The following is a 118,691-nucleotide window of genomic DNA, read 5'->3' as shown; positions in this document are numbered from 1 at the left end:
ATTTGTGTGGTCCAAAAAGTAAATATTAATATATCTATTTATTTATTTACTTACATCTTCATGGGTCAACATTGACGGGCTGATCAATGTGATCGGACGATTGGGCCCACCTGAGATTCTTCAAAGTTCAGAGTCTTGTAAGTGGACTCCTCCGGCTCCCAAGCTGGTTGGAATTTTCAATTCTCGAGCATGCCCTGCCTCTGTCTCAATCATTGCTCTTATTTTATTCTTTTTATTCTCAATATAAGATTCATTTAATTAATTTGATTAATTAAAAAAGCTAGCTAAATTAGTTAATTAAAAAATATGACATATTTTTTCTCAAATATTATAATCATCTTTCTTGATACCCCTTCTTCCTCTTCTACCTGATTATGGTTGAGGGAGTATTCATAGGGGTAACTTAGAGAAAATTAATAAATATGAAAAATAGATATTATATTTAGAATCAAAACCAACTGAATAATTGAGTCCTAGGACCGGAGGAGTATTTTGAAAGAATTGTTATGAAGTCTTGTAACAAAAAAATTTATTATTATGATGCAACAAAAAGAAATATTATGAGGTCCCAAAGCTGCTAAAAGGTCTTAATAATACTACCTCCGGTCCTAATTATAAGACCCAGTTGACTTATTTGAAAAGATTAAGGAAGTAAGTTAAGTTAGTTATTTGTAATAAATAAGTGTTGTCATTCCTAAAATATTATTGCTAATTAAGTGTATTGGCTAGAACTATCATTATTAGAAGGATTATCTTGGAAAAAAAATACATAAATATGAAAGAAAAATATATTGGGGTCTTATAATTAGGACCAAACAAAAAGTCAAACAGAGTCTTATATTAAGGACCGGAGGTAGTATCATAGTAGCATAAAATGATAATTTTTAGGATAATAAATAATAACAGCTCAATTGTCATTAAGACTTACTAATAATTATTTACTTTTCTAATACCTTATTATAATTATCCCTTTTATTTTGATATATTCTTGTAGTGATTTCATTTTTAAATATTTTTAATAGCATGATTTTCTTACATTTGGCAAAGTCCCATTATTTATGAGCTGATATTATAAACAGAATTAAACCTGTAATATATAATTCAGAGCCAAATGATAGTGATACAGCTTTGTTTCTTTAATCTTTTTTTTTTTTTCAATTAAGTCTGAAAACTTATTTCCTCATCGATTTTGCTCATACATCATAATCATATACAACCTCCCCCTTCCAATTATAGGCTTGACTCGATATTTTATTTAGCTTATATATTTATAGTCAAGTCAACGGACGATATCACAAAGGCAATAATTAAATAATTTTTAGAGTTTTATGAAAATATATAAAAATGCTGGCAAGAAAAAAGATAAAATATATAAAATTAAATATTAATTTCATTAGCCGATAAAACAGAACGTCTTGTATCCTGGACCAAACATTAATTGTGGTCTTTGTTTTGTTTGGCTTTTTCTCGGAATCAAAATATCATTATCTTACTTTTTTTTTATCAAAAACTTTAAATAAGCCACTAAGTCCCCAAGACTTTGAAAAAACGAAAGATGAAAATGAATATAAATTACGCGCAAGAGAAAAATCAAAGGATCCTATGAAAGTTATGTGTGTTGTTGAATTGTCATCACATTTTGAACTACAAAAGCCAGAATAATCCGGAATCGTTAACTTGTTAGCCAAAATTTTTTTTTTCCGTTAATTCAAAGGTTGGATATATAAATTAAAAAGTTTTGGGTGCTAAATATTACCTCCGGTCCTTAATATAAGATCTTGTTTGACTTTTATTTTGATCTTAAATATAAGACTCCAATCTATTTTGTTTCTCATATTTATGTATTTTTTCTCAAGAAAGTCTTTCTAATAATGGCAGTTTTAACCAACACACTTGATTAGCAAGAATATTTTAAGAAAAATAACACATATTCATTACCAAAAAAAATAACTTAACTTATTTTCTTAACCTTCTCAAATTAGTCAATTAGTTTTTATAATTAGGACCAAATGTAAACTAATTATTCGTATTGTGTTATTGGAATTTGAAAAATAAACCATATAAATTATAAGATAAATGGTGTAACTGATTAAAACTTTCACATTCCACACATACAATGCTTTTCATATTGGATTGGATCCCAATCTTAATCATATCTCTACGGTAAAATTAAATTAAATTTTAACCATCATCTGTTTCTTAATTATAAATAGTCTCGAAGGTAATAGTACTATAATCCAAACACCCTATAAAACCATAAACTAGGAACGATCTTGAACCCTATATATAGATATCCTAAGCCTTAACTCCCAAATTAAATCATGCGCACGAAACTAAACCTTAAGACAAAAGTTGCAATTGAGAGTAACTTTTATGGTAATTAGACGTGGTTTAATTAATTTTTAAAATAAATGTATTTAATTCAACTAATTATGATTAAAAATTAGCTTCAATCAAACTGGGAGATTACCGTAATTTGAAGGCAAAGGGAATCTCCATGTGACATTCAAATCCTATACGTAATAGTGACATCCATGGAGATATCATCCAGGTCCAAAGCAACGAAATGAATTGGTAAAATAAATAAATAAAAATTCAGACGATTAAGTTGAACAACCCCGTCACTATTTTCTTGGCCATTTACCAGATATGCTTTGTTGAGTGTGACTGTGAGAGACGTTTATCTTGAACTTATCACAAGTAACCGGGACTACGATATTCATGCGTGTTTCGTTAAAATTAGATACATGCAAATATTTTTTGTTGAGATAATAAGCGGCTCTACTCTCGTAAAAAAAAGAACACGACTTCAAATTTTAAAAAAATGTATTTGTTGAAAGGGTTCTAACTTTAATACTTATGAACTAGTGAAGATTAGTCTTGAGTCCAGAATAATTTAAAGATATTCTGAATTATACAAAAAAAAAACTTACAAACACATATAGCAATATTTTTTATGTTAAAAAAATAATATTGCATACGGTCTTAAATATAAAAATCAGATAACTAATTTATAAATATTAAAAAATGAATTAAATTAATTATTATTGAATAATCTCCTTGATTAGAGTAATTATCATCCTCGATCAGATGTTAATAATTAAAAAAAAAAATCAAACTACTCTTCTAATTCTATTTATAAGGTTAAAAAAAATTTGTTATTAATATAAGTCATCTTATTTAATCTACTCTTTAAATGTATAATTTTGTTCATAATACATTATTTTGAATACCGTTATTTTTTAATAATGTGCATATATATTAAAAAAATTAATAAATTTTAAAGTTAAGAATGGTCCCGAACATTCAATATCAAATTCAAAGCATCTCCCCAAGTCTCAGTCCAAAAAAAATAAAAAAGCATCCCCCCAAGTCTAAAGCATGAGTCCCCCACCGAGAAAACTGAGGCTCTAAAATAGCGTGAAGGACTAAAAGTCCAACTAAACACTCTGACCCTCGCAGTCACTGATTTCCACAACTGATGTACAAAATTTTGAAGTTAAACAATCTATTATTGCCTCAAGTAACGAACATTATAAAAATTATTTAAATTACTAATTTGTAATAAATTGATTTTATCCTTTTTAAAATATTTTTACTAATGATGTTTATTTGAATTACTCCTTAATACTAATTGTTAACATATGTAATCGCTATTGGGATTATTTGAAAGTAAAATGGATAAATATTAAAAAATTATATAGATTAAGATCTTATATTTAGAATCAAATTAAAATTCTAACTGACTTTTATATTAAAAATTGGAATAATATTATAATGGGAAAAGAATATATATTATAATGGGCCAAATATTTATATTCTCACATGCAAACAATAAGAAGTGTCACAACTTAGTAAACTAAATTTTAAAATTTTGACCAAAAAAACTAAATTTTAAAATGGGTTGTAACTTTTTATAATTGCTAAATGTAGTCTATTTTAAGGAATGATAACTCAACACAACTTTAAAGTGTTTCTTGAGAGGAAAAAAATGTTATACTCCTCCGACCCTTAATATAGAACCTAATTGTTGAGTTAGTTTTGATCCTAAATATAAAACCCATTTATCATATTTATCAATTTTTTTTAAATTACCCCCATGGATACTCCTTCAACCATAATGAGGTAAAAAAGGAAGAGGAGGTATTAAGAAAGATGATTATAGTGTTTTAGGAAAAACGTGTCACATTTCTTATAATTAACTAATTTACCTAACTTTTTTAATCTAATTAAATTAGTTAAATGGGTCTTATATTAAGGACAAAAAAGTAATGCAGATTACATATCATGAGGTTGTGTTTGATATCTCTTTTATTTTGGTTTTTTTTTTTTCGATTTCTCCATTGTTGTTTTGGATTAGCTAGGTAGCACAAAAAGAAAAACTAAAAGGGTAATAAACGCTAGCCACGGCAAAAAGTTTGAGAAGTATATTCACCGAAGAATTCATATTTTAGTACATGTATATAAAATAGTGTGTTTATTAGTTGAACGTCATTTAGTACCTCCTGTCCTCCATATATAGAAGTTAATTTAATATTTAATTTGATTTTAAATATAAAATTCTAATTCATTTTGTCTCTCATATTTTTCTATTTTTTTAAAATAATTTTTTATAATAATTGCACATATTAAAAGTTTTATCAAATAGTAATTCAAGTTAACACTTAACACACACAATTAAGTTACTATTTGTCTGCATATATCCAATAAACACTTGCAAAATATAATTTACATTTACATGAGTTTCTCTAGTTGCGAGAAGAGTGTGAGATTTAACTCTTCGAGAAATAAAAATAAGAACTTTTATAACAAACTAAGTTGGACGAAATTCGTCGTTTCCCGAAAGTTTAACTTTCTTTTCTGCTTACCCTCAACCAAGCAACTGCTTAAAACAAATTTAATTAAAAAAAAAACCTTTTTGAATATATAAATAAAAAAATTAAAATACTTTAAATAACAAGTAATAAAATGATATAATAAATGCATTTGTATGTATACTAGCAAAGGGCTTGATTGAATGCTCAATTAAATATAAATAATTAGAATTGTCTAACATCTGTGATGATATAGTATATCTTAATTCTTACCTTAATCCAACCCTAACTAACTTAACTACCAAATCACGCTTAAATAAACCACATCCATAAAAGATAGAGCTGCATCTGCAAGTTCAGATAAAAAAAAAAAAAGAATTAAACTTGAGCTGCACATCTCATTCTCCTAGTTGTAATCGAATATTAATTGGGCAACTTGTTCTCTTCGCAAATCCCAGGAACTAGGGAAAAAAATTAATTAAGTTATTGGCATGAACAAGTAGGTCTGTTTTTGTAGACACAAATACAATCACTAATCGCTAAGCTTTTTATTAGCAGCGACACAAACACTTAATTCAATATGCAACATTTTTTTAATGAACAATAAACAAATTAATGGGAGCAAGAAAGCGAGTCGAGTTCGAATATTGACCTCACTGCAAAAACTATACACACACTTCTCTAATTTTAGATATAACACTCATTGTAGTATCAATTACACTATAAAATGGATCGTATATTTAGGATCGAAAAAATATATTATATTTTATAAGTATACAACAATTCATTTGACTAAATAATTAATTGTCAGGTAAAATTAAGATGATGATCATTTTTAGTTCAAGGGTTTTGATTGCATAAAAAAATTATATTGTGCGATAAACTATTTGTTTTTTTTTGAAAAAAAAAAGTAAAGGATAGCGTATTGAGTTATCTCCTTTGATAAATATTGCTGGAAAGCAAGGATGAAAGGGACAAGTTTGAAAAGTACACACACAGTTCCTTAAAAAAAAAGTTTTCTTTGGGTGACAAGTTGAGGATAATTAAAATTCATTTGATAAAGCTGGTTTTGTTCGATAATATCTTTGGTGATCTTATCTTAATTAATTAATTAATTTTAACTTTAACCAACTTAACTACCCATAAACTATCCATACAGAACGAAGATGGAAGCATAATTAGGAAAATGAAATCTAATTAAAGACTTTGAAATATCTCATTCTCTTACGTCCATCATAGATTGGATGCAACTTGTTTGCCTCAGGTCGCTTCAAAGAAATTATTGAACTTTGTTTTAGCTGGCATGCAAGTTGGTCTATTTGCATGTCGATCCAATCATTAATCATTAATTATTTCATTCTTATTAATTGGTGAACCAGATGCCTCTTCATTGCAACATTGTTTTCCAATCAATAACAACCAAAAGTGACCAAGAAAGCCAGTGTGGTCCGCATACGCCATAGTTTTTAATTTATTCATTCACATTGGAACATAATTTGTCTTATTAATTACACACACATGATGTTGATCATCATAATTTGACATTATGATACGAAATGTTCTGTCGCTTTGTGAATATATATATATATATAATTAAAATCAAGAGAAAATGGGAAAAAAATCATCTACTAAAAATTTTATTGGTAAGAAAGACCTAATAATTTTTTTATACACAGAAGATACTAGTATTATGCAAAATTTGTAGTACCAGCATTCGGAGTAAAATTTTTGACGGGGATATTTTTTTTCCAATTGTCCTTTAATATTAAAAAAACTAATTTATTTGGTTATTGATTATGGCCCATTTTCTTAATTTTCTATTGTGTATGGAAATTAAGATGATAATATATAATTTTAATTCAAATACTTGATTGGTTGAACAAAAATTACATTGTGTAATGACGAATTATTGTAAAGTGTCAAATGTCAATTATTCCTCAAATTCATATGTACTATTTTCGAAAACATTAAAAAGAGAAACGATAGGAAATAATTAGGTTGGGGGAAAAAGTAGTAGAGATCCACTAGTACGTAGTTGTGCATTAACAGGAGCCAGATTCAGATCATATTAATCAAGTTGCTTATGCTAACGATGTTTTGAGGAAATCATGTACACACACACTATTACTAATAATGTCTTTGTGTGGGGACATAAATGAAAGTACCTTTTTTTTTTGTCTGTTTATTTGAGGAAGATATATATTATCCCCACAAGACAATATGAGGTCTTCAACTCATTGGTCAATATGGGGAGGTCTCAAAATACAGGACACTTTTTTCTGTGGGGTGTGAGGTGGATAATGACTTTACTTGGTGGGGAGCAAATATTCTCCCTATTTTCCTTCAACTTCTCCCTCCATCTAAACATAGCAAAGTTTACATTTAATAATTTCATTAAATGCTGTCTTTATTTTTTCCCCTACTCTTTCTCAGATAACTCTATGGTCGTAGTTGGTATGAGGTATTAAAAATAAAAGATAGAAATTAGAATTACAATTAAAAAAAAAATACTAACAAAAGTATTTAACATGAGTAGTTACTTGTTATATGGAATTAAACAAACCCATAGAAGTAAATTTGGAGAGTAATATTTTTTTCCCATGATATTTTTTAATCCCACATACATTGGTTTGTCCAATCTCATGTGATAAACAATCTCTTGTGTTAAACATTCTTTTAATAGATTTTGTTAATCCCAATCCTAATACTCGTTTCTTATTTTTAATGCTTCATATCAAACAGGACTTATAGTATTTGAAGTATTTCTTACTAGCACACCTCCAATCCAAATATTGTTGAAAAAATGTTGATACATTATATGACTGCATGTATCTCAAATATTTACTCCTCCGGTCCTTAATATAGGACCCAATTGTTAAGTTAGTTTTGGTCTAAATATAAGACCCATTTCTCATATTTATCAATTTTCTCTAAATTACCCCTATGGATACTCCTTCAACCATAATCAAGTAGAAGAGGGAGAGGGGACATTAAGAAAGATGATTATGGTATTTTAGGAAAAACGTGTCACATTTCTTATAATTAACTAACTTACCTAATTTTCTTGATCTAATCAAATTAGTTAAATGGGTCATATATTAAAGACCGAAAGAGTACCATTTATAGAAAATTAAAATGGAATGTGTATTTAGGACATCATACCAGCCCTACCAATAACTTTATTGTTTAATTAAGTGATTAATTAATTGTTGAGCGTATTTTATATCTCAATAAGATCAATCCTGAAAATTTTGATATTGGGTATGGGGGCTTGCATGTTAATTTGAAAATAGTTGTGGGACTAGCACATGAAAAGGAGGGGGCATGCAATTTATTACTAGTCAATCTCACGTGGTTTTTACTTTTTTGCTTTGATAGCCTAATAGAAACAAATCAAAGCAGGCATCTCAGTCCAAAAAACAAAAAAGCAGGCATCATTATCATCATATCATCTTTAATAATTGCGTTATGACCCCATCCTCCTCCAATTACTCCCCTTCTTTCATAACTTTCCTCCCACTTCTTGACCTACAAAAAGGAGTGTCTGATTATAATTCTCTCCGCATGCACAATATCTTACTCAGAAAAATGAAGAAAAAAGAAAACCATAAAAAAGTATTATTCATCCTTCGGTTTAGAATGATGAGAGAAAACAGAAAAATATATGAGCACGTATATATTAAGAAAATTAACATCTATTTAGAATCCACATATTATTTAATTCTATAGCTATATATATATATATATATATATCAATGAATATTATCAGGACAACACATAATTGTGAACAGGATGTGAGGCTAATTCAAAAGATCGAAAGGCTTAACTATCTTAAATATTAACACGTGGGACAGCCATGCAACATAATTGCTTAGCAAGAACAAAGTTGTGTGGATTATTAATTAATAACATTACTTGAAATAGAGTCTCCTATGAGTAATTTTTAAACCCCATGAACTCGGCCGCCGGGAACCAAACCACATGGAGGAGTTTGATTTTTAAGGTTTTAACTGCGTGGGAAGTCCTAGTCGTGCGGAGCTAATGACTAATTAATTAGCATCTAATCTAAATATTAATACTCCTCTGGTCCTTAATATACTGATCCGATTCTTAATATAAGATCTATTTAACTAATTTGATTAGATTAAGGAAGTTAGGTAAGTTAGTTAATTGTAAGAAATGTGACACGTTTTTCCTAAAATACCAAAATCATCTTTCTTAATACTCCATCTTCCTCTTCTACTTGATTATGGCTGAGAGAGTATCCATGGGAGTAATTTAGAGAAAATTGATAAATATAAAAAATGAGTCTTATATTTAGGACCAAAACTAACTCAACAATTGGGTCATATATTAAGGACCGGAGGAGTATGATATAATTACTGAGATAATATTGATCCTAAATATAAGATCTATTTATCACATTTATCAGTTTTTTCTAAGTTATCCTTATCGATACTCTCTCAACTATGATCAAGTATGAGAGGGAGGAAGAATATTAAAAAAAAATATTATGGTATTTTAGAAAAAAATATGTCATATTTCTTATAATTAATTAGTTTTCCTAACTTTCATAATCTAATTAAATTATTTAAACAGGTATTATATTAAAAATAGGAAAAATACAAAATTAAAGAGTCAACTGTGTTTTTGGGAGAGTGAGTTGTTTCGCTTCTCTCAATTCCAGGCTGGTCTCACTTTGTTTGTGCCATCCTAGAAATAGAATACTATACTGGTTTCCCTTCTCCCCCAACTAATTAATCTTTCTTCATATATTTATATTTATATTAAATTCTCACCTCAATAATATTTAGTACTCTATTTTTTATTCACTCATCAGGCTTCATGCAGGCCTCGAGTGATGCAACTTTTTCAATTGAAACTCTATTCTAGCACTACTGCATCCGCTTCAAATAATATAATGTAAGGTCTGTTTTAGAATTTTCATGTTTTAATATTACTATAAGACACTTTATAAATTTTTAAGAATAATTACTGTATTTTTTTGGGTCTATAATGCCTCTATAAAAGTATATTAAAATTAATTACCATATTCAATTCTTAATGTATCATTTAAGTCCTTATTATAAATTACTTGTAACATTCTCATATATTAAGGTCTAAGGAATATATTAAATTGATTTTTTTTAATTTATTCTTATTAAAGTTCTTTCTCTTTTTATAGTTACAAGTCATTTGTGCACCTCTCTCATCTTTCTTCCCATTCAACAAAAATTAAATACGAATAAAATTAGAAAATGATCATAAAATACCTTACAAGTAATTTATAATAAGGTCCAGAGTAGCATGAACTAATTATTTTTCTTCGTAGGTGCGTTATGTAAAAATATATTATATTCACAATGAAGGCATTAGTAATTTTATCATTGGATGTAAAAATTTTCAATTTTATAGTCTGTTTGGAATAGTTTATAAATAACTTTTTATTAGTGATTTACAGAATACGAGATAAGTATATAAAAGAGTTTTATTTTAATGTACCTAAAACGTGCTTATAAGTGTTTATTATTGCTAATCCAACTAGTTCCTTAAGCAAGTTGACCGGGCTGTTAGGCCGGACAATAAGTACTTTTATTGGGCTCTCAATGGGCCGAGAGTTTAGACCAATCCAAAATACAATTAGGCCTTTTTGGTCCATAGGACCTCTTTTCCTGTATGAAGGCCGTTGGGCCTGTGAGGTTTGTCCGAGCAATTTTTTTCATGGGAGAATGGTTTGGTCATCGTTAGGTTTGGGGGAAAAAAACAGAAAAAGAAATTGAAAATAGGGAAAATCCCAAAAAAAGACCTTGGAATATGAGAAATTTCAGATTGGGTCCTTAAATTTCCAAAATGACAGAATGAGTCATTGACCCAATCTGTCATTTGTGAAATTAAGGCGAATTGACAATTTTGCCCTCATTTGCATTTATTCACTATAATGATTTAAGGAATCACCATAAGGGTTTAGGTGTTGCCTAGATTCATGTAGCGAATAACTACTCACTTTTTCATAGTCAGGTGTCTTGCTATTAACTACAACTAATGTTGTAATCACTTGAACAATGTAAGTATTACCTAGATTTGTGTAGAGAATAACTACTTATTTTGTATAGTCAGGTATCTTATTATTGTCAGGTACCTTATTATTAACTACAACTAATCTTGTAATCACTAGAACAGTATAAGCGTCACTTAGATTTGTTTTGAGAATAATTACTCACTTTGTTTAGCTAGGGGCAAAATTGTCAATTCGTCTTAATTTTACAAATGACAGATTGGGTCAATGACCAATTCTGTCATTTTCGAAATTTAAGGATCCAATCTGAAATTTTGTATATTCTAAGGGCTTTTCTGGGATTTTCCCTTGAAAATATCTATTTACACTATTTTGCCTCTTTCCAGAAAATTAAAAATCATCTTGCGAATCACGGCACAGAGAAACGGCAGAAGCGACCCCCCCGTGATTCAATCTCTGCGCGCAATTCTCTCCCATGGCTTTTCCGGTGCCAGGCGAGGTAAGCGATTACACTTATCTTTTTTATATATCTTTCGGTTTTGAAAAGCCATTATTTGATATCGGAGGAATTTTTTCTACAATTCCAGATATATCTATTCTTTCTTGATGATAGAGTGAACTCCTCTTCGTGGTTGGTGGTGATAATTCATTAGATTGTAATCGGGACTGTCTGAGAATTAATCTTCCTGTTGTTCTCAAACTAGTTTTGCGGTGGAAGGGTGTATTATCTTTCATAGATCTTTCCCCTGAAAACTTTCAGAGGGCACAGTAATAGACATCATTGGTTGATTGTATTTGCCACTTCATTAAAGAAGGAAAAGAAGTGCTGCTGCAAGTTCCTTAGGTCGTAGCGGGAAGTATGATCAGCATGTTTGAAACAGCTAAGAGAGCATCCTATGCATTTTGATTACTAGAGGATAAGGAGAAAGATAAAATGATTCAAAGGTTCGCAATAACATTTAATGCCCATTCAAACCTCAAATTATAAACTCTTGGAGCACCATATGAAAACTTGACCGTCTCATGTAATATATTGATTTGTTTTCTGGAAGGCATGGCATGATGTAAAGGTCGGTCATAGTCATAACTGATTTGACCAAATTGTGTTGCGAGTGCAACTGCTTTCTTACGTAGGGTTATATGTGCTAAAATGTTCTTACTCTGACATCTAACGTTGGTTTTTTTCTTACATAGGTTGGGTTGCAACTGCTCCTCTCCCCTCTTGGTTCTAAAATTGTTCTTCGCACTGCATGGTATGCATATATTTGGAGATTTTTACCTCAAAATGTGTCATGTTTCCTCTCCTTTTGAAATTTTTTGTCTTTGTGGTGTTTAGTATTGAATTTTGCAAAGAAAGTATCGTTTAGGTTGTCCAGGTTTTTAATCAAAATGTGATGGCTGATAAGGATTTTATTCTCCTTTTTCAGAAATTAGATCCATAACTATATTCACTAATTTTGTTTTTACATGGTTTTATAGCTGTTCTGTGGGGCTTGCGCTTCCTGTTTACTCTACATTTAAAGCTATTGAGAACAAAGATCAAAATGAGCAACAAAGGTGGCTGACTTACTGGGCAGGTTATAATTTTCGTTCAGCATCATTTTCATTATTAAGGTCCTTGTTGATTTGTCCATTTATTTGGTGCATCAATTGGATGTACTTGTTTCTCCCTACATTTCACGATCTCCTGCATTTCTCACGCCTCTTACAAGAAAGATGGCATCTGATCACTAATTGTGTTCCTGACTAGTTTCATTGTTCTCCCAAGTCCTTGGTTGCCAATTTCAGTGATGTAGTTAATACCTTTGTGATATAGAATAAACGTCTTGAAACAAGTTTATTCACTTTTCCTTTAACGTCTCTCAACTTCTGCTGAATCACTTGCGGAACTATTTTGAAGTTATCATAGAATATTTACACACTATTCAAATCTTTTACTTCCTTGTTGTTTGATTTTGATTTCCTGGTACATTTGAGCAATCATATGTAAAGGACTACAGGGTAAATAGAAAATGGTTTTGTTGTGCAAATTTATTATCGTCATGCAGAAGCAGACCTTTAGCTTCCTGAAGTTGAATTTTCCTACATGCTTTTCGTGTTGACTTTTGATGATTGTGATAGCTTTATACTGCCTTTTTTTAATATGGACTTATCTCTATTGTGATTTGCAGCTTATGGATCTTTTAGCATAGCAGAAATATTTGCAGAAAAAGTACTTTCCTGGTAATAGTCAAGTTCTGCCTGCACTAAGTGCATATTTCATCCTGTGAAATTAAATTTTTTTACTATACTTCGGTCCAATTTTGATTATTTTATTATAATACCTCCATTAACCTAAGTATTCTTTTTTGTTACCAAAATATCCTTTTCAAATGTATTTGATATCTTGGGAGAGTTGATCTGGTTCACTGGCAAATCAAGTTTGAACATGTACATTGAAGAGTCTTGCAGAGGTGGAAATTTTTTATTTGCAACAATTAATTATAAACTAATTAGTTGGGTAAAAGAGAAGAAAGGAAATACTTCAAACCATCTTTTCATGCAGGAAGTATCAGTTTTAAGGCTTTATTAAATTCAATGAAAATAGAATAAAATTCCTTTTTCATTCTTACCTACGCATACTTTGAAATAATTTGGGGAGGAACAATGATGACAGCATACTTTTTCATATTTTGAAATAATTTCTTGCAAATGCTTCAATATGTATTTAGGCTAATGGAGGATATTTTAGTGAAAAATCAACAAAATTAGACTTACGTATATGTTATGAAAATAGGGATCTTCCTGTAACTTCAATAAAACTAAGGGCAGGAAAGCGTAATTTGCGCTATTTGCTTGATTTGTTTCATTTGACATTATACAAGAGATATTTCGATCTGATTAGGCTGCTGTGCTGTGTTTCATCAGGATCCCACTTTATTACCATATGAAATTTGCATTTCTTGTTTGGCTTCAGCTTCCCACTCTCAATGTAAGCTCTCTAGATAATCTTTACTACACTGCTTTTGATGATTGTTTGCCACAATGTTTAATTGATGTGACATTAGAGATTAATAATAATTGAATAAGCAAATCTTACTATTGCTGTTCAACAGGGAGCGAGACAACTGTATGAGAGTCACATGCGTCCATTTTTGCTGAAGCATCAAGCTAGAATGGATCAGGTTATGGAATTTTTATATGGTGAAATGGTGAGAGTTCATTTCATTTCATTATTGGTGGAAATACAGTGCTTTATCTTAGTCTTCTTCTCCAATTGCCATTGAAAATTAGGGTGCTATACTGCTTTTGATGATTGTTTATCCTAGTCTTGTGTTCACCACACCTCGCAATACTTAATACTGAGCTAATTAAGTGGTTTTGGCTCGCCAAATTGGCATCTCTAGTCTAATAGGCTTTACTTGAAGATATGCTCCCTTTTTCCTTGCTGCTTATAGCATATCAGTATATAGACCTGTACCGATCAGTTCTTGTTGACATTGCAGAGTAAATTTATTAGTGCACACCAAGCTGAATTTCTGCTCGCAAGGTCACTTGTAACAAAAGCTGTAGTTACAGGTATGCATGCAAGCCCCTCTGAATTTGCCATCTTTCTTCTCTCCATTGCGTAAGTGCTTATCCGGAGTTCTCTATCTTGAAGCTTTTGTAAAACGAATTGCCCAGTTTGGCGCATTAGGGCTACGGTTTTTTTTAGTTGAAATACTTTGGTTGTAATTGTAGCGTTCATCAGCCAATTAATCCGTACGCTTAATTGCTCATTTCATTGTTTTTTGTACCAGCTAGTGAAATGATTAGGCCTCCCGTTCGGCCAGTTGGAAGGCAAGAAAATCGAAGCCTGAAGAGGGAGATTGAGAATTCAGAATCAGAAGACGATTAAGGCATTTCTCTATAGACAGCTTACGTGAGAAAATCAAAGTGTAAGATTGCTTGTGGGGTTGAGTTTTCAGTCTCTTTTTTCTGATTTTTCTTTTTGTGATTCTCGAGCTTCTGCTCCGCTGCAGTATATAAGAAGACGGACATGATGAAATATTTAGTGATGTACATAGTAATCGGAACAAGTGTTCGATGTTAGGTGTTATCATTATTTGTTTTGTTGCGTCAATGCCCTTCCACAGAGCCAGCCACTTAACTGAGAAAGGGCGTGCCTAGTTTTTTGTTTTGACCAAAAAGGCCACGCCGCCACGCCTAGTTCTAAGTATTCAAAGTTCAAAATGCCTTACTGATCTAGAGATTAAATATTATGGACCAAATTTACTCTTTGTTCGGTTAGTTTGTCGGCCAACGGAATAGCTACAAGTGTATGGCTTCTTATTAAATTATAATAATTTTTACGCAGGCACGAAATATTGAAATGAAAAGAAGTGTCTTAATCAAAAAATGGGCAGAAGTTTCTCACGTTCAAAATATTTAAATTAAAAAATTGGACAGAGCCTGATTAAAACTTCGAATAAAAAAAGAAGGAAATAAAGAATGGGGATTTGAAATAAAGAATCAAAGCATAGAGTTACCAATTAGCCTCATCAAACTTTGCCAATTTTGGAAAAAAATTACAGAATCATCTCCCATTTTAATTTAATGATGCTTGAATTACTGTAATTAATTAGCTCTATGCCATAACAAATAAGATCAATTACTAAATACTTATACAACAAAAGCAAGAAAGGAATATTTGGTTTTTAACTACTTTTTGACCGCTGATCTAGTAATCTTTGCTTTAATCTGTTGAAAATGAATTCTAACTTTTAACTTTATTCCCGTCCATTTTTTGGCCTAATAACTTTATTCCTGTCTAATTGAGCGATTCTGCCTTCTTATTGTTCAAAAAACACAATCTTTCTTATGTGCCATACTAGATCAAACACTCTTATATTTTATGTTCAATATTTAAGATTAAATGGTTAAGATGAAATATAAACATTAAATTTTATTAAGTCAATGTTTTTCAAAATAAATAGACAACTTAATTACTTAAAAATAAAATGGAAATTTTGGTTTTGAATTTAATAGTTAAACCTTTCATGAAGCTTAACTTAGAGAAAATTAGGAGAAAGGCAACTAGAGAGAAAAACAGGAGGAGAAATAAGTTTTTCCCTACTTGGATAAGACAGAAAACGAGGGAGGAAGAAAAAGTTGAGAGGGGATTAAGTGAGACTCATGTCTCATTTAGAGAGATTTGGGAAGGAAAACAAAATTTTTGTGATTGCCCCTCCTTTGGTGCTTTTTTGAGTTCTTCCTCTCCATATTTTATTTTGTATTGTATTTAAAAAAATTTTAAAGTTATTCACTTTTATTTTTATCTTAAAACAATATTTTTATTGAATAATTTGGTTTTAAAATATAATAATATGAAAATATATATAAACCAAATAACTTGATTTTAAATTATTTGATGATGCTAATGTTAGTAAAATTTTTCATTACAATATTTGATTTGATTTAATTTTAAATATGATATATTTTGATAAGAATATTTTAGTAATTTAGATATTTACTTATTTTCTTTCCTTTTTATTTTTTTCTCTCTATCCAAACAAGAAGATGGATGATAACATTTTCTTTCTAATTTTTTTTCTCTATTTTTTCTCTTCATATTTTCCTTCCTCCTAATTTTTCTTTTCAGCATAAGATAATAAATCAAACAAAAAAGGTAACCAGAAAATAGAGATGAACAATAACAACTCTAGCCTAATCTTAGCAGTACACCTAATAAAAGAATAAAATTAAAATGAAAGTAAAATTATACGTAAGTATCACGAAGTTATGTACAAATAACTTTCCCAAACTCTCAAGCGGGGGAACAAAAACTTCTCAAACTCTAAAAGATTATAAAGAATCCCATAAATTTTTATATTTATACAAAGAGAAAACCATATTGAAGGTACCTATACTTTCTCTCAATTTTTAATTTGGTACCTATATGTTTTTTCCCCTTTAATTAAACATTTAATTTTATCTTTTTAGCAGCATTAGCTCTTATAACTTTGTTCTATTGATATTTTTAGTCTCTACATAAGGATTAATGATGTTAATAGAGCAAAATTAAAGATTTAGTTAAGAACAAAAAACACATAGGTACCAAATTGAAAATTGAAAAAAAGTATAAGTATCTCCAATATGGTTTTTCCTTATACAAATGACTCTTTTATTAGTAATTTTTCTTATTATTTATCTGCACATATATTAAAATTTAAAGGAGGCGACTAACTATTGACTTTTTACTGCCGGTATAGGCATAGAAAGTAATGACTCACTTCCCTGCAAAGCTGCTCTCTTGAACATGAATCACCTCTTCCCATTGATTTTATCCTTGTCAAAATGAATGAAGTTAAAGCCATACCCGTTTACAATTTAAAATGTTTTGAGAAATTCAAATGTTATAAGTCAGGAACGCTATATGAATCTATAAATATAGAAAATAAGAGATTTTATGCCTTTATAGTTTTATACTAAACCAACAAGCCAGCCATTAGCCCTCTGTAAACTGGAGTATGGAAGTGGAACTCAGTCTAGTCAGCTCTCATCCAGCAAGCTCTCTAACACTAGCTAGGGCTAACCTCTCTTTAGCCTATCTGTCCTCATGCTAGCCAATCTCTGGCAATTGGTCTATGGCAAAGGGTCATATTCAAGATGTGAACAAATCGAATGTGCACATTCATGCAAGATCCGGTGCTCTCTTTGAAATATCCGCTCTTAGAAGAATAAGTTCTTTCGGAAGAGAAGAAGTAGCAGAATCCGTCAGCTTGCCACAGAACTCATCCAGAAGGAGTATGCAGCCAGACTGACTACGGAGATAGAAAGAATAGGATGGGAAGATGAATCAATATTAAATGTATGTAATTTAAATTTTACAGTTTGAGGAGATTGTATATAAATATATATATAATTTAAGGGGCATATAATTTATGGTTGAGACTTACCTATACATAGCTAAAAGTTTAGGTGTGTTTGTTAATTGTTTCTCTTAAGTTTTAAAATATTAGAACAATTATTTGTACCTAGTTCAAAATTTAGAAATTTTTTATGTAGTTTACCTTAAAATAAAAAACAAAACCATAATATAGCCATAATATAAGTTTATGAGTACTTAAATAAAAGTTGGTTCATTAAATATTTAAATACGTAAAAGGTTGTAATATTTTCTCAAATTACTTTTATTAAAAGTTAAATACTACATTAATTATTCATGATATTTGATAATGGCAAAATATAAAAGAAAAAAAATTAAATACTCTGGATACTATCTAAGCAAACTTATATTTCTTTTTGGGACTTATTAGAGGAATTTTTTTCGTGGACCTTTAGGATTGGAGGAATAATTAAAAGTATTACTACCTCCGATCCTTAATATAAGACCCTGTTTGATTTTTATTTTGATCATAAATATAAGACCCCAATCCAATTTGTCTATCATATTTATACATTTTTTCTAAAATAGTCTTTCTAACAATGATAGTTCTAATCAATACACTTGATTAGTAAGGATATTTTAGAAAAAATAACACATATTTAGGATAAATAACTAACTTAACTTACTTCCTTAATCTCCTCAAATTAGTCAACTAACTTTTATAATTAAGACAGGAGGTAATAAAAAAAACCAGTAACTCCCTCCCACGCATCTTATTTATGTTTGCCGGTCAAAAAAGAAAAAACAACAAGCATCATATTTATGTTTATGATTCCCATTTCCCGTATATGGTAAAGTACCTGATTTTCTTTCCTGCCGGCCAAAAAAAAAATTCCTTTTGTTTCCTCATTCGGGATCAATGACCATTTGCCTACCTGCTACTTCCTCTTTCAAAATTTGTTTAGTTGTTTGTATTTTCTGCATTGCCACCATTCATTCACTCAGGAAGTTCTTCATAATTCAGTGAACCTTAAGTCTTCCATTATTGTCTCCATCAAAGCTTTGATCAGAGCTCGATTGTTAGACGACGGTCGCTGTGGGAATCAGCTTATAATGCCTTCGACACATCCTTGATTCTTCCGTTCTTCAATCCTGAATCCGAACCTCAGATTGAAATAGACTTAAAGTGGAAGAGACGCCGTCATGATTGGCCCGAGAGAAGGGCCATTGATGAGGAACGATACTCAGTCTCTGCGCAAATCAAGAGTCTTAATCGCTGTAGCGATCGGAGTCGTTATTGGTTGTGTCTTCGCTTTCTTATTCCCCAATAGGCTCTTCGTTTTGAACAATGCCCCTAATCGCAGTCATGGTACCGCAGCATATGAGACCCAGGTTCGGCATTTATAATGAATGCAGCCTCTGTTTTTCTCTTTCTTTTTCGAACTTTATGGTTATCTGATTCTTCCATATCTTCTCTTCAATGATTTTCTTTGTATTAACATTGTCACCATCATCTGATGTCCCTTGGATGACAAATGGAGATGTTAAGCATTGACTGTAAATTACTCTGTTCTGACTAATTGTTGCTGTATCAATATTGTGAATTGTCAATCTTGCTGATTCTGATCCTCATTAATTCTATTTCGGATTCCTCTGTCAGGCCTACAAAGTTTTACTCTCAATATTAGTAATCACTTGAAAATGAAAAGAAAAAAACTGGATTGGTTGTTATTTCTGAAGAATAACTTTGGAGTCTGGACGTCGTGTTAAATATAGTTGATGGCTGGAGCTAATATTTTAAAGCAGCCCACACATGTTCAAGAGTTAATCGTGGTTCGCTTATATATATACTTTCTTTCTGTGTCTTGGTGTTTTATAGTTCTCTATGTGGTTTTGGTGTGAAATGGAGTTCTGCGTTATATATGTTTTGTATGGCACAAAGAGTGCTCCATAGCATTACGAGCTTCAAATTTACAATGGTTAATTTGGCAGACAAATTCAGCTGCTTGTGAATCATCAGACCGGATCAGCATGTTGAAATCAGAGTTAGTTGCGGCATCAGAGAAAAATTCTGAGCTGAAGAAACAAGTAAGGGAATTGACCGAAAGGCTTCGGCTTGCAGAGCAAGGGAAAGATCAGGCTCATAAGCAGTTTCTTACATTGGGTAAACAGCGTAAAGCTGGGCCTTTTGGTACTGTCAAGGGATTAAGAACCAACCCTCCGGTAGTTCCTGATGAATCCGTGAACCCAAGATTGGCAAAGATATTGGAGAAAGTTGCAGTTCATAGAGAACTTATAGTGGCAGTTGCAAACTCCAATGTGATGGAAATGCTGGAGGTCTGGTTTGCCAACATTAAGAGAGTTGGTATACCCAATTATCTTGTGGTTGCTCTGGATGAAGAAACTGCCAAGTTTTGTGAATCAAGTCAAGTTCCAGTGTACAAGAGAGACCCGGATGAAAATATTGATTCTATTGGAAGAACTGGAAGCAATCATGCTGTTTCCGGGCTTAAATTTCGTATCCTAAGAGAATTTCTACAGTTGGGGTATAGTGTTCTTCTGTCAGATGTTGACATTGTATATTTACAGAACCCTTTTGATCATCTGTTCCGAGATTCAGATGTAGAGTCCATGAGCGATGGTCATGATAACATGACAGCTTACGGATTTAATCATGTGTTCGATGAACCTGCAATGGGTTGGGCGAGATATGCTCATACTATGAGGATATGGGTTTACAATTCTGGTTTCTTCTATATCAGACCAACAATCCCTTCAATTGAGCTTTTGGATCGTGTGGCAATTCGACTTTCCATGGCGCCAAATTCTTGGGACCAAGCTGTTTTCAATGAGGAACTGTTTAAACCGTCATATCCTGGCTATATTGGGCTTCATGCGGCCAGAAGAACTATGAATATATATCTCTTTATGAACAGCAAGGTTCTGTTCAAGACTGTGAGGAATGATGCTAAACTCAGCAAAATTAAACCAGTGATTATTCATGTAAATTATCACCCAGACAAGCTTCCCCGAATGAGAGCAATAGTTGAATACTATGTCAATGGAAAGCAAGATGCTCTAAGGCCTTTTCCTGAAGGTTCTGAATGGTGATATTACTTTTCCGCAGGTTAGGCACTCTCTTCTGGCCTCTTGACTGATTCGTTCTGCAGTTTCCATTTTTCCAAACGAGTTTACAGAGGATCGTTTAAATCACATATGTAGGTTAAAACAAATCTTTTTTATGAGCACAATGGGTTATATAATTTGGCTCTTCTTTTTGTTGGGTGCTGGCAAGAAAGGTAATTCTTTGGCGTAGCTTCAAAGTCCTAGCATCGCGTTAAACTGAACCTTTTTTTTTTCTTTTCTTTTCTTTTTTTTTACGAGAGCCTGAATCCTAAACCTCATTTCATGCCAATGGTCTAAAGGAGATATTGTTTTTAAAGAATATTCGTTTCAATCTTCTCCGCACACCACGTCCGTTTTGGTTATTTAAGGTTCTCTCAAACATAATGGTTCGGTCCTCTCACTCACATCCCCGCGCGCGCGCGCGCGCTATGTATATCAGTTACCACGTGCAAGACTAATTACGAGGGGCCGGCTGAGAGAGAGAGAGAGTAATAACGAATGTTTTTTTGAGTGATTTTTGACTCTTTTTTTCTCTCTAAAATATAGGTATCCTCTTATTAAAAGTAATCCTATTTGAAACACTGTCAAGTACTAAATATGGACACCTCTCCTAATAGAGATCCGAATCTTGGTTTACCACCTTATAAGAATGATTTTGAACTTATTTATTTATGTCTAATTCTGTATTGAGATGTATTTTTTTAAAAAGAAAAAAATCTTTTTTCATCCCGCCCCTTACACACAAGATATTGGCATTTGCCGAGAATATTTCGACCAATCAAATTTTTTTAAAAAAATTACGCAATACAGAGGAGAAACTTTTAAAGAATTGAGACTTATTATAGGTAGGTCTTTAATTCAAATGTATAACCCATAGCCATATAATGTTTTTAGTCAGATAAAGTACACATCAATTAAGTCATATGGATATGGATTTAGAAATGCTCCGCGTATTAAAGTGTCAATTGATATAATTGAAGATGGCGAATAATGCCATCCCTATATTGATATTGGTGATTTTCATATTGTTTATGATTATTATTTAATAATTTCCATTTACTAAATTTTAAAAATTATTACCCGTTACATTTCATCTCATTTTATGTACCGTACCAAACAAATATTCCGGAATGAAGAGATCTCGAGCTTGTCGTGGTCTAACCTTGATCATTCTTGTTGACCCCATTTACCCAGGATTATCTCTGATTCCTCGAAGTTCCGATAGTGGGATTTCGTTCACAATAACGTTATTTTGAGACACTGTATAACTCAAAACGACTTAAATATAGTTCAAATTGGCTTCTAATGTCAAATGAAGAATTCTAGAAAGTTCTTAGACTTGCTTCGTGAACTGTTATGTTAGCTTCTACCATCAACCGAGTTAAGTAGACTTAGTGGCTACGAAATCAGCAAACGGTTGTGGCTAAACATATCTCAACGAGTTACTCCGCCAGGCCTCATGGCTATAAGATCGGCAATTGATTCTGTCCCATACATCTTGGTGATCTCTTCCTGTTAATACGCCAGACCAATGACTAATATCAGAGATTAGCTGGCAAAAGTCAAAACAGAATAACAAAAACTTGTAAATTTTCAATGTTTCAGTCTTTTGATCCTTAAGAATAGTTTCTGAATTTGGTCCTTGTGAATAATTTTCCAAATAAAAAGTGAACCTCATTGTTAAGAAAGCGGACCAAATTGGCGAGGGGGCGTCCAGATTACAGATCTGTTAAACATCCATATAGCAAATCGTGAACTCTTAAAAGAAAATTTCGAGCACCTGGTGTAATGGGATTTTTGGCTACGGAAGGAAGTTGTAAATGTAACTCGGAACTCTAAATAGTTAAAAAGGGATGAAATCTATCCTCATTTCCGTCTTTTCCACACGGAAACAAAGTGAATCCCACTGACAGAGCAAATAGAATCAAGTTACGGTTGCATATTGGTGTTTCATGCACGTTGAATGCTCAATTCGCGCAAATAAGACAAGAACACTCTGATTTTCTGGCAACAAGCAACCCCAGGGTGCTTGAAAGAATAGCTTTTCTTTACGGAAAGAATGATAGAAAGGGAGGCATGGCCTTATGTACTTCAATCATATTGAGAATCACTAGTTAATGAGCGAATGACTAACAGATGTGGTTTAGATGGCACACCTCTATGTAGTCGTTTTCATTATTGAGCTCTAGACAGTCTTCAGAAAGGCTCACAAGCTTGTCCTTCAGCAAGGAATTCTTCTTCACAAGATCATCCATGATTTTACGTAGCTCATCACATTCTTGCTGTCAAGAAATAGAAATAATAAATTATCTAATGGAACATCGGCAATAAGAGGATGGAGAGTGTTTCAATGAAAATATAATCTATTTCCAGAAGGAAACAGAGAGAAGCACAGCTAAAGCAACCACTTCTAAAGTAGTCATCCAGAATGAGCTTTTGTTTGCCTATCTAGTGAACTACTTGTGAATCCATCATGTTCTCAATAAAATAGAAACGTTTCAGCGGTTCTAGATGCATGAAGTTGACTAGGTTGAACTTACAAGTTCATTCTTCAGAAAAATAACTTCACTGCTGCGGCTAGAGCTCTAAATCATTGTCAATAAAGAAAATGAAAAATAGCTTGGCATTTTGATCAATTACCCAATACAGAGTATGGCATAATTTTTTATTGAAAAAGTTGACTTTCAAGAGTATATGTGATGTATGTGTCTATACAAATAAAGCCACTTCCATCAATATTTAACACATATGCATACCTGCCTACGCATCCTTGATCTCCTGGCTGATTCCCTATTTAATTGCCTTTTTCTTTCTTTTCTTATTTCATCTTCTTCCTGCCACAACATATACAGCTCAGCAGGAAATAAAAAAGCATTTCTGAGACTTAAAAAAAAAAAGAGCAATCTGACCAAGAGATCCCATTAATGCCAAGTATTCACCATCAAGGCAGTAAGACCATAAAAGTTTATGGTAACAGTTAAAAGTCAATAATAAATGACGTAAACCAGAGAAGTTTGTAGTACCAGTTTTGCAAGTCCATGAATTGGCCCAGATGTATTGAGGTTAGTTTCTGAATTCAGATTTGGTTCACTTGAATTCACCGCAAATTGCTGTGACGCAGATTCTTTGTTCACGTGAATTGCATTACCATTTTCTATTCTAGCCCCATTCTGTGTAAGGTCCCCTGTTCAAATTTCATGATCATCAGACTATGTATTCTGATATTTCAATGACAAAAAAATAAAAATGCATCAATTTCAAACATACTATTTGCAAGCATCATGTTACATTGCTGCTCTCTACTTGAAGGGAAACCCTGCAGAAGAGGGATAGCATTAAACCTTCTGGTTAAGATATTCTAAAAATCTTGAACTATACAGCAGAATGGCCAATTTTTCATACTACATTTGAAAGTCTATCATAATTCAAAACTGGTGATGGGTAATATATTACTTGTTCAGAGGTATGTTGAATTTAAATACGTAATAAGTTTCACATACATTGTCAGTGTCATGACCTTCATCTGACGATCCCATGCTTCCATTTGTAGCACTATAAACAGATAATTTGCAATTAAGTTTGGAAAAATGTGATGAGGACGCTTGGTGAATAAAGCAAACAGTACCTCCATGTCCCTCTATCTTGCTCATTTTTGGAAATTGATGATTCATTTCCATTTTCTCTTAATTCCTTAAGGACAGAACTTCTAGGTTGTAAGTTCCCTTCACATGCTTTTGTCAAATCCACGTTCTCTCCACTGAAAGTCCTTTGTACTTTATCTGAAAATGTTGAAGCAGAGCCCTGAGCAGAATGAAAAACTAACTTTGTCATATGCATTACTCAACGAATATAAGCAGATAAACTTTCCAGGAAAATGGAATTCAAGTAATGGTTAATGCCAAATTTCGTCTGTTAGCATAAAGAAAAGGGGGGAAACAATAATTCTAGAGCAACTGGCCATGTGAATTTCATTAAAATAGAAAAAATATAGAAAGCATAATAACATGGAATATTTAGCAAGTTACCCCGGAAACAATTGGATGATCCTTGAGCCCGCTGGGATCATGCAGAGGGTCATATTTAAGGGGACTGCAGAAAGTCTGCACCAGATGATTAAAAACAATGAAAAAGCAATCTCATGATTTGCTCCTTCATAATAATCAAAGCAAGCAATTTGCAGAAAGAATCATGAATAAGCAAATTACTACCTGGTTTGGCCAAATGTGGGGATAATAGTAAGAACCGGCTGCAGCTGCATGTGAATTTATAATAGGTGTTGGTGCAGGCATAGGATAATGATATCCCTATTTCAAAGTCGTTCAGAGTGTTAATAGTTTCCACATGAGAAGCACAGACATACAGGAACCAAATATCGATATAAACCCATGCAAATAAATAAATACATAAATTTTTGAGACCTGTATAGAAGTATACCAAAGCGGCTGCAAAGGTTTGTTTTCAGTTTCCTGTCATAAAATATGAATTGAAATGAAGAAAAAAAGGTAGAGAACATAAGAATTAGAAATCATCATATTGCAGGCAGAGAAATTTAAATGAGACAATTCAAAGCAATTTACGGACATCCTGAACCACCATAGTTTTGCTGGGTTTAGTACTTTTGTTGGATTCTTCTGTCCCCATCAGAGCTCAAAATTCACATGAACTCTGTACCGCCAATAAGACTGATTTCTTTTTGAATCTAACGCCTAGAGAATGAGAGATAGTTAGAAGAAAGTAAACTATGCAAGAGAGAATGAAAAGAAAAAGAACAAACTAAAATGAGGAAAAAATTAAAATCCACATTTAGCAAAGAAGAAAGGCAGTCACATTGAATTGCCTCTACCATTCCTTTCCGAGTGTGTTTTCCTACATGGGCAAAATTAAGGAGTCCGGCTTAAAGCTTGCATTGGGATTAATCGTTTCCGAGAAGTGGTTAGCATAGTCATATATCTGTTAGCCTTTCCTGAATGGATTTTGAAGGCTGATGGTCATGTATGATGTCCCAAAACTTGTTTAGGGGCGAATGTAATGTAATGTCCTTCCAGTTAATCTAGTGCGGCCAAATATAAACAAAGGAAGTGATAGAATATGAGAAAAGACACTTTGCCAACACTACTCAGAACAAGTTAACGAGAAGGAAGGTCACATTCTCAAATATTTCTAAAAGAATGGTTATCTAACGCCCACTGATAAGTATTTTGCAGCTCTGAAATGTGTGTAAAATGATAAATCAATTACATGAATTAACTGACAGAAAACACAAAAATCCAGATTCATATGTTTAGAAAAGTAAAGTTCAGCCTACCTAGTATTTCGGTCCCAAAAAAAAAAACGAAAGAGCCTGCTTAGTATGGATAAGCCTTTCTGAATTGTGCAGCAGAAACGTAAGAGGCAAAATTGGAAATATCAATAACTTGGAGTAACTGGCGATAAAACGAATTAGAAGAGAAGCTAGGAAGTAGTAAATCTAGGGATCTCACCTAGTTCACAACTTGAGAGAGAAAGAAAGAAGAAGGGCATACAAAGAGGGAGGGAGAAAAGTGAATAGATTAGAAACCTGGGTGGCGCGAAAGAGAAGTTAGGCACAACTTTGACAAATGGCCATTCCTCGTCTTCACATGCCATCTGATATAAGCCTACTCATTACTATGCCTAATGAATAACGACCCACGGGTTTGAAAACGAGATATATAATTTGGCCCAAAAGAAAAGAAAAGGGAAAAAGACAAAACATTCAAAAAATGACAAATTAATTTAAGAATGACCAGAACGTCTGCTAAATTTACAAAATGCCATTTTGGTCACATGAGACCAAATTGATATTATCATGTCAAATAAAAAGATTAAATTGCCCTTCGTTTTATTTATTGTTTTTAAAATACCAAAACTTCCACTGGCCAGCCGGTCGCTGAAGCTCCGGCGGCGGCAATCACCGGAGCGTCGGCAATCGGTTGATAATTGGTTACCGGAGCTCTGGCGGTTAGAAATAATTTTTTTGAAAATTTTTACAACTTCAGTATAACAATTAATCACTTTTGTAACGCTATTAACAACTTCAATATAATAGTTAACAATAGGTTTTCTAGGAAATTCAACAAGCTCTGGCGGCTAGAAACAATTTTTTTGAAAATTTTTACAACTTCAGTATGACAGTTAACAACTTTTGTAATACTATTAACAATTTCAGTATATCAGTTAACAATAGGTTTTTTGAGAAATTCAACAATTGGTCGCCAGAGCTCCAATGGCCGAAAACAATTTTTTTAAAAATTTTATAACTTCAGTATAACGGTTAATAACTTTTGTAATGTTATTAACAACTTCAATATAACAATTAACAACAAGTTTTTCAAAAAATTCAAAAAGTAGTATTTTTACAACTTCAGTAACGTCATTAACAAGTTCTGTAACTCTATTAACAACTTTGGTATGACTTTTGACAACAGGTTTTCTTAAAAGTTCAAAAAAATGGCATTTTTATAACTTTAACAACTATTTTTTTTTAAAAAAAATTTATAACTTTAGTGTAACGGTTAACAACTTTTGTAATTCTATTAACAACTTCAATATAGCAGTTAGTAACAGGTTTTTCGGGAAATTCAAAAAGTAACATTTTTACAACTTTAGTAATGCTATTAACGAACTCAAAAACCTGTTGTTAACTGATATACTGAAGTTGTTAATAGCGTTACAAAAATTGTTAACTGTTATACTGAAGTTGTAAAAATTTTCAAAAAAATTGTTTCCGGCCGCCGGAGTTTGTTGAATTTTTCAAAAAACTTGTTGTTATCTATTATACTGAAGTTGTTAATAACATTACAAAAGTTGTTAACCGTTGTATTGAAGCTGCAAAAATTTTCAAAAAAATTGTTTCTAGCTGTCGAAGCTCCGACGACCAATTGTTGAATTTCTTGAAAAATGTATTGTTAACTGATATATTGAAGTTGTTAATAGCGTTACAAAAGTTGTTAACTATTATACTGAAATTGTAAAAAAATTATTTCTGGCCGCCAGAGCTCCAGCGACCAATTGTTAAATTTCCTGAAAAACCTATTGTTAACTGATATACTAAAGTTGTTAATGGTATTATAAAAGTTGTTAATTGTTATATTGAAGTTGTAAAAATTTTCAAAAAAATTGTTTTTGACCGCCAGAGCTTGGGTGACCAATTATCAGCCAGTAGGGGCTTTGGTATTTTAAAAACAATAAATAAAATGAAGGGTAATTTGATCTTTTCATTTGACATGATAATGTCAATTTGGTCTTATGTGACCAAAGTAATATTTTGCAAATTCAGTGGACGTTCTGGTCATTTCCAAGTTAATTTGTAATTTTTTGGTCTTTTTCTCCAAAAAAACGATATATATTAAAAATTAATAAAAAAAAATATATATATTTTTATTATATTATTTGTATTCAAAAAAATGTTTTACAAATTTCTTGTTACAAACGATTTATTTTATACTCCATGGACTTAACAGGCGGAAAAAAATCATCAACTTACAATTCCAAATGTCACAAGTTGTTGGACCAAAAAAAAAAGTGACAAATTGAGAAAAATTAGTCGCATTGAGAACCAAAGAGGTAAGCTTATCGAGGGGGGAAAAAAACAGAGAGGGAACCAAATAAGTAAAGAGAACCAAAGAAGTAAACAGTGCTGTATATTGTACTCTTCCGGTCTTTAGTATAGGACTTAATTATTAAGTTAATTTTAGTCTTAAACATAAGACATATTTCTTATATTTATCAATTTTTCTTAAATTCCTCCCATAGATACTCCATCAATCATAATCAAGTAAAAGAGGAAGAGAAGATATTAAGAAAAATGATTATAGTGTTTTAGAAAAAAAATGTCATATTTCTTATAATTAACTAACTTACCTAACTTCCTTAATCTAATAAAAATTAGTTAAATAGCTCTTATATTAAGAATCGGAGGAGTAATTTATTTTAACTGAAAAACGCTTTTATTGGAGTGGAAGGGGAGAAATTATAGGGAAATTTTGGGGTTTAATTAATTATAATTTATAATTCACAATTTCATGAGGAAGCAATGGCTTGTTTATGCCATGACATCGGGGGCCAACTTCAGAAGTGCTGGGGCCTCGGCGTCGGAAGAGAGGGGTCAATGGACAATGTGTGACTCCAAAGCACACACATTGTTCCATTCTGGGATCACCGCCACCGCCGTCTCTCCTCCATGACAACCATTCACCCCACTCTCTTCCGGCCGCCCTTTGATTGCAAAGGTTCGTCTCTCGCCTTTCAATCCCATTTTTATTTGCCATTCCCAGGAATTTTCCTCTTTTGGCCATCAATGTTCTTATAGAATTCCTTCTTTCCATGTTAGACATGTGGCTGTAGATTCTAGGCTGTCAATGGGATTGTTTGTATTTCTGTGACTTTGGTTGTCACATTAATGTAGGATGTTAGAATATCTCCTGTTCTTTGAAATGAATAATAAAGCATTCCTCCAAATCCACCTCAAGAGGAAGACAAAGTCATTGACATTTATGCTGCTGATTTAGATTTAAGAGAGAGCGTGCCTAATTTGTAATCTTAAGATATGAACGATGATTTTCATGTACGAGGGGACAGCAGACACATAAATTGAAAGGGAACAAGAGACTTGAGCAACGACTTTGTTACAGCATTGATTTTTTTTTTTTTGTAAGCTAAGACACCCAATTAAAATACTACCTCCAATACTAATTATAAGACATTGTTAGTAGAGTACAAACAAGATTTTATAATTAATACCGGAGGTAGTAACATGAAACCAGGAAATGAAAGTAACATTTGAAGCGAAGTTAACAAATTAAATTGAAACAATAAGATTACTTAATGCTAGGAAAAAAATTAAATAACAATAAAGGACTAATTCAAAAGTAGAGAAAGTTAACATGTAATGCTAATAGGGGCTTCATTCTAAATGCAACTAGTTAGTTGATCCGACCACCACAAATTGGACGGGGCTCAAATCATTGTTATGTACCCTTACGCGTTTATTGAGTTCCCTGCTACAAAATACATTTTCCAAGTGCTTTCCTCCCCCCTTCTCTCCATCTACATCTACAAGTAGCAATCTTATGCCCCTGGATTATGTGCAAGGAACAGGTTTGAGCTCTTCCTAGAATATGTAACAAGTTCCTGTTTAAAATGATCTATATTTGCGATGATGAATCCATCAAATATTGCGCGAGTCATATTTGGGGGCCTTTGTCCTGCAGTCTGCACCTTGAAGGAAATAGCTCAAATGTTATACACAGAGCAGTGGAACAAATCATGATGCAAGCCAGATATGTCTTCTTGCTCTTGTCTGATATAAACAAAGGAAATGAAGGAATCAGTAAAGCAGGGAATGATTCCTAAGGAAGGGTTATCGCAGGGGAATTGGGCTACTGCTGTATTATCTACAAAGCTTGATCTGAAATTCCTTGGACGATCGATTTAAGGCTTTGTTGCCTTAGAAAATCTAAGTTAAGACACAACGGAAAACATGATAATAATTCATAATTTTTCCCTGTTTACATTATGTTATATTTCAAGTGTGCACACATCATTATCGGTTCACAACCTAGATTGATGCAATGAATATTTTCACAGAGAAATTTCGTGCCTCTTTTTTTTTTTATGTTCTTTTCTGTTGAATGGTACTTAATGCAGATGATTTATGCTCAGTGTTCATGTTGATATATACAGATTGGAAATAGGTATTGAGTGCTTCCCGGGTTCATTTTTAGCATGAAAACCGGAGCAGAGAACGATGGCTGGCCATCTGTTATGCACCTTCATGTCCTTAAAAAGTCAGAACCCCGCTTTTGCATATTCCAAAAGGTGAAATCGGTTGACGACGATCCAGAGAATGTTCCTGTCTATCTCAATGTGTATGATTTGACACCCGCAAATGGTTACTTGTACTGGGCAGGCCTTGGTGTTTTTCACACTGGGGTTGAAGGTCAGTAAACATTCAAAGCCTCCTTAAATAACTTCCAAAATTATTATTTTTTGGCAAAAGTATGCACCAAGATGTTGATTCAAACTACACTAGGTAGAATTTACATCATAATTCTACTCCTAAAGGAAGGGCTTTACTTTCCAGCCCTCTATCTATCCAGCTTTTGACTTTCATGGCTCATATGTCAAGCTCATTATAGTAGCCTGTCTGTGCTTGTATTTATCATTGACACATAAGCAACTTCTCTTTTTCCCTAAATCACATCTTCAGACTTTGTTTGGAAATAAAATTTCTCATATCACCCTTGGGCACTCAAATTAGGTTTTGTTGCACCTATTCTTCCCCTTATGACTTAAATGTCAAAAAAAAAAATTATCTGGATGCCATCAATATTTTCTGAAATTGTCATAATGCCTCAGTCTATGGAGTGGAGTATTCCTTTGGAGCCCATGATTGTCCTACTAGCGGTGTCTTTGAGGTTGAACCTCGGCAGTGCCCAGGATTCAAGTTTAGGAAGTCAATATTCATGGGAACGACGAATATGAATCCATTCAAGATTAGAGAATTCATGGAGCATCAGTCAGCTAACTACCACGGTAATACTTATCACTTAATGATCAAGAACTGCAACCATTTCTGTGCGGATATATGCCAAAGGCTCACAGGAAATTCAATACCTAAATGGGTCAATCGCCTTGCGAGATTAGGTACAAGACATGCATTCACACACTATCCATTTTAATGTTAAAACTTTCAATTGCATTGTTTTCTATCAGTAAACACATCACAGGCATCTCAGAAATTATTCTTGAATTCAATACCTGATTCATTGTTCTATGTCATCCTTGTAGGTTCTGTATGTAACTGCTTACTCCCTGATGCCCTCAAAACTTCGACCTCTCAAGAGGATCCCAACTTTGAAGGGCGTGAAAATAAGAAGAAAACCGCTTTTAGTTGTCTGTCATCAATATCGAGGCCCCAGAAGCTCCAGAGGAAAGAATCCAAGTCTCCATTAATTCAACACTCTCGAAATAGAAGTTTCCTACGAGCATGGAAGTCAAGAAAGAGTTCACGCAAGGAAGGATGAAATTCTATTTAGTTCTCTTTCTAGGAAATTGGAACCACTGTTAAATGAAGTAAACGTTCTTTCCTCTAGGGGTGCAGAATTTTCTGTCAAAATCTCTTTTCATTGTTTGAGCTCAATGGCTCCTCCTGGCTAATTCTGGCCTTGTCTGGTGAAGAACTTGCGGGATGTATTTCTGTGCAAGTTCTGCGCAGGCTCAATGACAAAAACAACTCTTCGTGGAAATGTGAAGTAAGTGGATGATCACGGCAAGCTTAGATATGTCTACAATAAGTTAAGCTACACATATGACGCCCATTTTGTTCAAAGACAGTGCAAAGCGAGGAGCACTTCGATCACAGCGTAAAACAAAGAATAAAATAACAGCACCAAGCTGTCAAAACTCAGAAGACTAATAAAGAAGTACAAACAACAAAGAAGTTAAACATATTAGCAAAAACCACGGAACAAATTTCACTTGCTATGTTTTTGAGATGCAGCATTATGTACTTGGATTCCCAAATAAGATGATTGTGGTTAAGCTATTACATACTGTCGATTCCTGGACTTTAACAAATATACTGAGGTGACGAATTTGAGCTATATTTCCATTTTTAACTCCACAAGCTTTGACCTGTTCACTAGACATTTTAAAACAAATTTTTCTCCTTAACCTAAGACTTGGCTGCAATTTATCTATTCATGTAAAATTACAAGACAAAGTAAATATCTCTAGCAACTACTAGTATAATTTTAACATGCCAAGAACCGGAATATTTTCCCACCTTCTAAGCAAACCGAAGAGAATCGGTCCAATTCATAAGAACAGAAAACATATGAACTTACCAATTATTACAAAAATTTATATTCGTCATGGTCAAACAATAGTTTCCTGTATTTCCTATCGTGTACAAATGTACTTTGATATAATATTAAAAAAAATCAAAATCCTATTAAGCACTTAGAGCTAAATAATAGCACATTAGATTAATGAGGAGAAATTTATAAAATAATTCGTAATATCGAGAAAAACATCAACCTAACAATACAAGCGCACATCAACAATGTCTAAATAGTATCTTTTTTCTTTTTGTCCTTTTGCCACTGGTAACAATATCGTCGAAACTTATCATAAATAATTACCAGCAATTATTAGACATTAAAATACAATTGACTGTTAAACACACCAGTCTCCGCCAAACATAATGTCGAAAACATAAAGAAAACAGAGAAATGAAGCTACTAGCACACGTTTTAGATCTTTCATTCGGGATTTCTGATTAGAAAACAGTTGTCACTGGCCGATCAACTTTAATTATGTTCACAAGACATTTGAAAACTTCAAAACTACGAATAATTTTTCATCATTTTGTCGTCTGTTGATGACATCCATGATGATGTCGCTCCTAAGCTAATTGCTTCAAAAATGAATTCTCTAATTGTATTTGCTTCAAAGCGCGGCGATGACATGACATTGTGAGGGATGCAGTTTTCGTTGACCACGAGACTTTAACTTAGAGAAAATTAGGCTTCCGATTTGTACCATTGATAATTTCTACTTAACCAACAAGGATTAACATGATCGAGTGGCTTAAACGCAGCGTCATTGAATCTGATTTGTGCTAGTAATTCTTATGAATAGATATTTACCAATTGCAATGCGGACTGGTTCAAAGATGAGGCAACATATTCCTTCTTAAAATTTGGGTTTGCTAAGGTGAAATTTGGTCCCCCGGAAGCAACTACGTTTGATGTGGCGAGGGGTAGGTATAGATAAGTACTGCTACACAATCCTACGTCTGCGAATTAGAGGTCTTAACAAGACAATAATTGCATGGAAATTAGGAGTTTAAAAATCATAAAAGCTATATCATATTTGGAATAAGTTATTTCATATTTCAATTAAGTATGTTTGAATATGTCAATGAAAACGACAATAAGCGAGGTATTGCAATATCCTACAAATTTATAATACTATTTTCGAAGAAAATATATTCGTTGGAATCTGTCAAAGAAAAGGAAGTTTTCCATTTTCTATAGTTTCTGCTGAAAGCATCATGTAAGTCCGCATCCCATATTCTTTGATTCTTCGCCCATATCCATTGTCTCCTTTGGCTGCCTAGTTTTCTTAAGACCAATATTCATGCCACGTTTCGCTCTCGTCATGAGCGCAAATTTTAAATTATCTTCATAATTCATCCTAACAGCTCATAAATATGAAGTCAAACACAAGCTTGTTTACGTAATTTATCTTTCCTTTTTTATATGTAAGCTACGTTCTGTGTCCTATTGTCGCAGAGCATAAATCTAAGAGTTTCAGATAACAACATCTGCTTCAGTGTAAAAAAAATCACAACAATGGGGAAAGGAGGCGGGTGTGTACCTAGCAAGAAGAAGGCGCCCATTTATGGTTCGAAGAAGAATGATCCAGTTTCAGAGAGCATGGAAACCCAATCGCGAGTAACGGAAACGACAACAATCGCAGTCCGAGAAGCGCCGATCGAAGCAGAAACGAAGAAGCTGAGGGTTTTCATAGTGTATTACTCAATGTACGGTCACGTGGAGTCACTGGCGCGGGAAATAAAGAAAGGTGTGGATTCGGTAGAAGGAGTGGAGGGCGTGTTGTACCGAGTGGCAGAGACGCTACCCAAGGAAGTGCTAGAGATGATGAAGGCGCCGCCGAAGGACGATAGCGTTCCGGTGACAACGGCGGAGAAATTGGTGGAGGCGGATGGGGTGATATTCGGGTTTCCGACGAGGTTCGGGAGCATGGCGGCGCAGATGAAGGCGTTTTTCGATTCGACGGGGCAGCTATGGAGGGAACAGAAGCTGGCGGGAAAACCTGCTGGCTTCTTTGTGAGTACCGGCACACAGGGCGGTGGCCAAGAAACGACCGCGTAAGTGTCCCATTCGCGTCGTTTAAGCAGTGAACATGATTTATTATTTTAAATAAACGCTTGTCATTTAATTTTTCTCTCAATTAAAGATAACAATCACTCTCATAAATTCAAATCATTTGTATAAACTTAAAATCTTGCTGCTAATATGAGAATTTTGTTAATGGATAATTTATATAGGTATTTTTGTAACCGATATTTTAACCGTGATGCATCAACTGTTTTGTTTAAAGAAAGAACTTTTATTGTTGCTGTTGTAGGTGGACGGCAATTACACAGTTAGCGCATCATGGGATGATATATGTTCCAGTGGGATATACATTAGGAGCTGGAATGTTTGAAATGGAATCAGTTAGAGGAGGGTCTCCCTATGGTGCTGGGGTTTTTGCTGGGGATGGAACCAGGCAAGCTACTGATAAAGAGCTTGCCCTTGCTGAGCATCAGGGCAAGCATATGGCTACAACCGTCAAGAAATTGTCTCTCACTTCCTAAATTTGTTTGTACTCTCCAATAAAAGAAAAATCATATCCCAATCAATGTTTTGTTTTTAATGGTCGTGTTGAGGTGTGGTTTGAATCTATTGGTCTATGCCGGGCTGAAGAGGAAAAATTATTGGCCTATGCCAGGCTGAAGAGGAAAAATTCATGATCACCTTGTAAACTTGCGTCCGTGTGAATTATGGATTCTTTAAGGTTATCCTTTTATCAACAGTTCAGCATGTTAAAGTTGGGTCAACTCCCTCGACCCAACTCCCTCGACCCAAAAAGTAGTCTCAATTTCTTGGCATTTAGATGTGACTCTAAGGAGCATCATTTGTAGTGAAACTAAATAGGCATTTAATCTGAATGATCGTGAGAGGCATTAAAGCGTAGCTAAGGAGCAGTATCATTTAACGTTTTAACTGGAAGAAAAGAAACATGGTTAAACCTGAAACTGGAAGTGTGATAATAATTAGGGAACCCCAAGAAAGACTGTTCCACCATGCTTGATCCTGTAAATATTGCAAGAACTCCTAATATTTGTTTTGATTCCAATGGGTTCTCAAAGTTCATTCTATCAAAATTTTAACTAACCAGAAAGAAAATTGAGAACTTGAATTTTGGTTTCTTTGTCTTTAGTTACGGGGTCATCACTATTCATCCAGATCGCTCATTTAACCGGACGATAGGCAAGCTAAACGACCAAACATGTCATTGTCCTGTCATAGACGCTCAAGGTCAGTACTTATGGTTGTTTCATCATCAATAAAGCCGGTAAGTCTGAGTGCGAATGTTGTTCGGCTGCAGCATAGTTCAATTTGTCTGGTAAAATCGAGTTTCATGTCTTAGGCCCCGGCCTGGTTATAGAGAAAGGGGTGCAAATGGCTGCACATATTGGAGTAAAGCATGTCGTTTTTCAATCTAACTGTCTATCCCTAATTGAAGCTCAAGCTTGATCTTTGATACTTAACAATTAGTATCATTTAAGCAAAGTCTTTTTGATTCAAATCTGTTTCTTGATTTCTCGATTTATCTTTCAAAACTTCAGAAACGCACAATTTGGCACTAGACCCAATCCTGTAGATGACAAGTAAGATCAAGCACAAATAGATGTTGCGACTTGTTCGAGGCCATTATCAAAACAGTAGAAAATCAATTTGATAGGCACGGAGAATCGCTAGCTACTTTTGCCAACCTTCAAGGCAAGATGCACCATTTAATTTTGCAATCGATGCTCTTGCTCTGCTAATTGGCTTTGTGTTAATAAAGCATATGACAAAAACCTCTAAATGGATAACATATTGCTACTTCAAGCACAATGTATTGAACTAAATACCTCAAAACTAATCCAAATTCCTCCCCAAGAATGGTGTTAAGGAAAGATCCTATGCATATAACCTTCTGGAAAAAAGTATGAATACAAAGTAAAAGAACTGAACTGTTCTTGTCCTACTTGATTCGGATCCGTCCAAGTTTAATGCGACCCTCACAAAATCGTTTAGCACGTATAAAATAAAAAAAAATTAGAAGAACCCAGAAAGCAAAGCACTGTTGAGAAAAGAGGGAAAGATGACTCTATTTCAACCTAAAACCACGAAGCCATCAACTAGAGCTTGAAAGGAGATTGTTCCAGCAAAAACCTCCATTTTTCTTTTATGTTAAAAGATATAAAATTGTAGGAAATAGTGAGTAATAAGTGAGAAATGTATGGTAAGAGTTACTAGTAAACGCCTCGAGATAATCAGATACAGGCATTTATCAGCGAAACTACCAGTATCAGTTTGGGCCTCCGATGAATCAGAATAAGCACCAGAAGAAACCAACCTTCAAGCTTATCTGGGATTAAGAAGGCCAATCGAAGACATTCGTGGAACGATGTAAAAGGCAGAGGAACATCTCATTGCCAATAGAACCCAGAATTATTACATTTCGCTACGAGCCCTTCAAATGTAATCAGCCGCTTGGCTGCGCTTTCTCCTGTGGGCGTCTGCCCCTGTGCATATATAGTGCACAGAGCAACATGAACCTTATCGTTTAAAACCCTAATACTCGCTTTTGTATTAGGTCCTTGGATTTAATAATATTTCTCCTCTTTCCCCACAATTTGGGATTAGGTCCTTAGATTTAATAGTGTATCTCCTACTACCTTCTCATTTTAATATAAAAACTAGTTAATTAATTTAAATAGATTAAGAAATTAGTTAAATTGGTTATTTATATTTCTTAAATCCTAAATATAAAACTCATTTTGTAGTTACACTAAATAGATATTGTAGTTAAATTGGTCTTATATTTAGAACCGGATAAATAATAAATAGATATTATCTTTTTTAAAATATTCTTATTAATCAAGTGTGTTAGCTAGAACTACTATTATTATAAGGATTACTTTAAAAAAAGGTAAATATAAATGACAAAATAGATTAAAGTCTCATATTTAAGATTAACATAAAAATCCAATAAATTCTTATATTAAATATTGGATGTATTATTTCCCACCATGCTTATCATTGTGACCATGATCCCTAAATTCAAGAAGGTGGGAACTTAAGGCTTGTTTGGTGTGAGACACTCGGACATGGGATTGACATGACTTTTCTAAATATAAGATTTATTTTATAATATAAATTACGTTATAAAATAAGTTTATATTTAAAATTGAAGAATATTTAGTGTGACACACTAAATAATATTCCTCTGATTCTAAATATAAGACTCTTTTTACAGTGTAAATTACACTATAAAAAAGATTTTATATTTAGGATTGGGGGAGAATTTAAGATTATGCACTGCCAACGAAATGGAATTATGCCTGGCCACTTAGATAGAAATAAAATACCACCACTCACTTTTTTTTTTTTGGCCTGACACCACTCACGGAATTACTATTGAGAGATCAAGTTTTGGTTTGCCTATTATAGCCAACCAGTGCATATTTTAGGATTGCATATTTTCTTAACCAACTTGTGCCCCCCAGTGTTTCTCGAATTCCTATTCTAGCCAACCCCAAACCCAACCAAATCCATCTATTGATTTGTTCCGATCTCTAAACGCCACATCATCCCTAATTAATTACTATATGATGGGTATATGGATTAATATTTATAATTAAAGAAAGGATAAAAGTGTTATGAATATAATAATGTCTTTATGAATACCCATATATCTCCAGTTATCTCCTATATTTATGTAATCTCCCATTATCTCTATATTCCACAATTATATTCTATTATTATGTAATCTGCAGATTCTATCAAAATTGTAAAGATGTGCCTATAAATAGAAGTCATGTATAATGTACTGAGTACTTTTGAATAAAATGAGAAATACTCTCTTTTATTAATCCTCTATTATTTTATATTATTTTTTTATATTTCTTTTTTATTTATAACAAAAAGTCCGTTAAGATTTTATTTGCGAGTTACACTCAACATCTTAATTTTTTTAATGCTGCAATTTTACGCATGGTCTGTTAACTTGGATGCAATTTCTCCATTGTTTCAATTTCCTAATGTGACTATAATTCAATTACCTTGAAAGTTGCCAATAATTTGATAAAAGAACCAAAATTATTAATTTTACCTATTAAGATGAATAAAAGGAAAATGATTATTTAAAATAAATAAAAAAGGGAGGGATTACACCAAATTTAAAAGACTGCGAGTAAAATTGCACAACTAAAAAAATTATGATAGTGAGTGATGCTAGTCACTATCTATGTTCTTTAATATGAAAGATAGTTGACTAATATAAATAAATTAAAAAAATTTGTTAAATTAATTATTCGTGATAAATCGGTGTTGTCTTCTCTAAAATACTTTAATTAATCATGTGCATTAACTATAACTATTATTTGATAGAACATTTAATATGTGCAACTATTACAATGACTATTTTAGAAAAAAATAGATAAATATGAAAACTAAAATAAATTAAAATCTTATATTTAAACCCAAATTAAAAATCAAACTAATTCTTATATTAAGAACTGAATACAGTAATTCCCTTTAAAGTTAAATAATGAAAGTTATGATCTGGTACTTTGTAACAATGGGAGTCCCCGTTTAGTTCAGTGATTGTAATTTAACTTAGTAGCTCCCACGTACAGAAGAACCGCATCACTGGGATGCCAGACGATAGGTTAAGCTCCTAAGATTGATGAAAGCTTGTTTTTTTTTTTTTGTCAGAAGGATGAAAGCTTGTTTATCTAACTAATGTATTATCTAATTGTAATTCTGCTGGCATTGATTATTGAATACTTTTGGATGAGTTTGAACCGGGACGCAATTTTCACGTATAGTCTATTGATATTAGTATATTGATAATACAGATTATAATTAACTTTTCCTTTACATTTGGATTCGTAACTGCAGTCTAGCTTTCATAGAAAAATGCATAACCCTTCCTTCACAACGAAGTATGGAAATTCAGCGAGACAAAGGGAGAGAGAGTACACGATCCTGTAAAAAATGCTTTCAAATTTTAATGTATTCAGCTTGAGATCTAATTGCAAGAATTTTGAAAATTTTAATGGCTTATTGTTATTCCATGGCCAAAAAAAAAAATACTTAGAAGTATTTTCTTTTATCCCTGCTTTTTTTTAACCTTAACTTTCACACTTATGTGATGGAAACAAGTTTAGAAGGAGAGTCCAATCCAAAAAAATAACACATTAGGAGAGAGAATTTCTTGAATTTATAAGTCCTACAGTACTTATAAGTGGGGTTGCACGATGAACCAACAGGATTGGACCAAAATCTAACTCAAAGTCTATTTTGATTTTTAGTTGGATTGGATTGGATTTGGTAGTCTATTGTTTGGTCTAGCTTAGTAGTAACCTGAGACCGAGTTAGATTGAACTTGATCTACCAAACTAGTAGACTGGTCCGGACAGTAGAGAACTCCAATTTTCTTTTTCTTTTTTTAATTTCTTTATAGAAAGCATGATTTCAACATGATAGACAATAAAAAAAACCTATAATCATATAAAACTTATCCTAAAATATTAAAAGATCAGGGATACTTCCAGCAAGAAATATATCGAAGAGTTTGTGCTAGGCTAGCCGAAAATCAAAGTTTATCAAAAGCTTGGTCTAAAATTCCCGAAAAATTGGCCTTTTAAATACATAAGAATCTCTAACAACATTAAAAACAATTAGAGATAACATTTAAATTACAAATTATTGAAAATAAAAAAAATACCTAGATTGGATTAGACCAATCCAGATAGTCTGATCACTTGGTCTAGAACCCAATCTAACATGACCTAGTGTAGTCCAATTTCATTATATAGTTTATTTAGACTAAAATGGACTGAATCAAACTATCTCGAGTTAGATTGGATTAGATCGAAACATTGGTTTTTTACACACTCCCAAAGTATTTTCAAGAGTTTCAACTTATAACTTTGCATTTAAAGAAGATTTTGGGGAAATTTAGTACTATTGGACTATAATACTCAAACAGCCCCATAATTAGCAAAGCATGATGGAGCGAAGCATTTTTCCCCCCCCAAACAGCCAGACTGGAGCCCTCCCCCCCCCCCTCCTTCAGCGCTAGACTATAGCTCAGGCCGAGGGAAAAGACGCAGAGTTCCATATCCTTTCCATAGTAACGTAAAAGAAGCCAGAGTAGATCAGATTTTGAATGAAATCTCCATTCATGTATCACAATTAAACTGAACAAAACAACATAACATGCACCAGAGTGTACATGGACAGAGTCACAACAAGGCCTGGACTTGCCATTTATCACGTTCGTGACAATAATAAACTCTTATCTCGTAACAACTTTATTATCTTCATTAATTAAGATGATTACTGAAGAAGTACACTTGCTGATTTTGAAAAATCAAAACCAAACAGATCCACAATCCAAATCATGAGCAGAGAAAAAACAATAACTGAGTTGGTCACTTGGTCATCATCAGCAATGCCAAGCATGGTCCACAATCTTGCACAGAGCAGGGAGAGCCATGGCTTGTTTAGGATCAATGTTATAGAATCTGAGGAGAGTCCTTTGGTTTTTGAGACGGCAGAGGCATTTAAGGTCCGCGCCGGAGAGGGCAGAGCAGCAGTCGGAAGTCGGCGGCACCTGAGGCTCATCGCCGCTCACCGACGGCCGGCAGTCCATCAGCCCTTGTGCACTCACCCCACACAAGACGCCGTCATCAGCACTCACCATTGTGGGATCTGACCCCATTATAATGGCCAGAGCCAAAACCAGCCCCACAACCACAAGCTTCTTGCTCAATCCTGCCATCCCTAGGCTCTGTAGTTTCCAAGCTCTATTTAACTGCCTCCCTTGCATGTGACAATAGTGGAGAACTGTTTGGTTTATATAGAATCAATGTAGAGGTGCTTTGTCTCTTTCCACAGGGAAATAAGAAATGAAATAAAAAAAATTCTAAAAAAAATACTTCTACAAATTCAAATTTCAAATAAATGACTACAAAAATGTATTGTTATTTTTTTTTAAATATTGTTAATTGTTATTAAGGTATAGTAAACAAGACTAATTTAAAATTTTAAATTTAAATGTAGTTTTTTTGGATTCTTCCAACAACAAAAAAGTCGGGTTGAATGGATTCAAACTTATTATAAAAAAATGTGAACCTTGACTTTTAGTTTTTTTAATTAAATAAATTTGTCCCTGACACCTAAATATTAGATATTGATGTGGTTTATATTTAGTTGTTTGGATCAGCTTAAAATAAATATTTTTACACTTTTCAAGATGAAGTTCCTTTTTATATTTATTTTGTAGAGTGCAAAACCATCTACAACTAATCCAAATGGATAATTTAAATGTGTCTCGATGTTATATAAAGCAGACAATTTTATGTGCATTTAAATGGGTTATCGTTGGGGCAGAAAAAGGCATCCAAATGGGTTATCACTGAAAAAAAAAAAATCCATATCGAGAGAAGCTTCGTTTATATATTTATCCATCTCAATGGGCCATGGCATCACGGGCGAGCTCAGGAGCTTTTGAAAGCACGTGAATTGAAGGCAAGATTATGGGGTTTCGGTTTGTCTTATGTGTTTACCGAAATCAAACATCAGATTTTATATAGTCATGTGAAATAATTAAGGCATGTGAACTGTTAATCAGTGGATTCCCACGAGGATGCTTCAGAAGAACACGCCCGCAATGGAAAGATGACAAAATTTTAGCCTGTAAGACTTCACATTACAGCCAATGACATGTTTGATTCCATGCCTATTCTGCAAGAGTACGACAGCATACAATCAACAACAACAACAAGCCTTATCCCATTAGGTGGGGTCGGCTATATGAATCACATGACGCCATCGTGTTCTGTCAACAACCCAGTCCTTAGATATGTTATTGACTATGAGGTCTCGTTCAATGACCTCATTAAGCGTTCTTCTTGGTCTTTCTCTGTTCCTTTTTATGGGACTCCATCTTGTCTGATCTACCCTCCTCACCGGGGCCTCCAATGGCCTTCTCTGCACATGTCCAAACCATCTTAAGCAATTTTCAACCATTTTCTCTTGGATAGGTGCCACACCAACTCTTGCTCTGATATTTTCATTTTGAATCCTATCTTTTTTTGTCTGACCATGCATCTATCTCAACATCCTCATTTTTGCTACCCTAACTTTGTGCTCTTGTTTTCCCTTTATTGCCCAACATTCACTACCATACAACATAGACGGTCTTATAGCAGTCCGATAAAATTTTCCTTTAAGTTTCTCAGGTACCTTCTTATCGCAAATAACTCTGGTAGCTTTCCTCCACTTTAACCAGCCAGTTTGTATTCTATGAGAAACGTCTCCATCAATTTCTCCATCCTCCTGTATAATGCATCCTAGGTATTTAAACTTTGATACTTGAGGAATGATTTGCTCCCCCATCTTCACCTCCAAATCCCCATTGCCTTGCCTCCCCCCAAAACCACAATGCATATATTCTGTTTTGTTCTTGCTCAAGCAGAAACCTTTTGACTCCAAAGTCCTTCTCCATAACTCCAATCTAGTGTTAATCTCTTCTTTTGATTCCGCTATGAGAACTATATCATCCTCGAAAAGCATGAACTTAGGGATTTTTTCTTGAATAGGTTCAGTTAGAACATCCAGAACAATGTTGAACAAGTACGGACTCAAAGAGAATCCCTGATGTAGGCCAGTCTGAATAGGGAAGTCCTTTGTCTCACCTCCAGGCGTCCTTATACTGGTAGTTACCCTCTCATACATATCTTGTATGGCTTTGATATAAGCAACCCGTATGACAGCATACAATCCAGCATTTTATTTTGTTTCTTATGCTATATATAAAAGTTAGATATCTAATTTTGAAAGATTGAGTAAGTTAGTTGGTTATAATAAATGTATATTGATTTTTCTAAACTATTATATTTAATCATGTGCAACAAAACTATGAATTGGTGGAACTCTTACAATCAATAGTAATATTTTAGAGAAATCATTATAAATTTGAGAGATAAAGTTGATTTAGATATTTTATCTTAGACTAAATTTAACCTTCGACTAACTTTTATATTAAGGACCAGAGGCTGTATATATATACAAATGTATTGAGTTATATACTACCTTCAATTTTTAATATAAAACCCAATTAATTAATTTGAGAAAATTAAAAATTTTAAAAAAATTATTTAATTATAGCACATATTACATGATATCTCTAAAATAGTTATATCTATCACTAGATTATATGCCAAGCTATAAGTCAGGCAAATTGTTTTCAAGAAAAACGATAAATATAATATTACAAAATAAATTTTTTAATTTATCCAAATTAGTTAACTATGTCTTATATTATATATCATTTTATAAATAAGGCAAATTTTTTAAAAAAACAAATAAATATAATACTTTAAAATAATTTATTTAATTTCCTTAATCTTTTCAAATTAGTCAACTGAGCTAGGAAGCGAAAGTAGTACATTGTAGTATTTTCATAAGGGTTTATATATGAGTTAAGCACAAGAAACAAGATTATTCAAATTAACCTAGCTTTGATATCATTATGGTCCTTAATATAAGACTTAATTGATTGATTTGAGTAAATTAAGAAAATTAGCTAAGTTAGTTATTTGTAACAAATAAGTATTTTTTTTCTAAAATACCCTTGCTAATCATGTGTATTAGATAGATTTACCACTTGATGAGACTTTTAACATGTGTAATTACTAGGATTACTTTGAAAAAATAGATAAATATAAGAAACAAAATAAATTAGTCTTATATTTAGAATCAAATTAAATGTCAAATTAACTATTATATTAGAAACTGGAGGTAGTAAAATCTAATTAGGTTTTAGATGAGGCGGTCTATATGTATTTTTTGTTCAGAAATTAAGAAACCATTTAACAACAAATAAAATCCAGTTTATTTTTGTGTTCATATATGTTTAAATACAAAAGAATTTAGGGCATTGAATTATTAAAAGAGTAAAAGAGTAATATATTAATTATTTTTTAGATAATTGATTATGAAAAGGAAAAAAATAAATAAAATAAAATAAATAAACAGGAAAAAACAAACAAAATATAAAAAATAAACAGAAAAGAATAATAAAATTTAAAATTTAAAAAACATTTATTGTTGAGAGTGGGATTTGAACCCACGCCCTTTCGGACCAGAACCTTAATCTGGCGCCTTAGACCAACTCGGCCATCTCAACCTGGTGTTATGCTGCTGAATTAAATATAACAAGATCCATTACTTTGTTAACTTCCCCGGCAAGTTTTACTGATTTCATCATTTCATTTGAGCCGTTTTGGCGCCAATCTCAGTGAAGGAATCGAAATCGCCACTTTCGGAACTGAGACCCCAGCGGCAACGCGGAAAATGGAAGAGGATGACGAAGTCGTTTCGTGCTCTTCCGGTTCCGACGACGACGACGAGGACCTTTCCAGTGAATGTGAAGAGAGCCTCGATAAGGATGATCAGTCAGAGGTCGACGTTTATTCTCTATCTGATGACGAGAGGAAATCGAAGAATATCGATGCTCTTGTGAGGTATTTAAGATATCTTAGTCATTGAATCACATTTCGGCGTTTGGCTTATGCATTTTAACTGTTAGAGACAAGTAATGTCGCCTTTTACACGATCTTTCTGGTCGTATTGTCTCTGGGAACATCATTTGGAGGAGATTTAATCAGTATCATCCAACGATTTATTTCATCATTTTCATATTTTTCCCACATGTTTTATTTACCAGGGGTAATCTTGTCGTGAAGACACAGTCGTTGCTTCCACGAGTTCTTTCTGTAACACAAGGAGCAGCTGTTTGTAGAAAACCCTTTAAACCTCCCAGCTCCAGTGGTTACAATAATGGAAATGAAGAGCTTACACGTCGCCTTTGTGCCCGGAAAAGGTTTGTCCCGTGGGGCTCTACCAGACCGGTGTTGGTGACAATTACCAACCGGTTAAATTTGCCAATAAGCGTTGAAAAAGATGTTGCCGCAGAGGAAGTGTCTTTGCCGCCTGGGATTGAACCTCTAGTGTTGTGGCAGCCCGAAGGGTATGAGGATGAAGGCCGTAATTTGACTCCAATAGCAGTGGACCCGTTGCTTGTTCGTTTCCTTAGACCACACCAGAGGTGCTTCTTCCCATGTTAATTTTGCATTTTGGTTTTATTTGTTGCACTGTTGGATACCTTATTATCAGCGTACTGTATTGATGCTCGGACCTAGTACCAGCTCACGTCTTGATTATATCCCCTTTCTTGAGAGTCAGTGCAGTTTGAATTTTGGAAGTTTAGCGCATCTTGAAACATGTTCCTCAAGGCATCTACATCATATCTACTGGTTCCGTTTTTATTTCCCTGTTCTCGGAGGTTAACTTGTGAAATGCTCTGATGCAGAGAAGGAGTTCAGTTTATGTTTGAATGTGTTTCAGGGCTACTTAGCACAGCAAATATTCACGGGTGCATCCTGGCAGATGATATGGGGCAAGTTTTTCTCTCCTTTCTTTTGACATTATAGCAATAGATTGTTCCCTCTCCTCCGCATCTTTCTTTAAAAGGCTGTCTTTTAATACTGCATGCAGTTTGGGGAAGACTTTGCAGTCAATCACACTTCTGTATACACTTCTCTGTCAAGGGTTTGATGGAAAGCCAATGGTTAGAAAAGCCATCATTGTGACCCCTACCAGCCTTGTAAGTAATTGGGAAGCTGAAATTAGGAAGTGGATCGGAGAGAGAGTTCGTCTTGTTGCTCTGTGTGAAAGTACAAGAGATGATGTCATTTCTGGGATTGACAATTTTACAAGTCCCCACAGCTCTCTACAGGTAAAATTTGCAACAGGTCTTCCTATTGCTTCTAAAGCTTGAAAACTCGAACTTTCTATGCACTAAATGAGTATTTCCCTCCATCAGGTGCTCATAGCATCATATGAGACTTTCCGAATGCATTCATCAAAGTTTGGCCATAGTGACTCTTGTGACCTACTCATATGTGATGAGGCTCACAGGCTGAAGAATGATCAGACAATTACAAACCGGGTACTGTAGAAGTCGTCCCGTCCCAGCGTTCTTTATGATCTTAATTGTGAGCAAGTTAGATTGCTATTACTTGACTGCCCTGCTTCTGAGTGTTAAAGTTACCTTCCATATAGGCACTGGCTGCTCTCTCGTGCAAACGTAGAGTGTTGCTTTCAGGAACTCCTTTGCAGGTAAGATTTGTGCTTGATCATCTATAAGCGTTACGGGTTATAACTGTCACTTTTTACTTTGTTTTATTTTTAATAACTTCGTTTGCAACCTGCAGAATGACTTAGAGGAATTCTTTGCGATGGTTAACTTCACTAATCCTGGAATATTAGGTGACATTACACATTTTCGCCGGTACTTTGAGGTAAGAAGTTGACTGCTTTATATTTTAACTTGCTTATACAACATAACAAGGCTTCGATGAGAATATGCTTATCTTAAAGAAAAGGAGTTGTTTAGTTGCAAAACTTCTATCTATATAAAAGAAGGGAACGTTTTTATAGCTAAAGATATAATGAGTACAACAAACCAACGGCTCTTGCACCTCTTGAGGAAATTCTGGTGCAGGAATAGTCTTCCTTTTTCTGTTGGTGACAACAGGAGTAGTTCTTTTTTCTTTCCTTGTGTTTCTGATTTTGACTATAGTCTTTTTGGATCATGAAGGGACCAATTATTTGTGGAAGAGAACCTACTGCTTCTGCAGATGAGAAGAAGCTAGGTGCTGATCGCTCTGCAGAGTTAAGTGGGAAAGTTAACCAGGTAAATTGTAATGCTTCTTGTTGGATACGAATGCCAATTATATGTTCATTTTCTAATTTTAGAGAGTTCTACTATTATTTATCATTAGGCTTTGAAGGTGTAGTTCTTAAACGCCTGACGAAAGGTAGCCAAAATACGGTGATAATCTTGAATTGATAAGTGAATGATAGCCAAGTGCAACTAGCATCCTTTGTCTGCTGATGAGAAAATTCACTTTTATTTTCTTGAAAATTAACTAGCCAATATGTTTTGCAGTTTATATTGCGAAGGACGAATGCATTATTATCAAATCACTTACCGCCAAAGGTATTTTACCTTTATCTATGTGCCCAACTTTCTGTATATGGATGAACTATTGCACCACATATTCTTTTGCTTAATATTTAGTTGTAAGCTCATTATCATTTCTCTTCTCAAACTCCAAATTAGTATTGGCTAGTGGACATTCATATGTCATGAAATATCTAACATTTGGCAATTTTTATCAATCTAGAGTTTCGCCTTGATCAATGAAGTATATATTTGAAGCTGTAAACATATTCTTTATTATATATGTAATGAAGGGGACACTGAACCCGGAATAGATGAAAATCCCGTGCCTTGGTCATTGGTGATTACTGATTAGTTGTTGAGTTATTGCACTACATATTCTTTTATCTTATATGCAAGGGCTGTTGTTTTCTCGCTACAGATAGTTGAAGTTGTTTGCTGCAGGTTAACTCCACTCCAGTCAGACCTATATAAATATTTTATACAATCCAAAAATGTAAGCTGTCTTTACTTTAACAAACAAGTACTTTTCATAAGATTAGGCTTTTGGACATGGAGGAATGCAGGACTTTTCAACCAGAAATGATAAATTATGTCTCAAATAAAGGTTAAACGCGCAATTGTTGAAGACGTAAAGCAATCAAAGATTTTAGCCTACATAACAGCTCTCAAAAAGTTGTGCAACCACCCAAAGGTATGACAAATTCGGGTTCCTTCTCTTTATGGTTGATTCTGTCTATAGAAGTGAGCGAAATTCATTGTTGAGAGCTGCAACTTTTTGTTGCGTAGATTCTTAACATAGAGCTCTTATATATTTTTGTTATGGGGCAGTTTAACTTTTTATTATTGTCTCCTGTGAATTTGAGATCTTAGGTAGTTTTTTTTTTTTTTCCCCTCATTTACGTCTTCCCCGTTCATAGTTTTTAAGGTTCAGACGTATTTCACACTCATAAATAATTTCACGTCTTCCAGCTTATATATGATACTATACGAAGCGGGAGTCCAGGAACTTCGGGCTTTGAGGACTGCATTCGGTTCTTTCCACCAGAGATGTTATCAGGAAGGTAGATATTTTTAGCTTATGTTTCGTCGATGCATTTGCTGTATGAGTTCAATCATTCTTGAGGGTTTTCTCCTTAGATCTGGCTCGTGGACTGGAGGGGATGGAGCTTGGATTGAGTTGTCAGGAAAAATGCATGTCTTAGCAAGACTACTTGCCCAGATACGGCAAAGGACTAATGACCGCATTGTCCTTGTCTCAAACTACACACAGGTATATGCTCCCCCTCCCCATCCCCACAAAGAAAAGTGAAAACGTTACGTTCACGTACACTTTTTTAGCTATCCAATTCCAATGTAACTAGTAGGACAAGGTCATATCAATATCCTTTCTCTGATGTGACAGTCTTAACTGCTATATACCAGACGGGAACTAGTTCTATAAGTTGACTCAGGCTGCATATAATATTTGATGGACTATGATGCTTGCGAGGCTGATGTTGAGTAGAAATTTTACTTTGGGCAATATTGCTCAGAGACAGAAAATTATTTAAATATTGAATCGAATTTTCATGCACCTTCTTCGAAGCATAGAACTAGTTGACTGGTTACTCATGTTTTATATCAATTGGAGATTCCTATTCATGGACAAACCAGCAAAGCACACTCTACTTACAGTCACTTCATATGCTGTTCAGATAGCGTTTATTTTTCTTAATGGTCGAATTTATATTCCATTAAGCGTTTACGCTGTTACCCTTTTTGAAACGCCGTTTGATGCGGATGCCGTTTAACCTACAGATATTTGTTCATTTTAATGTTTATTGTCAGTATGACTCAAGGTTATAACACAGTTCTTTCAATGCCATATCTCTTTCAATAATTCACAAAATTTATTTGCATCTTATCTCTTTTCAATATCACTATATCTCTCTGAGTTAAATCCGGAGTATAATAACTTGCTCTAGTTATCGGTATATATTACGTTCAAACCTTCAACCCACAATCTTGTTAGAAACAAGGTGTTAACTTTTGTCAATATTCCATGTGGCTCAATTTCCTTCTTTTTCCCAATTTATTTCCCCAATGACTTTTGTTTGCTGCGCCAATCTATCGCCGGGGAACAGACTCTGGATCTTTTTGCTCAGTTGTGTCGGGAACGAAGGTACCCGCACTTGAGGCTTGATGGTGCAACATCAATCAGTAAAAGGCAGAAGTTAGTAAACCGCTTTAATGATCAATCTAAGGTAAATTGCTTACAAACTGATAAACGAGATGCCTTGATTGTTTTGGTATTTGTGACCAATCATTGTATGTGATGTAGATAACAACCTCAGACTCCGAGATATAAATCTCAATATGGGCTTATTAATAGGTAGACCCGATATAAATTTCAAATATTGCAGGACGAGTTCGTTTTTCTCTTGAGCAGTAAGGCTGGTGGCTGTGGCCTCAATTTAATTGGAGGAAATCGATTAGTCTTGTTCGATCCTGACTGGAATCCAGCAAATGATAAACAAGTAATCCCATAGTGGACTTACTCAGTATCCATGCATTATGATTCTTCCTAAAACTTTGGGTACTTATGCCCTTCACATTTCAATTTTGCCTTGCCCTTGATCAGGCTGCGGCGAGAGTTTGGAGGGATGGGCAGAAGAAAAGAGTGTACATTTATAGATTTTTGAGTGCTGGGACAATAGAGGAAAAGGTATATATCATTGTGATAATTGAGTGGAGACAAATGCTTTTATTGCGATTTTGATTCATATGACTCTACCGTAGGTATACCAGCGTCAGATGTCAAAAGAAGGGCTTCAAAAGGTCATTCAGCAGGAGCAAACAGATAACCTTGAGACACCGGTTGAAATTTCTGCTTCGAGCACATTTTCTTAATGCAGCTCATTAAACCTGTACATTAATGTTCTCAGTCTTTGTAATTTTCAGGGTAACTTTTCGACAGAGGTCCTCCGGGATCTGTTCTCATTTCATGAATGTGTCAAGTAATGCATTCCATCTTTTTCACTCATGTAATTTATATTTAATTATTATGCTGAATGCTGATAACACCCTTCTTGATGCATGGTGAGTCGAATTTACACATTAGCGAATGGCGAAGCTGAAGCCATTCATACATATGTTACAGTAGAGTAGATAGGAAAGGCAATAACGAACAATCGTTAATATCGTAGCATTTTGCGATTATTAATAATTTTAAAGATGTTGGTATGGTGCGATTGTATTGCAATAATGGTCGCCCTTGATGGAGATTTGGTGAAAAGAAACGACAATGTACATTCCACCATAAGAATAAACAGAGGCCTTTACTTCATCCTTATGTTTTCTTTCATGTCTTTAGGTCAGAGATTCATGAAAGGATGCATTGCTCTCGGTGTCAGACAAATGACGATGGGCCTCAGAGCGACGATGGGAAATATGTTGCTCATTCTACGATAAGTAACGGTGGATTTGATGAGGAAACCTCTGATGATATAGGTGGATTTGCAAAATTTGCAGGCTGTATGCACAAATTAAAGAAATCAGAAAAGCAGGTTAGATTCCACTAGACTTGTTTTATGTGCCTTCAGTTTGCTAAAAACCTCAGTAACCCGACTTCCTCAAAGGGATGCTATGGTACTTCGACCAAGTAGATAAACTGCGTAATGTTTCTGACACTTGATTCAAGGAGATACTGAATGAGTACCTAATCTTAGATACATCTTTTCAGGTAGGGATCCCCTTGGAAGAAGATTTAGGTAGCTGGGGCCATCATTTCTTCTCCACGACCGTACCGGATACTATCCTTCAGGCTTCAGCCGGAGATGAGGTATGCTATAGCAATTTAAGTATATTTCTATTCACTCCTCCCTCCCCCCATTTTAATCTTTGTTAAAATCAATAGTTAAGTCATCCTAAAGACAAATTAATCGGACCTTTATGGTAGCCCATGGCTTTCTAATTCTTCCAACAATCCTGGATACAGGATCCTAATTTAATAAATATAATATGAAGCTCAGTAAGTTTCAGTAATAAAATTCATTAAACGCTGGCTCTTACGGTTTAGATATTGAAAATATTTTACATTTGACATAACATGCATGTACTCTGCTGAAGCATTCAAATAAACGGCTCATCTTAACGTTTCTCTCCATAAGTTTCGGTATTGTGCTTATTAGTGGTACCCTTTTCCTTCGAAATATTTTCCCCACTTTTGGCATGTAATATGTGAAACATCTTGTCAATAATCTGAGCAATATGAACTATTATTGGCAGTTGAACATGAAAGTGACACTGACACGCTAATTTGCCTAAAGCCGGCTATCCTTTACAGTTCAAGTTACAATAATCTCTACCTGGATATTATTTCTCTCTTTCAGGTGACATTTGTTTTTACAAACCAAGTTGATGGAAAGCTGACACCAATTGATTCAACCGTCAGTTCAGAGCAACAGCAAGAGGAAAGCAAGGAAGTGATCCAGCTAAAACGGAACTCCAAACAAAGTCCCGTTCTTTCTTTACATCAGAAGCCATCTTACTCCCTCAAGCCTTCAATGAGGCCAGCATTGAGTTCTGTTAGGACGAAGGAAAATATATCAACACAAGCAGCTTTAAAAACCAAAAATTCCCTTGTAAATCAATTACCACAGAAAAGATCATGTCCAACTTATGTTGATGTTGATCAATTAGAATAATACTTCTGATTTCGTCAAGCGATCATTATGATTGGCTTTCATCTAGTCATCACAATGTCATGTCCTATGTCTTTTTGCACGAAACACGTTGCCTGCTTTCGGTCTTGCACTGATTATACTAAGGTGATGTTCTCGTCGACAAAATTCCTCGGAGAAACAGATCAGGGATAAAATAGGCCGTTCAACATTGGGGTTGGGAATTTCGCGGAAAAGCATATGAACTTGGGCCGGCCTAATCATATCAACATGGCCGATAAGGGAAAAATTTGTTTCGATTGGGCTGAGTTAATTTAAATTCGTGTATTTGTGGTTATGCTGCTAGTTATGACTTGTGAACCAAGAGTTAGGTTTAGGTTTAGTGAAAATAACTAGTGTTTCATAATATGACAAATCAAGTTTGAATTTCATCATTTAACGCCTGATAGTGTCGCTTCTAATAGGAGATATTTTCACTTTGTAGAAAAAAATTATGACTTGTGAGATGTTATGAATTTTATGTAAATTATAGCAAGCAGATGGATTTGCTAGTTAAAATATGTAAAATTAAAGGAAAGTGTAATATAATTATTCATCTCAGGACAAAAAAATATTTATTTAGTTTAAACAAGTTTGTGAGATTTTAAAATTATTAGAAAATTGGTCCTGTAGTATTAAATGTTAGACAATTGTATTAAAAAAATTATGAGAACGCTGTAGCTGTTATTTTAAGAAAATCTATTTAATTCACTTAGACCTGTATAATATAAACATTTTATTTTACTTATAAAATAATTTCTTGTGTTTCTTCCCAAACAAGTTCGTGTTATCTGGAAACACATAATAAAAACACATCAAGCATTTTACCAACCAAAAAAAAAAAAAAACATAAAGCATGTCCTTTATTACATACCTGTGACGCTAACAGAAATTATGTCTTTCATAACGTAGTAAATAGATTTGACGTGGGATATATGTTTAATACCTGACAGTGTTTATTTTGAAAGCACCAAGGGAAAAAAAAAAAATCCCCACGGCGGATTCCCCCGTTGCAAGGATTTGTCTGGCAGATTCCTTAGTAGTTGGGAGCAGATGTACTCTATTTTGCGTCGCTTTTTACCCCTTGAAAATGTAACAAGAAAGAGTTATGCATGCGAGAACACCGAGGCCTCCGGATATAGTCCCAGGTATATTCCTTTCTCTGTTTCTCACTCGCGCGCTTGCAAATCCATTGAAACGGGATAATAACTAACATGATACATGAACAGTAAAAAGTTGGAAGAACGAGGACTATGGATTGAATATTGTAATATATCCCTTGCCCCTCACCTTTTACTCCTCTAGGCCGGCCAAATTTGATCCTGTATCTTTCCCTCTGTTGTCGCAACGATCCTACCTCGCTCCATGGAGCTCAAACCGGGTTTGTCGGCACTGGTCACTGGAGGTGCCTCTGGAATTGGTAACATACATAAGACTCCCTATTGATTCTTCCTGGATTCTATGATGCCTCGATTTATTTTTGAAAATACGTTTCTTTTTTTTGCTTTGGATCGATGAATTTAATATATCTGTGACTTTAGATTGATTGTTGGCTGTTTGTGCAGAAGTTTGGTGCTTTGTTAATGTTTCAGTTTGAAAGGACAAGTTTAATATTTGAACTATGGGATGATAATTATAGCTAGACATAAGTTTACATGACTAATAACGTGTTCGGTGCTCAGATTATTGTTGGTAACTGAAGCTTTCGATCCCAATGTCATGATATCTTTCTTCTTCGTGAGTATGTTTGGGGTTTGACTAACGATCGATGAAATCTTCTAGTTGCGAAATGATTAGTATAGGAACCAATTGGATGGTAAGTGAGGAGAAAAGAAGCAAGCGAATGATTATACACCTAAGGGGACGATTGGTTTTGAAACTTTTGTTATGGACTTACAACTACTGTAATAGAGATATGAGAGATAATAAACGCTGATTTGACGGTCTATCTAGGGAGAATATATTAACTCAGCAGCCATTTCTCTTTCATCGATATTGAAACATCACGTTAGTAGACGCTTGGTGCATTTTATTAGATATCATATCTGCGATTTAGATATAACAATTCATGCCTAAACTGCATTTCTTCCTTTGGTTTACATACAGGTAAAAGTCTTTGCTTAGCTCTTGCAGAGAAGGGTATATTTGTCACAGTTGTTGATTACTCTGAAGAAAAGGGAAGACAAGTCTCATCCCTCGTTGAGCAAATTAACACCAAGTTCCATCCCAAGTTAGAACATCCATCTGCGATTTTTGTGAAATGTGATGTGTCTAACACAAGTAAGTGAATGATTATCTATGAGCAACACATACAATACAAAACAACAGGATCAGTTCTATCCAAAGTTATGGCCTTCCCCTTTGTCCACCATGCTGGAAGTTGGGCTTGTTTACTTAAGTTCTTTTTTAAATGATACTCTTCCGGCCTGCTCTTGCTTTCAATTGCAGGTTTAGTATTACCAATCTATGATAAAATAGCATCATATAGGGGGAAGATAGCCATCCATTTTCACTGGAAGAAAGAGGAAAACGTAGAATTTCCTGATCTGGACGGCATATTTTTGCGTTCACCTTTTTCTAACTATTATCAGACTTTGTAGTTTTTATACATGTCATAAAAAGTGAATTACATGTTATTTTGTCCTTTTTATTTCTGATTATTTGCAAATATTTTAATTTATGATTAATAACAGGGGATATTGCTGATGCATTTGAGAAACATTCGTTGACATATGGAGGACTGGACATTTGTATCAACAGTGCAGGGATCGGTAATCCTGTACCGTTCAGTAAGGATAAAACAGATGGCTCTCGCTCATGGAGATACACTATTGATGTGAATTTGAATGCTGTTATTGATTGCACTCGCCTAGCGGTAAGCTTAACATAAGGCTTGGTTTGCCTTCCTCCTCTAATTAGAGTTATAATTTTGCTTAAATGGGTTAATATAATCTTTAGTCCCTCAAGTTTCATTTTGGTTTTGGTCCTTCAGATTTCAAACCATAAGTTTTGGTCCCTCTAGAGGTAAAATAGTCTAAGTTTTTATTAGATTATAAGGACTAATGTTCTAAATGAAAAGAAACTTGAAGGACCAAAACCTATAGTATAAAACTTGAGGGGCCAAAACCAAAATGAGGACAAACTTGAAGGACTAAAGTTTGTATTAACCCAAGCTTCCAAAACAAGACTCAGTTCACAATGTGAAGGTAAAAAAATTATGGAGTGCATGCATAGCTAAACTATTTATTTCTTAAATGAATGAAAAAGGTTAAAGCCATTGATTATCCATGACAGTAAATACTTGTGTTTGACAGATTAGAACCATGGAAGCTACCAAATCGCCTGGTGTGATTATCAATATGGGTTCTGCTTCCGGTCTTTATCCAATGTACGGAGATCCTATATATTCTGCCTCCAAAGGTTTGCCACTTTAGCAACTTTAATGAGATTTATTCATTAAGAACTTCCCGTTGAAGTTGAAAAACTAAATGTTTTCATAAAACGGAGCCTAAAGAACTAATCAGCAATTTCTACCATTATTAGTTAAACTATCAGTTAGGAGCCAGGAATGGCTTTCGTGATTGGTGATTTTATAGCAATGCCAAGCAGAACAAGCTTTAATTAGGGCAGTGCAATGGCGGGCTGGGCAGCCCAGGGATGTGCCCGCAGCCCGCCCATTTAAGGTTAAATGGGTACGGGCTAGCCCATACCTATACATGGTTCATTGGCTGCCCTTAAATGCACGAGTTTTCATGGGTTTTGGGGTAGCCCATCTAATTGAGGCGTCCTTACCCCCCCCCCCCCGGTTGGACAGCATTACAACAAGCAAGAACTAGCTAATCTAGATATTCTCATAATCATAATCATTTTGAAGAGGAAAACAAGGGAAATACTCAAGCAATAACAAGCATTAACCATGATGGCAAAGGATACATACAAAGTTTTCCATCAAGAAAAAGTTCTGACTCTTGATCAATTTGAGCCAATGTTTTCCGCACAGATGTGTAATATGGTGCGTATTAAAAAGCTGAGGAAAATACCTCCCAGAAAGTCTAAATGATAGGTTTCCTAATTTCTAAATAAAATTGCTTGGATGAATTTTTGAAATATGTAATGAATGTGCATCGGTGAGCTCTTGAAATAAATTTTAACTTGAAATCACCTCATTAATTCCTAATGTGTCTCTAATAAGAATTAAATTATATTTACCATAAGAATCATTATATGTTTAACTTATAAGGACCCACAACCATAACTGCACCAAAACAGAAAAAGAGATAACCTCAAACATTATTAAAAGATTCTAAATTAGACACCAAACGTGAACTTATGAAGCTTGGTCACCAGTCCACCAAGGCCAACAAATGAAGATGAAATAGTGTTCAGTTCAATTTGCAGAAGTGTTTTGGATTGCTCATCCAGCATATAATCTGAACAATGTAAACCTAAGCATATTTCCTAAGAAATTATTGCAAAAGGAAAGGGCAAAAAATAGTTACTAGCTCTGACTGACTGAAGGAGAGTAATCTGCTTGCACCTTCATCTCATCTTTTACTATATTAATAATATACTTGATCACAAACTGGATATCATGTGAAATAAACAAAAAAAAAAAAATGTAAATGGGTGGAGCATGGGTAGCCCATGCCTTTACCCGCTACCTGCCCATATAACACAACAATCCGACCCATTTGAGCTCGCCTGTTTCGGGCTCTTGACAGGCGGGCTTAAATGGGCAAAAAAATGCGAGTAGTGGACAGGTCAGGTGGGTAGTAGGTAGCGGATAACTTGCTCACCCCTCGCTTTAATAAGTGCATTGTGTCAATGTTGATTGTTAAGTTCTCCAAATGAAATTCATAGGACTGGTTAATACGAAATGGGTTCTACATAATGCATCATTTACTAAAGTTGTCATGCAAAAGATCTTTTTTATGTCTAGTACTTTTCAAATTTAATCATAAAAATGATGGTGGCTTGGCCATAAATGGACAATTAGTTTTGATAGGCCTAATTAATACCATGCTGAAAAATATATTTAGATAAAAGTTTTTGTTGTAATTGAGGGTCAAAGAATGGCTCTTACATCTTTGTCCCTGAGATTTTGCATAGATTAGTGTATTATTGCTTCCTGAAACATGAGCATGTGCTTCTGCAGGTGGCGTTGTCATGTTTTCTAGATCGCTTCGTCCATACAAACACCAGGGAATTCGTGTCAATGTGCTCTGCCCTGAGGTCAGAGTTGTGTTTGAAGAGTAAATGCTTATTGTTAACCTTTATAATTTTTAATCTCCGGATTGTTAACGTTTTGCTGAGACTTCTTCAAATTAGATTCTGTATATAACGGTTTAGGCACATCATAAGTTCATAATTTTTTTTTTTTTGGGGATAAATCTACATGGTATCTGTTACTGCCTTTGTTAATTGCGTTATGGGCATAATGGTGTGTATAGCTTCCCTTTGGTGCTCAAGACGTGATTTTTTTTTTAAAAATATTAATAAGTTGTGTAGGCTTCTGTTACCGTGTTCTCTTTTAACTTTTGAGCCTATATCTTCTTTTTTTTTCATGATATGTTATTCTCCAGTTTGTTGAAAACTCTTTTCCTTTAGATATTTTTCTTCATTTAAAAAAAAAATTATCTTTGATTTATTGGTGCCTTGATGGTTGCAATCAAACAGGTTCATTGTCTTTTTGATACATGTGAAGAAGATGGCAGTTCTTGCTTATTTTGTTGCTTCCCTCTAGCTTTTAATGTGGCTTTTCCATGCTTCTTTTATCTTGGCATTTATTAATCAATGGTCAGTTCAGTTAAAAAGTGGGAAGTTTCAAGTGAGTTGCACTAAGTTCCAGAGTGGAACAATTGGTCAGACTGTTTTCTGGGGGGCCATATCATTATTAGAACGTTTCCTGTTTCGCCATATAAATACAGAACCCTTAGTCACTGGTGGTAGCAGGCAGTATAATCGAGTCTAATATTTAACTTAAGCAATGAAAGCTTTCATATAACTTCTTCTTTTTCGTACTTCTTTAGTTTGAGGTATTTGAAATTTTATTGTCTGAGATTAGTAATTTATATTTTGATTTTATTGGAAGAGTTGTTATGATGCTGTATTAAAAATGACTACCAATAACTTCTGCAGTTTGTTCAAACTGATATGGGCACAAAGGTGGATTCTAAATTTGTTGGTTTGATGGGGGGCTTTGTACCTATGGAAATGGTTGTGAAAGGTATGTTTGTATATATATTTTTTGTTCTCTTAGATGGCCAAAAGATGGGGGTGACAAATGTCTGCAAGCTTGCCAAATCTCTATCGTTAGTAGACATCTGCTTTTTATATGGAAAGCTTGTTGATTGGTTTTGTGCGAACATCTTAATTGTCATCACGCATGTGCTTCTCCTAAAATACTGTAGTACGCTTAAGTGTGACTTCTTCCTTCTGAAGATTACGTTTCTTATAATAGTTTCATTACTATGGGAATGCCCCCAAATTCAATTATCAGCAACTATTTTTAGTGTTATATTATATCTAAGTATTTTAAACTCTCAAGGTGCTTTTGAGCTTATTATTGATGAGAGCAAAGCTGGTTCATGCCTATGGATTACAAATCGCCGTGGATTTGAGTACTGGCCCACGCCATCAGAAGAAGAGAAATACATGTTACCCTCCTCAAGTTTTCGGAGAAGATCCGAGTTCAAAGCTCCACCAATTAAACTTCCTGAGATTTTTGAGAAAATGTGTGTATTTCAATGCTTTCTTTCTATTCTGCTGTGACCATACATGCACGTGCGCGTGTGGATCCTTATGTTCTCCAGCCCACGCTTCTTTCCATGCATGCCTTTTTGTTTAATAGCTTAAAGTATCTTTTATAATGACTTAGTGTTACTGAGGAAAAGATGCAATTATATTTTGAGTTTGACCACATATTTTTCCTGATCACGTGTATTATTTAATGGATTTGTGTTAGTTGCTCATTGTTTGCAGAGTTGTCCACACCTTGACTCACAACTTTAGGAACGCAACCAGTATCGTGAGAACATCACTGAGATTACCCATCAAACCACATCATGTTCTTGTAAAATTGGTTTATGCCGGTGTAAATGCTAGTGATGTAAGTCACTGTGGATTTCTGAGAGGACTATTTTTTGACTAGTGCTAGTATACTATTAACAGCATCCGGTAATGAACAGTTGCGAATGATGTTCTGGTTGGAAATGAAGTGATTTCAAGCCTACGCATGAGATCGTAACTCAATTTGTTATAATTCTCTTTGCATGTTTATCTAATAGACTAATGACCAATCTATATACATAGTGAAAGTATACGTTATAACATGTAGGTGAGATTTTATCCCTGGCATGAATTCAAATAAGCCTGATTTTGTGTACTTCTATGTTCTATTAGTTGGGTAAATTCATACACAATCTTGTTTTAGTAGTCCATCATTACAAAACGCAAAAGGGTAGAGTTCTTAACAGATTAACCCAATATATTAACTCTGAGAGATAACGCTTCAAATAATTTGCTTTGAGGAATCCATTGCTCAGGCCTTTATCTAAGGTCTTGATATCCTTGATTTATAGCTGAAGCATGACGCTTGTAATAAAATAATAGTGGTATATATTTCTAGAATGAATGTTGTCGAGTTATAATTTCAGATGGGCTTATCATGGTTTAAACGTGAAGATTGATGATTCAGGGCCCCCCGTTTTGAATCTTGGTTGTTGTCTTGATATTTATTTTTTTATTTGGTTGGCATAACCTTGTCACAGATTCTCTTCCCCCTTGCTTAATCCTTTTTTAAGTCTAGAAGAAAAAAACTCATTTTCATCTTGAATTCTAACAAAAACAAGTTATGATAGGTAAATTTCAGTTCAGGCCGCTATTTTAGTGGCAAGGACAAAGATATTTCTTCTCGTCTTCCATTTGATGCTGGATTTGAGGTTAGATATTATTCTAAGAATGTATATCATGTGTAAGGCTCAATGTGTTTCTTGTCATGTATTAATATGCACCTATGCTTATCATGTTCACTTGGGTTTTCCTTGTTATACACAATATTTTAGGCTGTGGGAATAATTGCAGCTGTTGGGGATTCTGTGACTGGCTTAAAAGTTGGCATGCCTTGTGCGCTCATGACTTATGGAGGGTATTCTGAATTCATAATGGTGAGCATTGCTAAACAGTTTGTCCTGGTTTGATCATTAAGTTGATATAGTAAGGCAATTTAAGTTAACCTTGTTTATTTGGCCTAGATTCCTTCAAAACATGCCCTTCCAGTTGCTAGACCAGATCCAGAAGTTGTTGCCATGCTTACTTCGGGACTAACTGCTTCAATTGCTCTTGAAAAGGTTTACTGACATGAGCTCATCTTCGTGATTCTAAGATGTTACGTGATGCACATTAATTAGTTTAGTACCTGATATGTTACACGATGTACATTCAAGAACTGTTATGATATACTACCTTTTGTGCAGCTCATGATTAGTTTAATGCCTTTAGTTTTTCTGCCACTGAATTGGCTTGACCTAATAAAGATCTCCTCTGGTGCATTGAATAGGCAGGGCATATGGATTCTGGAAAGGTAGTTCTTGTTACTGCTGCAGCTGGAGGAACCGGACAATTTGCAGTTCAGGTGCACATAAATTTGTTTCCATTTGCTTCTTTCAAATGTGTTCGCATGCATTTATATTATGCTGTAGACGGCAGAACCTGGGTTTTTATCTTTTGCACAAAACTCAGCCGACAGCCAGTCACATCATGTTTCTTCCCATCCTACACATGACAGTAATATATTTCATGTTTCTGGTCAAGAAATATTTGTTCTCTTTAGTGTATAGACGAGATATTTATTGCTTTGAGTTTTGTGCTTTTTCTTCTTTTCATGCACTACCTATTCTTCAGACTATTTTTTCAACCCTTAACATTGTTTTCCTAATTTCATTGAATCTAAAGATGTCTGACCAGTAGTTTAAGAAAATTCTGGTTGTTTTTTGTAATTATTACATGAATCGTGGTTCGTATTAAGTTGAACTAAATATGGAATCCTTTCCGTGTCTGAGAAATAGAGAAGATGCGACACAAAGTAGCTAAACTGAGAGGGTGGATCTCTTTTAAATAATTCATTAGTTCAATGCTTCATAGCTATGAAACATGTACAAAAATTCAATGGGTATCTGTCATATATTCTTACATTATTTTTCCCCAAAAAAGAATATAGAACTTGTATTATATCATGAAGATGGAGTTTCTAGTGTCCCTTTTTCGGTTGATTTCTTCAAGCGATGTTTAGTGTATTTCTTAACTTTTTTTTTTTTAATTATTATTCTCTTATATGGACTCATGTAATTGGTGATTTGATGTGTCATGGCAGTGTTCGCGGTCAACACGCCTTAAGGATAAGATTTTATGTGTTTCATACCTTAATAGATAAATGGAGATGAAGATACTGTTTTGTATAATAGAAACACTAAAGATAGAAGAAATAGTAAATTTGTTCAGATCAATTTATGTCCATAACTAAGGCAGTGGGAGACTTTTCTATTGCAACGTTGCAGGCTAAAATTTCTACTTGATTTTTCTGTACACAATGTCTTCTCAATAATTTGGATTCTATGCAGCTTGCAAAATTAGGAGGAAATAAAGTGGTTGCAACTTGTGGAGGAGGGGCGAAAGCCAAGCTTCTAAAAGGATTGGGAGTTGACAGGGTCATAGACTATAAAAGTGAAGATATTAAAACCGTATACCTCAAGTCCTCTGGTTTTCTTCCCTTTATATTTTATTTCTTTTAACATTATTTTGCTTTTATGGTTTGCTTGATGATTTAATGACATTTTTGAAATTTGAAAAATTAATCTATTTGTGAGATGATATTGCTAGCATTGAAATAATGTTTTTCACACCTCATCGAAGATATGTGTGTTTTAACCCCACAAAAAATTATGCAAAATACCTTGACTTCCCCAAGGCTCTAGCTGATTGAATATTTGTGGCTTTATTTTTTCAGGTTCTGACTAAGGAGTTCCCACAAGGCATTGACATCATCTATGAGTCTGTTGGTGGTGCCATGTTCAACTTGTGCTTGAATGCTTTAGCAGTCTATGGGCGACTCATTGTGATTGGAATGATTTCTCAGGTTCTCTGATATTCTCTCCTTCCCCCATCCTTGCATGTTCTCGTGTAACTATGCTATATTTGTCTTGCAATATTTTCCAAGTTTTCTCTTTTTGTCTTTAAGATAATGCTTATTCTTATCTTATTGCTTGAGGTTGTCATAATGTACTAGACTATATTACTGTACTTGACATCTAGTTTAGCTTGTGTGGTCCTTCACATGAAGTAGTATGGGCTAGTAACTCAATGATTTACTCAATCTTCAGGGCTAAAATCTAAAACTTATATAGTGCATGGATATCATATCAAATTTCAAACTGTTTATACTGTTTTTTTCCCTCTCAAATCATCCGGCTATAATGGAAGATGGGATATATTTTTAGATATTTGGTATAAATCTCATCCGGCTATAATGGAAGATGGGATATATGTTTTAGATATTTGGTATAAATCTGGGAAGCTATATATATTAAGCAGATTGCAGTATGAAAAGAAAATTTTATTATGTATTTTATTATTTAATAATGTAATTATTATTTGGAAACTAGGGTTTGTAATATGGGAAACTTGGATAAATTGGGATTTAGAAGAGATGTGAATAAGCTTTTGGTCTGATTAGTCCTTATCTTTTCTTAAATATATTTTTACCCAGTTACAGTCGTTCCCTCAGACTATGGGATATTGAATTGAGCTGAGCTTAGGGAATTTTTCCCTTTTTTTATTCCCCTACCCGTTCGGTATCAAAGTAGTCGTTATATATTGTAAGAATTTGCATTCCATTCATCTATCAATCAGTCAACAGATTGTATGAAGTCATCACCCAAGTGCAGACTTTCAAAAGGAGACATTAGGTTATAAATTGTAATAATTTCTCTCTTTGCTGATGTACTCTTCCCTATTCATTGTTTCATTTATGTCAGTATCAAGGAGAGCATGGTTGGAAGCCATCAAACTATCCAGGATTATGCGAGAAGATCTTGGCAAAGAGCCAGACTGTGGTGTGTGTTGATTGTAGTAGGCTAATGTTATTTTATTCTTCTTCTTTCTAATTTCTAATTTCTTTTGTTTTTTTATATAAAAATTAAAAAAAAAAAAAAACTAACCTTCATAATCAGAATTGATTTTCATTTTTTTCTTACAATGTCAGTGAACTGTTCCACTTATGATTCTTCTATCCTGATTTGAGTAATTTGAAGAACTTTGGCAAATAAGATGATGATTTGATACAAGTTCCAAATCCCATAGTTGGCTTACCTATGGTTTTTCCATAACAATTCCAACATTTTCAGACTGGCTTTTTCCTGGTGCAATATAGTCATTTGTGGCGACAACATCTTGACAGACTATTTGATCTGTACTCTGTGGGAAAGCTAAAGGTAATGTGTGCGTATATCTGTGTATCATTGTGATCGTTCATAACTATCTGCATGTACATCTTAAGTTTACAAATGTTATCCTTCTAATTTTCCATGCTTCTGAAGTTCACTTCTATTTACTTCTGGTTTGTGCACATAGGTTGCTCTAGATCCAAAGAGATTTTCAGGCCTACAATCTGTTGCTGATGCAGTTGAGTATCTCCATTCAGGTCAAAGTGTTGGGAAGGTATTTACTTACTGATGAAATTAAATTTTACTTTCGTACGTTTTACTGTCATGTTCTCCGATAAAAGCAATGAGTGGATATTTATTATATCTTGGCACTTTTTAGTGTTTTTCTTTTTTAAATGTTAGTTTCAATTGGAGAACCTGGTTAAACTCCACCTAAGTTTTGTCCAATTAACAACTCCCAATATACACCTGTGCTTCTAGACAATCTAGCCCTGAATGCTTTCATCTTATCAAATAAATCTTGCAGGTTGTTGTCTGTCTTGACCCATCTTTCCATCGTCAAGTGGCCAAACTATGACTCCTCAAGGATTATACTATTGTTTCATCAATTTCAAATATGGAATTGTGAACTGAAGGAGGTGGAATGAAAATCAGCGTCCACTATTTTGCAGCTCTTACTCAATATGCTACTGCTATCTACTAAGATGCGACTGAAGAAGATTGGTTCTGCACTTTCAAATTTCTTGTCTGTTCAACTCCAGTATAATATATTCTCGCCTTTATTTTGAGTTACTTTGAGGTTGTGTAATCAGTAACAATAAATGTATGTAAAATCCAGACGTCCTTTAAGCAAGTTTGCTTTTTTGTTAGACAATAGATTCCTTTCCAAAACTCAGGGACAAGTATGAAGCATCCATTTTGAATTGTGTTTTTATTTACAAAAATGATCAGATGAGTGAGTCTGGCTCACTAGAATTAAGGTAGGCCTCATGGTTTAAAGAACGAGGTCCATTTTTAATTCTGGTAACGACTATTAAGCCTATCTGATTTACCCATTGAATCCCCCCACCCAAAACGGAAAAAAAAAGAAAAAGGGATGTAATATGAAAACGAAAACTATTTTATGATCAGTTGATCACTGCTTCTGGGACAGCATATTATGAGCTGGCTTTATGGTTAACCATGGTCTGGGAACAAGCTGAGCGTCATGAATCATGATAGCTTCGGATAGTGACATTGAAGAAAAAACATGCCTTTCAGAAATTTCATCAAACACCTTGCAAGTCAATCCGGATTTCCCCAAGCGGTATAGCTTCATGAGCTTGATACTCACCACTCAGAGACAGGTCCGAATGAAGATGGTCACCGAAACATCAGAGCGTGACTTGAGAAAAGAAAGACAAGATACACTGAACTTTCTTAGGTCCTACAAGGTTGGTTTTATTCCCTTTATCTCCATATTTTACGTGTAGATTATTCATGAAATATAAATTAATTGATTTAATGCTTTGCTTAGCAATTCTATACCAATAGTAAGATTTGGAAGAGAACAGCAAAAAAGCTCCAAATGACCCCGTGAGGCTAACTCAAATATAAGGAATTGAACAAGATACGGCAAGTAGTCCAGAATTTAAACCCTTAATTTTTTTTCCTTTTTCTTTTTAAAGAAAAAAAACTCCAAATTCTCTGTCGATCCTGACCAATAATGGCATATGCATCTCAGAGATGGCCAGATGGTGCATTCGCATTTGAATATATTATTTCGAAACTCCTTTTAAGATGTAAAAATAAAAGTAATTTTTTCTCCCCTAAAGTCAGTAACAAAAACTGGAAAGATGCAGCAGGGAACTCAATTCTTTCTTCAATGTATATTCATTCCTTTAAAGGTCAAATACACCAGCCTACACAAATGAAAGATTTATTCAGTAGCAAGACATCACGTGGTGGGTTAACTAATCATGTAGGTATACCATGCAATACAGCTTTTAGTTGGGATATAGTTCTAGTATCAGATACTTACGTCCAACAGTTGGGGTTGAATTCTGAATTAACCATGTTTTCATCCTGCACATGTTTACATATACAATTCTTCCGTAAGAGTGGAATATAATTTACTCACATCAATTGGTCATCTTGAAATAAAGCCTTGGAAACTGAATTACTTCTTTGACTCCCGTCAACCCTGTAATGGTCATCATCCACCTTGCTGGTCCATGAACATGAACGCTTGTTTCCGGTCAATGGGGTCTCGCATACTGTGTCATAGCTTGCCCTCTCCCGCTTCTTCTTCTTCCTTGTTGGCAGCTTTCTAAAAGAATCTGACTTGAGTTTCATAGACATCTGCTTTGGGGCCCAAAGTTTCTGCAAATCAGGAATGCAACTTGTGAAAGATGAAAATCTTCTTGCCCTTTCTCTCTTCTTCTTGGCTTCTACTATTTTTGGATCCTCCTGCTGTTTATTTCTTTCAAGGCTTCCATTTGCATTCTTGAGGAGCTGAAAGGGCTCATTTTCCGACGATATGGGACCACTACTACTTACATTATTTTCACCCATCTCATCTCTGTCGGCCTTTCCATTCCAGGATTTGTTGCTGTCTTCACTGATGAGAAAATGATTTGGGGTTTCATCCTCTTCGGCAAACAGCAATAGGTCCATCTTGTCGTAGATTTCATGAACCACATCTCCAACGGAATGAGAATACCTGAAATTCCAAATTCTTCAAGATCGCAAGTCTAATGGATTTTCATTTTTCCTTCATCACTTTATGCAAATTCAACTGACTTTTACTGTTGCCAAGTTTTTGCTTATTTAGAAGACAGCGGAAATTCAGTTGCAAAGGCAAAAGAAAAAACAAGAGAAGTTCAGTGCAACGTCAAAGGTTAATTCAAGACGGTTAATGAGGTATTTCACACTGATGTATCATATCATACTCATGGTCTTTAGGTGACACAATAGCCTGCCCGACAGGGTGGAGGTCACGGGTTTAAACCACGGAGTGCGTGCGTGGGTCATGGGTACACTTAGTTGTTATGTAACTAAAAAATATATTATACTCATGTTTTAGGGAGAAGATACCACTTCACATGGACCCCTCTCCGGTGAACATATTTTGACCAACAGCAGAGCAACTACACACACACACCATATATGTTAGAATAAATGCACAAAATGATAAACCTAGACTTATGCGTCCAACTCCAAAGAGAAGCTAAAATCTTTTGTCCTTGCATTAAGAAATACTGAATTACTTTACATAAAAAAGCATCATCGAACATCTATAAAATCTATCAACCTTTGGATACGAATATGTACCTGCTTTTTATGATCCTTGCCACATAATTATCAAGGTTCCAATCACCAAAGAATCCCCCTTCCATATGGCACTGAATATTCTCCAGAAGAAGGCAAATTTGCTTAACCATCTTCTGTTTGCCAGACTCTTCAACTCCACTTCCAACATCTGATTGTAGGATTTCCATCCGAAACAAATCTGCAGTTCATATCTTGTTCTCATTAAGGTAAAACATGGAAACAAAAGAAGCCAAAACTATAATAACAACGAAATATGAGCTGCACCACAACACATGCACAAATTACGCAAAATGTCTCCAAAGGATACTCTCTAACTATTTGTCCTGCGATGGGAGAAGAAGTTCCAGTCTCAGATGCCTGAGAGAATGGATTTTTGCTTTTATGCTTTGTGACTAACTCTTTTGGCTCCATTAATAATATTTTGCTAAGTTCAGCCGCAATCATGCTATCATATGCATCATTACATTTCGAAGAATTTTGACTTTCAGAAATGGTTTCTCTGTCAAACTTCTTTGATAGCCAGTAGATGGATGAGTTCACAAGTCGCTCAGCCAAAGCCTGCAAGTCTACGTCCTCAGATGCAATTCCCTGATGGATCTTGTCGGAAAGAGTACTGAAAAACCCTTCAGATGTTTCTGACCCAGTGTCAAGCACAGCACCGGCCTGTACTCCTGAAGCCTCAGTCAGAGTGTTCTCTCCTGCTGAGGCAGATGAGGAGATTGGCAGCTGACCATCTTGGGGTGATCCAGTCAATCTAGTGTCGATGTTTTCTGGAATTAACTGATTTGGCTTGGATGTATCAGACACAATTATATCATGACAGTCAGGTTTCTTCATCTGCTTCATCCAGCACTTTAAAAATTTCAACTTTTTTGACTTTTTACATTCCCTGGCATGGTAAACCCCATGCAAGTCTATGTCAACCTGATCATATGCCGCTTTCCAGAAGGTGCTCCACGTGAGTTTTTGAAGGCTCTTCCTATCCATTATGTTCTTTTTCTGATGACCCTCAATCACCGCACCACTCTTCTTATCTTGAGAATCCAATAGTTTATTGCGTTTTTTAAAGTTGATATCAGGCTTGCAAACGTCAGCACTCAATGTCCTGATATGTTGAGCCATATTTTCTCCTCCAAAATGAAGAACCATATCTGGATCGTCTATTAGAGATAAGAGAGCAGAAGATATTGTAAAAGGCCTTAGAATGCCCGTAAATGAACCACCGTCGCTATTGGAAAGGTACACCAATGCCCAGCAACCTTCGTTATAAAGAAAACTACAGAGCATTTGCCAGATGGGTTCAGAATTTCTCTGCCACATGAAACCAAATTCAACTGCAAGAATATCAAGAACCCTATCTGCGAAGAATTCATTTGAAATTCCCTTCCTCTGTTTCTTAGATTCACCAAACACTTCTCGTACAAGAAAAGAATCAGATATGCGATCCCCTAGTTTCAAAAAAGCATCATTCCTCTGTACAGCCTTAATATGAAATTTTGTGATTCCATTACCAAACTGCTTCCAAAATTTTTCCTTGTGTTCACGGCCTCCTTTTGGCGGATTAATCAATTCTGGATCAAACCGAACATCATCATATTTACCAAAGAACCTGAATTTGATCAACTCAAGATCACAACAGTTATATTCTATGGGATTCCTACTTACATCTAAGATCTGAAGACTCAGTTGGACATGAAGTTTACTAGAGTAATCATTTATATCGAGAGAATACGATGACACTCCAATTTTCGGATAAATTAAACCAAAAGGAAGCAGAGCGGAACCAAGTATTACCGAATCCACAGAACATAACCCCCAACCCAAAGCTCTAGTTCCACTCTCAAAGAAACTATAAACCAGTTTAATTTCATCGGTCTCGTTCTTATGCTCATAACATCCAGATTCACACTTCACATCAACCCAACTGAAATGAATGTCCCTACAACCAAATGCACCACTCACACTCCTGAAGAACCCAGAGAATCTCTCACAAAATGGACCCACATTTTTCAACGACTCGTGACCTAGCTCCACATCGAAAAATTCAGACAGACACTTGAATGATCTACAAATAGGCGAAAACAAAACAACCAAATTCGACCGAACAACTGGGTAATTCAGAACAGCATCTGGTATAGGAGAACATATTACCGAGTCCCAAGCATAGTCGTGTACAATCTGTTGCACCGATGCGGCAAGATGTGAGGCCCTGGGAGGAGAGGGATCCAATGGATTGTGAAAATGAGGCAGAGAAGTGAGGGTCTGCGAGAGAGATTGGAGGGTAAAGGTGGAGTCACTGAAAGAGAGAGAAAGTGAGTGATTGGGGACAAAATGGTGGAGTTTAGAGGACGAAAGAAGGGGAGAAAGCGAGGAAAAGAAGAGCTTAAAGCAGAAGAGAGAAGACGAGAGAGGAGGGAAGGTGAGAAGGATTTTCGTTGATGTGAGAAGGGAATTAATGTAAGGAGTGGGATCCTCAAGATGAAGAAGTGGGTTGAGGTCTATGAGAAGAATCAGGCGTTCCGTTTTACTGTAATCTGTGATTCCATCAATGGCGTTTCCCGCCATCGAAGACAATGGCTGATGTATAGTGACTTCGAATCGATCAATGGAATGTGGTGCCGGCGGGAGAGACGGAAGAGAGCTTCTGCCTTCTGGATTGGATTGCAGCGGGAAAGAGAAGGAAAGAAACGGTGTCGTTTGGCCAGGCCACAGGGATACCCAATGTGAATTGGCGGGATCTAAAAGATTGGCAGTAAAAAATACTAAAAATTTCAAAACATCCTCAATTCAATTTATTTTCCTCCAAGTTTTATTTTGGGAATAAAGATACTAAGCTCACTATTTCGTTGTCAAATTGACTGATTTATTTTGCTTAAATTGTAAATTTTAGTCTTTAAACAAAATTCTAACGCTTTATAATTTAATTATTTTGACATGGTCATTATCAAAACTTTGACCAGTATGTGACGGGATTTCTTCGTATAGTTTATCGCTTCAAATCTAAATAATTATATATACTACAAAAAATTTAACAAAATGCATTATTCATAATTACAAATTAATTTTTGAAAAAAAATAAATAATATTACTCGTTTTTCAAACTTCCTAAGCTAACAATTACAAAAATGAAGTTACACCATGATGACCCAAAACTTGAATCGGCCATATTGGGGCATCCTACAAGAAAGAAACAGAAATTTAAAATCTAAATGTTTGTCCCATATAATTTACCCCTGTAGCCAACTTATTATTAACAATTTTAACTTCTAAAATTTAAAATCTACTTATTTTAATTTGGCTAAAAAGGAGCGTATCTAAATGTATGAGATTAAATACTTAAATTTTATTTTTTAGGAAAACTCTAATTATAAATGATACCTTTCTTTCCATGTCTTCTAGCAACTTTAATTACTTTGATTTCACGTTTCTGTGAAATATAATACGAATCGTCTGGATTATTAAGCTTTCAAAAGCATTGACTAATGATGGAAAATCAATGGAATCACATTTTCAGCTACTACTACATCGCATCTTTCTCTTATGTATGAAAAAGCACTTTCAATTAGAGTAAAAAAAAAAATCACATCTCTAAAACCATCTAATCTAATTATATACTTTGAAACCCGTTGAAAAAGAATGCAATGTGAAAATTGAAACACTCTCTTAGCTCAAGGAAATCAGCTAAGGGAGTATTGAGCTTAAGAAATTCAGGAAAAGCATCCCTTCCGTGTATACATTAGTTTCATAAATTTTGGATCAGAATTAGAAGCTACATGTTTCTCAAGTCATTATAAGTAAAACTCCGTTTAGTTACAAAATACCACATCTCAATCAAAATCTGTCCTCTTCATGTTCATAATCAGGACCTAGAGATGCAGGAACAATAATACAAACTAAGTTAATCTCAAGAAGACCCCTTTTTCTCAGGGCATTTGTACATCTCAGAGAACCAAAAAACTCTGATGTGCTGCCTTGAAGCTTCCACGGCATCAAAATAAGTTCTTCCAGCTATAACCCAACAACGAGGACTACCTTGTGCCTTCATAAAGAGGAGAAATAAGAGGCTTTAAAGTGTTGACACGCACCAGAACCACAAATTCCCAGCACATTAACATGTCATAAGTTAGTTAGGAATATTCCGCACCTGTTCTATGGACCATTAATTGAATCTAAGTACTTTGAGTTTGTGTTATGTGATGATTAGGGGTAGTTAGGTAACGGTAAAGGAAATTGGGTAGTTAGAGGCTCCTCTATATAGGGTGATAGGATGAATGTAATGGGCATCTATGAATTGAATAATATTTTTCAACAATTTATACAAATATATCAGTTGGTATCAGAGTCAAGATCCATTTAAGGGGAAGTATTAGTATGGTGATTATGGGTAGTTAAGAACGGTGAAGGGAATTTGTCAATTAGAGACTCCCTTATTAGTGTAAATGGGGAGATAGTGCGAATGTAATCCATGCATCATTTATGATACTAAATCTGCTAGAGATATTTAAGGCTTAACTTCTATAACCAGAGACCAGAATAGATGACCTTTCATTATACCACGTAATGTATTCAAAGTTTAAACATTTTAATTATGATCGTAGAGAGAATCACAGAACATGCGTTATGAGAGAGAGAGAAATTGTAAAAGGGAGTTACTTGCTCTGACTCTTTTGGAGCTCCTGTTCAAGTGTGAAGCATCCAAATCTTCATCTCCTTCCTCTTTGTTTTCTGATTTATATGCTCTAATTATGAACACCTAGAAGTCAAAAATAAGAGCTCGTGAGTTTTGACAGGCCCAAAAAAATCAAGAGCACACATAAGTCTACCTAATGATCACCTTAAATTCTGTGGGTTTGATGAGTTGAAACACCAATGCATCCCCATCAACTAGTTCATGATCAATTGAGAAACCTCGCCAACCACCACTAAGACCAGTTTTATCAGCAAGGTATTTGGTAGGAGACTTGTTCCTATCCTCATCTATTAGAGTTATTGTTTCATCATGGTGAGGAAGATAAGTTTTGCAGAAATGAACTGGAAGACCCTGTTCAGAACAAGCAAGAAAAACTCAAAACTTGCCATTAATGGAAATCATTGGTGAGGAATGAAGAATACAGAGTATTTCCCTTTTACTTACAAGCCAAAATCCTCCAGTGACATGTGATTGGAGCATAGGCTTGATGAAACTTGGGTATTTAGAATCTAAACCAGAGAGAAGTTCTTCGGCTCTATCAATTGCATATTGCCTAACTTCATCTGAAGCATAAACTCGATTTAGCAAGTCCCTTTTCGGATAGGACCTACAAGTCATTTTCCATATGAAAAATTTGATCTTAAAAGAAGCGTGAACAAGTGACAAGTATAAAACTTGAGCTCACCTTCTTGGTCTCAGCAAAGGTTCAATGGGGCCCTTGCAAGAATAAAAACAATCCCTCTCAAAAAAACTTACATATTTGACGACAAAAACTGATTCAAAGAAAAGGAACGAAGCCGTTAAAGAAAGAGCAGAAGATTGAAGACTAACTTCCTTGTAGTTTGGAGGAGGTAAGCTGGCTACGCGACTAGACCTTCTTACTGGGGCCGAAGAAGAAGACTTACCGGCTGACGTGCCACCCTAGGCTTGGCCTGAAACAACAAAAACCAGACCCAACAAAGCTCATAAGATTTGTTTACCAGGGGAAAAGAAAAAACTCATAAGATTTTCTGATGAAGAAGAGAAGAAAACAAGTGAAATACAGGGGAAGACTTAGGTGATGGCAAAGGCTTCAAAGCACTAGCAAGCTTGTTGAGGTTTAGCTCCTCCATTCTCTTCTTGTTTTCTTCTAGCCGTCGTCGCCTGCATTCCTCGTATGTTAACTTAGAAACCACCATTTTTTTTTAGTTTAAGTTGTGAAGGATAGATTTTGCTTCACAGGTGTGCTTGCTGGAAGGAAAAATGTAAACTCGAAGTTAGGACTTATGAGGAAATGAGATGAGAAGAGCAAGAGTTGATCGTTGCGAGGGGAGGGAGCATGTGAGCGCCATATTACCTTAACGGCTAAACGTTCAATTCAAATTCGAAGAGAAGCCTTGCACTGTTCTTATCTTTCCTAATCAAGGTAATCGATGAGAGATATTATGGGTTCATTTCGATTAGCGATTGAAGAAGTAGTTTATTATCAATTTGACTCTTAAAAAAATAAAGTTGAGTAAAAGTTAAATTAGATAAGTTGAATTGTGTTTAAATTGGAATTCAGAAAAACTAGTTTGTAAAAATGAGATTGATAAAAAGTTGTTTGGATTATGATTGGATAGCACCCCAAACCATGGTTTGGAGACCCAAACCATGGTTTGGGGAAAATGCTACCCAAACAGCCTCTCCAAAAACCAAAACCATGGTTTTGGGTCAAAACCATGGTTTTGACTCCAAAACCATGGTTTTGGAAAAAGCAAAATTTTTTTGCTTTTGGAGAAAAAAGGGAGAGTGTGAGGGCTTATATGATATGTATCTTGTTATTTTTTTATAAACATATTTTTTTATAAATATATTAATCTTATATTTTATAAATATATATAGACATTAATTATTTATTAATTATATTATCTTATGTATTATTAATTATGTTGGTAAAAAAACATATTATTAACAATTTTATTTCTTCAAATTAAAATATATCATAAAATCTATTTTTTCTGTAATTATCATATTAACTTATGTCTTTTTTTTAGTAATTTGTATATATAAAAAGTGCTTCTGATAACAACTATCCAAACACTCTCACTTCTCAGAATCACTTTTTTACAAAATCTATTCTTCACAGAATCTATTTTTTCCAGAATCTATTCTCCAGAATCACTTTTCCAAACCACGGTTTGGTTTCATCCAAACACACCCGAGTAAAAGTAAGCTTGTTTATAAAATTACCAAAATGATTATGAGTTTTAACAAATAATAAATCATTATTAAAAAAATTAATTTTACATAATACAATGGATTTAAATTAATTTAATATAAATAAGCGAAATTTAATGAGTGAATCAAATTTTAAAAATTTAGAAAGATCATAAAAAATATTTTAATAATGATTGAGTAAGTAATTTTAACAAAAATACATTTCTAACATATTTATTACTTTCAACTAATTTTAACTGATTTTTTGTTATCTATAAATTAGTTATTTGAGGCTTATAATAAGAACTAAAAGAGGTAATAAATTTCTTAACTTTTTTTCTCTCCATATTTCAAAAGATATAAGTCATAAGCTATTAATTTTAGGTTATAGCTTATTGTAACTTTTCATACAAAAATCAGATTGCTTAATCGCTAAGCCAAACAGCACAAATTCTTCAAATGGGCCTATGCTTGAAAAAATGCAACTTATTTGCCTCCAAACTTTTAGCCAAACAAGCTCTATAAGGAGGTTTGTCAACCCATTAATTTAGTTATTTGGAGTTCTCTTTTTGACATTCCATAAAATGGAACAGTACGACCGCGATATATATTTCGTGGCTGTTTGGGATCATAGTGGAAATTTCGTATAAACTTTATGTAAGCCGAAATAAAATTTCTTTAACATACTTGTCTCATATTCCTCAAATCACTATTAAAAAGCTACTTATAAGCTACTTTTAAGTTGTCTCGTATTCCCATTTCATTTGATTCGTGAGTTGGTTGCCTCGCTGAAGTTTAAGGAATAAATCATTCTATTTAGTTTAGTTTAGTTTTATTTATGTGAATAACTTATTATAAATTTTATATTTTATAATGATGAAATGGGAATATTGGAAAATAGTCTCCATCGAAAATTTTATTAATAAGGAAAAGTTAACGAGAATGACCTAAATCAGTCTGTGGCTACAAAATTTACAAAGTAGTGGTACAAAATTTTTAATGGGAACTTTTTTTTAGATTTTCTCTAATGAAGATTATAGACAGCTTATTATATAAGTATCAATGATATCAATTTATTTTGATGTTAAAATTTTAAATTTTAAATGTAGAATAATTTTAATTCTATTTAAGTATTTTTTATATATATTTTTTATAAAAAAAAAAGTTTAGGTGAATTGGATTCTTAAAATTCAACACAAGCAAAACATATTTCCAGACTCAAAAAACATTTATAGAAATAAATCGCCCACTAATAAAACCCAACAGTAAAATTTAAACTCACAACCTTATAAATCATGAATTAGCTCCTTATCATAAGAACCAACCTTTGTTGGTTATTTATTTATATTTCTATAATAAAGAAGATGCCATCTTATTCTAACCTTGGTTTATTTTTAAAAATAATAATAATGCCATGCTTTTTGTTCGGCTTTCCATAGGAGTCCCGCTTTGGTTTCATTAAGTAAAGAGAAAAGAAAGTAGGGGAGAAATTAATTGAATAAAAAATAAATTTGTTATTAAGTAAAATATAAAATTTATAGCAAGTGATAATAGTACATAAGACAATGCCTAACTTGGCATATAAATTGTTGTACACATAACTCATGATTCAAAGAAGAATCACTAATTCCACTCGAGACCTGGGTTCCTGAACTATAGGGTCCATTAACATTGAAAAGAGCAACAGCATTGGTTTATGGACCCCAGCACAGTAGCAGAACTATGGACTATTATGAAACTGGGGCTAGGAATCTGAAGAGCATCCAGGTTCAGACGGATAGAGAGAATAATATTGAGCAACCGTAAGTTGACTTCATTGATTGAGGATGTGTGAGAGCTGATCATGGAAGATCGGGTGACTACCTTGAGACACGCGGCTCGTCAGAAGAATCATTGTGCAGACTGGCATTCGAAGTCTGTTACTCATGGACCTATTGGACGCTCCTCTTGGCTGTGATTAGGATCCTGCCAACGAAAGCAGCAGCATGGACAAAATATAAACTGGCAAGCAGCTTCTTTTCCCCTTTATTTGCTCTTTAGACACGTCTTAACTACAAGTTTCCAAACATCACATCTCATTAACCTCAATATATATACACGCACACACACATCCATGTACAATATAAAAACTCTAACAAGATACATTCATTGAGTCGTGGACAGTGGGGCTCATTTTCTAGGCTCCGGTAAACCACAAAACTCACACTTGTTTTGATCAAAACTACAACCAAACTGGACCCTAGCACTAATCTTTGTACATGCAAAACATCTTCTTGCAAGCCTCTCCTTAACTCACTCCCGCGTCAGGCAATTAGATGATCATTAATTTACATCCATGAGTGGGTTCTTCCCATGCAAACTCTATTTATATGAAACACTCGAACCATTTCAGTTACTCTGCAGAAAGGTCATATTGTCCAGTCAAGTTCTTGCAGGAAAGCTGATGTACCATACTCTTGCAATTAAGTTTGTTATTAAGTATCTCCTCAAGTTAGATAAGAAAACGATTTCATAATCTGGAGCGACGGATACACTTGACACTGCTGAAGGGTGAACGCCCGCGAGCAGATGCAAAAGGCTTCCCATTCATGGTCCCTGAAGATTTAACATCCCACTCCTCGATGTTCTTGGGAACACAAACATCGAAAAGAAATTGGCCAAGGACACTATGAGCATTGATGCTCGGGAGACTGGGCAGACAAACAGATTTTTCTTTCTGTTCATCCTGTGGAGTGCCAGAATCTCTACTGTCATGATATGCTGCGGAGCTTGGCAGAAAGAAATGATCACTTGGCTCTGATGCAACTCTTCTGAGGCTCCGATTTGAATGACTTGCTGCCTTCTGTAGGTCGCAGATTAACTCTGAGATCTCATCATGCATACTTTCCATTCCAGTTCTCTTTCTTTCCATCATTTTATGAGAATAAATCGAGGTTGCCTTCTCTAACAAATGGGTCACAGCAATTCTGTACTGGATAGGATGATGCTTGTAATGACCTGGAACAACAGAAAATTAATGGTGTTAGAATGCTCCAAGTGCTTACACTGGTTTATTTGCAAAGGAAGACTTTGCCCGAATAAGGTAGAACTAGATGAAGACCATATATTTAAGTTTCCAGAATGCATGCAGAAACCTTTGACTGCAAATCACTAGAGTCAAAAGCAACGCTGAAGTCAGCATTACAATCAATATTGGTAGCAATGCAGGAAAGTGAACATAACCATAAAAAAGTATCAGACACACCTAAGTGAGAAGGGCTACTCAGTTTTACAAGGGTAACATCTCCACCAAGACCCTGTAATCGTTGGACAAAAGTATGGATACTTTGAAATGCCACAATCTCATCTTTCTCTGAACAGAAAATGAGAAATGGAGCCCCAAAATTCTGAAGAGAAAAATGAACATTAGAATGAATTAAAACAATACAATCATACCCAAAAATAAACTCCAGCTGGACAGAAGAGATACTTACAATAGAAGAATACAAAGCTTGCCAATGTTCAGCAGCTAAGGATTCAAACCGGGTTAGGTATAAAGCATCAAAACCAGAAGCCACACATTTTGCCATCCAGGAAACAACCTTTGATGGTCCTGGCACTTTTACAATCGCTGGGTGTAGAGCGAAGCGGATGCCAAAATCACTTGTAACATCTAGTGGGCCAGAATCATAGATGTGTCCAGAAACAAAGTTCCTGAGCAGTTGATAGTTATGCTTCACATGATAAAACAATAATTAATATAATCTAAATGGTAAAAAGGCTAAAGACATCACTGACCAAGGAAAATATCAAGGAATGAGAAAAGGATTTTTAATTAAGAAAAAAGGAAGTTATTAACTAGGAAAATGCATTACCAGGTAGAGCTGACCTTCACATTTTCCCTCAATAAGCTGCATTTACATGAAAAGTTATAAGAATGAGCATTTCCAATCCAGCAAAAATTACATACTTCAACCAATAAATTCTCCACACCAAAGATAAGAATGGGTGATTGGAATTACCTGAACTACCTTGTACAGACAAGCTTTTGATCCGGCAGAAAAAGAAGCAAATACCACAGGGCATGATCTTGTCCTCAACTCCTGCATAACACAAAGAAACTGTTTGCTCAAAACCTCAGATACAAAGCTAACAAATTATACCCGGAGATTGCAGCCTGAACATCATTAAATTCCTCATGTCTGAGAAACTCAAATGAAATCTTAGCACAACTTCCCATTTCTAATACTAACCTTGATGAGTTCATCAAGAACGGAAATTGCCAATGACAGTGCACTCTCATGATGAAACCTACAAAATGAAAAACAATAAATTAGAGAATTCTATTAGTATGCCAACCAATCACTTCAGGTGAGAAGGCATCTGATAAGCCACTTGAATACAGTATAGCCCACTCAAATCATTTTTGAATGATTATCGATTAAGCATGTCTCTACATGTGCTAACAGAAAAGTACTAGGGTCCTTGTTACTGAGAATCTACCATTTAGTCATGCCCGACACCTTACTCTCATCCTGACATATTCACTTATAGAAACTTTTCCATTCTCACTCTCATTAATCATATTTGAAGGTAAACTTCGTTAACTTTAATAGGGGCGCTTCAACAGTTCGACCACAAACTAAAACCTTCCAAAACAATATTTACACGCATAGACACATACTATAACAAGTCTTAGATATTTCCCCTCTACTCAAACGGTGATGATAACCTTCATTGGGTGCCTAACCTACAAGAGTTACAAATCATTCCCAACGGTGATTCAATTTATATATTAGCCAAACTGTACAGGCACAAATATACATAGATATCCTCGATTTGTATTTGTGTGAACGTGAAATACATTGCTTGCCGGCTTGCCGATGCCTTTTCTGATAGTTAGATAGTTTAGTATGTGCTGCAAGTCCATAAAATGGCCTCAAATGGTTGTAGAGTGTGTGTGTGTGTGTGTGTGTGTGTGTGTGTGTGTGTGTTTGTGTGCCCAGTAATCTTCATCAACATATTGACTCTAGCACCGTGTGTTATAGGACATCCAAAGTGAACTCAACCTCAACATGCACCTTCATGTCACGAGTTATAACGCAGGGACCTCTGACAAGGACATATCCAAGGGGAGCAAGCACTATATTTCACAACTTCGTTAAGAAAAAGAATTAATATTATTAAAAAAATTAATTTTATTATCCAAAACAAAAGAGTAAAATTTAACTGCAGCCCCCAATATTTTACATGGTGTTCACTTTTGCACCCTCAAATGGCAAGCTCTGGGTCCATCACTGACCTCCGATGTTTACAGCATCAAAACACTGGACTGAGAGGAAGGCCAGTGTTAACAATCAGCTATATCAAATAAATGACAACTTCTTTTCTTAAACCCAAAAACACTTGAATTGCAAGAAACATAACTCGTAATAATTATTGACACCGATCCAGAAAAAACTAAAAACATGCCAGGCCGCAGTGAGCATGATTATAATTTCCAAAACCAAGGAATGCTATGCGACAGCCTCGTTCCCCTAATTCAAGTTGTACTCGACAGACAGTTGACTGTCGTGAGATTTCATCCTCATCTACGGCCAGGCATGACATCTTCATATCTGAGCAGCTTATTTATCCAACGAATGCGCTTTACTACCAATCAAAGCATTTATTAAGAAATCTAAGGAGCCTCAAACCTTAAAGAACAACAACAAAACTACATCCAAGAAAGAAACCCCATACAGTTATCACAGCAGGAAACTAAGACTAATCACGGAACAAAAATCGAAAAGGATAAAATTGAACGAGAATTCACCGAGGCTTTGTCACTGCATCAATTGAGAAACAAATTTACCGAAGGTTGACAAGAAATAGCAAATTAGCAATGTTGAGAGGAACTGGCGCGTGAAAGTCATACCAAGAAAAAAAATTAACAGAAATAGACTTACGCAGAGATATAATGAGCATGACAAACAAGAGAATTCCACCCTAAGGATGAGTACAAATCCACATAATCCCATAGTTGGCTCTCCTGAACAGAAACCCAAGCAAAGATTACAACGATTCCTTTGAAATCAGTGTCCTCCTTTCTTCCCCAGAAGATATTTCCACCCCTGACGCCTCCACTGGAGCCGCCGCCACGTTCACCTCTCGGCATAGCTCGAGCCGAAGTTCACCTCTCGGCATAGCTCGAGGAAGACCCAGTTTTCAGAACAGCTCAAATTTCAGGATTCTGAGAATTTCAGGTCGAATATTCAAAAAAATAAATAAAAGAATGTTACTTTATGGTAGTTGAAGATTTGGGATAATAGTGATGGTGGGAATCATCGGGGCTAGTGTTCATCTAATTCTGGCGAGCAGCACATGATGAATTGTTGGTTAGGTGGCTGGCGATGCTAATTCTGGCGTATCTCCTCTCTCTCTCCACACCTTGCTTAGGCGAATAATGGCCGAAGCGAAACCTGTGAATGTGAATGGGACCACTCGATATTATTCACCACGCGCCACTACGCTTTCCAGGATAATGCTCTCTCTCCACCTCCTATCCTTTCTCGTTATCTCATTATTTTCTCGTTATAAATTAATTATAAGTAAAATGCAGGCGTCATGCGTGATTCATGACCATGTCGATTCTAATGGGAGAGGAAGAGGCAATAACCGGCTAAAATACAATACACTCCGTGATTTTAAATATAAAAATTAGTTAAAAAATTATTTTAATTTTAAATATAAGATCTCATTTAATTTTTTTTATAAGTTCTTCCTCTTTTAATATTTTAGTTTGAATTAGTCGCAGTAAAAAATTTTGTTATGAATTTATATATACGTCTAGAAAAAGTCATAAACAATATATAGGTGTCAATTTCTTGCTTCATTTTTTATGCTAGACACAGTTTTTTTTACCTATTAAATGTGGGTTCCTGTCTCAACAAAAAATTTAAACTCTAGTTCACCACAACATGAAATACTAAGAAGATCAAATTAAAATTTAATTTAATAGAATAATAGACTAAAAATATTTATTTTTATAATTTTTATTTTTTTATGCAAAATATTTTGCGCGTTGTTTAACTCATTGCCAGCAAGCTGTATATTGGCTTTTATGTTAAATAGTGTTTTTACCGCTCCAAAAGTTATCTAATTATAATACATGTTTTCTATGAATTTTAAGATGGGTTGCACAATTTATAAGCTATGAATCACACGTTGTGTTAGTTTTATATTATATTATATTATATTATATATATAAATACATGTACTTCTGGTAAACGAGCTGTCCAGCTGGATATAAATTTAATCAATTAATAATCCGGTTTGCATATATGAGGTGAAAGTTCTTTCATCTTTGTTTCAAGAGAAAAGGCTAAGATTGGCCAAAAAGCCTTATAATCTAACCGCATTGATGCTCTTGTTAAAATGGAAGGCTGTGAACTCAATTCCGTTTGTAACTTCTAGCTATTAAAGCTATGTTTGGATGGATTGAATGAATAGTCAAAAGACTTGCTATATTTGAAAATTTTTCCTCCTAATATTCTTTTATCTCTCATTTTCTCCATATCCACACAAAGTGTTTGCTCCTTCAATTTAAAAAGTTAACCGTGGTGGAGTTTAACCATAGTTTTCAGAATGGTGGCATTGTTTAAAAGTTCATAAGTAATCAGTAATTTACTATTTATATACTCCTCTGATCTTAAATATAAGACCCTTATACACACTAGTATAGGGGTTTTATATTTAGAACCGGAGGAATACTTCTTTTTAATACAGTATAAGAATGCAGTAAAACAAATCCAAATAATACTACCCCCGGTTTTAAATACAAAAGCTATTGACTAATTTGAGTAAATTAAGAAAATAAATTAAGTTATTTATTTGTAATAAATAGGTTTTTTTCCCTAAAATATCCTTACTAACTAAAAATATTGATTAGAATTATTATTATTAGAACGACGATCTTTGAAAAAAAACATAAATATGAGAAACAAAATAGATTGAGATCTATATTTAAGACTAAAATAAGAGTCAAACAAGATCTTATATTAAGAATTTGAGGTAGTAGATGATAAGGATGTGATTTTTACTTCCGGAAAAAGGATGTGATTTTTACTTCCGGAAAACGCATAGAAATATCATGCCATCATCCTAAGCACTCCTGGATTATTTTAATTAGATTTAGGCAGCCTATTTCTTAAAAAATTTTAATATTCACTATTACTATTTTTAAAAAAATTAGAGTTAAAATTTGATTTTTGCTCTATGTTTTAAAAATTAAAAATTAAAATATAGAAAAGTGATAAAATAAAATAAAAATGGAACTGTCCGGAGATCGATCGGAAAATGGAACGATAGCGATGTTACTTTATTTAAGAGTGAAGAATGAAGAGAAAAAATGGAAGCAACAAAAACTGAAAAGCATGTTGAGCTTATCTTCTACAAAAATATCATTCTCTCCTATGAGTGTGTGTATATATACAATATTAAAAATATTATTTCATTTTCAATTGAGATGGAATATATTTAAAATATAGAGAGAGAGAGAGAGCGCGAGAAGTACACTTCTTGATTAGAAAATGTTGAATCGTATAACCCCCGAGTACACTTTTTGATTTGACATGAATTACCTTGAAAAATATGAACAATGACAAATGTTAATACAGTGATTTCATTTTAAGGGTTTTCAAACTATTAATATTGTAATATTTTTAAGTTATATATGCTTGATTAGATGCATGTAGAGAAAAGGAAAAAGAAGTATTTGGGAAGTTAAAAAAAACAAGAAGAAGAAAAAAAGGAAAGATATTCTGGATCTCTCCTTCCAAAAGCTCAAAAGTCATTTCATTACCATCACGTCTTTAATAAGCATCATTAATTAAAACATGTTGATGATGATTTGAACGCACTTTGCTACTCTTTCATCCATCCTAATTGCCTTTATTATTAATCATGCGGCCATTATTATTTTCTTCCATGCTTATTAATCACCATGGCAGTGCCAATAATGTATTTGGTAGAATCCATAGTTGAAACTTTTATTTCCTGTTGAGTACAGATTAGAAGCATGTTAAGTAATGCCTATATTGCACTTCTTTGTTTTATGTTTAAAAAAGATGGTAGATAAACACCATTTTATATAATCAGATCAAGTAATATCATGAAAACAAATACCCCACCATTACAACACGCTTTGAGAACGCTTTCTCTTATCAAATATAATCATTTTGTGGTATATCATAGGTAATAACTATATTAATTATGGGTAGAACAAGAAAGAAAAAAATTATTTTGTAAACATTAACTAAACATAATTATGTTTATTGACATTTGTGCACCAATATACTCCCCAGCAGCGTCGAAAGCTTTTTTGTGAAATGGAAAAAAAATGATAATACCCTTTTACTTATTTTCCTCGATGGTTTTTTTTTCAAAAATTTTGTTGATAGGAAAGAATTGATAGATATTTATACACGGAAAGTATTAATAATCATTAATAAAATTTTTAATGAGAAATTTTCCCCTAACCTTCTCTATTGTTTTGTCATTTTTGATAACAACATGGATGTGCTTATTAATGGGTAAAGAAGGACGGAAAGCAAACCCTACCACGCAGAGAAGAAGAATGATGAGAGGGAATGGGATAAGAGGTAAAGGGGTGGAATTGTTGGCAGTGGGGACAAAATAATGATAATGGAGGGGTCTATGTGTGTATGTACGCTGTTTCTTGTAATTCCGACAATGTCTTCTGTCACACTTCCCTTCTTCATCTCCATTAAAACAAGTATTATTATGTCACCCTCCTTCCTTCCCCCTTTTTCTGGCGAACCCTTTAGTTTATAATAATTATTATGAAACCCCACAAAACAAAGCTGCTTTCCTTTTGCCTCTTTGCTCATTTGCTTCACATTTTGGCTCTGATCAGTACTCTTTCTTTACCTGATCATCAATTATTATAATTCTTGCTTTCAAGGCACCGATTGCCTACTTTCTCACTTCACAGCAGTGCTTTTAACGTTACCATACGTGGGATGTCGTATAAGCACAATGATGATCTCCATCCATACATTATTAGAAAATTGACAAGACATTCCAACACAACACATTCAAATATTACCCTCTTTGAAATTTAACCGTCCAGCTTGCTGAATAAAATGTTTATTATTACTACATAAGTAACGAGAAATGGACCACACATGTCATGTCCGAGAATCTGGATATAACGACCAGTGTAGGTGTGACCAAAGAATCTGGATGTAACGACCAGTCTAGCTGTGGCCTATGGGGGTAATGGGGTCATAGAAATGAAAATGGTTGGGATGTAGGGTGGGGATGATATGCTTTTGTTCTATTTCTAAGCAAAGGGTTAATATTGTCCATATCGGTACCCTATGATTCTTGCAATCATTAACAGTGAACGAAGGACCTAAATTAGTTTGATATGCAGGCATTTCTTTAGGAAGGGCACATGGTCCCCACAAAGCAAGGGGATAAAAACATGGAATCATTGCTTGGGATGGAGAGGATGTTCCCAAACGTGTCCATGAAAGAGAATAATCCCATAAAAAGATCGTCTCAAGCTGCGCGGAAAGCTCAAAAGAATCACTCTCTAAAACGTCCAAAAGCAAACCCCACATTTTAAAAAGATACCTGCATTTGGAGACTTAAACAAAAATTAAAATAAAGACAAACTTTTTTCCTTTCATTACAAAAATACCCATTTTTGAGCAACCCCAAGGGTTTAGCTCAGCCTCAAGTGCATATCCTCCAGAAACTTTCATATAGAAGAGAGTTCAAATGCAATTAAGGCACAAAATTAATGGGGACTTGTCTTTATCTAAGTTAATGTTTTTCTTTCACATTCTGTAGAAAAAGGAAGTTTCCATCAAAGCCCTAAACGATGTCGTAGAGAATCGTAGCTTTCTTACTTCTATTCAACGTGTTAGCTGTACAAAATCCAGCAAATCTACGTCCTCTTCAACAGAAGCCCCGGAAGTGGCACGATCAATTCCGTAAGGCACTTTCATGGCTTCAAATTAAACGAACCCATTCATATTTACCTTGCAATGGCATATCTTTAACAATATCATAGTTGTACCTGCAGAAAAAGGGAAAGTTGTTAGTTAGTTAGGGGTTTGATTCTGCTATCGTGAGCACTTGGGGATCACACTCCTTATCCTGCGCACCACAAATTTAACACTCACTTCTCCGCGAACCGCTTTTGCTCGTATTTCTCCGCCATTGCGAAGAACTCTTCAATCTCCTCCTCTGGCGCCATCTTTGTCGCCGCAAACTTCCGATGCTCACTGGCTTCCGTTGAGGACTTCACCGGAAACACCGTCATTTCTTCCGAGTCTCCGTAAAACTCGTTCAACGAGTACCTGTCTTTGCTACACATGCCATATAATTTTAAAAAGAAAAGGTTATGATGGCCATTCCTCTTCAGAAAATTGCGCTTACGCACCGAGAGTTGAAGAAACAGCTATTTCAAACCTGAATAATTTGACGTGCTAGGAGCTGAGCCTGCCATTTCTAAAACGCTGGTCTGCAGGATCGAGTTTAGAAAATGTATGAATTAATATTAGAAATATGCTTATTAATTAGTCAATAACGGCAATTCGAATAGGATAGAAACATAAACTTGCAATGACTCTGGGAAACTGCTTGGCTACGAAGAAAATACAGGACAAAAGAAGAGAGAAAATATCAATAGTTCAACCAGATAACTATATATCTTACATTCCTTTCGTAGTTTCGTGCTATGGAGGATTTAAGGATAAAATCTACGCAACAGAAGGAAACAAACATTTATGCTATTGTGAGAATTCAAATTCTCAGCAACCAAAAGAAACTTTTGAAAGACATAACGCGGAAGGATGAAAAAAAGACCAAACTGTAACGTAAACAGAGATTCGAAACTGCACCTCCGGATCCAACGCCGTGGCCGTGCTGTTTCCCATAGCATCGATGGTTTCAACATTAGCGCTGGATACCGAGGAACAGGAAAGCGGTAACCGACCAGAAAATGTTCTCCGGAAACCTTAGTTGCAGTGGAATTCACAGAGGTAGCCGGAGAAATCGCCGTGTCTGCCAACTGTGAGCTTCGGAGCTGAACACGGAAGAAGGCAACTGCGGTTGACAAGAACCGAAGTCGGATTTCATTTTCTTGGACACGGAAGTTTCAATAGAAGCTTCCATAGCCGCAAGTGATGAAGAAGCATTGCGTTTAAGGTCACTCATTCTCTCTCTGGTTTTGCACTTTTTGGTTCAGCGAAGCTTGAGAGGTAAAAATGAAGGTGAAAGTGAAAGGGAGCTATAAATAAAGAGAGGGAGTGATATCGGAGGAAAATTATTGCACATTTTATTGATAAAGATGGACGGTTGAGATTGCTTTCATCTTCCTCGTGCCCTGATGGTACTTCTGCTGACTTTCTCAACAGTAGCAGGAGGATATGAGCGAAACGTCATCGTTAGACTGCCCCCGCGTATAAAACAGTATTCCGGGTTTGCCAAAACGCAGACTTCGTGTCTGCCGTTTGTAGGTTGTGTTTTTTTTTTTTTTTTTAAAACATATTTTCTAAAAGCTTATTCTTTTTACTATTCTTTATGTAAATATATATATTTCTAACTATATTCTGTATGCATTAACGCACAAACAAATTTATGAATAATCCAATATCTAATAATAACAACATATAAATTGAGCAGGAGTAGGAAGCTGATTTCATGTATTTAACTTGTAAATAATGTCATGATTTAGAATATTTTACACACTACCTCTGGTCCTAATTATAAAAGTCATTGACTAATTTAAGGAGATTAAGAAAATAAGTTAAGTTGGTTATTTGTCCTAAATAGGTATCGTCTTTCCTAAAATATCCTTACTAATCAAGTGTATTGACTAAAACTATCATTGTTAGAAGGGCTATTTTGGAAAAAATGTATAAATATGAGAGACAAAGTAGATTGAGGTCTTATATTTAAAACCAAAATAAAAGTTAAACAGGGTCTTATATTAAGGATCGAGGGTAGTATATCTCAAGCTCCATATTTTGTTGCGTGTTGCGGCTTAATTAATTCATTGAAATTGGAACCTTATTAATAGATATAATTTTATGAAGGGAAGATTACATTTATATTTAATATTTAATTTCAACGTTATGGTCGTTTTTTTATTTGTATAAATTTACTTAGATTATTTTTATCAATTGACTGCAGCCTCACTTGGCTCAATCACGTAGCCTTTTGGAAAGTTAACTTTTCAAAAAAAAAATAATATATAAGTTATTTAGTTGATTTTGCATTTTTCATAAGCTTACAGTCATTTTCTTAAAAAGATGGAGTATTATATTTATTTGAAACCAAGCAAGATGTGTGTGTGTGTGTGTGTTTGTTTTGGCCTTTTGGGAATCTAACTTTTTTCTCTCTACTTAACCTAACCAAACGAGGCCTGAGCAGTTACATAGAGGAGATCAAATTGAAGGAAAAGGTTAAAAAAAAAAAAAAAAAAAAGCTCACGGAATGATGAGATGACGTACGGTTATAATGGGGAGAAGAACATGACATGAGTATTGTGTGAAGAAATAGAATCTTCAAATTAAATCAGATTATGCCCTAAGGGTATCTTTCCGTATTGATCATTCTGATCTCTGATGTTCTTAGGGAAAAGAATTTAATGGGCAAATTAAACTATGATAACAAAAATTCTTATAATGCAACCAGAGAATCTCCTTCTCATAGCAATTTGAGAATCTTTCTTAATGATTTTAAGGCTAATCTTGTAGGATGTGACCCTGAATGTGTTAATTATTATCACATGGGAGCAATTAATAATAGTTTTAATTCTGGCTTTATAATGCATAAAAAGTATTAAAATAACCAAGTCATAAATAATAATATAGCATCAAATTAACTAACTTCACAGTTGATGAAAATATTACTTTCGGTCCTAATTATAAAACATCGTTTGTAGACTATAAACAAGATCATATAAGTAGGACCGGATGTAATATCTTTGAAAGCATTTTAATTTCCTGCTGTTACAACATCAAATAAGGAGTAAACATTAAAATAAGGGGTTGGCATGATTAGGTATGCTTTTAATTATCATAAATTTTATTATATATCCAAAACAAAAACGCCCAATTTGTTTAATCACAAATAAATATGATGTTTATATCCACGTGCACTTTAATTGATTCTTTATTCTTTAATTATCATAATTTTTAATTGTAAATAAAATATTAATGTTATCTGAAATACTTAGCATTTAATTAAACTGAATAAGGTTATTGCATGCCCCATATGCCCACGCAAAAGATATGCTGGGTCTTAATTTAGTTAGGCTGGAACCCAGAACGTAACGATCAGATAAGATGGCACGTACGTCTTAATTAATTAAGTTAGGTTAGAGATTAAAATAAAAAATAAAAACATTTAATGGTAGGGGTGATTTTTTTTTTTGGGAAAAAAATTGAGGTCAAATTTCTTATATCCATTCTATCGAATTCTCTAATCACATGTGATCATGTATTTTGTTTATTTCATGCGGATTTATAATTAAATAATAATTTTAAAAATATGACACAACTTGATATAATGGGTATGAGAAACTTGATATAAGTAACTAGTTTTTTTTTTCTCTTCTTTTGCTAATCACATGGGAGCAATTAATAATAGTTTAATTCTTGCCTTCTAATGCATAAAAAGTATTTTAAAATAACCAAGTCATAAATAATAATATAGCATCAAATTAACTAACTTCACAGTTGATGGAAATATTACTTTCGGTCCTAATTATAAAACATGTTTATAGACTATAAACAAGATCATATAAGCAGGACCGGATGTAATATCTTTGAAAGCATTTTAATTTCCTGCTGTTACAACATCAAATGAGGAGTAAACATTAAATAAGGGGTTGGCATGATTAGGTATGCTTTTAATTATCATAAATTTTATATATATCCAAAAACAAAACGCCCAATTTGTTTAATCACAAATAAATATGATGTTTATATCCACGTGCACTTTAATTGATTCTTTATTCTTTAATTATCATAATTTTTAATTGTAAATAAATATTATGTTATCTGAAATACTTAGCATTTAATTAAACTGAATAAGGTTATTGCATGCCCCATATGCCCACGCAAAAGATATGCTGGGTCTTAATTTAGTTAGGCTGGAACCCAGAACGTAACGATCAGATAAGATGGCACGTACGTCTTAATTAATTAAGTTAGGTTAGAGATAAAAAAAAAACATAAAAACATTTAATGGTAGGGGTGATTTTTTTTTTTGGGAAAAAAATTGAGGTCAAATTTTTATATCCATTCTATCGAATTCTCTAATTACATGTGACCATGTATTTTGTTTATTTCATGCGGACTTATAATTAAATAATATATTTTAAAAATATGACACAGCTTGATATAATGGATATGAGAAACTTGATATAAGTAACTAGTTTTTTTTTCTTTTTTTTTCTAATGAGGGTAGGGCGATAACATTGACATTTCTTGGACCAATACTAGTGACAGAAGTGTGATTTATATTCACATTTTTTGAGAGAATTACATAAGTTTTCAAAAATAAAATAAAATGATTATCAGTAAGTGGAAATGATAAGTAAGCAGTTGTCATTTACTATTATGAAACTTACTAATACAAGTTGTTCGTTACTGAGATTTTTTTAGTAATTATGTTCCGAAACATCATAGCAACTTTTTTTAAAAGAACTAACACTAACAGCTTGAAATTATATATAAATAATACTACCTCCGGTTCTTAATATAAGATCCTGTTTGACTTTTATTTTGGTTCTAAATATAATATCCCAATCCACTTTGTTTTTTATATTTATATATATTTTTTCCAAAGTAGCCCTTCTAATAATGATAGCTCTAGTCGATACACTTGAGTAGTAAGGATATTTTAGGAAAGACAACACCTATTTAGGACAAATAACTAATTCAACTTACTTTCTTAATCTCCTCAAATTAATCAACTGACTTTTATAATTAAGACCGGAGATAATATTAAATATGCGACCTCGCATTATGCTACCAAGATATAATGAGCTAAGCTTATATTTGATAACTATATTTATAATTTACCCTATAAAATTTTTTTATGTTAAATCAAAGTGGTAGTGAAAAATATATTCATTATATTTAGACATATTTTCAATTTGGTAACTTTCCGAGGATTACATCAATAAATCAAGAATTTGCTAAGTGCAAGGGAGTGAATAAGAATATTATCCACTTAATAGATAAATATTTCAAGTGGGGGAAGTGGTAGGCGCGCTATTTTATGGCGGCTGCTAAGCTGCCAGTTCTATCTCCCAATTAAGTTACGTGTAGGGAACACTGAGTAAGAATATTTGTCCCTTGATCAGTTGATTGGACAATAAATTATTAAAAAAAACCATCCAAATAATTGTTGGAAGGTAATATTTCCTATCACATTAATGTCAACTCCGATATATTAACACCCACAAAAATCATGAAAAATATGTGATAAGACGCCAAGTAAAAAATTTAATATAAAATGTTTTTGAAATCATCAAATTAATCTAAAATTTTAAGAGACTTTATTATAAAAGATTTTATTTATTTAATTATTAAATTGTCATTATTTTTTAAGTATGCATTAGCAACTAAAAAACAATCATTTAATAACTTAAAATGCAACGATTAACAACTATCATCACAAGTATTAACAACACATTTTCTCAGCCTATTACAAAAATATAATATATGAGTTATCAATATTTATCATGATAATTGTTAATTATTACACTTTGAGTTGTTAACGACTATATTTTCAATTGTCAATATATATTTAAAAAAAGATAAGGGTAATTTGATAATTAAATAAATAAAATTTCTTGTAATGAGATCCCTTAAGACTTCATATTAATTTGATAATTTTAAGAGATTTTTTGTTATTTAATTTTTTTAGATGGAACCTTATTGTAATTTTTTCAAAAATCATCTTCGATATCATAAGTAGGATATATTTTAAAGGATATATATTTGGTCTTTTATACTTTGTCCAACTTTTCACATCAATACGACTATTGTTTTATGGGCTACGGTTGTCGTCTCTCCAAATACACATAAAATACGAAGAGGATGGAATTAAAAAAATGAAGAGAAGTGTGGCCCTTATTTCACAATTTTTTTTTTTGAAATTCCACTCATCCTCCTTTCTGTTTTTAAAATTTACACAAAACTCTTTTAACAATAAAAATTAAACAACATATATCTCCAACGTTTTCTGAAACTACACAACAAAGCATAAGATCTTCTTGTTTAATACATGTGCCACTAATAATGTAATAGGGACAAGTATCACATCAAATAAACATATTTATTTTAAATAATCAAATAAAAAAATGACTTATGAATAACTCAATTCTTTTTATGAAAAAGTTATTTTCATAACTTTGTTGCATAACAAATTTGAGTACTGTTATATTTTACCAGCTTTCTATAATTGATCGACGCAGAAAAGTAGCCTAAACGGCCAGTTATTATGGTCTGGTATATCATAGTGTATTTCTTATTTTATTCTGGTTGGCACAATTTATTTTCCTCCTAACCCAACCACTTTTTTCTATTTGATTATTTATTTCCTTGGTTGGAATCAGGCAAATCACCGCATTAAATTCATATAAATCATTTAATTATTAAAAATTAAAAAATCTTATGATAAGTGAATAATATGCATCTATTGTCATTTCCTGCTCCTCCTGAACTCATTATTGCATGTTGCTGCAGTAGTCTTTTAATAATTAAAGTGCTCATATGAGATTGTGTTGTAATTTTTCCTTCAAATTTTGTAAAATAAATATTATGCGAATATTTTCCTTAAAATCATGCATGGAAATTAAAAAATAATTTGATTGAAAATCCAGAAAAAATTTTAAAAAAAACTTGTATAGCTGGAAAAGTTTACAAGAACCCCAGCTAATTAATGTCATAAAAAATGAGTTTAGTTGCATAGACTGAAACTCCTCTGATCCTATTTATAAGATAGAGAGAAAATGTTTTTTTAATCCTATTTATAAGTTATTTTATTCAATTTTCAACATGAATATATTATTTGTCCTTCATTTATTATAATGTAGAAAGTTATTTCTTTTGAAATGTGTATATATTAAATATAGATAAAGTTAAAAAATATTATATTTTAATAGAGAATTAATGCATTTTAAAGTTTTCATCATCATGTGTGAAATATGCTGGAAATACCTTATAAACAGAACCAGAAAGGTATTATTTAAAATCATGGTAATATATTTATTAATGCAGGTTGTATCTAACATAATTTAAGAATACATTGAATGAAATATCATTTATTTGTGATTGAAAATTTTTGTGAAAGTATCTTTACTCCTCACAACAGAAATAATGAATGATCTTGCCCACTTTTTTATTTCGACATAACATGCACAAATTAAAGCGCACGTATAATTGTCAGAAGTTGGTTCAATTTATAATATGAACCACTTTTTTAATTACTCAATTAACTTTATTTTTTTTAAATAAAATTTTAAGACTATCCTACCTTCAACCCAAAATAAATGAAAGAGTCCGGGTCACTCTGAAGTAAAGAGAAATGTGTATGTAAGATTAGTTTAACCCATTTATGGCAGAAAATAAATACCTGTGCAAGTAGAATTAATTTTGGAAGAACAACTTAAGAATTGGGTTTAATGAAAAGGATTGATTTCCCACAATGTGATAAACTAAAATTTATATTTTATTAGAAAAGATATTTATCTTTAATACTCGATAATGTTTCAAACATAATTGTGTTGAGATGTACTTATATATATAAAAGAATTAATTTTGCAAAATTTACCACTGTATTTATAAATTGTTTAAATATTTTATGAAACCTGACTTGTGCAACTACCACTGGCACCACGGAGAGCGCTCAGAAGTAAATTTAATTTATGAAATCCATATCCCCTGAAAGTTTAATTAAAAATAATTCATACAATTTTACTGAGCAATACAAAGAAATTTAGGAACCTGGAAAAATATTGAGAGAATTACAATAAAATCCCAAAAAAATAGTAAGTTTTAATGACAAATAAATAGATATTATTTATTATTCTGAAACTTGTCATTAAAAAACTTTTTGCTGTCATTGAGATTTTTAATAATTATATTTCTTATTTAAGACTTCATAATAATTTTTCCAAAAATGTTTAATGTATAAACTAAATCAAACTACAATAAAACATAGTCATGCACAATATAAATATAAATCACTTATAGAAGAATGACTTGATTTAAAATATTAGTCACCTGTAGAGTAATTAATATTCATCTGTTAATTGTATTCTTATAATTAATGCTCAAATATAATTTCTTATATTTTTTCTCTAGGGGTTTCAAAAAGTAATTTCCCCTGAATCTGTGTTTCACAGAGTGGCAGATCCTCCATGACATGACCGTTCAGTGATGAATTGCAACTACTCTGCAAAAACGGGTAGGGAGTCTGACTTCTCCCCAGTTCAATTTTAAGGACGCCACGTCAGTATTGTTTCTGCGAAATGAATAAATGTTTGTTGCGCACACACCTACGCACAAAACGAGTTAAAATTAATTAAAAATAATAAATATAAAAAATAATATTTTATATAAATATAAAAATTAGTTTGGGATTAAATTTAGTATTAAAACGCATCCACTGTCCAAAATATTTTTTCAGATATATTCAGCATCTCAAAATGATTTGTGGTGTATTTAACATATTAAAGTATTGTTTTAAATGCGTCTAGCATCTTCAAGTGTTTTTTAAAACATCTGACACCTTAAAGTATTTTTTTTAACATGTCCAGCACTCAAAAATATTTCTTAATATATCCAGTACTAAGGCCAAAATTTTTTTTTTTATGATCCTAAACGCACCTAAAAAATATTTCAGAATATTAGATGCGTCAAAAAATAATTTGAAATATTGGATGCACCTTTATCTTTAAATTTAATTCTAAATATAAAACTCAATTATATTTTATCTTGCAAATTATAATTTTTTTTCAAAATATTCCTACTTATTGTACAAATTAAGGAAGTTTACACCCAAAAAAAATATGACAATTTAGATGTGACATTTTAGGTAGATTATATCAATTTTGTTAGAATTAAATAATTTCTCTAAAATTTTTAATTTATTAAATAATTTTTCTAATTTTCTTAATTTTTTAAAACTAATCAGGTAGCTTGTACGATAAAAATTGGGTGAATAATTAATACCAATAAAACTATCCAATAATTAATGAGGACAAAAATGGAAAAAACACATTAAAATTTCAAACAAACCACTGGTATCCCTTGTAAATGGGAAAAGGTCATCTCAAGTTTTTAACATATGAAACCAAAAGGAGTAACACCATGTGAATTTCATTTTGATAGGTATGTATATAACTTTTACAACTCAACATAATATTAGATTATCTGAGTAATTTTTTACACGTTATAATATTATGAGAGAACTTTATAGCAAAAGCATAAAGAATCAATCAACTACCTTTTTAAAACCCTCAAATATACCCACAGGTCGGGTATGATATTATAAAATTTGAATACTATTTTAATTATAATTTGAATATATTGAATTAAATGATAAGCATTATTACTAAATGAGATTTTAATTAGAAGCTGAAACAAAAAAATTAATAACTAATTTTAAATTTGAATAATATATTAATTAGAATTTGGATCTATTGAATTAAATGGAAAGCATCATAACTAAACAATACTCCTATGTCAATTGGGAGGCTTAAATGAAAATAAATAATTAACTTTAAATGTTTATATGTTTCCTTTAAATTGCACGTCTCTAATTTAAATCCCATTTGAATGAATAAAAAATAAATCTTAAGCTACCTTAAATAATGCAATTTCTTAAAATTTCAAATCTAATCAAATATTCTAATCTAGTTATTCCTAAATTTAGTCCTAAAAAGCCACAATGTTTCCTGATTGATCATCCAAAAAGAAACAAGATGGCCACTAGATTTAAAAGAGAAACACCAGAACAAAGAGGAAGAAAAGGGATTTTTATTAACAATGATTCAAGTGCTAAATATAGGACTTACCATGAAAAAAATAACTCATTAGTTTGCTATAAATCAAACATGATTCTGTATAATCCCAAGGTGTTCAAAGGGCTCTCTTTACTTGAAAATTGTTGGAATTCTCCTTATTAGCAGCATCTACATCCTCCGGAGATGCCACTGCAACTACAACGCCTTTATCTTTAACTGCTTCCATTGCACCCACAAATTCTTTGAAGTCCTTCAAACTGCACAAGGCATGTGAAAGCAAGAGTCAAATATATGCAAAAATAGACCCCAGGTCCTGTCACAAGATATCACATCAATGCCAGCAATATGCCCTTTCTAAAAAAATGCCAGTCAAGTAAAATTTAATGATGTAGCTTATAAATAAGATCAGAAAAGCTTTCTCTCTCCAACTTACAAATAGGATCAGAGGAGTAAGATTTAGTGTCTACAAGCAACAAAACTGAAGCCCAGCAAACCCATATGGAGCGAACAAGCAATGAAAACAAAGCAAGAGCAGACACCAATCAGAATCTTTACCTCGTAGATAATATCTCTTCACGTCTCCGTTGCCTTTCCTCTTCTGTGATGCCGAGTAAGTACCGCAGCATACTGCATTGGAAATGTAAAGGAAGTGCACGTAATTATTATTTGTACTGAGAAAAGAAGCAACAACTACTCAATGGGAAGCATCTTCAATCAGCGCTAATGTGCTTTGAGTCTTTTTTTTTTTTTTTTTTTGGGGAGGTGGAGTTGGGGAATGAGCACAACCATTCTTCTTGAGTGGCAGTCAAAATTCAACGGCCAATTTCATCTGCATTTTACTTTTCGAAAAATTGAAAGGCATTTCAAGGAAAGATTAAGATTGCTCCTATCAGAACTTCATTGAGCAAGACGTGTGTCAGAAATAACAGGAATGAGTAGATGCGTCACAAGATTTTGAACAGCCCCTCTCTAATTTGTTACTGATCCCGTCCAGAGGACTCAGAAAAGCATGAGACTTGGACAAGATTAATGGCTTCAAGGAGGACTTAGTTTATCATTTGAGAATACTATAGGAGATGGGCATTGTCAACAACTCAAAACAAGAAGTTTATGTCATGCATTCTCAATCGTCGCTTTTCATCCAGCTACGATGCTTCCAACTCTACACTAGCTAATAGATTTCATCCCTAAAACACAAGTCATGTATGAAAGAATAATTGGAGAAAATTACATACAGACAGCAAAATATGTTATATACGTACCTACTATAGCCTTTGGCATCAGGAAGTTGGTATGCATCAACATCCCCAATGGTCCCTATTATGGCTTTTGTTAAAGAATCATTATCCATTTCTAATTCCCGTAAAAAGTCACCAGTTCCATCATACACATCAAGTGTCTTCAGCAAGTTGGGATCACGATAAGATAAGAAGGAGAACACCCCTGAAAGAATACATAGGTAAGATTGTAAAAGAGATGCTGTTAAATTATGCCTATAAGCAACACGTGTTTACCTGAATGAGTATCAAAATCACAAAATCCTCCATAAGCTCCACCACTAACTCTTACACGATCCCACAACCATGTATTGCTAATGTGTTTTGAAATGACATAGGCACTGCCATGAAGCTCATAACCAGAATCATAAATGTTGGCTGCTTTTCCAACATAATTAACCTGGACAATGAAAAGCTCAGGTATTAACAGAAGAAACATACGCAAGGGATGGCTAGAGGGAGATTTATCTTACCTGAGTAGGTATCACAATAGCTTCATTTCCCAAAGGGAGCCGAGCATGCCAATTGGTTGTTTCAGTAGGAGAGCTAGTGGGAAGCAAATCAACAAATTTGCTCACGTATTTCTCTGTATTAGCAAGATTTTTTCCATCAGCAGTCATATTTATCAAGCAACCTTGCCTGGAAAATATAGACTTGCGAATCTCCTCAAGAAATGATGAAATATTGGCCCAATCGTGATCGACCTTCTCTTCAAGTGTTTGGAGGAATTCAAGATAGCTAGAAATACATAGAACAGAATCAGAAAGAATCAACAATACTTATCCATGGAACTTCAATTTGAATTGCAAAATCCAGATTAAACAGTTAAAGTAGACTAATAAAGCTAACTATGAAACTTACAACAATAGAACTAAAGCATATCTAAACAGGATAGATAATTAAGAACATTCGGATATCAGGAATGGAGACAATGAAATGACCAGGCAAGCTAATCAGGATAGATTAGTAATCCATCATCAAATTAGCATTCCGTATTCTAACCTGAGACCACCCATATTTTCAGACATCCAGCCAGCAGCATTTAGTTTTGCATCCATCCTTGAAGCAGCTATTCCATGACCCCCTCCTCTTAACCGATTCTGAAAATAAACACAAGACTCAATAAAAAATCTATGCATGGGTTCAACACACTGTATTTTGATCCTTTTCATCCTCTTATTTGATAACTACCTCCATCCTTGCTTTGCTCTGACAAACAAATTGTTTGAAACGCTGTTGATCTGTAAACTGGACATCTTGAATAACACGATTAACCTAAAACGCAGGATGCATAAAATTATACTTCACATATTGTGCGGAAATAATTTTAGTTTAGTTATTGAGTGTTGAAGTGGAGCATGAAGCTCAGGTAGCAAGGTTCCAAATACCAAATCATAAAGGTCTTCAGCACGTCCGGCCATTGCTTTGCCTCGAACAATTATTTTACAACATGGATCTTCCTTGCCCCGCACTGATGATGTTAAAGGGTAAACTGATATTCCTCCCGTTTTCCTCCCAATTAATTGGTTCAGTTGGACAAAAGTTAAATCCTTTGTGCCCATCTCCAGCAATGATTGACTGTCCAGATTGCAATAAGAGTAACCAACTGAGTATGACATCCACAATATATTAAGATGAGGAAAAATAATTTAAATTTCTAAAAATAAAGGGTGTAAATTCATCATCCATGATCCTAAATTTTGAGAAAGGAGTCTAGCCAAAAGAGAATTATGATAAAGGATATGAAAGAGCATGTTGAGAGTAGCTAACATCATAGACCAAAGACACAATTATGATGTTTCACAGCTACCATAACATGAATCTAATATGCAGCCACGAGATATCATGAAATGGGATTAATAAGTCTAAATAACCAATATTCGAGACACAGGAATGTCAAAATAAAGATGGTACCTACAATAAATGTCAAAATAAAGATGATACCTACAATTTAAAGAGGCATATCAAAATGCTCATAATAGAAGAAAATATTAGGTACTATAGATGCAGAAAAATAAAACGGAAAACAGCCACCAGAGGTTACATAATTACCAAAATAGCGGGACCAAAGGAAGAAGCTCTTGCTTTAATGAACTCATATTGAAGACTATTTCTGTGTACAGAACATCATTGGTGAAGAGATCATGCTGCAGCATTTCAACTCCATTGATATTGCCAACCTACATTGAGCATACATGTGCCTGTCAATCTCGGAACTGTACTGGTCAGAAGAAAAATCTAATTCAAGGGGAATATGATAACCTCAGTGGGGATCCGAATAGGTTCTTTAGGAATATCTAGCAGAGATAGACTTGGGACAGCTTTCAAAGCTTCTGGTGGATCAGGAGTTTCCTGCTTAAGACGAAGCTCTTGAGTAGCACGTGCCAACTCAGCAAGATCCTCATCGGTCATACTAGCTTTAACTTTACTCAAGATCTCTTTCTCAGCTGCCTCATCACGGGCTGCCTTCTCAGGATCAGGCTGTAAAGTATTCTCATCAATAAATAACATATCCGGTAACAAAAAACCATGTGCTAATGCTAGAATAAGAGAATGAGTACCTGCATCTCCACAGTAACTTGATGACGGTTGTTCAAAATAAACCTCTCTATTAGAGGAGAGAAAACAGCTTTAGTGCCCTCCTTTTCTATTCTAGATTTTAGATCTTGTAGTGGTTTCTCATACTTTAGTGGCTCAAAGGGATTCAAATCATAAATCCATTTACCCTACCACATCAAAAGCCAAAACATTCACAATCTCAATCAGCTGAAATGCACAAGTAGCAACAAATACTACAAAAAATTGAGCACGTCTTACAATAGATCGAAGCATGAGGGATAGACCACGAGGGAATGACCCAGTGTTGTTCTCCCTGAGAGAAAATTCAATAGTGTTCATGGAAGCCTCCACAGCATCTGTATCAAAACCCTCCTCTGCTAACTTTCTAAGCGTATTCATTACCAATTCTTCTACTTTGTGTATGTCACTTTCAGAAACACCCTTCAGTCCGATGCTAAATTGAGGCTGAAGTAGCTCATCTTCAACTCCCCCTCCAACAATGGCATCCCCAAGTCCACTTTCTAGCAAAATTTTCCTCAGGGGTGAAGCAGGAGTACCCAACATAAGATGATCCAGAAATCCGAGGGTAAGCTCAGTTTCCAAGTCTAAGGGCTTATCAGATAGCAACCAGTTAAGGCAGACCATATGCTTCTTCTTTAAATCACCTTCACCAGCAGGATATTTCTGAACAATCCGGACTGGCTCTGAGAAGAGCTTTTGTGGTTTGATTTTCGATTCATTTGGAGCAGAACTTGCACTAAACATATCTAAATACTCTGCACAAAGCATGAGTGACAGAGTTACTCATTCTGCAACCTACGGATCTTTAACAATTAGAGTTAAAGTAGACATAAAAACCAATGCATTGCACGGATTCCAGTGCACTAATTCCACAGGTAATGTTGTCTAACAGTAACATAATTTTACTTTGTAACCAGGTTAACAGTAACAAAATGGGCATGCATTACAAATAAATGCAGAAAATTCAACAAGTCAACCCTGATAACAAAGGATTATAAAGGTCTTAAATCCTTAAGGAGTGTGAACAGGCAATTAGTTACTCTGTCATGTACTCTGAACTCTTAAGCCTTGAGATTAAATCAAATTCATAACAATGATGTGGTTAAGGACCAGATTTTAGGGCAATTACACAGGACATAATCAACAATCAATTTTAGAGATATGTATCACATCATAAGGAGACAAATTCTATACAATCGAATCCATCATATCTTCAGATTCAATAGCGTATTCATTTTCTCTGTTCATGAGAAAGAAACCAAGGAGTAATTTGGTAAACTGGTATCTAGATCTTGTAATCTCACATGCCAAGGTATCTCGGATACTAAGATTGGATGATGGTATTTGGCATGTTTTTATGTGAAGATATAGATAAACAAGGTAATGTCTGAAATAACACCTTTGATAAGTTAATGTTACAATGTGTTATTGAATGACCAAAATATTATGTCACTTCATATCACAAAGTGCAATAAATCCTTTTCATGTTGGCAAATTTGCCCTTATATTTATTGGTAATTAATTCCAAAACAAAATTTACCCATAAAAATATTATAACCACATAAAATATAATAAAAATATTCAGAAATGGCATTATACTTTATTTTCCACATGAACAAGCAAGGAGGAAAACTATACATGAGATTTTTAAATTTTTTGGTTATATATCTAATCAAAATTCAAAACAGTAACCTTACAAGATTTAAAGGATGTAACATATAAAAATTAAAGAGTACATTAGAAAGTTCAAGAAGGAAATAAGATTGATTGAGATGCTCCATCATGTCTTCCATTACTTAAATGTAAGATACCATCTATTATTATACCAAACTCACATTATGAACACCTCATTTTCTTAACTACCGGATCTCATACCATAGCTTGCAACAAACCATTATATTTAAGATCAACGCACACCACACTGCCTAGAGACTGCTACTAGCCTTTGAAATGCCATTACTTTGTTCATCTATAGAAAGATTACTTGCTCTTTGCTTACAAGCTTAGCACAGAAGGAAAAGGAACAGGGTGCCAACTTATTTAGCTAAGGCCTTTCCATCAAGGAGCGTCCCTCATAAGTCATCAGCCTAAACTCCCGTCTCAGGATCATCCACCATTACCCAGATTGTTGCTATAACATGGAAGGGGTAAAGTATTGACAGATTCAAATAAGGCCAAATACCTCAGTGTTTGGTCGGGCATTAATTCAATTTACAAAAAGCTTATGCTTCAGCTTACAATAAAGTTTCACATCACAGCCACAATCCCTAATTGTCAGCACTCTAACCAGAACAGTGAGTTTATTACAATATTTATTACCATTCAGAATACGGAGGCGCTCATGTGGATCATCATCTCCATAGAACCATATTCGGGCATTGCTAGGATGGTAATATTGGCGGTGAAATTCCTGTGAATAAAGTTCAAAACAAAAGCTGTCATATATAGTTAAAAGAAAAACGAGTTGTTTTTATTCACTACAGTTAAATGCAAAGCTATGTGGCAGTAAAAGAACACTGCAAAACCTAAACAGAGAAGATAGACATGTCTCTTGAAAGAATCAATATAATCTATGATTTTCTATGTTTTGCCACAAAAACTTACCTAAAACCTTAATGTTTGCACGAAAAGAAAAGAATGATAAATAATGTTTCTCTCAAGTCTCAACAGCTTAAATTTTTGGAACAGTCATAAAAGCCCTAGTGCGAAGAACTTGCGGTCAATAGTTAAATCCTTGCCACTCACACTTTTCTAGCTATGCTTTATCTTCTTCAAGCCCAAGAGACTTTTACATGAGGCATGTTAAAAGTACAAATAAAAACCATTCTTGGGCTTGTTTCTAATAATTTAAGCCCAGGAGACAATCCCTCACCCATAAGACAGCCAAACCATACACCATGGTTAAATTTATTGCTACCTCTGCAAACTAGAACGTTTTCTCAAACATGATTGTCAAAGCATACCTTGAATTCCTCAAAAGTCAATTTGGGAATCACTTCGGGATCACCTCCACTATCAACACCGTAGGTATTGTCAGGGAAAAGAGCCTGAACCACAGTAATACATAATAGCAATGAATATCCACACATTGAATGATCAAGAATACAATAAATCAACAAGTTAAAAAGAAACTTGATATTGACAATCGATGGATTCAAAAATGTGTGATGCTGTATGTCAGGCAATCTACACAATTTAAAATTCAATGCCAACAGTACAAAGTAAATCTATATAAAATAATATTATTTGATACAATTCAGTAATCAGATAGTCAACATACCCAAATATAATAAAGAGAAGGTTTAGGCAGTCATGATTTGTGACTGAGTTTTCTCAGTTATGTCAGTTGTTCACATATTCCAATAAGAACAAGATATAAGAAGTGGAAGATTTAAAAAATAGAGGAAAGAAAGGACAAGGTGTAAGAGCTAGCCTGCTGAGCAGTCCGCCCGAGTATATTATCAGGTTGAGAATAGACACCCTTCATCTCATTAAAAACAACACCTGAAATAACAAAATGTTAACATTAAGAAAAGGGGAAGAAAATATGCCCAAAATATCAATGCAAGGCAAATGCTGAAAGGCGTAAAGAACTTGAAATAGACAATGACTATATTTATCCAACCTTTGTAACTGATGTCTTCTGAAGGATCATCGAGCTCAAAGTGCCAACCCTCCTGTTGAAACGTCTGGAAGTCCTCCACACATCTGGGAAAGAAAACCGCATCCAGGTATACATCGACCAAATTATAAAAATCCTGTTTAAAATGAAAACAATGTTGTCATATTAGCTCGTCAAATAGATTGACAATTGAAATGCTGAAAGTTCAATGACCAATATATTGACTTGTGACCTTGGTATTTGTGGAAGCAACTGGGTAACATGTCCGATCAGGATATGTGAATGCATTCAGGAAAGTGTTCAAGCTTCCTTTCAATAGTTCAACAAATGGTTCCTTTAAAGGATATTTTCTTGATCCACATAGTACGCTATGCTCCAATATGTGAGGTATGCCAGTGGAATCTTTCCTGAATATTTTACAATATATTCAGCATCCATAAGTGGTGCTAAAATAATTTAACCTCCAATACTTATCCTATGCCAGCACATAGAATCTGGGGAATGCAGTTTTGCTCGAGCGGAATTACATTAAATTTAAATCATGAACTCAAGTTTTACTTACGGAGGTGTGCGGAAAACAATGCCGAACACCTTATTCTCATCGTCATTAGAAACAGACATGACCTCGGCGCCAGTCTTCTTATGCCTGAAAAGCACTGCTTTTGACTTGCATTCTGGAATGAACTCTTCTGAAACCTTCTCAAAACCCAACTTCTCCGCGACTTCATCCTTTACTTCAGCGAATTCTTCACCAGAAAATACCAAAAAAAAAAACAATAATCCATTCAAAACCCCACTTTGACAGCACAAAGTTCACACCGAAACAAGTAATATCAATATCACAGTAAGAGCAAGAAGGCCTCGCATACCTGGAGTGGATGGGAACGGAGGCGAGGCAACAGCACGAGGAGATACAGAAGAGAAATGCTTCCGGAGATTAAGTGATGAAGATGGTAGAGCTGCAGGGACTAATCTGAAGTGGCGGCGGAGCAGAGGACGTCGGGTGGGGTAGGAAATCGAGCGACGATAGTGAAACGGAGCTGAAGAAGACGCACATGACGAGCGAGAAAAGAGAAGGAGGGAAGGAGAGGAGCGAGAGAAGTATCTAGATGAAGATAAAGAACGAAGAAGAGCGGCTCTCTCCATGGATAACAGAGAGAGAGGCAGAGAATCTGGGTTTAGCAATTAGAACCCGGAAGACGCAAATGGTTTCGTGCTCCTATGAAGAGGATTATAGGAGGGAAAATAAATCCAAAAGCCTTCTGATAATTACAGTGCACGAAATATCGGAAACTATTGTGGTTCTCTAATTGCCAGGTTCTTCTCTTACATTCCTGGCGGGTGGGGACTCCAAAACCTCAACTTTTGCTCTATTGTTTGGCCGGCGAAAGAAGTGCGGCTGTAATTAGCCTCAAGTGCAAAACAAAAATTGGAAGTACAATAATGAAACTAAATAAAAATAACAAAATAAATAGTAATTAATTTTGTTTAGGAAGAATCATATTTGCACATTTGCACATCATTTCTATTCGTTAATTTTTAATAACACTAAATTCTTTTCATTCAAAAGAAAATAGAAAGAATCCCATAAAAAGAAGTTTAAAATTACTAGGTATCAAATAAAAAATTTTAACAAAAATTTGTTGTTATTTACAAATTCAGTATTATCAAAACTAAATGAAGTGTTGTTATTGATTTTGAATTTAGTAATTTCAAATTTTTTACAAAAAAATTCCCAATAAAATAACACTAAATTCTCTGCATATTGAAGTATAATGAATGAGTCTGGTTATAACTGATGAAGATTTTGGATTGAATCAAATTTTGTCGTTAATAGCACTAAAAATCTCTTTTAAACGTGAGGTTGTGAATTGTAGTGCTATAATATGCACTTGACCTCCTTTCCTAAAGTGAACAATTAAAAATACACACACACACACACACAAAGATCTAAATTATTTTTTTGGGGACTGGCAAAAAAAATTTTGGTCTGTGTGGATTGTGTTGGCCCAATAGAAAGATATGCAGGAAGCTGTGGTCACGACCCATGGAGTGACGTATGGAGGCCCATTGAGTCTCCAAAAGATAGTATGTACGGTAGTTGAGAAGGATTGTAGTAGCCCTTTAAGCCCAAATCCAGCCACAACTTAATTGTGGGCTTGTCTAATATTACTTCCGGCCCTATTTATAAGAACTTGTTTATAGTGTATAAATAAAGTCTTATAATTAGGACTAGAGATAGTACTCATTATTTTTTTTTATAAGATTGAAACTTTTGAATTACCTTTAACCATATTTAGCACCAGAGATTAGTTTGAATAGGATTATCTCCGATAAAAAGATATTTATGCTTAACAAAAAAATTAACTAAACTACCAGTAAGGGTTGAGTCGAGCAGGAAGAATTAGTTCTACATAACGTAGCAAATCAATACTTGAATTATCACTGGAAAATATATTCACATTTAGTGATTTGATCAAGATTGCGCAATTAGATTATTGATATCTCCTAAAAAAGACCAGAGCGAGTGTATTATAACAATGATTTTCATAAATTTTAAACTATGCTAAAAGTCTTATAGTCCAGTGATATTGATTTTTTTAAGGAGAGGCTGTGGGTTGAATTCCACTTGATAAGATATTGATTTTTTTTTTTGGTAACTTTATTCAAAGTCCAATAAAACGAGCACACTCAAGTGGCAACGACATTGATTTATTTGACTGCCAAATTAGGTGGAAACAAAATATTCTCACCTAGTACCGCCGGGGGGAAAAGCCTCAAAAAAATCTTTACCATGGAAAAAAAAACCGGACCGGACCGGCCGGTTCAACCGGTGAACCGGTGAACCTGCCTGTTGTCCGGTCCGAAATAAGACAAGAACCGGCCAGGGGTTAAACCGGTGGTGAACCGGTTGAGCCGGTATGAACCGGTGTAAAACCGGGTAAACCGCCGGTTTAAGTGATTCAGCCGGTTCAGAACATTTCCCCCTCCAGAGACCCAAAACGACGGCGTTTTATTAAAAAAAAAAAAACTTCGAACCCAGACCAGCTCGACCTCGACCTCGACCGCCCAACCCGTCTCCTTCGGTCCTTCCTCATTCGGTCTCCAAAACGGCAAAACCATCTCGGCAGCTCCTTCCTAATCCTCAGTCCCAGCCGCCGTCGCCGTGTGCTCAGTGAACCTCGCCGCCGTCGCCGTGTGCTCACTGTCCCGTCTCGGTACCAGCTCACTGAATCTCACCGCCGTCGCCTCACTGAATCTCCCAGCTCAGCTCACTGAAGCTTGCACCATCGCCGCGTCGTCCCCTGCCTCGCCTGAAGCTGCTCGTCCAGACTCCCGATTTCGTTTGACTCGGTTTGAGCTCTCCGTCTCTGTCTCTCTGATCTCTCGGCCACTCTTATTTTCGTTTGAACTTGGATTGAGGGTGATAATCTATTAAATTTCTGGTTTGATTTTTCCTTTGAGTTTGGATTCTCTGCTTGTCTGTCAATTTTGATTTTTCCGTGCTGCTTCATATGGAGTTGTGGTGTTAGATTGCTAGACTATCTGGAAATAATAGATTGAATTTAGTCAATTTACCATAGCATTGGAAATATACTATATGGGTTTATATTAATCATATGGAGTTGTGGTGTTATGTTCTTTGTGTTATGGCTGCTGCGATGTTCAGATGAGAAATAACCGATGTTCAGATGTTATATTAATTATTAAGCTTTTGATTTGTTTTTTAGTAGCAGTGATGGATATTACAAATAACCAAAGTTCTGGAAATGACAACATGACTTCTAATACTGGATCTTCAACTCCCCAAACCGAAACCTCCACACCCACATCTTCATTACGTGCCAAAACTGATCCAGCATGGGCACATATTGCCTACAAAAAAGAGGGAATACAAAATATATATACGTGTCTTTTTTGTACTAATAGTTATAGAGGAGGTGGGATCAATAGGATGAAGCAACATCTTGCTGGCACTGTTGGTCAAATAGCTGCTTGTAAAAAAGTTCCACATGATGTACGTCATAGAATGGCAGAGTCTTTAAAAGAAGGGTCAAAGAAAAAAACTATTGAAAACATAGAAGAGAAAATCGAAGAAACTCATGTTGGATCACCAAATGTCACAAGTAGTGCAAGGAAGAGGAAAGCTTCTGGGAGCATAGACAATTATTTTGCTCCTAGAACAACTCCTGATTCTCAACCTGGCATTAAGAGTGCATTAGCTACTAAAGAAGCAAAGCATAATGTGAAAATGTTGATTGCTGAATGGGCTATTGTAAATTGCATTCCGTTTAAGGCGTTTGATTGCCCTTTATTTCAAAAAGCTGTGGATGGCATTGCTTCAATAGGGCCTGGGTTTAAAGCTCCTAGTGCTTATGATTTTAAAACCAACTTGTTGAGTGACTGGAGAAAAGAATGTCAGTTACTCATTGATAGTCATCGAGCTAAATGGAAAAATAATGGCTGCACACTCATGGCTGATGGATGGACTGATGTTAGACAACGTACTTTGATAAACTTCTTAGTGTATTCTACACATGGTATGGTATTTGTGAAGTCTGTTGATGCATCAGATCTAGTTAAAGATGCCAAAACTCTATTCACACTATTTTGTGAAGTCATTGAGTGGATCGGTCCTAAAAATATTGTTCATGTGGTGACTGACAATGCAGCTAACTATGTAGCATGTGGTAGATTGATTAAAGAGAAGTATAAAAGTATTTATTGGTCACCTTGTGCTGCACATTGTTTGAATCTTGTGTTGAAGGACTTTTCAAGCATGCCTCATGTGTCAGACCTCGCATCAAAGGCATCAAAGATAACTGTATTTGCATATAATCATATGGTTTTCTTATCGTGGTTGAGGAGAAGACCAACTTGGAAAGAAATTGTGCGTCCTGGTGCCACGAGGTTTGCTACCACATTTATTACATTGCACAGCATATATATGCACAAGAATGACTTGCAAGCTTTAGTTGTTGATAAACACTTTGTGGACCACAAATTATCAAGGACTGAAGCTGGAAAAAATTTTAGTGCAATCATATTGGACAATCGGTTTTGGAATGATTGTTATCAAGTTGTGAAAATTGTATCTCCTCTCATAAAATTGTTGAGAATTGTTGATTCAGATGAGAAGCCTTCATTGCCTTATGTTTATGAAGGCATGCGAAGGGCGAAAATGGCAATTAAGGAGATGTTTAAGAAGAACAAGGAGCTGTATAAGCCCTACACAACAATCATTAAAACTCGATGGGACAAGCATTTAAAGACCAATCTTCATGCAGCATCATATTTGCTGAATCCTGCAATCACATATGCTCCAGACTGCTCTATCAAGTCAAAGTTAATGATGGCTTTAATTGATGTGGTGGAGTCTTACTCAAACGAAGAGGTTGATGGCTTCTTGGTAATGAAACAAGCAACTACTTATCGTGAAGCCAAAGAATCTTTCAGTAGACCATCATGTCAAAAAGCAGCACAGAAACTTGACCCTTGTAAGTGTTTTATTTAATAGCTAATAGTATATTTATGGTCATTCACTAATTTTATATTTCATATTTTCATGATTTAGATGAATGGTGGACATATTATGGATGTTCAGTGCCAGAATTGCAACGTGTTGCGATGCGCATTCTTAGTCAAACTTCTTCTTCTTCTGGCTGTGAAAGGAATTGGAGTTTATTTGAACGCATTCATACAAAAAGAAGAAATAGACTGGAGCACAAAAGGCTAAATGATTTAGTTTTCACAAACTATAACTTGCGATTAAAGTATAGGTAATTTTATAAGTTATGAACATTTTTATTTTGATATGGATTTACATCTAATTAAAATTTTATTTGTCAGGAGTACATTGAAGAAGCAGAAGGCAAGCTATGATCCTATTGACTTTGAAAACATTGATTTGGTGGACTTTTGGGTGACTGAAGAAGATCCTGTTCCAGAGTTTGATGATGGAGATGTGGCAACATTTGAAAGTGTTGTCAACAATGAAGACATTTCAAATTTGACAACTCCTGGGAGGGATAATGAAGGTATTATTGTCTTAGTCTCTTAGAAGTTATAAATATTTTTATTTTAATATTGATTTACATACATTTAATTGACACTTTATTATTGTCTTATTTAGGTGGTGGTGATGATATGAATATTGTTGAACCTCCACCTCTGCAAGATGATGTTGCTACTCCTTCTAATTTTCCTCTTCCAACTATTGATGTCTCAATTCCTGACCCTGCCAATGAATTTAATGATGATTTTGATTTTCTGTAATGATGAAGATATATATTTGTTAGTGTTAGTTTGGTACAATTAAATGTTTAAATCACTTTGGTTGTTTTTTGTATTTTGTTAAATGGTTATTACTGATGAATGTTATTTTTATTTTGTCATTGTCAATTAAATTATATTATTTTAATATGACCGGTTTGACCCCGGTCTGACCCCGGTCTGACCTATTGACCCTTAACCCACTAGCTAGACCGGTTTAGTATCCGGTCCGGTTTTTTGTTCATTGATCTTTACACGTCATGAAACGGAAACCTCCCTTCTCAAACTTCAAGAAAAGTCACCGTCGCCACTCACCCCAACGGACTTCCAACCCAATCTTAGACTATTTTGCTGCCACCCTTTTCTTTTAAAAATGACCAACATCTTATTTTTCTCAGCAAGTTCATTAATTACATGAATCCTACCAGAAACAGAAAGGGAAGAAACAATTAAGCACACAGTACAGGTTGATATGAACTCTTGGGAAGCGAACAATCCAATTCTTCATAGAAGCTGATCACCACTTATGCTAGATCTGATCTTTCTTGAACCCAGTCGATCTTCCATCGAAGTCAAGCACATGTATGAGCTAGGCAAAAGAAAGAAGAAAGGAAGAAGAAGGAAAAGAAAAATCCCAGAAACTGCATCGTCGTCGTCATCATCCTTCTTAACTTTTAACTCTGATTCATGAAGGAGACGATAGTGTTGAGCATGGCGACAGCATTGTTGCAGGTTGGAGTGAACAGATGAAACACATGACCTTCGTCTTTGGCTTCCATTACCTCCACCACGCCCTTCCACCCGCTCTTCTCCACCACTTCCTTGTAATAACAACCTCTCTCCTTCAACAAATCCTTCTCTGCAACACACACCAGTATCTTTCTGCAACCCAAGCGTCCCACATTCGGATCCTTCGCAGGGTTAATCATCGGGTCGTCCGATCCTTCCGTCGTCGGGCACGCAAAGCGCCATATATTATCCCCGATTGATCTCTCCCTCGCTCGGGTCTTCTCTGACCCTATTGGTTCCACTCCCCAGAAGAATGGATGAGCCAGGACGATCCCTTCCAGATTCATGCCTGGTAATCCTTCCGTGCCTACGCGAATGGCCATGTGGTGTGCGATGGTCGCTCCTGCGCTGTCTCCGGCGAAGAATGCCTTATCGAAATCGACGTGACGGTTGAGTAACTCCTCGGATCCGTTCCCGCCGGAATGGGATGCGACCCATTTCAGCGACGTCCATGAGTCTTCAAAGGCAGTTGGAACTGGATGTTCGGGGGCTCTTCTGTAATCGACGGAGACGGCGACGACGTTGGCGGCCGACACGACCGAGTTGAGGTAGTTATGGTACTGTGCGGTGAAGGGGGTTTCAATGACAAAGCCTCCACCATGGAAGTAGACCAGGAGAGGAAGCTTCTTGTGGGGATCGATGGTTCTGGGAGCAAAAAGCCTTGCCAAGATGGGGGCTTCTTGGGAGATGACAACGTCGTGAGATCGGACGTTAGTTTGCGGGTCGTCGAGGGACGGCGGAGCGAAGTCGGTGCCTGCGAGTCTCTCAACGCGACCATCTTTGTAGACTTTGAGCATGGGGGAGAAGTCGTGGGCTACTTCGGTGGAGCTGGAATCCATGGCGGGAGAACTGGGATAGCAATATGCTTATCTTTTTCAGCAGAGGAGATAATGGCTAGAAGAAAGATGCCAAGGTGACGTGTTTACGTAACAATACCAGCAGTGGTTGCTATTTTTTTCCCTTGTTTTTTACGAGTTTTTTTTTTTTTTGGTTCAGGGAATCCTTTAATGATTGGCTCTAAAAATCCTCAATAATAATGAAAAAGAGTCATGCCATCAATATTATTATTAATGCTATTAATATATTTTGATAATCAATGTACATCACATAAATCGCAGCATTCATGAATATGGGCTTGGCAGTTACTTCTCGACAGCTACTCCTCTGGTTTTATTAGAATCAAGACGATCAATTAAATAGTAGTGGTTGCAAAAAAAACAGAGACAATTAATTAAAATTTTTTCCAGAATTAATTAAAAATAAAATCTTAAAAAAAATACTTCTAAAACTTTAAAATTCCAAATCAGCAATAAATACAAAAATGTGTTGTTATTTAGTTTTCAATTAGAATTTTAAAATTTAAAGATTTTTTTTTAAATTCTTCCTCAATTAAATGAGTTATATACCACTATTAACGTGGTAAATATTTATATATTACTCTTTATTTAATGGGATTGTTTTAGCCGACAATGGGATGTTTTAACTCACAACAATGTTTATAAAAAAAATTAGGTATCTTTTACTTAAGGGTATTCTTGATACGGTGGATAATGTAGCATGTACAGACACGCGCGCGCACATATGAGAATATAATAAAATAAATTTTTATACTATGAAAATATATATAATACAAAAGTTATACATAATATAGAACTTGATATGTTGAATAATAAAAATATAGCTGGTCAAAAAAAATATAAATAATATAATGTTTGATAAATTGATACTATATGTTGAAATCATTCAGCCCGCTAATTACATAGGGAAAATGCAACCTTTTGGCAACACATATGGAGTATCTTTTTTTTTTTTTAAGTGCTATTATCAGAGTTATTTTTGAAACATTTTATTTATATTCTCATTTTATTGTTGTATAATGTGTAGCAATGTGTATTAATTTTAAGGGAATCTGTATGTTTGGTTTCCTATTGCCATCATTTTCTATACATACATGCAGCTAAGAGCGATTGAATCCGTTCAATTTCTTTTTATTTTATGATTTACGAAGGCTTAATATTAACCCTCATCATCACATTTCCAGGAATCCCTATTTTCTAGCTACCTGTTATGATACACGACAGGTTTTCATTTTCCTCAATTTATATCACTTTCTTCGACATTTGCATATATATAACTGTGGTAGAAAATTAGAGAATAATGTCATTATTTTATTTGTCATGTACGTCACTTTCCATCCTACTTTCCAGCAAAATCATGCCCACCGCACACGAAATTCCTCCCCTGTACTGGACGATTTTTATGTTATTTTATTTTGTCTTTTGAAAACGACCCATCTTATTTTTCCTTTTTTCTGCAAGTTAATCAATTGAACCCAACCGAAAAAGACCGAAATAACACCACCACTCACAAAAATATTTTCACACACCAGAATTTTCTAAACTCAACGTCACGTTACACGTAGCGCGTTACAAACCAAACCCATTATTTACAGCTCATAAGAAGCTGTTGAACTTATTTTAAAAGAGTGTTGAACAGAAGCCGAACTATAATTTTAAAAATATTTTAACAGCATATAAAGTAAATATGTAGAGGAGTGTCTCGTTCTGCAGAAAACTATTTTTTAAAAGCACTCTTTTATCTTGACAAACACTTCTAAAGGAGTGTTTGATAACCTCCAAACTATAGTTTCAGAAACACTTTTCTACAAAACGAGACAAATTCCTTCATATATTTACTTCATAAACCATAAAAACACTTTTGAAACTATAGTTTGGTTTCTATCAAAACACCCAATCAACCCAGTCGATGATCTTCCACCACACACATTTATATACGAGAGCTACCGGTCCTAATTATTACAGAAGCTAAAGCTCAGAATAAGAAGAAGATTCTTCTTATTATTGACTCAGATTGATGAAGGAGACAATAGTGTTGAGCATGGCGACAGCATTGTTGCAGGTCGGATTGAGCAGATGAAACACATGGGCCTCCTCCTTGGTTTCCATCACTTCCACCGTTCCCGACCACCCACTCTTCCCCATCGCTTCCTTTTAATACCATCCTCTCTCCTTAAACCAGTCCTTCTCTGCAACACAAACCAGTATCTTTCTACAACCTAAGCTCCCCAAATTCGGATCCTTCGCCGGGTTCATCAACGGGTCGTCCGATCCTTCTGTCGTCGGGCACGCAAAGCGCCACCGACTATCCACCATGGATCTCAAACTCGCTTCTAACTTCTCTGACTTGAGTGGTTCCGCTCCCCAGAAGAATGGATGAACCAGGACGATCCCTTTTAGATTTATACCTGGTAATCCTTCCGTGCCCGCGCGAATCGCCATCTTGTGTGCGATGTTCGCTCCGGCGCTGTCTCCGGCGAAGAATACTTTGTCGAAATCGGCGTGACGGTTCAGTAGCTCATCGGATCCGTTCCCGTCGGAATGGGAAGCTACCCATTTGAGAGACGTCCATGAGTCTTCAAAGGCAATGGGAACTGGGTGTTCTGGGGCTCTTCTGTAATGAACGGAGACGGCGACAACGTTGGCCGCGGACACGAGCGAGTTGACGTAGTTGTGGTACCGTGCGGTGAAGGGGGTTTCGATGACAAAGCCTCCGCCGTGGAAGTAGACAAGGAGAGGCAGCTTCTGGTGGGGAACGATTGTTTTGGGAGCGAAAAGCCTCGCCGAGATGGGGGCTTCTGGAGAGATAACGACGTCATGGGATCGGACGTTGGTTTTAGGATCGTCGAGGGATGGCGGAACGAAGTCAATGCCGAGGAATCTCTGGACGCGACCATCTTTGTAGAGTATGAGCCTGGGGGAGAAATCATAGGCTACGTCGTTGGTGCTGGAATCCATGGCGGAATTTAATGGTGAGCTCAGTGTTGTGAGAACGCAGCCAGATACACGCTCGGCCTCCTTACTTAAATGCTGCATTTAAGACTTTGTATTTAACTTTTACGTTCAAATTCTCTGTACCACTCAAATGAGCTATAGATAATTTAGACCTAAGTTTAGAGTATTCAGCCAAAACTGGTCCCCAACACATGCTAAATTTATTGAGATATTTTTTATTTGCGCATTAAATTTTAATTATTACTTTTTTTTACCAGAAAATTTTAATTATTACTAAATGATAGAACTACTTTTGAAATAATGTGACAAATTTTTTATATCTTATTTATAAAATGTATAATTAAAACAAAGTACCAAGCCTACACCTAAAGCAAGCTTCCGTTTTTTTTTTTTTTGGGGTACGATCCTTATTTAGTATCTTAAACACACCAAACATGCACAACCTTAAGAAACACAAGCACAAACTTATTTTCCATTAGTTTACCTCATGCTTCATTTTTTTTCTCACTAATCACTTTAGGTGTTGTTAGATCTCACATTGTCAAAATGAAAGGAACGAATCCTATTACAAGTATATTTGTTTATCATATATTTTCTAAATATATATTTCGTAAAATTTAAACGAATAGATAATTTAGTTTATGTGTTGATTGGTATATTTTTTAGAATGAGTATCAAATATTATTGTTAAGAAAGATTAAAAAAAATGTTAAAATGAAAGATACGCCACGTGAGGCCGTAGACACGCCACGTACGCGAGTATATACTCGCCGTAGAATGCAAGGAACTCATCCTTCTGCTGTGGTTTATCGACTTTTCACAGAAAAAAAAAAAAGTAAAGGAAAAGAGGGGGGGACCTTATTCCCATAATTAATTACTGTATGGTTTGATATTATTATTTTTAATTAATCAATAGATGTTCTTATATACGCAATTTTAAATTATATATAATCCTTTTTTTTTTTTTACCTTTTTTGTTTTGCATATCCATCCCACACACACTTCCAAAAAGAAAAGTTTTCGTAAGAATTAAAGGTCAAGCAACAAACTGAAAAGGGAGTGATTAAACTTTAAAAATATTCCATTAACACGCACTATTCACATCACATTACTTTCATGTATTATTCTGCTAATTAAGCGTTTTAAAAGGGGAGGTTTGGTAGAAGAAACATAACAAATTCCTTGCAAAAAAAGCCATTAATTTTCAAAAGGATCTTATCACGATTCTGAGAACATCTAACCACAAAAATCCTGAATATGCCTGATCTCTTGCACTGCAATAATCCCCACCACAGCAGAAGTTCCAATCCATTTCAGACGACGTTGCAGTTATCATTTTCTTCTGAAAATGACTAGCACCTAATCTTTTGGAATATAGTAGTTGAATTGAGCCGCACCAGAAGAGAAGAAACCCCACTTACCGGCAATAAAACACATAGTACGGCAGCTGATAGGAACTCTTGGGATGCTAGGTGATAACATCAATTCTTACGTCGTCAGAAGAATGGATGAGCCAGGACGATCCATTCCTGATTCGTGCCTAGCTGGTAATCCTTCCGTGCCCACGCGAATCGCCATGTGGTCTGCGATTGTCGCTCCGGCGAAGAATACTTTCTCGAAACCCACGTGACTGTTTAGTAACTGCTAGGATTCGTTCCCGCCGGAACGGGGAAGCGACCCATTTCAGCGACGTCCATGAGTCTCCGAAGGCAGTACGAACAGGGTGTTCTGGGCCTCTTCTGTAATCGACAGAGACGGCGACGATGCTATCTTTTTCAGTGTATTCCCTCGTCGTAACGGGAAAGTGGTTATGTCATGTGTGAATAATTTTTCACATTGAAATAAAAGATTTTGAATTAATAATTTTAAATATGAGTAATATTACAAAAAGCTTAATTAATTATGCATGACCTGTAGTGAGAAAAAATACTCGTTTCATGCGTAATATAAGTCATTCTGTTCAAACTCAAAGGGACTCAATAACTGGATTCAAAATATAAATATAATTTAACTGTAATATCTAAAATATTTATATTTATTTATTTCTCTATTTCGCCCTTCTATGCCATTTGTCTTGGGCAAATCTCTTATATACGATTAATTTTATAGGTACTTATAAATTATTATCATTAATATAATATTATCTCCAATACTTAATATAAGAGCTAATTGACTTTCAATTTGGTTCTATATATAAGATGTCAATCTATTTTTTCTCCAATCTTTATCTATTTTGTCCTCAAGTAACTTCTATAATAGTTACATATGTTAAGAAGTTACTATCAATAGGTAATTCAAACACATATAATTAATGAGGGTATTTTAAGAAAAATGATATCTATTTACTAAAAACAACTAACTTAATTAACTTCTTTAATTTCTCCAAATTAGTCAACTATGTCTTATATTACCTCCGATCTTTAATATAAGAATTAGTTAACAAATTTGAGTAGATTAACAAAATTAGTTAAGTTAGTTACTTGTACTAAATAGGTGTTATTTTTCCTAAAATATTCTCATTAATCAAGTGTATTTGCTAGAACTACTATTATTACAAAGACTATTTGAAAAAAAAATGAATAAATATAAAAAACAAAATAAATCGAAATCTTATATTTATGATCAAAATAGAAATTAAACGAGTTCTTATATAAAATTTCGAAAGTAGTATATTAAGGATAGGAGGTAGTATTAAATTGAAAAGAGTGACGTCTAAATGATGAGAAAAAATCATACCATCAATATTTGTATGCATATCAGCATATAGTTTGGATATGAATAAAAATATCGTGGCGAAAATATATCAATTCGCAGTGTGAGTGTGACATTAAATTAAACCGGCAGTGTTCACGGGGAACACTGCCCTCACATTTACCCGCTCATATGTTATAAATGTGCTACTCCTCTTATCCTTAATATAAGACATATTTAATTAATTTAATTACATCAAAAAATTAGGTAAATTGGTTAATTATAAGAAATATAACATGCTTTTCCTAAAACACTATAATCATTTTTCTTAATATCCTCTCTCTCTTTTACTTAATTATGGTTGAGGGAGTATCCATAAGGATAATTTAGAAAAAAATTGATAAATATGAAAAGCAAATCTTATATCTAGGAGCAAAATCAACTCAACAATTAGGTCCTATATATAGGACTGGAGGAGTACTATCCAGTGTAAGACCCATAATTTACAATATAAAATGGGTCTTACATTTAAAAGCAGGGGAGTACTACTTATCTGGTCCTTAATATAATATCTATTTAACTAATTTAATTAGATTAAAAATGTTAGATAGGTTAGTCAATTATAAAAAATATGACATGTTTTTCCTAAAATACCATAATCATCTTTCTTAATATCCTTCTTCCCTCACTTACTTGATTATGGTTGATAGAGTATCTGTAGGGATAATTTAGAAAAAATTAATAAATATGATAAATAACTCTTATATTTAGGATCAAAATTAACATAATACTCCTCCGGTCCTTAATATAAGACCCATTTAACTAATTTGATTAGAGTAAGAAGTTAGGTAAGTTAGTTAATTATAATAAAAGTGACATATTTTTTTTAAAACACTATAATCATCTTTCTTAATACCCCATCTTCCTCTTCTACTTGATTATGGTTGAGGGAGTATCCATAGGAGTAATTTAAATAAAATTGATAACTATGAGAAATGGGTCTTATATTTATGACCAAAATCAACTCAAAAATTAGATCCTATATTAAGAATCAGAAGAGTAATTAGATCATATATTAAAGATCAAATAAGTATTTAATGTTAGTTGCTAGAGTTGGTATATTTAATATGGTTGTTTGCTATTACCGGTAACATATACAATTCTCCGTTTACCCAGAAATATGAAACAAATAAACAGACACATGTTCTGTGACTTTTCCATGAGAAAGCATTTTTTTCCCGTAATAGCATAATTTTCTTGCCCAACACCTGTATGTAATTTGCAAGCTCGTCCCTGTAAATGTACTTAAATTATGCTCTAGATTAAATATACTTACATAATTATTTTTGAATAATTATATCAAGGACGTTATAAATAACCTGTGACTTCCCGGTACCAAAAAAAAATTTTTGTCGCTAAGCCGTGATGCCACCAACAAATTAAAATTTGCTATTTTTCTCCTTAGCTGTTCATTTCTTTATAATTATTATTTTAAAAGTATAAAATATTAATGTATATGAATTGTAAATTTCATAGCCTAATTAACAACTGGGAAGAGGGCTTGTAAATCATTAGGGGAAAAACACAAAAATTTTGCACTTGTTTTAGGGGGAAATGGCTAAAATTGTGAAAGTCCCAAAGATAACCGGGGAAAATTTTTAAATGAAGGTGCTCAAAGGGCATATTTCCCAGAAAGACATTTACCTGGTTTGCTAGAGAATACTTGTAGATTAAAAATAATAACAAAATATTAAATATTTAGATATGTATTATAATAAAATATCAATAATAATCTATTAATAACAACTTCAACACCCACGTTCGTAAGCTAAAAACTACTACTCTTTTTCAAATTTCAAATAACGAATTTACATATAACGAATAATTAGTTAAAATTAATTAAAAACAACAAATAGGTAAAAAAAATATTTTTATTTAAAAATATTCCTTTATAATAAATAAAAAAAGATAAAAAAGAATGTTTGGAAAAATGTAATAAAAGAGATCATAGCAAAAGAATGAGAACAAATAATTGAGAATAAAATTTAAATTTTTTTATTAAATATTAAAATAAACCCAAATTAAAATTTATAAAATAAATTATATTTCTTTTCATATCGGACATTTGGACTCTGGCCCTCTCGAGCTTCAGGCCTTCATGGCGTAACCTCATTGGGCCCGGTCAATAAATACATCCATCAGTGTGATCTTGTCCTTTTGGATCCATTCTCTGAGCTATGGTAACGCAAAAAGTAGAAAATTTGTGTCTGTGTTGAATAAAGTAAAGAGCAGACTAGCAGGATGGAAGGTGAGATGCTTGAGTATGGCGGGACGTGTAACCTTGGCTAAGTCAGTGATTGGTGCCATACCGATCTATCCGATGATGGTGACTGAGATTCCGAAGGGGATTATTGATGGGATTGAGAAAGCGTAGAGATGTTTTGTGTGGGGGCATGATAATGAAGTAAGGAAGATGCACTTAGTGAACTGGAATCAGATGCAAAGGCCAAGACAGTATGGGGGGTTGGGCATTCTAAACTTGACCAGTATGAATAAACCGTGTCTGATGA

The 118,691-nt window shown here is 34.2% G+C and overlaps 16 protein-coding genes, 3 non-coding genes and 1 pseudogene across 20 annotated transcripts; 7 read left to right on the top strand and 13 right to left on the bottom strand.

The window, feature by feature from the left end:
* The first annotated feature begins 11,231 nt into the window (after positions 1 to 11,231).
* LOC114733773 (HVA22-like protein k) lies at positions 11,232 to 14,932 on the top strand. Its single transcript, XM_028921268.1, has 8 exons — positions 11,232 to 11,329; positions 12,025 to 12,083; positions 12,310 to 12,407; positions 13,002 to 13,053; positions 13,738 to 13,801; positions 13,926 to 14,021; positions 14,316 to 14,388; positions 14,610 to 14,932. Exons 1-8 carry the CDS (start codon positions 11,306 to 11,308, stop codon positions 14,705 to 14,707), a joined length of 564 nt encoding a protein of 187 aa, XP_028777101.1. The 5' UTR covers positions 11,232 to 11,305; the 3' UTR covers positions 14,708 to 14,932.
* Positions 14,933 to 18,880: 3,948 nt separating this feature from the next.
* Positions 18,881 to 21,033, top strand: LOC114733730 (arabinosyltransferase RRA3-like). The gene is made up of 2 exons (XM_028921223.1): positions 18,881 to 19,069; positions 19,670 to 21,033. Exons 1-2 carry the CDS (start codon positions 18,881 to 18,883, stop codon positions 20,786 to 20,788), a joined length of 1,308 nt encoding a protein of 435 aa, XP_028777056.1. The 3' UTR covers positions 20,789 to 21,033.
* A 976-nt stretch (positions 21,034 to 22,009) lies between these two features.
* LOC114733777 (G-box-binding factor 1-like) lies at positions 22,010 to 26,337 on the bottom strand. 2 transcript variants are annotated; one of them, XM_028921271.1, is made up of 13 exons: positions 26,284 to 26,298; positions 26,109 to 26,167; positions 25,385 to 25,509; positions 25,222 to 25,269; positions 25,012 to 25,107; positions 24,829 to 24,903; positions 24,429 to 24,604; positions 24,304 to 24,355; positions 24,071 to 24,119; positions 23,827 to 23,987; positions 23,560 to 23,637; positions 22,960 to 23,085; positions 22,010 to 22,315 (listed from the first exon to the last, which is right to left on the bottom strand). In XM_028921271.1, exons 3-13 carry the CDS (start codon positions 25,442 to 25,444, stop codon positions 22,238 to 22,240), a joined length of 999 nt encoding a protein of 332 aa, XP_028777104.1. In that variant the 5' UTR covers positions 25,445 to 25,509; positions 26,109 to 26,167; positions 26,284 to 26,298; the 3' UTR covers positions 22,010 to 22,237. The 2 variants fall into 2 exon arrangements, with proteins under 2 accessions (XP_028777104.1, XP_028777106.1); XM_028921273.1 differs by having other exon boundaries at positions 25,385 to 25,502; positions 26,109 to 26,337.
* Positions 26,338 to 28,900: 2,563 nt separating this feature from the next.
* LOC114733767 (deSI-like protein At4g17486) lies at positions 28,901 to 31,848 on the top strand. Its single transcript, XM_028921264.1, has 4 exons — positions 28,901 to 29,052; positions 30,506 to 30,761; positions 31,181 to 31,468; positions 31,613 to 31,848. Exons 2-4 carry the CDS (start codon positions 30,548 to 30,550, stop codon positions 31,846 to 31,848), a joined length of 738 nt encoding a protein of 245 aa, XP_028777097.1. The 5' UTR covers positions 28,901 to 29,052; positions 30,506 to 30,547.
* Positions 31,849 to 33,992: 2,144 nt separating this feature from the next.
* LOC114733743 (probable NAD(P)H dehydrogenase (quinone) FQR1-like 1) lies at positions 33,993 to 35,376 on the top strand. Its single transcript, XM_028921239.1, has 2 exons — positions 33,993 to 34,721; positions 34,982 to 35,376. Exons 1-2 carry the CDS (start codon positions 34,183 to 34,185, stop codon positions 35,211 to 35,213), a joined length of 771 nt encoding a protein of 256 aa, XP_028777072.1. The 5' UTR covers positions 33,993 to 34,182; the 3' UTR covers positions 35,214 to 35,376.
* A 933-nt stretch (positions 35,377 to 36,309) lies between these two features.
* LOC114733787 (small nucleolar RNA snoR86) lies at positions 36,310 to 36,443 on the bottom strand. Its single transcript, XR_003739099.1, has one exon. It is a non-coding gene; the product is annotated as a small nucleolar RNA snoR86 (small nucleolar RNA).
* A 458-nt stretch (positions 36,444 to 36,901) lies between these two features.
* On the bottom strand, positions 36,902 to 37,043 carry LOC114733788 (small nucleolar RNA snoR83). The gene has a single exon (XR_003739100.1). It is a non-coding gene; the product is annotated as a small nucleolar RNA snoR83 (small nucleolar RNA).
* A 4,082-nt stretch (positions 37,044 to 41,125) lies between these two features.
* Positions 41,126 to 41,461, bottom strand: LOC114733766 (putative lipid-transfer protein DIR1). Its single transcript, XM_028921262.1, has one exon. It carries the CDS (start codon positions 41,459 to 41,461, stop codon positions 41,126 to 41,128), a length of 336 nt encoding a protein of 111 aa, XP_028777095.1.
* A 3,330-nt stretch (positions 41,462 to 44,791) lies between these two features.
* TRNAL-AAG (transfer RNA leucine (anticodon AAG)) lies at positions 44,792 to 44,872 on the bottom strand. The gene has a single exon. It is a non-coding gene; the product is annotated as a tRNA-Leu (tRNA).
* Positions 44,873 to 45,018: 146 nt separating this feature from the next.
* On the top strand, positions 45,019 to 52,426 carry LOC114733741 (protein CHROMATIN REMODELING 25). Its single transcript, XM_028921237.1, has 21 exons — positions 45,019 to 45,209; positions 45,413 to 45,793; positions 46,058 to 46,144; positions 46,243 to 46,483; positions 46,571 to 46,696; positions 46,810 to 46,866; positions 46,962 to 47,048; positions 47,348 to 47,443; positions 47,699 to 47,749; positions 48,135 to 48,209; positions 48,321 to 48,407; positions 48,686 to 48,777; positions 48,854 to 48,986; positions 49,840 to 49,959; positions 50,119 to 50,232; positions 50,337 to 50,420; positions 50,495 to 50,572; positions 50,657 to 50,712; positions 51,069 to 51,261; positions 51,438 to 51,536; positions 52,087 to 52,426. Exons 1-21 carry the CDS (start codon positions 45,040 to 45,042, stop codon positions 52,399 to 52,401), a joined length of 2,742 nt encoding a protein of 913 aa, XP_028777070.1. The 5' UTR covers positions 45,019 to 45,039; the 3' UTR covers positions 52,402 to 52,426.
* Positions 52,427 to 53,579: 1,153 nt separating this feature from the next.
* On the top strand, positions 53,580 to 64,520 carry LOC114733742 (prostaglandin reductase-3). Its single transcript, XM_028921238.1, has 18 exons — positions 53,580 to 53,836; positions 54,523 to 54,696; positions 55,110 to 55,291; positions 55,731 to 55,836; positions 57,572 to 57,648; positions 58,555 to 58,642; positions 58,964 to 59,150; positions 59,398 to 59,524; positions 60,276 to 60,356; positions 60,480 to 60,581; positions 60,669 to 60,764; positions 60,974 to 61,048; positions 62,034 to 62,153; positions 62,420 to 62,548; positions 63,447 to 63,524; positions 63,816 to 63,902; positions 64,042 to 64,128; positions 64,381 to 64,520. The coding sequence occupies exons 1-18, from the start codon at positions 53,782 to 53,784 to the stop codon at positions 64,429 to 64,431; spliced, it is 1,902 nt and encodes a 633-aa protein (XP_028777071.1). The 5' UTR covers positions 53,580 to 53,781; the 3' UTR covers positions 64,432 to 64,520.
* A 1,177-nt stretch (positions 64,521 to 65,697) lies between these two features.
* LOC114733732 (uncharacterized) lies at positions 65,698 to 67,337 on the bottom strand. The gene is made up of 2 exons (XM_028921225.1): positions 67,167 to 67,337; positions 65,698 to 66,555 (listed from the first exon to the last, which is right to left on the bottom strand). The coding sequence occupies exons 1-2, from the start codon at positions 67,331 to 67,333 to the stop codon at positions 65,970 to 65,972; spliced, it is 753 nt and encodes a 250-aa protein (XP_028777058.1). The 5' UTR covers positions 67,334 to 67,337; the 3' UTR covers positions 65,698 to 65,969.
* A 4-nt stretch (positions 67,338 to 67,341) lies between these two features.
* On the bottom strand, positions 67,342 to 69,812 carry LOC114733765 (uncharacterized; the record flags this gene model as incomplete). The annotated part of the gene is made up of 2 exons (XM_028921261.1): positions 67,474 to 69,812; positions 67,342 to 67,357 (listed from the first exon to the last, which is right to left on the bottom strand). Coding segments are annotated over exons 1-2 (2,274 nt in total), but the record flags the coding sequence as incomplete, so codon positions are not given.
* A 1,140-nt stretch (positions 69,813 to 70,952) lies between these two features.
* Positions 70,953 to 73,101, bottom strand: LOC114733731 (B3 domain-containing protein At3g19184-like). Its single transcript, XM_028921224.1, is given in 8 exon segments — positions 70,953 to 71,205; positions 71,820 to 71,919; positions 72,001 to 72,207; positions 72,301 to 72,463; positions 72,542 to 72,573; positions 72,688 to 72,750; positions 72,753 to 72,788; positions 72,900 to 73,101. Coding segments are annotated over 8 exon segments (747 nt in total). The 5' UTR covers positions 73,035 to 73,101; the 3' UTR covers positions 70,953 to 71,194.
* A 2,427-nt stretch (positions 73,102 to 75,528) lies between these two features.
* On the bottom strand, positions 75,529 to 80,527 carry LOC114733779 (uncharacterized). Its single transcript, XM_028921275.1, has 8 exons — positions 80,190 to 80,527; positions 79,962 to 80,160; positions 78,267 to 78,324; positions 78,036 to 78,116; positions 77,889 to 77,924; positions 77,508 to 77,747; positions 77,279 to 77,420; positions 75,529 to 77,031 (listed from the first exon to the last, which is right to left on the bottom strand). The coding sequence occupies exons 1-8, from the start codon at positions 80,197 to 80,199 to the stop codon at positions 76,544 to 76,546; spliced, it is 1,254 nt and encodes a 417-aa protein (XP_028777108.1). The 5' UTR covers positions 80,200 to 80,527; the 3' UTR covers positions 75,529 to 76,543.
* Positions 80,528 to 85,035: 4,508 nt separating this feature from the next.
* Positions 85,036 to 86,472, bottom strand: LOC114733764 (cyclin-dependent kinase inhibitor 7-like). Its single transcript, XM_028921260.1, has 4 exons — positions 86,424 to 86,472; positions 85,998 to 86,133; positions 85,209 to 85,394; positions 85,036 to 85,102 (listed from the first exon to the last, which is right to left on the bottom strand). Exons 1-4 carry the CDS (start codon positions 86,470 to 86,472, stop codon positions 85,036 to 85,038), a joined length of 438 nt encoding a protein of 145 aa, XP_028777093.1.
* An 8,597-nt stretch (positions 86,473 to 95,069) lies between these two features.
* On the bottom strand, positions 95,070 to 103,868 carry LOC114733748 (presequence protease 1, chloroplastic/mitochondrial). The gene is made up of 19 exons (XM_028921243.1): positions 103,426 to 103,868; positions 103,119 to 103,302; positions 102,789 to 102,963; positions 102,560 to 102,692; positions 102,368 to 102,438; positions 101,898 to 101,981; positions 101,254 to 101,344; positions 99,172 to 99,689; positions 98,916 to 99,080; positions 98,617 to 98,835; positions 98,407 to 98,534; positions 97,743 to 97,932; positions 97,546 to 97,629; positions 97,357 to 97,454; positions 96,828 to 97,092; positions 96,592 to 96,754; positions 96,340 to 96,520; positions 95,633 to 95,704; positions 95,070 to 95,334 (listed from the first exon to the last, which is right to left on the bottom strand). Exons 1-19 carry the CDS (start codon positions 103,700 to 103,702, stop codon positions 95,193 to 95,195), a joined length of 3,240 nt encoding a protein of 1,079 aa, XP_028777076.1. The 5' UTR covers positions 103,703 to 103,868; the 3' UTR covers positions 95,070 to 95,192.
* Positions 103,869 to 106,295: 2,427 nt separating this feature from the next.
* LOC114733762 (uncharacterized) lies at positions 106,296 to 108,832 on the top strand. The gene is made up of 4 exons (XM_028921259.1): positions 106,296 to 108,054; positions 108,162 to 108,336; positions 108,407 to 108,594; positions 108,690 to 108,832. The coding sequence occupies exons 1-4, from the start codon at positions 106,296 to 106,298 to the stop codon at positions 108,830 to 108,832; spliced, it is 2,265 nt and encodes a 754-aa protein (XP_028777092.1).
* Positions 108,833 to 109,194: 362 nt separating this feature from the next.
* LOC114733738 (probable carboxylesterase 12) lies at positions 109,195 to 110,537 on the bottom strand. The gene has a single exon (XM_028921235.1). The coding sequence runs from the start codon at positions 110,455 to 110,457 to the stop codon at positions 109,504 to 109,506; it is 954 nt and encodes a 317-aa protein (XP_028777068.1). The 5' UTR covers positions 110,458 to 110,537; the 3' UTR covers positions 109,195 to 109,503.
* Positions 110,538 to 112,385: 1,848 nt separating this feature from the next.
* Positions 112,386 to 113,571, bottom strand: LOC114733772 (probable carboxylesterase 12; annotated as a pseudogene).
* Between the last annotated feature and the right edge of the window lie 5,120 nt (positions 113,572 to 118,691).

The sequence above is a fragment of the Neltuma alba genome, unplaced genomic scaffold, assembly GCF_004799145.2.
Source record: "Neltuma alba isolate B1F8T4 unplaced genomic scaffold, ASM479914v2 tig00013031_pilon, whole genome shotgun sequence".
Classification (NCBI taxonomy): domain Eukaryota; kingdom Viridiplantae; phylum Streptophyta; class Magnoliopsida; order Fabales; family Fabaceae; genus Neltuma; species Neltuma alba.
Note: the sequence above shows the minus strand (reverse complement) of the source record. Positions and strands in the feature narration are given on the sequence as shown.

Coding starts and splice junctions, on each gene's coding strand:
- LOC114733773 (XM_028921268.1), top strand. CDS start 11,306: ATGGCTTTTCCGGTGCCAGGCGAG. Junction 11,330..12,024: donor CTTTTCCGGTGCCAGGCGAG/GTAAGCGATTAC, acceptor TTTCTTACATAG/GTTGGGTTGCAACTGCTCCT. Junction 12,408..13,001: donor GTGGCTGACTTACTGGGCAG/GTTATAATTTTC, acceptor TGTGATTTGCAG/CTTATGGATCTTTTAGCATA.
- LOC114733730 (XM_028921223.1), top strand. CDS start 18,881: ATGATTGGCCCGAGAGAAGGGCCATTGATGAGGAACGATACTCAGTCT. Junction 19,070..19,669: donor CCGCAGCATATGAGACCCAG/GTTCGGCATTTA, acceptor TTAATTTGGCAG/ACAAATTCAGCTGCTTGTGA.
- LOC114733777 (XM_028921273.1), bottom strand. CDS start 25,444: ATGGGGACAGAAGAATCCAACAAAAGTACTAAACCCAGCAAAACTATG. Junction 25,270..25,384: donor AAACTATGGTGGTTCAGGAT/GTCCGTAAATTG, acceptor ATTTTATGACAG/GAAACTGAAAACAAACCTTT. Junction 24,904..25,011: donor CCCACATTTGGCCAAACCAG/GTAGTAATTTGC, acceptor CATCTGGTGCAG/ACTTTCTGCAGTCCCCTTAA.
- LOC114733767 (XM_028921264.1), top strand. CDS start 30,548: ATGAAAACCGGAGCAGAGAACGATGGCTGGCCATCTGTTATGCACCTT. Junction 30,762..31,180: donor TTTTCACACTGGGGTTGAAG/GTCAGTAAACAT, acceptor ATAATGCCTCAG/TCTATGGAGTGGAGTATTCC. Junction 31,469..31,612: donor CAATCGCCTTGCGAGATTAG/GTACAAGACATG, acceptor TCATCCTTGTAG/GTTCTGTATGTAACTGCTTA.
- LOC114733743 (XM_028921239.1), top strand. CDS start 34,183: ATGGGGAAAGGAGGCGGGTGTGTACCTAGCAAGAAGAAGGCGCCCATT. Junction 34,722..34,981: donor GGTGGCCAAGAAACGACCGC/GTAAGTGTCCCA, acceptor TTGCTGTTGTAG/GTGGACGGCAATTACACAGT.
- LOC114733766 (XM_028921262.1), bottom strand. CDS start 41,461: ATGGCAGGATTGAGCAAGAAGCTTGTGGTTGTGGGGCTGGTTTTGGCT.
- LOC114733741 (XM_028921237.1), top strand. CDS start 45,040: ATGGAAGAGGATGACGAAGTCGTTTCGTGCTCTTCCGGTTCCGACGAC. Junction 47,049..47,347: donor ATTTTCGCCGGTACTTTGAG/GTAAGAAGTTGA, acceptor TGGATCATGAAG/GGACCAATTATTTGTGGAAG. Junction 50,713..51,068: donor TCATTTCATGAATGTGTCAA/GTAATGCATTCC, acceptor TCATGTCTTTAG/GTCAGAGATTCATGAAAGGA.
- LOC114733742 (XM_028921238.1), top strand. CDS start 53,782: ATGGAGCTCAAACCGGGTTTGTCGGCACTGGTCACTGGAGGTGCCTCT. Junction 59,151..59,397: donor CCTGAGATTTTTGAGAAAAT/GTGTGTATTTCA, acceptor CATTGTTTGCAG/AGTTGTCCACACCTTGACTC. Junction 60,357..60,479: donor CATTTGATGCTGGATTTGAG/GTTAGATATTAT, acceptor ACAATATTTTAG/GCTGTGGGAATAATTGCAGC.
- LOC114733732 (XM_028921225.1), bottom strand. CDS start 67,333: ATGGAAATCCTACAATCAGATGTTGGAAGTGGAGTTGAAGAGTCTGGC. Junction 66,556..67,166: donor GCAAGGATCATAAAAAGCAG/GTACATATTCGT, acceptor TTGGAATTTCAG/GTATTCTCATTCCGTTGGAG.
- LOC114733779 (XM_028921275.1), bottom strand. Junction 77,748..77,888: donor GTGAAGGTCAGCTCTACCTG/GTAATGCATTTT, acceptor TATCATGTGAAG/CATAACTATCAACTGCTCAG. Junction 77,032..77,278: donor GAGTAGCCCTTCTCACTTAG/GTGTGTCTGATA, acceptor CTGTTGTTCCAG/GTCATTACAAGCATCATCCT.
- LOC114733764 (XM_028921260.1), bottom strand. CDS start 86,472: ATGACGTTTCGCTCATATCCTCCTGCTACTGTTGAGAAAGTCAGCAGA. Junction 86,134..86,423: donor TGTTGAGAAAGTCAGCAGAA/GTACCATCAGGG, acceptor TGTCAACCGCAG/TTGCCTTCTTCCGTGTTCAG. Junction 85,103..85,208: donor CAAAAGCGGTTCGCGGAGAA/GTGAGTGTTAAA, acceptor CTTTTTCTGCAG/GTACAACTATGATATTGTTA.
- LOC114733748 (XM_028921243.1), bottom strand. CDS start 103,702: ATGGAGAGAGCCGCTCTTCTTCGTTCTTTATCTTCATCTAGATACTTC. Junction 99,690..101,253: donor GCGCCTCCGTATTCTGAATG/GTAATAAATATT, acceptor TGCTTTGTGCAG/AGTATTTAGATATGTTTAGT. Junction 98,535..98,616: donor CTATTCGGATCCCCACTGAG/GTTATCATATTC, acceptor TGCTCAATGTAG/GTTGGCAATATCAATGGAGT.
- LOC114733762 (XM_028921259.1), top strand. CDS start 106,296: ATGGATATTACAAATAACCAAAGTTCTGGAAATGACAACATGACTTCT. Junction 108,055..108,161: donor AGCACAGAAACTTGACCCTT/GTAAGTGTTTTA, acceptor ATGGATGTTCAG/TGCCAGAATTGCAACGTGTT. Junction 108,337..108,406: donor AACTTGCGATTAAAGTATAG/GTAATTTTATAA, acceptor TTTATTTGTCAG/GAGTACATTGAAGAAGCAGA.
- LOC114733738 (XM_028921235.1), bottom strand. CDS start 110,457: ATGGATTCCAGCTCCACCGAAGTAGCCCACGACTTCTCCCCCATGCTC.